Source organism: Choloepus didactylus, chromosome 9 (genome assembly GCF_015220235.1).
Source record: "Choloepus didactylus isolate mChoDid1 chromosome 9, mChoDid1.pri, whole genome shotgun sequence".
NCBI lineage: Eukaryota > Metazoa > Chordata > Mammalia > Pilosa > Megalonychidae > Choloepus > Choloepus didactylus.
Genome location: NC_051315.1, coordinates 79972686 through 80116864, shown reverse-complemented (window position 1 = coordinate 80116864; position 144179 = coordinate 79972686). Strand labels below are relative to the sequence as shown.

The 144179-nt window shown below is 37.0% G+C and overlaps 3 protein-coding genes, 2 long non-coding RNA genes and 1 pseudogene across 5 annotated transcripts in view; 5 read left to right on the top strand and 1 right to left on the bottom strand.

The window, feature by feature from the left end:
* LOC119544348 overlaps nucleotides 1–37326 on the top strand; it is a 49720-nt gene extending 12394 nt beyond the window's left edge. Inside the window, exons 2-4 of the long non-coding RNA XR_005218818.1 lie at nucleotides 13290–13443; nucleotides 14631–14878; nucleotides 37266–37326. This is a non-coding gene — a long non-coding RNA (uncharacterized LOC119544348). The remainder of the gene's footprint in view (nucleotides 1–13289; nucleotides 13444–14630; nucleotides 14879–37265) is intronic.
* Nucleotides 5912–6704, top strand: LOC119544347 (annotated as a pseudogene).
* Nucleotides 37327–43935: 6609 nt separating the features above from the next.
* On the top strand, nucleotides 43936–45101 carry LOC119544714 (protein IMPACT-like). Its single transcript, XM_037850219.1, has one exon. The coding sequence runs from the start codon at nucleotides 43936–43938 to the stop codon at nucleotides 44890–44892; it is 957 nt and encodes a 318-aa protein (XP_037706147.1). The 3' UTR covers nucleotides 44893–45101.
* An 11462-nt stretch (nucleotides 45102–56563) lies between these two features.
* LOC119544354 (THAP domain-containing protein 5-like) lies at nucleotides 56564–58495 on the top strand. The gene is made up of 2 exons (XM_037849782.1): nucleotides 56564–56851; nucleotides 57355–58495. Exons 1-2 carry the CDS (start codon nucleotides 56579–56581, stop codon nucleotides 58228–58230), a joined length of 1149 nt encoding a protein of 382 aa, XP_037705710.1. The 5' UTR covers nucleotides 56564–56578; the 3' UTR covers nucleotides 58231–58495.
* A 13084-nt stretch (nucleotides 58496–71579) lies between these two features.
* Nucleotides 71580–103840, bottom strand: WDR75 (WD repeat domain 75). Its single transcript, XM_037850471.1, has 21 exons — nucleotides 103695–103840; nucleotides 100375–100504; nucleotides 98224–98289; nucleotides 97234–97324; nucleotides 93768–93892; nucleotides 92131–92201; nucleotides 91074–91193; nucleotides 90497–90585; nucleotides 86040–86198; nucleotides 83766–83825; nucleotides 83559–83674; nucleotides 82290–82465; nucleotides 80858–81015; nucleotides 80213–80393; nucleotides 78785–78879; nucleotides 77786–77881; nucleotides 76994–77163; nucleotides 76363–76422; nucleotides 72794–72940; nucleotides 72316–72407; nucleotides 71580–71907 (listed from the first exon to the last, which is right to left on the bottom strand). The coding sequence occupies exons 1-21, from the start codon at nucleotides 103775–103777 to the stop codon at nucleotides 71703–71705; spliced, it is 2490 nt and encodes an 829-aa protein (XP_037706399.1). The 5' UTR covers nucleotides 103778–103840; the 3' UTR covers nucleotides 71580–71702.
* A 4-nt stretch (nucleotides 103841–103844) lies between these two features.
* LOC119544907 lies at nucleotides 103845–130331 on the top strand. The gene is made up of 4 exons (XR_005218958.1): nucleotides 103845–104227; nucleotides 113815–113850; nucleotides 119849–119897; nucleotides 130268–130331. It is a non-coding gene; the product is annotated as an uncharacterized LOC119544907 (long non-coding RNA).
* Nucleotides 130332–144179: the final 13848 nt, after the last annotated feature.

Below are 144179 nucleotides of genomic sequence, written 5' to 3'. Positions count from 1 at the left end.
TCTCCGAATTCTCAATTCGATTCCATTGATCTATATGTCTATCTTTGTGCCAGTACCATGCTGTTTTGGCAACTGTGGCTTTATAATAAGCTTCAAAGTCAGGGAGTGTAAGTCCTCCCACTTCGTTTTTCTTTTTTAGAGTGTCTTTAGCAATTCGAGGCATCTTCCCTTCCCAAATAAATTTGATAACTAGCTTTCCCAAGTCTGCAAAGTAGGTTGTTGGAATTTTGATTGGGATTGCATTGAATCTGTAGATGAATTTGGGTAGAATTGACATCTTAATGACATTTAGCCTTCCTATCCATGAACATGGAATATTTTTCCATCTTTTAAGGTCCCCTTCTATTTCTTTTAGTAGAGTTATGTAGTTTTCTTTGTATAGGTCTTTTACATCTTTGGTTAAGTTTCTTCCTAGGTACTTGATTTTTTTAGTTGCTATTGAAAATGGTATCTTTTTCTTGAGTGTCTCTTCAGTTTGTTCATTTCTAGCATATAGAAACATTACTGACTTATGTGCATTAACCTTGTATCCCGCTACTTTGCTAAATTTGTTTATTAGCTCTAGTAGCTGTATCGTCGATTTCTCAGGGTTTTCTAGATATAAGATCATATCGTCTGCAAACAATGACAGTTTTACTTCTTCTTTTCCAATTTGGATGCCTTTTATTTCTTTGTCTTGCCGGATTGCCCTGGCTAGCACTTCCAGCACAATGTTGAATAACAGTGGTGACAGCGGGCATCCTTGTCTTGTTCCTGATCTTAGAGGGAAGGCTTTCAGTCTCTCACCATTGAGTACTATGCTGGCTGTGGGTTTTTCATATATGCTCTTTATCATGTTGAGGAAGTTTCCTTCAATTCCTACCTTTTGAAGTGTTTTTATCAAAAACGGATGTTGGATTTTGTCAAATGCTTTTTCAGCATCTATTGAGATGATCAATTGATTTTTCCCTTTTGAGTTTTTAATGTGTTGTAATATATTGATTGTTTTTCTTATGTTGAACCATCCTTGCATGCCTGGAATGAACCCCACTTGGTCATGGTGTATGATTTTTTTAATGTGTCTTTGGATTCGAATTGCAAGTATTTTGTTGAGGATTTTTGCATCTATATTCATTAGGGAGATTGGCCGGTAGTTTTCCTTTTTTGTAGCATCTTTGCCTGGTTTTGGTATTAGATTGATGTTAGCTTCATAAAATGAGTTAGGTAGTGTTCCATTTTCTTCAATGTTTTGAAAGAGTTTGAGTAAGATTGGTGTCAGTTCTTTCTGGAAAGTTTGGTAGAATTCCCCTGTGAAGCCATCTGGCCCTGGGCATTTATTTGTGGGAAGATTTTTGATGACTGATTGGATCTCTTTGCTTGTGATGGGTTGGTTGAGGTCTTCTATTTCTTCTCTGGTCAGTCTAGGTTGTTCATATGTTTCCAGGAAATTGTCCATTTCTTCTACATTGTCCAGTTTGTTGCCATACAGTTGTTCATAATATCCTCTTATAATTTTTTTAATTTCTTCAGGATCTGCAGTTATGTCACCTTTTTCATTCATTATTTTGTTTATATGGGTCTTCTCTCTTTTTGATTTTGTCAGTCTAGCTAGGGGCTTGTCAATCTTGTTGATCTTCTCAAAGAACCAACTTTTGGTGATATTTATCCTCTCTATTGTTTTTTTTGTTCTCTATGTCATTTATTTCTGCTTTAATCCTTGTTATTTCTTTTCTTCTACTTGGTTTAGGATTGGTTTGCTGTTCATTTTCTAGCTTCTTCAGTTGATCCATTAGTTCTTTGATTTTGGCTCTTTCTTCCTTTTTAATATGTGCGTTTAGTGCTATAAATTTCCCCCTCAGCACTGCTTTTGCTGCATCCCATAGGTTTTGGTATGTTGTGTTCTCATTTTCATTCGTCTCTATATATTTAGCAATTTCTCTTGCTATTTCTTCTTTAACCCACTGATTGTTTAGGAGTGTGTTGTTTAACCTCCAGGTATTTGTGAATTTTCTAAGTCTCTGATGCTTATTGACTTCTAATTGTATTCCATTGTGGTCAGAGAATGTGCTTTGAATAATTTCAATCTTTTTAAATTTATTGAGGCTTGTTTTATGTCCCAGCATATGATCTATTCTGGAGAAAGTTCCATGAGCACTAGAAAAATATGTGTATCCTGGTGATTTGGGATGTAATGTCCTGTATATGTCTGTTAAATCTAATTCATTTATCAGATTGTTTAGGTTTTCAATTGAGGCACTGTGTTTTTAAATTTCTACCACCTCTCCCCTTCTCTGGTGTGGGGTTGAAATAATAGCTGCCACCACCTTTGTCTGGGGTGGGTTGAAACAGTAGCTCAGAGCCAGAACTCAACAATCCAATTTCACAAATCAAAATCCATGATCAGTGCTCAGCCATGGCCACATTCTTACAGAAGAGGATTTTCATGTCCCTTACTGTCAGCAACAGCTAGCTAGGGACAGGATCTCAAGGCAGCCCCCAATGGGAGTGGGGGATAGGGGCTGGCAACCACCACGTGGAGAGGGCTAGTCACAGTTCTTTACAGTAGTTTATCAGCCTCTTCCTCCCACTCTTCCCTGGATGCAGTACAGTGTTCTTCTGGTCTCCAGAGTCCTAGAACAGTTGTTTTAGATAGTTCCTTCCTGCTTACTAACTGTTTTGGAGGAAGGACTGAGTCCTGGAGCTCCCTACTCCACCGTCTTCTCCTGAAGTCTCTTCCTCTGTAATCTCCCGTTGCTCTTTTATGGTCACATTCACTTCTCTCCCTCTTTTCACCCTCTCACCCTCGTCCCGCACCCCTGGCAACCATTATCTGTCCTCCATTTCTAAAATGCTGTCCTTCCAAAAATATTATATAAATGGAATCATACAGTTCGTAACCTTCTGGAATTGGCTTTTCCACACAGCATAATTCTATGAAGATCCATCCAAGTTGTTGCATGTATCAATAGTTCATTCCTTTTTCTTGCTGAGTAGTATTCCATGGTATTATGAATAAAGTTGCTGTGAAACTCATGTGCAGGTTTTGGTGTGAACATAAGTTTTCATTTCTCTTGGATAAATGCCCAAGAGTGCAATTGCTGGGTCATATACTAATTGCATGTTTAGTTGTATAGAGAAATTGCCAAGCTTTTCCAGGGTGGCTGTACATTTTTATGTTTCCACCAGCAATGTATGAATGACCTAGTTTCTTCACACCCCTGCCAGCATTTAGTGTTGTCACTATTTTTATTTTAGCCATTCCAATAGTTATGTGGTGATATTTCATTGTGGTTTTAAATTGCATTTCCCAGATGGCTAATGATGTAGAATCTTTTCAAGTGCTTATTTGCCATCTGTATATCCTCTTCGTTGAATTTTCTGTCCATATCTTTTGTCATGCTTTGTATTTTGAAGTGTGCAACTTTCTAACTTTAGTAATGAATTTTTTTAATTGGAAAATGCATTGGTACCATATAGAAGTTATTTATCACTTTTTATTTCAAAGAGAGAAGTCAATACATTTTCCATACATATAAACATTACATTTGTACTCCATATTTATCTGAGAGCTCTGTAACCAAGGATCAGGGAAATAGCTTCCAGAACACTCTTTTAAAAAAAATAAATTTTATATATTTTTAGGATTCTCATGGATTCTGATTGTTTCAGTTAATTAGCCAATAACTTAGCTCAGTAATGGAAAATAAATATTCTTTATACATCTCAGTTATAAGATACACTACACTGCCCCATCAACAAGTAGGTTCAGCTAGAAGAGAACTTCTAGGCAGACGCAGCAGGATCTGTCAGAAAATGTTGAACCTATGTTGGGAAGATGGGCTCAGCAGTTTGTAAGACAACCACCAATTGCCAACTCCTGGTATGCAGTTTATTATCAATGAGTGGCAGTAGAGAACTAAAAGGGTAGGAAGAGGGGCTAAAATTCCATTTAAGTCAACCATAGCACATACCAGCCTAACACCAATGGCTGGATGCTTGGTGGAAGTTTCCCTACAGTGAGAAGAGGGGGGGCGGGTAACAGTGGCTGGGATAGAGGAAGTAGTGTTGCCCCCCAAGGGTTCACATCTGTCTAGGGCTCAAGAGGATGAAATTTCCAAGCTGGGGAAGTCACAAGCAATGTTAAGAGGTAACAGGACATTGAGGTCTTTGAGAAGGAAGCCCCAGACCTATGTGGAGAAAAAAATTTTTTTTTTCCCCTGTAGGACCACTCCATTGACAGCAGCTTTTAGAAACCATAAACCCTGTTGTGGAGTCTGTTGATAGTGGCTGTGTGTGAATAACCCATTCCTTTGTCATTTTTGAGTCTACAAATGTGATGGTTTGAAGCTGTTATGTACCCCAGAAAAGATCATGTTAAAGATAACCCATTTCTGTGGGTGTAGACCTACTGTGGTTGGAACTTTTGATTAGGTTATTTCTGTTGAGGCATGCCCTAGGTGGGTCTTAATCCTCTTACTGGAGCCTATATAAAAGATGAAATTCAGAGAAGCACACAGAGAAGCTGAGAAAGAAAGCCAGAAAGCTCAGAGAGAAAAGCCAGAGAAGCTGAGGGATAACACAGAAAACAGAGAGAAACCACAGAAACAGTGAAAGAAGCCACTGAAGCCAGAAGCCGGAAGCAACAAAATCTGGTAGAGAAGGGAGAGACCAGCAGATGTCACCAAATACCTGGCCATGTGCTAGAGGAAATGAGGATTACCAGTAGCTGGTCTTTGGGGAGAAAGCATTGCCTGATGATGCCTTGACATTTTCACGGCCTCAGAACTGTAAGTTGTGAGTTAATAAATCCACATTGTAAAAACCAACCCATTTATTGGATATTGTGTTTTGGCAACTTTAGCAAATTAAAACAAGTTTGTCGAATATCCATCCTCCTCCTCAAATACTCTCTACAGCTGTAGTCTGGATAGGAACATCTCAAATTAAAGGGAGAAAGAAATTCTAGACCAATGGAATAATCTGTACGATTTGAAGGGTGAATAAAATACCCCCCAAATATTTCCTGACCATCTTCCCTCTTGGCTACCACCATCTTTTACTTCTTTTCACAGCAAGTTTCTTAAACAATTGGCTCCATTTCCTCATTCTCTCCCACTCTTTGACCTGGATTTTGTCCCCCTCCCTCTTCCAATATAGCTTTTGCTAATGACCTCAATGTCACTAAATCCAATAGCATTGTTTCAGTCCTAATGTCACTCCACCACTGAGCAGCACTTTTTTTCTGTGTCTCCATACTCTCCTAATGTAAAATTCTCTCCATCGAATCAAATTTGCCATGCTAATCAAACTTACTTTTGTTTTACTCTTTCTCCCTTCAATTCATTCTCAATAGTGTTATTTTTTAAAAAGTAATCTTGCCATTTCTCAGCTTGAAAGCCTATAAGGAAGACCCACCACTCTTAAATAAAGGCAGGCCCCTGCTTGCATCTTCTACTGCCCCAGTCTCAGGCTCCATCAACATTGGCCATCTTTCTGTTCCTTCTATCTTAGTGCCTTTGCTAAGGCAATTCCCTTGATCTTGACTATTTCTCCCATCCCTGCCTCCCTCATCTAGTCATCACCTAATCATCCTTCATGTTTTAGTCCAAATGTTAGTTCCTTGGGAAGCTTTCCTAATAACACCAAAATAGATCAAATTTATCTCTCACGTGCTTCTGATCCCCTGGACTCTTCCTTTAAAGGCTGTTCACTGTATTTCTGTATGTGGGAGATTTATGTATTTGATTGATTATTTGATTAATGTGTGTCTCTCATACTAGACTCTAAGCTCCAGCAGAGAAGACACCGTAGCTATTTGCTCTTTCTGTATCCTCAGAACCCAGAACAAAGAATGAGTGAAGACACCAGCTAGCCATAATCACTCATGTACCTGAAAAATTTTCCCTCTCCTCACAGGTCTCCTTAGGGTGGGTCTTGCATAGCCAGAGGGCCTGAGGAAACTGGAGCAGGTACACTGGCCTTGAAAGCAAGCATGAATTGTGACCATGGCTCCAGGGCTGTGGAGTGGTGGCTGGACCAGCCATTGTGGAGGGGCTGGGTGTGGATCACTGCAAAAGGGTAGATGGCCTACATCAAGCCAGAGGACAGGACCTCAGGAGTGCCCAGACACCAGTGATCAGTTTCCTGGAACAGCTGTGGAGACTGTGATGGATTCCAGATGGTTCTTTGTTACATGCATCGAAGATAGAAGTGGGTGCAGGTGTTCATTGGAGTTGGCTTTGGAGACCAAGGTGATGCCTTTGACTTCGATGTTGCATTGCAGGACTATTTCAAGTGAGTGAAACAGCAGTGTGAATTTTCAAAACAAGCCCAGAACCCAGACCAAGGCCCCACATTGGCTCTGGGCTTTCAGGAGGACCAGACCCTCAAGGTTAACATTGCCAACATGAAGAAGGAGTAGTAGCTGGGACTCCCTGAGCCTGGCCCGTGAGCACCAGAAGACTGCTTCCTCCTTCTCTCATGGGGGCTGGAGGGTGGCATTGCCTCCACCCAGACCTCTCCCTGGGGAGCAGTTGTCTATGGGGGGCTTCCTGCTTTGTCAGCAGTTGTTCCCAGTTCAGGAGGTACCACCATGTCCTGGTGGTTGCTCAGTCCTGCCACTGCTGCCACCACTGACACTTGGGGAGACTTTACCACATCCACAGGGTCAACTTATAGCCAAACTCAGCCAGGAACAGGCTGGGTCCAATGCTGACCTGAGCGTTATGGTCTTTTCCCTAATAATACTTCTGGGAAGGAGCTGCCTCGTCTGGGCCAAAGGAAGGTGGATGGAGCATTCCCTGGCTGGCTTCTGTGTTTGGCAGATGAGTCTCTCCCTCCTCCTCACCTGACTCCCTTGACATACTGGGCATGTTGGGCCGTAAATTGGCACCTTGTCACACCAGCCCTTGGGATTCAATATGCAACCAGAACACAGGAGAAGAAAAGCTCCAGGAGCCCCATCCCCATTCTATCCTTGTGTCAGGAAAGAGACTTTGAGACTTTACTTCTTCCATCAAAATGTCCTGTATTAAACATTGGCCCCAAAAGAAAAAAAAGATGTGCCAAGTTCATTTTCTGGTGGTCTTACTTTCTGAGTACTTAAATAATTCATGAAAGCTCTGCTTAGATAGGAAGTTTTCCCAGATTTTGTTTTTTAAATGTTTTTAAGTAACATTTGTAGAGCCTTTCATAATTTACAAAGTGTATACATTTCCATTACGTCATCTGAATATTCAACCACTTGCTGAAGTAATATATTATTCTTAGTTTAGAGATGTGGAAAATAAGGTTTAGAAGGATTCAGTGATTTACCTAAGGTCTCTTAGCTAATAAGGGCTCAACAGGGACTTCATCCCTAATTTGAGGGATGCCTCCATCTGTATCAGCCTTTCTTAGACTAGAGGAGATAAATTTGATGTATAGAGTTGTTTTTGCATGATGACCATAGAGCTTTTTCCTTGTTTAAACTTTGGCGAGGGGGATTATTGACCAGGTTTAAAAAATAATAGGGCAAACCCTCAAATCTATGGAAAGATGGTTAATGTCTGCTATTTTATCATTACTTTTTCATTAGACTATCAAGTCATATTTATATTATTTTTAGATACTGGTCCAAAATATAAGGCAGTTGTTGGATTTAGAAGCTTGTATTATGGCTGGCTAGACATCCTAAGTGTGGTAAAACTATATTTTATGAAGTAAAGATGCACATAGTTCAAAAATATAGTACCAGAATAAACCAACAATTGGATTGAGATGCTTTTATAACAGGTGGTTAGGCATCCTGAAGTGAGACAAAATTTTATATTTTCCATCATAAAGAAAAGAAGAGCATTTATTAATAATTCGGGTTTACAGTTATAGCATGATCCTTTATCATTAGTCATTTAGTTGCACAGAATCACTTTGCTGTCTATTTCAGAATTCGAGGTTTGTCTGTCCTGATTAGCAGATTAGTTGCTGTTGAGAAATTGAGAAAATAATTAGAGAGCTGAAAATTAGACCCTTTGATTTAGACTCTAATATAGATTCTTATCAAGAGAGTACCTTCTCCTTAAGGCAAGGTTTATGGTGACAGTCAGATACAGTCCAATGCTTTGCTACATAACTATTTATTTGAAGGTCATATATAAACTTAGGTCATGGTCCTAATGCCAATAATGTTGATATGATCAGTACATTCTCTAAGGAGTCTCTGAATAGAAAGACAAAAGTTAAAAGATGCTTGCTCAAACTTGGAAAGTGCAGACACCGTTGATTGTAAGACTTACCACTGATTTGAGGACAGCTTCTTTCCTTTCAGCATACATGGAAAGTGGTAACATTGGTCCATGTTCAGGGGGAAACAGGTGGGGAAACTCCCAGATAGAGGTGACTGACAGGAGGTGTCAGGTACTATCAGGCCCCATCAGACCTCCTGGAAGGTAGAGGGATTAATAAAAGCAAACAAACAACTGAAAAATCACCTCATTAGAAAAGAAAATGACTCAATTTGAAATACAAGCACATTAGTATTAAGACATTCTGATTCCAGAAAAGTTAAACTGTGAAAAAGTGCATCTTAGAATAAGGGAAGCCTGGTAGCTAATTCTGTGGGGCCAATTATTTTCTAGTTTAGGTCAGTCAGACTGAACCACTGTAGGAAAGCACATTAAAGAGATTTTGTTTATTGAGCATCTCAGTTCAGGGAACTTCAGGCCTGCGAACTTCAAAACGGTTTGCCAAACATCTCATGATAGTGTGAAGCTAAACGGATTTTAAAAGAAGGAGCTTTACACTTATGATTGGTAATTACTGTCAACTAGATATTTCATGAAAAAAATTCCTCAAACATTTTAGATTCTTTCATAAATCTGAATGAATAGAGTAAGAATCGAGCAAAAACCTTCTTATTTTGTGGATAATTTTTTCTTAACCCTGAAACATTTACTTCAGTACATTAATATATACAATAATACATTTCCTAAACATCCATATTAAATAATGTGATTTTAGGCAGTTGGCTTGAAAATGCTCATAAAATGTAGATTTGTCTTGAAATAACATCTATAATATCCACAATCATAGGAAAATTTACTGTAACAAATTATATTGGTTTGATTGCTAGGCTGAAAAATCTTCATCTCCTATTTTATAACTTGATTACAGTGGATTGTGTTATTAAAAAGTAACCCATTAAACTCATGCTGGGGACTCTCTCAGATATTGGTAGAGCTGCTCAGATGTTGATATGATTGGCATTGCCTCATATAAAAGGTTAAATGCTTGAAACTATTGTGATAAAAGTTCTCTAGTTTAATGTAAGTTGAAGTGTTGTGTTACTTTTTAAAAAAATCAATAGTATAAAATTTAGAAAGACCTTACAAATAGTTGCAGTTGGAAAAAATTCATAAGAAAATAAGTATGTTAATTCAGAATCTTCCTTAGAAAAAGCATTAGTCTTTAGTAAGTTCTTTCTAAATCACCTCTTTTTTATAGACAGTGGTTTAAAGAAATTATGCATTTTAAAGGAACTTTGTTAAATATATTCTATTGTTTGCATAGAAGAGCCTGTAAGGAGAATTTACATTATAATGAGTCATTATTTTAAGGAGCTACAATATATAATCTCTGGTGTATGTGCTAAAAATGGTCAAAATAACAAGCTAGCTCTTTTTTGATTACTGAAGAATTACTAAAAAGTTAAACTAGTTCAAAAAAAATTTTTTTTTGTAATTTTCCCCCTTGTAGAATAATGGTCAGACATTATTAAATTTAAATATTTTAAACTAGGCCAAATATTGTTAAACTATTTTTTTTTTTTTACCAACTCTGTAATTGATATGGTTTGTCATTGTTGGATTCATTTTTAGAACCTGAAGTAGAATCTTACTATAGCTGAAAGCACATGGTTGATTTGGAAGTTTCCTTTACATCTCTAGGGAATATGGGGATGGCATGTGAGTTTACATATGATTCTGGGTAGGAAAAATATAGTAGATTTTGTAATAATGGTAATCTGAGGTCTTCCTTGGCAGAAAGATGTATAGAAGTGTTCTGGTTTGCTAATGCTGCCGTATGCAATATACCAGAAATGGATTGGCTTTTATAAAGGGGGTTTATTTGGTAACAGAGTTATAGTCTTAAGGCCATAAAGTTTCCAAGATAAGGCATCAACAATAGGGTACCATCACTGGAGAAGGGCCATTGGCATCCAGAAAACCTCTGTTAGTTGGGAAGGCACATGGCTTCTTGCTCCTAGGTTGTGTTTCAAAATGGTGTCCTCCAAAATGTCAATGTCAGCTTTCAACAGCAATCTTCAAAATGTCTCTTTAAGCTGCTCTCCAAAATGTCACTCACAGCTTCTCTAAGGTCCTTCTGTTTGTGAGTTCTTTTATAGGAATCCATTAATTAAATCAAGACCCACCCTGAATGGAAATTATCCAATCAAAGTTCTTGCCCACAGTTGATTGAGTCACATCTCCATGGAAACACTCAAAGGATTCCAACCTAATCAACACTAATACATCTGCCCCCACAAGATTGCATCAAAGAACATGGTGTTTTGGGAGACATAATACATCCAAACCAGCACATTCCATCCCCTGGCCCCCAAAATGACATGGTCTTTCCATATACAAAATACATTCATCCCATCACAATATCATAAAAACTTAAATCATTTCAGTAACAATAGTTAAGTACAAGATCCCATCAAAATCCTAAGACAAAATTCCCCTCTGGCTGTGGACTTGTGAAACTTAGAACAAGTTATCTGCTTCCAATATACAAAGGAGGGACAGTCATGGAATAAACGTTCCCAATGCCATAGGGAAAAACTGAGTGAAAAACAAGGTTCATGGGACTGAAACAGTTCCTAAAACCCACAGGGCAAATTCCATTAGATTTCAAAGTATGAGAGTCATTTATTGAATGACATTGTATCCTTGGCGTTTGAGAGAGCAGAAGTTCCACACTTTTCAAAGGCTTACACAGTAGCCCTTTCCTCTCCAAATACTAGGTGAGTGCTCCAACATATCCACACATTGGGGAGAACACTGTTCTAGTTTGCTAATGCTGCCATTATGCAAAACACCAGAAATGGAATGGCTTCTATAAAGGGTTTATTTTGTTACAAAGTTACAGTCTTAAGGCCATTAAGTGTCCAAGGTAAGGCATCAACAATATGGTACCTTCACTGGAGAAAGGCCATTGTCATCTGGAAAGCCTCTGCTAACTGGGAAGGCACATGGCTGGCATCTGCTTGCTCCCAGGTTGCGTTTCAAAATGGTGTTCTCCAAAATGTCAGTGTCAGCTTCCAACCACCATCTTCAAAATGTGTCTCCCAGCTGCAGCTGCTCCAAATGTCACTCTTTGTTGCTCTCCAAAATGTCACTCTTAGCTGCTCTGAGATCCTCCTCTCTGTGAATTCCTTTATATGACTCCAGTGATCCAATTAACACTGAATGGGCAGGGTAACACCTCCATGGAAATTATCCAATCAAACACTTCACTCTTGGTTGATTGAGTCACATCTCCATGGAAACACTCAATCAAATGATTCCAATCTAATCAACACTAATACATTTGCCCCCCCCCCCACAAGATGGCAAGGATCTACTTTCTTCTAGTTTTCAATGACACATTCAACATTTCTCTTCAATTCCTCATCGGAAATATCTTTAGAGTCCGTATTTCCACAAATGGTCTCTTCAAAGCAATTTAGACCTTTTCTATCAAGCTCCTCACAATTCTTCCAGAATCTTCCCCTTATCCATTTAAAAAGCTATTCCAACATGTTTTGTATTTGCAAGCTCAGCAGCGCCCCACTCTTGGTACCAAAATCTGTTCTGGTTTGCTAATGCTGCCGTATGCAAAATACCAGAAATGGATTTGGCTTTTATAAAGGGGGTTTATTTGGTTACACAGTTACAGTCTTAAGGCCATAAAATAAGTGTCCAAGGTAAGGCATGAACAATAGGGTACCTTCACTGGAGAAAGGCCATTGGCATCCAGAAAACCTCTGTTAGCTGGGAAGGCACATGGCTGGTGTCTGCTTGCTCCCAGGTTGTGTTTCAAAATGGCACTCTCCAAAATGTCTCTGTGTCAGCTTCTCAGGGCAAACTCTGGGCTAGTACCTCCAAAGCATCAGCAAAACTCTGTCAATGGCCATCTTCAGCAAAACTCTGCTTTCAATGGCTGTCTTCAAAATGTCTCTGCAAGTTGCAGCAGCAAGCTCCTTCTGTCTGAGCTCTTATATAGGGCTCTAGTAAACTAATCAAGGTCCATGCTGAATGGGCAGGGCCACAACTCCATGGAAATTATCTAATCAGCGTTATCACCTACAGTTGGCTGGGTCACATCTCCATGGAAACAACCTAATCCAAAGTTTCCAACTTAATCAACACTAATACATCTGCCCCCATAAGACTGCATCAAAGAACATGGCTTTTTCTAGGGGACATAACATATACAAACCATCACAATGTATAGTAATATTTAAGAAATATATAGTGCTTTTTATTTCAGAATAGGCCTGTGGAACCTAAGCTTGGGGCATTCTTAAATATTTCTCTGAGGGAAAAAAACTACCTTCAAAGAACTTAACCTCTTTTGTAACTTTAAATTTTTCCAGCAAAGAACTCAAACTTCGTACTTCTACAAGCGCATATTTGTTAGCTGTATTTCATGACACAATATGTCCTTGATTCATCCAAGAAAAATTTTCTGTACTCCTATCATCTTAATACTCCTTCTACTCCTATAGTATTCCCCTGCTCCCTGCTCCCAATACCAAACCTCAATTCTCAACGGGGTTAACTTATTTTCTAGGAACACTTTCTCCCTTAGATGACCACAGTTGATGATGGATTAAGCCATTCACATCATCTGTGCTAATGTTTTACGGGAATTGTGGATATTCTGGCAGATAAGTAATCAGAAAGACCCTTTGGCTTCCCTCAACTACCAGGTACAGGCCTTGCCTTTTGGACTGAGAATCTTTTTTAGTGAGTCAGAAGAATGGGTAATTGCATTTAATCTTGTGTAAACCAGCCACCAGGAAACATTTGCTACTTATGCCAAAATCAATCTTCCCTTTTCCCGCCATAACTTTCCATATTCTACCCATATAATGAAGCTCATCTAAGAGGCAAAAAAGCATGCATCTGTTTCACTGCCAGCATTACTTGCCTTCTGCTCACCTTGAGAACATTTGTCTTTGTGCATGGATGGACCCATGTATAAGCAGATACACTAATACTTGGTAAAAAATTTTTGATAATGAACCATTGCCCAAACAATAACTGTTGACTTTTCCGTACAAATAGGTTGTAAAAGACGCATTGACACTAGACCAGACACTTGGATTTTCACAGATCCAGCCATACTTGCTTGCTTTGACAGTGGTGAACCTTATAAGCAATTTGCAAGGCAGCTGGCAGGGAATTGTAAATCCAACCTGGAGTCTTTAATTTTGTCAAGGTATGTTCTTGTCGATGAGGTGATGTAAACTGGTAAAATTCAGACACATGACTATTGCCTTTAGAAATACCTTATATATGAACTAGAATGAACCACCCCTGACTGGGCTGCAGGACCTGACCATGCTCCTCACTGAGAACCACCCAGATAAACTTTGCTTAAATTTCTCCCAACTCTGATTTAATGCCACTTTGGGAATACTGTGGCAAGGCTTAGGGAAGTCTTCAAGGTTTCTTTTTGTTGCCTTAATGCTCTCTAAATATCTGTTGCTAACTTTATATAAAAGGAAACATTTTAAGCCAAATTGCTCCCCCTTTGATTTGGTGACATATTCATTCTTGAATTAGGCTGAGATCCACTACACATTATTTGTCAGAAAAATAAAAGTTTACAGAACACAAAACAAGAGAATGAAATTGTACAGTATTTGGTTGTTGTAACAGTGCCAAATGTTGGCTACATTCTATGACTTATTGGTATTAATCTGAATAGCTATAGTTTTATTTCAATCATAAAAGCATTTATACCCCTGCAAGGGAATAGCTTTTCAGTAGATTCTGCTAATCTACTTTCAAATTATTTAGAGCAAATAGTCTGGTCCAGGTCACAAGGAAAGAAAGCTTTTCTACTTTCTTGGGAAATTCCACTCTCTTCTATGTATTCTGATCCAAGAAAGATGGTATTGAAAGCATTTTATTATTGATTTTGCATAGTTTTTCTTTACATTTCACCATTCATTTCTGCATTTTGAGCATTAGTTTTTCAGGTGTCAATAAAATTTTTAATCTAAATTCTACTTTCCATAGTAGATGTCTCCTCTTTCTTTACAAAACAAGCTTTGATTCTTAATAAAAAGATGCAGTTAAGAAACAGACCCTAACAAAATTGTCTCGTAGAAGCCACTGTAATAGGTACTTTTGGATTGATTTTTTTTTTTTTTTCTGATGTTAAGGTCCTGCTTGCATTTCATTTGAAAGTTGCAAGAATAAAGGTATTCAATATTTCAGAATCACATGATGACAAAGCATGAGTAAGTAGCTAAGTGCACATGATGATAGTCTAGGCACAAAGCAGAGTGTATTGTAGTACATAAAGTGCTCAGGCTACAAAGAATTTACAGAGAACCCGAACATGCAAAAGAATGGCTAGGACTTAGAATCAAATTTCCCTCTTTATTCCCCCTTCAGAACACCTGAGGAAAAGGGGTGCCTTACTTACTCAAATGCTGTGAGTGATCATTGAGACTGATGCCCAGGAATCCTTTCTGACTTCATAGCCATTGGCGATATTGCCCACCGAAGTCAAGAGAAATTTGTTCCCAGCATCCCACATCACAACCCAGCATGCATTTTCCAATGGAAAGCAGCCCTTCAGTAGGGCCTACATAATGGTATGGATGTATAGTTGAAAAAGAGCCATCAGCATCATGGTTCAGGTAAGTTATAGGTTAAATAGGCTTTGGTGACCTGGCTGGGGAGCCCAATCACCATTTCTAATATAACACAGGAATGCATTTTCCCGCTGAAACAGTTTAATACCCAAACTTGAATACAAAAGTTAGAGACCACTTTTATAGGCTCTCTCCTTAAATTCTCATCTTTTAAGCCAGATACTAATAGGGGCTTATATGACTTACATCAGGGACTCACATCAGAGAGGCAACAGAAGGTCAAAATAAACCCAATATGTGAAAAGGCAGAGTTTATATTGTGTAAGGATAAATTTAGGGGTCAGGGGTGAAGTATGGAACTTTCACGATATAATGATTCCATGGAAGCTTTGGGCAGAGAATAATGAGTGCCTTTTGAGAGAAGGAAGCTGAGCAGTGACTTGGGAAGGCTGGAAGCCAAATATAGGAAGGGTCACTTTCCAGTACTGCAGTGTCCAAAAGCCTGGATTGGAACTCAGAAAAAAAAATCACTTTATTACCCTATCTGAAAGTATAAAATCTAAAAGGAAGCAGGGGAGAGGAGAATTGGGGAACTGGGAGATAAATAAGAGGCAGACTTATTTTTGTCTGTATGTTCTTTAAAACCTGAGTATCTTTTTCTATCTGAACATATTATCTATTCAGAAAGTAATATAAGACATTTTAAGAGGAGAAAAAAACAAAAAATACATGGTCATAAATTTCCCTGATCTGACTCATTTTCTCCTAGTCCCATATTTCTCCTCACACTCTTCTTCTCTTCTCAGCTGGAGTTGTTTATTAAATTAACTAATTATATATTATTTTTAAACTTTCTGGTAAATGATTTTTTTAGGAATTTATTCTAAGACAATAAATCACCCAAGTATGTAAATATATATGTACAAAGGTTTTTATGGTGCAATTGTTCTACCATTATTTTAAAATGGTGATAAATTTGGACAACACAGATGGAGGGATTATATAAATAAAAGAAGGTACATTCATCTATTGGAATACTGTGTGGGCAATTAAATTTATGATGTAGTCTATATTAACTGACATGGAAATATGTTTATGATATAAGGGAAAAAAGTTTATGATATAATAAAATATCATGAGTAAATACTCTTAAAACATGAAATCTCAGTTTCCATTGCTATTTCTCTTTTCTTTTTTGCTTTGGAAGGTGTTCTGGTTTGCTAAATCTGCCGTTATGCAAAATACCAGAAATGGATTATAAAGGGGATTTATTAGGTTACAAATTTACAGTTTTAACACCATAAAAGTGTCCAAACTAAGGCATCAACAAGAGGATACCTTCACTGAAGGAAGGCCGATGGCATCTGGAATACCTCTGTCAGCTGGGAAGGCATGTAGCTGGGGTCTGCTGGTCCTTTGCTCCCAGGTTCTGGTTTCAAAATGGCTTTCTCCAAAATGTCTCTGGGCTTCTGTCTCTTTTCACTTCTCTTAGCTCTCTGATTGGTTCTCCTGGGATGTTTCTCTCTAAGCATCTGGAAGTCCTCCCTTAGCTTCTCTGGGGCAAACTCTGGGCTTCATCTCTTAGCTGAACAACTCCAAAAATCCTTCTGTCTGCATCTCCAAGTGTCTCCAAGCATCTGGGTCTGTGTTGGCTCCCAGCTCTCTTAAGGACTCCAGTGATCTAATTAAGATATACCTTAAATGGGTGGATTCACACCTCCATGGAAACACTCAATCAAAAGGTCCCATCCCACAAGATTGGATTAAAAGATCATGGCTCTTCTGGGGTCCACAATAGCTTCAAACCAGCACACAGACTTAAGAAAAAAGAAACAACACTTAATGCTTTTTATTTTAATATTTTTCATTAGTTTACAATTTTGGAAGACATTAAAAAATACCAGACCCATGTTCTCAAGTTTTTCAAGTATAAGGAACCCTTTTAACATAAAATATTCTACAGTCATCTATGTGATAAATTTTGTAACAATTACCTTTTAATGAGAAAATACATCAGAAGAAGCTATATTGATTCACTAATATATTTAAATAAATCTGTATTTTATTGGACATGGGATGCATATGGTGATGCACTGAACACAAGCTCCAGATTGCCTGGCTCAAGCTTTTAATCCTGGCTCCATCACTTACTAGTGTGTAACACAGGTAACCTCTCAGTACCTCAGTTTTCTAATATTAAAAATGGTGAATAATAGTACTTATGTCATAGGACTTGTATAAAGGCTCATTAATATATGGCGTGATAAGCTCATAGAAGAGTACCTAGCATGTAGTATATTTGTTTGAAAAATAGTACACATACTTGCATTGAACTCATTTCTTTAGTCTTCATATAAAGCCTGATGGGCTGTATAGCTTAGAGACTAAGAACTACAGATTATGTCTGTATTGTTGGTGCTGCACCTTCAGCACTTAGCCCAGTGCCTGGCAAGTAGTGGATGCCTGAGTGAATGAAGTCAGATGGATCTGGGTTCCAATGATAACGTTGCCATGCTGCCCTGGGTAAGTTACATGACCTCTCAGATGTTAAGTAAGGATAACCTCATAGGCTTGTGGAGGCGGTAGAGTGAGCTGATGCATGTAAAGTACTTAGTGTAATACCTGGCATACTGCATTGGAGATGTTTGCTATCAGCAGGGATTCAAGTGCTGATAGACAATGAAACTGAGAATTTAAGAAGTTAAACAGTACACATCAGCCTATACAACCCATTCATCAATGCTATAGCTGGAAACCCCTGCCCAGGAAAGTAAATTGGAACTTTACCATTTCCTCACTTTCTCTTCCTTTCTCTTCTTCTTCCTGCCAATGATACCAGAAAAATAAGTTTTAAGGCTTCTTTCAACTACTCTAATGTGGATGACATTACTGAATGGTTACCTGAGAGCCTTTCCTTTCTTTTTGGCTGTTGGTCCACAGTTTTGTTTGGAATTAGGGGATGGATTGGGTTATTGTTTCCAATCTTTCATTTCCTTTTTGTAATAGAATTATTCTTCTACACCTTTGCCATGTGACTTTGCAGCACTTGCCACCATAGTAAGCAAAGTATATATTACTGCCCCATTTGTGTTGGACCTGGTTATGTGATTTGTTCAGCAATTGGAATTTTAGTGGAAATGATGTGAGCAGAGACTTTAATGTGTTTTTATGATTTGGTCTGAACTCTTGTGCATCTACCATTTGCCATGAGACAAATCTGCTATGGGTGGCTGCTAGTACCAGAATAAAGAGATATATGGGGCAGACCTGAAAATACATACTGCCTGTATCCAAGCCCAGTCAATCCTGGGCAAACCCAGCAGAGCCACAGATGACTTATATGCCCATGAGTGAAGAACAAATGCTTGTTCCTGTAAACCAATGAGATTTGGGTTTTTCTTGTTATGGAGCATTATCACAGTAATAGCGGACTAATACAGTTGGGAATCTGCCGAGCTTCAGATGATGAATTATAATTGGCCTAAGCTAATCCTGTTGTCCTTTTCTAGACACTTGATTTCCAGCTTCTCCTGGAGCTGGGTGTAACCATGTGACCGAGTCTTGGCCAATAAATATATGAAGATAACTACTGGGTTCTTCTGGAAAAGATATTGCTTCCCTGATAAGAAGGCATATTAGAGGCTGAAGGAGGGGCTTTCCCTCTTCTTCCTTGCCTGACAATTTAGTTGTTATCTTGATACCATGAGTTGAAAAGCACAAAGATGAAAAACCAATAGTTAAGGATGATGGAGCAAACAGATAAAGTGCCTAGGCTCCTGATGACATGGTTTAGTGGTTGACCAAGTTCAACAACCACCTGTCTCTAGATAGTATTTACAGGTTTTCTGTTTCTTGCTGCCAAAAGTATTCTTAACCAATATACCTAATGTAACATCAGTTTAGTCATCGTAATTATTATTTCTCTATAAGATAGAAAAGAAAAGAGTATGATCACCAGTTTCCTCACAAAGACCCAAGGAAACCTGTATTCTTATTTATTAGGTTATTATAGTCTCATGGTTTTTGTTGTGCTACCTCTTTATTAAAATATTTGTAAAACACCTTTGTTAAAAAACCTTGAAAACATTATGCTGATTGAAATAAGCAAGGTACATAGGGACAAATACTGTATGAATTCACTTATATGAAATATTTAGAAATAGCAAATTCATAGAGACAAATTACATTAGAGATTACATGGGGATCAAATTACATTAGAGATTATATGGGGATAGGCAGAGGAAAAGGGAGGTTGTTATTTGGTGGGTGTAGACTGTAAATGTTGGAAATTTTGAAGTACAATTAACAATAAAAAAGATTTCAAATCAATCACCTAATTGTACACCTTAAGGAACTAAAAAAAGAACAGCAAAAGTAGCAGAAGGAAGGAAATAAAAACTGGAGTAGAGATAAATGGAATAGACACTAGAAAAAAAAATAGAGGAAATCAGTGAAACTGAAGGTGGGTTCTTTAAGACTCAAATCACTAAAGTAAGGACACTACAATCAACTTTACAGAAATAGAAAGGATTATAAAAGAATACCATGAACAACACTATACCAACAAACTGCATAACCTAGAAGAAATGGGCAAATTCCTGTAAACACAGTCTTAGTTTGCCATGCCAACTATGACAAATACCACACACACTGATTGGCTTAAACAACAGAAATTTATTGTCTCATGGTTTTGGAGGCTGGATGTCTAACATCACAATACTGGCAGGGTTTCCTTTCTCCTGGAGTAAGTAGTATTCTGGCAATCCTCTTCCAAAGGCAGTATCTCTTTCCTTGGGTCTACTTTTTGCTTTCTGCTGACTTCTGGCTTCTTTTGACTTCCAGCTTCTCCTTCCATTTCCAGTTTCCTTTGCTTATAAGGACTTCAGCCATATTGGATTAAGGTTCATCCTGACTCAATTTGGCTTAATCTAAATAGGGTCTTTGAAGATCCTACTCACAGTGAGTCCATACCTTAACTGAGGAAATTTTCAAAGGTCCTATTTACAAATGGGTTCACATCCACAGGACAGGGTTAGATTTGAACATCTTTTGTGGGGGACATGGTTCAATCCCCAAACACATAAAGTACTGAAACTGACTCAAAATTCTCAAACTTTTCCAAAAACTTGAAGAGAGAATACTCCTTAACTCATTCTATGGGACCAGCATTACCCCAGTACTGAAGCCAACCAAAGGCACTACAAAAAAACTATAGACCAATATCCCTTATGACTATTTAGATGCAAAAATCCTCAACAAAATATTAGCAAACTATTCCAGCAGCATATTGAAAGGATTGTGCAACACAACCAAGAAGGATTTATCCCAGGAATGCAAGAGTGGCCCAATATATGCATATCAATAAATGTAATATACCAGATTAATAGACTGAAGGGAATAAACCACAGAATCATCTCTTCTGATGTAGAAAATAATTGGAAAAAATGCAACACCCTTTCATGATAAAAAAAATTCAAGAAATTAGGAATAGAAGAGAACTTCCACAAAAAATCAATAGCTAAAATCAGGCCTATGGCCCCAGGGGTCCCGAGTGAGCCGCACGTCCCCGGGCCTCCTGAGAGATTGAAGGGACCCGTGATGCCGTCTGAGCCGTAGGGCCCTAGAGGGAAAGTAGGTAGAAAGCCAGGAACTGCGTGGACTGGACACCACAGAGCAATCTGACTTTGGGCATACTTCATACAACACTCATGAAAACGTGGAACTGCTGAGATCAGCGAAATCTGTAAGTTTTTGCGGCCAGGGGACCCGCGCCCCTCCCTGCCAGGCTCAGTCCCGGGGGAGGAGGGGCTGTCAGCTCCGGGAAGGAGAAGGGAGAACTGCAGTGGCAGCCCTTATTGGAAACTCATTCTATTGATCCAAACTCCAACCATAGATAGACTGAGACCAGACACCAGAGAATCTGAGAGCAGCCAGCCCAGCAGAGAGGAGACAGGCATAGAAAAAAAACAACACGAAAAACTCCAAAATAAAAGCGGAGGATTTTTGGAGTTCTGGTGAACAAAGAAAGGGGAAGGGCAGAGCTCAGGCCCTGAGGTGCATATGCAAATCCCGAAGAAAAGCTGATCTCTCTGCCCTGTGGACCTTTCCTTAATGGCCCTGGTTGCTTTGTCTCTTAGCATTTCAATAACCCATTAGATCTCTGAGGAGGGCCCTTTTTTTTTTTTTTTTTTAATCCTTTTTTCTTTTTCTAAAACAATTACTCTAAGAAGCCCAATACAGAAAGCTTCAAAGACTTGCAATTTGGGCAGGTCAAGTCAAGAGCAGAACTAAGAGAGCTCTGAGACAAAAGGCAATAATCCAGTGGCTGAGAAAATTCACTAAACACCACAACTTCCCAAGAAAAGGGGGGAGTCCGCTCACAGCCATCATCCTGGTGGACAGGAAACACTCCTGCCCATCGCCAGCCCCATAGCCCACAGCTGCCCCAGACAACCCAGTGTGACGGAAGTACTTCAAATAACAGGCACACACCACAAAACTGGGCGTGGACATTAGCCTTCCCTGCAACCTCAGCTGATTGTCCCAGAGTTGGGAAGGTGGAGCAGTGTGAATTAACAAAGCCCCATTCAGCCATCATTTCAGCAGACTGGGAGCCTCCCTACACAGCCCAGCAGCCCAGAACTGCCCTGGGGAGATGGCACTCACCTGTGACATAGCACAGTCATCCCTCAACAGAGGACCCGGGGTGCACAGCCTGGAAGAGGGGCCTTGCAAGTCTCAGGAGCCATACACCAATACCAAGGACTTGTGGGTCAGTGGCAGAGACAAACTGTGGCAGGACTGAACTGAAGGATTAGACTATTGCAGCAGCTTTAAAACTGTAGGATCACCAGGGAGATTTGATTGTTAGGGCCACCCCCCCTCCCTGACTGCCCAGAAACACGCCCCATATACAGGGCAGGCAACACCAACTACACACGCAAGCTTGGTACACCAATTGGACCCCACAATACTCACTCCCCCACTCACCAAAAAGGCTAAGCAGGGGAGAACTGGCTTGTGGAGAACAGGTGGCTTGTGGATGCCACCTGCTGGTTAGTTAGAGAAAGTGTACTCCACGAAGCTGTAGATCTGATAAAGTAGAGATAAGGAATTCAATTGGTCTACAAATCCTAAAAGAACCCTATCAAGTTCAGCAAATGCCACGAGGCCAAAAACAACAGAAAATTTTCAAGCATATGAAAAAACCAGACGATATGGATAACCCAAGCCCAAGCACCCAAATCAAAAGATCAGAAGAGACACAGCACCTAGAGCAGCTACTCAAAGAACTAAAGATGAACAATGAGACCATAGTACGGGATACAAAGGAAATCAAGAAGACCCTAGAAGAGCATAAAGAAGACATTGCAAGACTAAATAAAAAAATGGATGATCTTATGGAAATTAAAGAAACTGTTGACCAAATTAAAAAGATTCTGGACACTCATAGTACAAGACTAGAGGAAGTTGAACAACGAGTCAGTGACCTGGAAGATGACAGAATGGAAAATGAAAGCATAAAAGAAAGAATGGGGAAAAAAATTGAAAAAATCGCAATGGACCTCAGGGATATGATAGATTATATGAAACGTCCGAATATAAGACTCATTGGTGTCCCAGAAGGGGAAGAAAAGGGTAAAGGTCTAGGAAGAGTATTCAAAGAAATTGTTGGGGAAAACTTCCCAAATCTTCTAAACAACATAAATACACAAATCATAAATGCTCAGCGAACTCCAAATAGAATAAATCCAAATAAACCCACTCCGAGACATATACTGATCACACTATCAAACACAGAAGAGAAGGAGCAAGTTCTGAAAGCAGCAAGAGAAAAGCAATTCACCACATACAAAGGAAACAGCATAAGACTAAGTAGTGACTACTCAGCAGCCACCATGGAGGTGAGAAGGCAGTGGCACGATATATTTAAAATTCTGAGTGAGAAAAATTTCCAGCCAAGAATACTTTATCCAGCAAAGCTCTCCTTCAAATTTGAGGGAGAGCTTAAATTTTTCACAGACAAACAAATGCTGAGAGAATTTGCTAACAAGAGACCTGCCCTACTGGAGATACTCAAGGGAGCCCTACAGACAGAGAAACAAAGAAAGGACAGAGAGACTTGGAGAAAGGTTCAGTACTAAAGAGATTTGGTATGGGTACAATAAAGGATATTAATAGACAGAGGGGAAAATATGACAAACATAAATCAAAGGATAAGATGGCTGATTCAAGAAATACCTTCACGGTTATAACGTTGAATGTAAATGGATTAAACTCCCCAATTAAAAGATATAGATTCGCAGAATGGATCAAAAAAAATGAACCATCAATATGTTGCATACAAGAGACTCATCTTAGACACAGGGACACAAAGAAACTGAAAGTGAAAGGATGGAAAAAAATATTTCATGCAAGCTACAGCCAAAAGAAAGCAGGTGTAGCAATATTAATCTCAGATAAAATAGACTTCAAATGCAGGGATGTTTTGAGAGACAAAGAAGGCCACTACATACTAATAAAAGGGGCAATTCAGCAAGAAGAAATAACAATCCTAAATGTCTATGCACCCAATCAAGGTGCCACAAAATACATGAGAGAAACACTGGCAAAACTAAAGGAAGCAATTGATGTTTCCACAATAATTGTGGGAGACTTCAACACATCACTCTCTCCTATAGATAGATCAACCAGACAGAAGACCAATAAGGAAACTGAAAACCTAAACAATCTGATAAATGAATTAGATTTAACAGACATATACAGGACATTACATCCCAAATCACCAGGATACACATACTTTTCTAGTGCTCATGGAACTTTCTCCAGAATAGATCATATGCTGGGACATAAAACAAGCCTCAATAAATTTAAAAAGATTGAAATTATTCAAAGCACATTCTCTGACCACAATGGAATACAATTAGAAGTCAATAAGCATCAGAGACTTAGAAAATTCACAAATACCTGGAGGTTAAACAACACACTCCTAAACAATCAGTGGGTTAAAGAAGAAATAGCAAGAGAAATTGCTAAATATATAGAGATGAATGAAAATGAGAACACAACATACCAAAACCTATGGGATGCAGCAAAAGCAGTGCTAAGGGGGAAATTTATAGCACTAAACGCATATATTAAAAAGGAAGAAAGAGCCAAAATCAAAGAACTAATGGATCAACTGAAGAAGCTAGAAAATGAACAGCAAACCAATCCTAAACCAAGTAGAAGAAAAGAAATAACAAGGATTAAAGCAGAAATAAATGACATAGAGAACAAAAAAACAATAGAGAGGATAAATATCACCAAAAGTTGGTTCTTTGAGAAGATCAACAAGATTGACAAGCCCCTAGCTAGACTGACAAAATCAAAAAGACAGAAGACCCATATAAACAAAATAATGAATGAAAAAGGTGACATAACTGCAGATCCTGAAGAAATTAAAAAAATTATAAGAGGATACTATGAACAACTGTATGGCAACAAACTGGATAATGTAGAGGAAATGGACAATTTCCTGGAAACATATGAACAACCTAGACTGACCAGAGAAGAAATAGAAGACCTCAACCAACCCATCACAAGCAAAGAGATCCAGTCAGTCATCAAAAGTCTTCCCACAAATAAATGCCCAGGGCCAGATGGCTTCACAGGGGAATTCTACCAAACTTTCCAGAAAGAACTGACACCAATCTTACTCAAACTCTTTCAAAACATTGAAGAAAATGGAACACTACCTAACTCATTTTATGAAACTAACATCAATCTAATACCAAAAGCAGGCAAAGATGTTACAAAAAAGGAAAACTACCGGCCAATCTCCCTAATGAATATAGATGCAAAAATCCTCAACAAAATACTTGCAAATCGAATCCAAAGACACATTAAAAAAATCATACACCATGACCAAGTGGGGTTTATTCCAGGCATGCAAGGATGGTTGAACATAAGAAAATCAATCAATGTATTACAACACATTAACAAGTCAAAAGGGAAAAATCAATTGATCATCTCAATAGATGCTGAAAAAGCATTTGACAAAATCCAACATCCGTTTTTGATAAAAACACTTCAAAAGGTAGGAATTGAAGGAAACTTCCTCAACATGATAAAGAGCATATATGAAAAACCCACAGCCAGCATAGTACTCAATGGAGAGAGACTGAAAGCCTTCCCTCTAAGATCAGGAACAAGACAAGGATGCCTGCTATCACCACTGTTATTCAACATTGTGCTGGAAGTGCTAGCCAGGGCAATCCGGCAAGACAAAGAAATAAAAGGCATCCAAATTGGAAAAGAAGAAGTAAAACTGTCATTGTTTGCAGATGATATGATCTTATATCTAGAAAACCCTGAGAAATCGACGATACAGCTACTAGAGCTAATAAACAAATTTAGCAAAGTAGCGGGATACAAGGTTAATGCACATAAGTCAGTAATGTTTCTATATGCTAGAAATGAACAAACTGAAGAGACACTCAAAAAAAAGATACCATTTTCAATAGCAACTAAGAAAATCAAGTACCTAGGAATAAACTTAACCAAAGATGTAAAAGACCTATACAAAGAAAACTACATAACTCTACTAAAAGAAATAGAAGGGGACCTTAAAAGATGGAAAAATATTCCCTGTTCATGGATAGGAAGACTAAATGTCATTAAGATGTCAATTCTACCCAAACTCATCTACAGATTCAATGCAATCCCAATCAAAATTCCAACAACCTACTTTGCAGACTTGGAAAAGCTAGTTATCAAATTTATTTGGAAAGGGAAGATGCCTCGAATTGCTAAAGACACTCTAAAAAAGAAAAACGAAGTGGGAGGACTTACACTCCCTGACTTTGAAGCTTATTATAAAGCCACAGTTGCCAAAACAGCATGGTACTGGCACAAAGATAGACATATAGATCAATGGAATCGAATTGAGAATTCAGAGATAGACCCTCAGATCTATGGCCGACTGATCTTTGATAAGGCCCCCAAAGTCACTGAACTGAGTCATAATGGTCTTTTCAACAAATGGGGCTGGGAGAGTTGGATATCCATATCCAAAAGAATGAAAGAGGACCCCTACCTCACCCCCTACACAAAAATTAACTCAAAATGGACTAAAGATCTCAATATAAAAGGAAGTACTATAAAACTCCTAGAAGATAATGTAGGAAAACATCTTCAAGACCTTGTATTAGGCGGCCACTTCCTAGACTTTACACCCAAAGCACAAGCAACAAAAGAGAAAATAGATAAATGGGAACTCCTGAAGCTTAGAAGTTTCTGCACCTCAAAGGAATTTCTCAAAAAGGTAGAGAGGCAGCCAACTCAATGGGAAAAAATTTTTGGAAACCATGTATCTGACAAAAGACTGATATCTTGCATATATAAAGAAATCCTACAACTCAATGACAATAGTACAGTCGGCCCAATTATAAAATGGGCAAAAGATTTGAAAAGACAGTTCTCTGAAGAGGAAATACAAATGGCCAAGAAACACATGATAAAATGTTCAGCTTCACTAGCTATTAGAGAGATGCAAATTAAGACCACAATGAGATACCATCTAACACCGGTTAGAATGGCTGCCATTAAACAAACAGGAAACTACAAATGCTGGAGGGGATGTGGAGAAATTGGAACTCTTATTCACTGTTGGTGGGACTGTATAATGTTTCAGCCACTCTGGAAGTCAGTCTGGCAGTTCCTTAGAAAACTAGATATAGAGTTGCCATTCGACCCAGCGATTGCACTTCTCGGTATATACCCGGAAGATCAGAAAGCAGTGACACGAACAGATATCTGCACGCCAATGTTCATAGCAGCATTACTCACAATTGCCCAGAGATGGAAGCAACCCAAATGTCCTTCAACAGATGAGTGGATAAATAAAATGTGGTATATACACACGATGGAATACTACGCGGCAGTAAGAAGGAACGATCTCGTGAAACATATGACAACATGGATGAACTTTGAAGACATAATGCTAAGCGAAATAAGCCAGGCACAAAAAGAGAAATATTATATGCTACCACTAATGTGAACTTTGAAAAATATAAAACAAATGGCTTATAATGTAGAACGTAGGGGAACTAGCAATAGAGAGCAATTAAGCAAGGGGGAACAATAATCCAAGAAGAACAGATAAGCTATTTAATGTTCTGGGGATGCCCAGGAATGACTATGGTCTGTTAATTTCTGATGGATATAGTAGGAGCAAGTTCACAGAAATGTTGCTATATTAGGTAACTTTCTGGGGGTAAAGTAGGAATATGTTGGAAGTTAAGCAGTTATCTTAGGTTAGTTGTCTTTTTCTTACTCCCTTGTTATGGTCTCTTTAAAATGTTCTTTTATTGTATGTTTGTTTTCTTTTTAACTTTTTTTTCATACAGTTGATTTAAAAAAGAAGGGAAAGTTAAAAAAAAAAAAAACAAGGGAAAAAAAAAAGATGCAGTGCCCCCTTGAGGAGCCTGTGGAGAATGCAGGGGTATTCGCCTACCCCACCTCCATGGTTGCTAACATGACCACAGACATAGGGAACTCGTGGTTTGATGGGTTGAGCCCTCTACCACAGGTTTTACCCTTGGGAAGATGGTTGCTGCAAAGGAGAGGCTAGGCCTCCCTATGGTTGTGCCTAAGAGCCTCCTCCCGAATGCCTCTTTGTTGCTCAGATGTGGCCCTGTCTCTCTAGCTAAGCCAACTTGAAAGGTGAAATCACTGCCCTCCCCCCTACGTGGGATCAGACACCCAGGGGAGTGAATCTCCCTGGCAACGTGGAATATGACTCCCGGGGAGGAATGTAGACCCGGCATCGTGGGACGGAGAACATCTTCTTGACCAAAAGGGGGATGTGAAAGGAAATGAAATAAGCTTCAGTGGCAGAGAGAATCCAAAAGGAGCCGAGAGGTCACTCTGGTGGGCACTCTTACTCACACTTTAGACAACCCTTTTTAGGTTCTAAAGAATTGGGGTAGCTGGTGGTGGATACCTGAAACTATCAAACTACAACCCAGAACCCATGAATCTCGAAGACAGTTGTATAAAAATGTAGCTCATGAGGGGTGACAAGGGGATTGGGAAAGCCATAAGGACCACACTCCACTTTGTCTAGTTTATGGATGGATGAGTAGAAAAATAGGGGAAGGAAACAAACAGACAAAGGTACCCAGTGTTCTTTTTTACTTCAATTGCTCTTTTTCACTCTAATTATTATTCTTGTTATTCTTGTGTGTGTGCTAATGAAGGTGTCAGGGATTGATTTGGGTGATGAATGTACAACTATGTAATGGTACTGTGAACAATCGAAAGTACGATTTGTTTTGTATGACTGCGTGGTATATGAATATATCTCAATAAAATGAAGATTAAAAAAAAAAAAAAAAAGACATAATGCTGAGCAAATAAGCCAGGCACAAAAAGAGAGATATTGTATGTTACCACTAATGTGAATTCTGTGAAAAATGTACAATGTTTTATACTGTAGAATGTAGGGGACCTAGAGATACCAATTAGTGGAGGGGGAATGATAATCTAATAAGAACAGATAAACTATGGAGGGTAATCTCAATGTTATGGGAATGCTCAGGAATGATTAGGGTTTGTAAACTTTCTTGGATATAGTAAGATCATGTTGGAAGCAATAGAGTTATTTTAGGTTTTTTTTTTTTCTCTTATTCCTTTGTTTTCTTAGGGGTTGTTAATTTTCTTGGGGTATGGTAGGAACATGTTAGAAGCAATGTAGTTATTTTAGATTATTTGTTTTTCTTACTCCTCTGTTTGGACATGGTTTATTAATTTTCTTGGGGTATGGTAGGAACATATTGGAAACAAAGTAGTTATTTTAGGTTATTTGTTTTCCTTAATCCATTGCTTTGTTTGAAATGTTGTGGGGTTTTTTTGGTTGTTGTTTGCCTGTTTGTTTTTAATTTTTTGATAAACAAAGTTAAAAAATTGAAAAAAAATCAGTAGAAAAATGGGAGTAAAAACTAAATGACAAATAGGGTGGGATGGGGGGATGGTTTGGGTATTCTCTTTTCACTTTTATTTTTTATTCTTATTCTGATTCTTTCTGATGTAAGGAAAATGTTCAGAAATAGATTGTGGTGATGAACGCATAACTATATGATCATACTGTGAACAGTTGATTGTATACCATGGATGACTGTATGGTTTGTGAATATATTTCAATAAAACTGAATGAAAAAAAAATAAAAAAAAATAAAATTCTGAGTGAGAAAAATTTCCAGCCAAGAATATTTTATCCAGCAAAGCTCTCCTTCAAATTTGAGGGAGAGCTTAAATTTTTCACAGACAAACAAATGCTGAGAGAATTTGCTAACAAGAGACCTGCCCTACTGGAGATACTCAAGGGAGCCCTACAGACAGAGAAACAAAGAAAGGACAGAGAGACTTGGAGAAAGGTTCAGTACTAAAGAGATTTGGTATGGGTACAATAAAGGATATTAATAGACAGAGGGGAAAAATATGACAAACATAAATCAAAGGATAAGATGGCTGATTCAAGAAATGCCTTCACGGTTATAACGTTGAATGTAAATGGATTAAACTCCCCAATTAAAAGATATAGATTCGCAGAATGGATCAAAAAAAATGAACCATCAATATGTTGCATACAAGAGACTCATCTTAGACACCGGGACACAAAGAAACTGAAAGTGAAAGGATGGAAAAAAATATTTCATGCAAGCTACAGCCAAAAGAAAGCAGGTGTAGCAATATTAATCTCAGATAAAATAGACTTCAAATGCAGGGATGTTTTGAGAGACAAAGAAGGCCACTACATACTAATAAAAGGGGCAATTCAACAAGAAGAAATAACAATCCTAAATGTCTATGCACCCAATCAAGGTGCCACAAAATACATGAGAGAAACACTGGCAAAACTAAAGGAAGCAATTGATGTTTCCACAATAATTGTGGGAGACTTCAACACATCACTCTCTCCTATAGATAGATCAACCAGACAGAAGACCAATAAGGAAATTGAAAACCTAAACAATCTGATAAATGAATTAGATTTAACAGACATATACAGGACATTACATCCCAAATCACCAGGATACACATACTTTTCTAGTGCTCATGGAACTTTCTCCAGAATAGATCATATGCTGGGACATAAAACAAGCCTCAATAAATTTAAAAAGATTGAAATTATTCAAAGCACATTCTCTGACCACAATGGAATACAATTAGAAGTCAATAAGCATCAGAGACTTAGAAAATTCACAAATACCTGGAGGTTAAACAACACACTCCTAAACAATCAGTGGGTTAAAGAAGAAATAGCAAGAGAAATTGCTAAATATATAGAGACGAATGAAAATGAGAACACAACATACCAAAACCTATGGGATGCAGCAAAAGCAGTGCTGAGGGGGAAATTTATAGCACTAAACGCATATATTAAAAAGGAAGAAAGAGCCAAAATCAAAGAACTAATGGATCAACTGAAGAAGTTAGAAAATGAACAGCAAACCAATCCTAAACCAAGTAGAAGAAAAGAAATAACAAGGATTAAAGCAGAAATAAATGACATAGAGAACAAAACAACAATAGAGAGGATAAATATCACCAAAAGTTGGTTCTTTGAGAAGGTCAACAAGATTGACAAGCCCCTAGCTAGACTGACAAAATCAAAAAGAGAGAAGACCCATATAAACAAAATAATGAATGAAAAAGGTGACATAACTGCAGATCCTGAAGAAATTAAAAAAAGTATAAGAGGATATTATGAACAACTGTATGGCAACAAACTGGATAATGTAGAAGAAATGGACAATTTCCTGGAAACATATGAACAACCTAGAATGACCAGAGAAGAAATAGAAGACCTCAACCAACCCATCACAAGCAAAGAGATCCAATCAGTCATCAAAAATCTTCCCACAAATAAATGCCCAGGGCCAGATGGCTTCACAGGGGAATTCTACCAAACTTTCCAGAAAGAACTGACACCAATCTTACTCAAACTCTTTCAAAACATTGAAGAAAATGGAACACAACCTAACTCATTTTATGAAGCTAACATCAATCTAATACCAAAACCAGGCAAAGATGCTACAAAGAATGAAAACTACCGGCCAATCTCCCTAATGAATATAGATGCAAAAATCCTCAACAAAATACTTGCAAATTGAATCCAAAGACACATTAAAAAAATCATACACCATGACCAAGTGGGGTTCATTCCAGGCATGCAAGGATGGTTCAACATAAGAAAATCAATCAATGTATTACAACACATTAACAAGTCAAAAGGGAAAAATCAATTGATCATCTCAATAGATGCTGAAAAAGCATTTGACAAAATCCAACATCCGTTTTTGATAAAAACACTTCAAAAGGTAGGAATTGAAGGAAACTTCCTCAACATGATAAAGAGCATATATGAAAAACCCACAGCCAGCATAGTACTCAATGGTGAGAGACTGAAAGCCTTCCCTTTAAGATCAGGAAGAAGACAAGGATGCCTGCTGTCACCACTGTTATTCAACATTGTGCTGGAAGTGCTAGCCAGGGCAATCCGGCAAGACAAAGAAATAAAAGGCATCCAAATTGGAAAAGAAGAAGTAAAACTGTCATTGTTTGCAGATGATATGATCTTATATCTAGAAAACCCTGAGAAATCGACGATACAGCTACTAGAGCTAATAAACAAATTTAGCAAAGTAGCGGGATACAAGGTTAATGCACATTAAGTCAGTAATGTTTCTATATGCTAGAAATGAACAAACTGAAGAGACACTCAAGAAAAAGATACCATTTTCAATAGCAACTAAAAAAATCAAGTACCTAGGAAGAAACTTAACCAAAGATGTAAAAGACCTATACAAAGAAAACTACATAACTCTACTAAAAGAAATAGAAGGGGACCTTAAAAGATGGAAAAATATTCCATGTTCATGGATAGGAAGGCTAAATGTCATTAAGATGTCAATTCTACCCAAACTCATCTACAGATTCAATGCAATCCCAATCAAAATTCCAACAACCTACTTTGCAGACTTGGAAAAGCTAGTTATCAAATTTATTTGGAAAGGGAAGATGCCTCGAATTGCTAAAGACACTCTAAAAAAGAAAAACGAAGTGGGAGGACTTACACTCCCTGACTTTGAAGCTTATTATAAAGCCACAGTTGCCAAAACAGCATGGTACTGGCACAAAGATAGACATATAGATCAATGGAATCAAATTGAGAATTAAGAGATAGACCCTCAGATCTATGGCCGACTGATCTTTGAGAAGGCTCCCAAAGTCACTGAACTGAGTCATAATGGTCTTTTCAACAAATGGGGCTGGGAGAGTTGGATATCCATATCGAAAAGAATGAAAGAGGACCCCTACCTCACCCCCTACATGAAAATTAAAAAAAAAAAAAAAAAAATCATACTCAATGTTCCTGAATGCAAGCAACAAGGCAAGGATGCTTGCTTTTGCCACTTTCACTCTGCATAGTACTGTAAGTCCTGGCCAGAGCAATTAGGCAAGAGAAGAAAGAAAAAAGGCATCTAAATTGGAAAGGAAGAAGGAAAATGATTTCTATTTGCAGATGACATGATCTTGTATGTAGAAAACCCTAAAGAATACACACTGAAAAAAACTGTTGGGGCTAATAAACTCAGAAATGTTACAGAATACAAAATCAACACTGAACATTCAGTTGTATTTCTGTATATCAGCAATGAACATTCCAAAAAGGAAAAAAGAAACTAATGTCATTTTAGATTGCCACATACCGAGTTAGCTCACTTACTGCTGTCATTTCTCAGTATTCAGGTTATGCCATATGGCAACAAGTGGGATTCTCAGTGCATCATTATGTAACTTCTTAAAATGGCATGGTTTAAGAAGTTTGAACATCTTCATGTCATAATAAGTAGAAGGAGAGTAACAATAACTATTACAATAATTAACATTTATTGAAGGCTTACATAATGACAGACCCTGCATCAATATAGAATCTTTTGTATTATCACATTAAATCCTCACAACCCTACAGGGTTGGTACCATTATTATACCAATTTTCACAGTTGAGGAATTGAGGCTTAGCTACTTTAAGTGATTACCCCAGGTCATCCAGATCAAGTCTGGTGGAGCAGAGTTTTGAACCCAGAAGGCAGGTTAATGCAAGAGCCCACAATCTCTATCAATGTGCATAGAACACAGGCAGTGGAAAGGATTCTGATTCTGTAGTCAAAAGATAATGATTAGAATTTGAATTCTATCACTTATTCACTATAGTCATTGGGCAGGTCACTGAACTTTTTCAACACTGTGGCAGCCATGGCCTGAGCAAAACAGGCCTGCAGATCTTGGTGCACAGCAGCCTGCATGACCTAGGAAGCTAATGTTTAAACTATTGTCTTGGAAGCCAGTAAAGAGAAAAAGGGTAAATTGACCTTAAAATGTAACTTTATGGGAAGCAGGCAGGAGGTAAGAGGCCCTTAGTTTCACAAAAAAGGGAAAATGTAGTTGTTCAAGTGTTATTCTAGTCCTTCCTGCACCACCCCTCAGGTCAGAGTGACCTGTTCCTTAAACCCTTATAAATGGCTTGCTGTCCTCTTTGCATTGTGTGGTTGACTTTCCTGTGAATGTGATGCCTGCCCGGCCTGAGAGAGCTGCCATGATCTCTCCACGACTTCTCACCCTGTAAGTAAGCTCTGAATAAAACTTCATGTATCAGGAAATGCTTGTTGTCTTCTTTGGCCTCTGGACTGGTGTGGCCCTCATGGGCTGCGACAAATGCTATATTAATAGCTTGTGTGTCTACTCCATAGTTACTGTGATCAATGAGATATTCTTTGGGCATTGCATTTTGTAAACCACAGAGGGGTCAGGAGAGATATGTTTCTATTAATAGTACAAGTCTCCAGTACAGCTCCATGAAGTGACAGAGAGGCAGTGATTTTCATGTAATTATTCTGAGGCAGGACATCTGCTTAGAATCATCGCTCATTATTTAACATTAAGTCCATCCATATATGATGATGATGGGCCTTCTCTGAAACTGTCTAAGCCACAGTTTCTGGTCTCCCTGACCTATAGCATCCTTGCAACTTAAAGCTGGGGACTATCTTACTCACCTTTACACAAAACATAAACTCAATTAAAACTTGAATAAAATAGAAGATTTTGACATCAGAAATTTCCAGGCATTCCTTGGTATGATTAGATTAGTCTTTGTGGGGAAATAAAGCTATCCTGGATTTCTTAGTGCTCCTGAAAAAGCCCTAGCCCCCAGCGACTCTACATAGCATGAGAATTAGATATGTAGCCATTTGTCCAGTTAATTCCTCTGATGCAAAATGATAAAACTTCTCATATATTGCTGAGAGGCCCAAATGGTTGCAACACAGACAATTTCCTAAGGTTAAACTCCAAATTTCCAGGAAGACTAGAGTGCTATCTTCGTAAGTATGAAGCCCAGACCTTAAAGACATCTCCAGGTCATAAATACCAAGACATGTGGGATTATCTCACCCCTGGAAATATTTTATTTACAAAAGGAGTAAGGACTCAGACTCATTATGTTTCCAAGGAGATGATTTCATGAGGGGAGGGGGACAGCTGCTTCCCTCCCCTTTATCAGCCAAGAAAACCACTTTTGACCTTACCTGCCTATGGAGTTTCCAGCTACTTTCCTAAGACATTTGGCCTGGCTCTCATTGTGTCACCCTAGAGGGGGCAGTTGTCCTTATTTAGTGTAACGTAATTAATAAGAAATCTTTCCCTGATCCAGAACACCTCAGGTGCACATTCAGGATAAAATTAATAAAGATGAATATTTTTGAGGTAATTTTTGAGATGTTATAAAATTACCTGTTGAGTTTCTAGCCAAAGGGATTAATGCCCAATATGTGGTTTGAACTGTGGATACCTCTCTCACCATGCCACCTTTTTAAAAACCTAATTAACACACTTTGATTATAAAAAACTTATGAGTGTGGGCAGGCATAACATGCAGTGGCTGATTGGGGTCAGGGGACTATAGCACAGCTGGGATGGGGAAGGGCCTCATTCCCAGAGGGAACATGGTAGCAGGTTAAACAGGACATAGACAGAGGACTCAGAGATGGGGACTCTTGGTAACTTATTTATGGCTGTTTTAGGAGCTATCCAAGGCTTAAGAGCAAGCCTTGAGTGGGAGTGGGAAGACATTCCAGAGGCTTGACCAGGAAGGAGGGGTGCTGCGTAGGGACGTGCTGTAGCTGCTCTCAGAAACAGACTGTCTTATCAGTAAGAACAAGGACAGAAACAGACATTCAAGCTGGGCCCACAGCTCCAGTTTTGCCTCCAAGATGGGGATGTGTCCATTTTCCGGGGTTTGGAGGAGGGTGTAGAGACGATCCAGAAGCTTTAAAGCATCACCTTTTCCATTGTGTCATCCAAAGTTGAGAAATGGCCAGCAGCAGAGTTCAGGGCGGGAGTCTCAGTCATGTTCTTGGCTCAGTCACTAAATGGATTTTGAAAACATGGAAAAAAATAAAAACAGCTAAAAAAGCAAAAACAAAAGATAAAAGCAACCCTAAAGCTGTCAGGTATTACCATCTTTTTGATGGCTCCAGCTCAGTAGGTGAAAGCTCCATCGTCAAGGGAGACCCCAGCTGTCCATCCTCCTTGGATGCAATTATTGGTGGGACACTCAGAGGTCCCTGTTGAGGTGTCAAGCAGGACAGAGGCTGAGTAAAGATCCATGGAATGGCTGGATCCTGGGACCTCACAGAGGAGCACGTACAGCACAGCAACCCCTAGCCCCATTCATGCCCCAACACAGCAAAAGGCCAAAGGCAGCCCAGCCTAGGTAAAGAGACACAGAAGACTCCACCTCTGGGTGTTATAGAAGCCTGGATGATGGTTTGGGCTGTCCAGCAGACAAGGATCAGGGTAGGACCCAGGCAATTCCAGAGGTGAGCACAGGGAAGGGTTGTTGGAGGCCTTGTCCTCCACATAGTGTTGAACTTGTTTCCTGTGAAGTAGACTAGAGGCCCAAGAGGGCCATAAGAGGTTAACGACACAAAGGGAGCAGGGGCCTTGCAGCTCCTGGAGCAGCATCAGCAGCAAAGCCTACATCTTGTATATCTTGTTTATGCTCTGTACCACGTAGGACATCCCAAAGCCTCTTCCACATGAGCTGGGCCCCATGGTACTCATTCACTCAGCCAAGCAGTGTCAGGATGATGCCCCAGATATGCAGACCAGTGGAGCCTATGGAAAGTTTGAGAGGAGCTACAAAGCAGACAAGACTCTGCAGGGTGGGGATGGGGGCAAGGGTGGGGATCACTCAAGCACCACCAGGGAGGAGGGGCAGAGACTGGGGTCCAGTCTCAGGATGATGTGTGTGCTAGTTTGAATGTATTATGTCCCCCAGAAAAAGCCCTATTCTTTGATGGAATCTTGTGGGGCAGACATATTAGTGGGGATTAAGTTGGAACATTTGGATTAGGTTGTTTGCATGGAAATGTGCCCCACCCAACTGCAGGTGATAACTCTGATGAGATATTTCCATGGAGGTGTGGCCCCAAGCATTCACGGTGGGCCTTGATCAGTGGAGCCATATAAATGAGCTGACAAACGGAAGGAACTCAGTGCAGCTGAGAGTGACATTTTGAAGATGAGCTACAGCCAAGAGGGACAATTGGAAGAAAGCACAGGAGCTGCAGATGAGAGACATTTTGAAGATGGCCGTTGAAAGCAGACTCTTGCTCCAGAGAAGCTAAGAGAGGACAGATACCCCAAGGGCAACTAAGAGTGACATTTTTGAGGAACTGCAGCCTAGAGAGGAACGTCTTGGGAGAAAGCCATTTTGAAACCAGAACTTTGGAGAAGACGACAGTCAAGTGCCTTCCCAGCTAACAGAGGTTTTCCGGACACCATTGGCCATTCTCCAGTGAAGGTACCTGATTGCTGATGTGTTACCTTGCACACTTTATGGCCTTAAGACTGTAACTGTGTAACCAAATAAACCCCCTTTTATAAAAGCCAATCCATTTCTGGTGTTTTGCATTCCGGCAGCATTAGCAAACTGGAACAATGTCCATCCCAGCTTTCAGAGTAGGGGCTCCATTTTGGGGCCACTTACTAGTGTGACTTTGGGCAATTCATCTAACATTTCTGGGTCTCCGTTTCCTACTCTGCAAAATGGAGGTAACAAGACTGCTTTTTAACAAGTAACTATAGCCTAAGGTGTGGGTTAAATGGTACATGGTGTACTCTGTTTCCTAGTTGCTAAAATAAATACCATACAAAGAATTGGCTTAACAACAGCTATTTATTGGTTCATGGCTTCAGAGGTTAGAAGGCTTGCTTCCTCCTGCAATGGGTAATCCTCTAGCTGGCTGGCAATCTGTGGGGTTCCTTGGCTTTCCATCACATGGCAATGCTTATCATGACATCTTCTCCTTTCTCTTCCAGGTTCTGTTGAATTCCAGCTTCTGGAAGTTCCCTGTGCCTTCTTTTTTTCTGTGTCCAATTTCCTTTGCTAATAAAAGAACGGCAGCTGCATTGGATTGAGGCCCACCCTCACTCAGTTTGGGCACACCTTAATAACATCTTCAAAGGTCCTATTTACAAACGGATCCACACCCACAGGACCAAGGGTAGGGACCTGAACATGACTTTTGTGGGATACATGATTCAAATCCCATGCATGGAGAGTCCTAAATAAATGTTGGGTATTAATATTGTAAGCATGATGTTACTATTGTACTTCCAGAGCCCTTAAGAAAGTCACAATTATCTCTGCGATGAGTTTTTTTTTTGTCTATTCCCTTCTCCCACCTCCTTCTACAAACATACCTGGACTTGAGCCTTGAGAAGGCAGGGTTAGGGTCTGCATTACTGTGGGGTGCTGTACAGGTCTCAGAAAGAGTTGTCTCTTGAGCCCTGCCTCCTATTTTTTAAACGTGTAAGGAATTCTGCACACCACAGTAGGTCTCTCTATTCCATTAACATATTCAGCAATGAATTGTTGCTATCAAAGCATTAATTATTATTATTAATTTAAATTATATAATAATTAAAATAATTAATAATTAATAAATAATAATTAATCTTAGTTGCAAAAGGTAATATATAGTACACTTGCAATCAAGGACTATTAGAGCTGGGAGGATCCTCAGAGAGGAATCAGCCTCCTCTAACTTTTCTGGTGAGGCAGTGAAGGTATATGGAGGTTTAAGTGATTTTTCCAATAACTCAGCATAGCCATACTGGCAGATTTGGGAGTTGAATATGTTCTTTGCTCTCTAAGACCTCCCTGGGGATAAATTCCATAACACCCTGACCAGGAAAAGTGGACCCACAAATGACACAGGTAGGAAGATTGCTACCACTAAAGAGATTTTCAAAAAAGATGCAGAGATATTCAGGTGGCCTAATTTTCCACTCACTAAAAGAGGAAGTTGGAAATGTCAGGAAGAAGACAAAGGCAATATATAAATTAGTAATTTCTTGTTCTTGGTTCAAGATATTCCTAATTTTTGGACATACCAATTAAGGTGTACTCTCTGCGTTGATTTTCAATAATCAACACCTCTCCTTGCCCCTTTAATTTAAGGGACCTAGACATACTGGTAGACCTTGTAGTGTTCGGTGTTTTAACTGGGTTGTTTTATATAGTCAATAGGATATTATCCATCAGGGTTATGAACTTGAAGGATGAGAGATGAGTGTTACAAATTTGGATAAACTGGAAAGATAGTGTGCCAGTTTGAATGTATTGTGTCCCCCAAATGCCATTATCTTTGTAGTCTTGTGTGGGGCAGACGTTTTTGGTGCTGATTAGATTTGCTTGGAATGTGCTCCACTCAGCTGTGGGTAATGATCATTCTGATGAGATGTTCCCATGGAGGCATGGCCCCACCCATTCGGGGTGGGCCTTGATCAGTGGAGCTATATAAATGAGCTGACTCAGAGAGAGGAAACTCAGGGAGTGCAGCTGGGAGTGATGTTTTGAAGAGGAGCAAGCTTGCTAGAGAGGAACGTCCTAGGAGAAAGCCGTTTTGAGGCCGGAGCTTTGGAGCAGACGCCAGCTGCCTTCCTAGCTAGCAGAGGTTTTTCGGACGCCATTGGCCATCCTCCGGTGAAGGTACCCGATTGCTGATGTGTTACCTTGGACGTTTTGTGGCCTTAAGACTGTAACTGTGTAGTGAAATAAACCCCCGTTTTATAAAAGCCTATCCATCTCTGGTGTTTTGCATTCTGCAGCATTAGCAAACTAAGACAGATGGAATTAGACACATTCAGCTAGTTGGATTTCCAACAATTTCCCAAGTTATGGGATTGGAGATAGGGCAGAAATGCAGAACAGATGATGTCACATAATGATAACCATTGAGCACAAATGACTAATGCCCTGAATGCAGGAAAGCTGGTGTGTTGGTTTCATGGGGCTGCCGTAACAACTCATCACAAACAATGTGGCTTAAAACTAAAAAAAATTTATTCTCTCACAGTTCTGGAGGCTAGAAGACCAAAATCAAGGGTGTCACAAAGGCCATGGTCCCTCTGAAGTCTCTAGGGAAGAATCTGCACTGTGTCTTTCTCCCAGCTTTTGGTGGTTGTAGGCAGTCCTCGACGTTCCTGGCTTGTAGACATATCACTCCAACCTCTGCCTCCGTCTACACATGGCATTCTCCTTCTGTGACTATGTGTGTATGAATTTCCCTCTTCTTACAAGGACACCAGTTACACTGGATTAGGTCCCTAATGACCTCATGTTAACTAATTACTGCAAAGACCCTAATTCCAATTATGGTCACATTCACAGGTATCAGGGATTAGGATTTGAAAATAGTTTTTAGGGGACACAGTTCATCCCACAACACATGGGATCAGAATTAAGCTTGGAGGATGACAACTGATTCATATGGAATAGAATGGGAGAGCAAGATAGTTCCAAAGCCCAAAGGAGCAGAGAGGGAGGGAGATCAAGAAAGAGCGGTATTATCACAGCCGACCTAGATAGATTGCTTAAGAGGAAATGGTTGCTGGGAGGTTTGCAAGAAGTAAAGCTCTAAGAGAACAGAATGAATTCTTCAGGACCCTTATTGGTTAATGAATCCGAGCAGTTCTGATGAGGTGTTAAAGACAGCTGGACAGGTTACAAAGAGTTGGTCCTGCAGTAAAGGAGAGAGCAGAAGTTGAGGAATTTAACGTTTGTATTTTTTCCCATCCATCTTTTTATTTTTTGAAAACGTTCAATGTATAGAAAATTTGCAAGAAAAGTATATTGAGTATCCATATACTCTTTACCTAGATTAACCAATGTTTAACATTTTGCTATTTTTTGCTTCTCTTTCTCTTTCTCTTTCTATCTAAATCTGTATCATATACACCTTTTTTTTTTTCCTGAACCATATAAATTACTTGTGAACACAACACTTCACATCCAAATATTTCATCACGTGTTTCTCAAAACAAGGCTATTTTACTACATGAGTATAATTCACTTATCACCCTCAGGATATTTAACACTGATGCAACCCTATATCTAAAATTTCTAATTTGTTCAAGTATCCCCCAAATGTCCTTTATCACTCCCCCACCTCCTGCCGCCCCATCCAGGGTCCAATCATGGCGTCTTTTAATTTATAACAGTTCCCTAGCTTTATTTTTTTCTTTCAAGATTGACATTTTTTAGTTCAGATCAGTTGTTTTGCAGAATATCCTTCAATTTGGGTTTGCCTGTTCCTCATGATTGGATTCAAGTTAGGCATGTTTTGCAGGGGTTCCACACTGGCGGTACTATAGCCAGTAAGTTTAACAGTATGTCATCATATACCAAAGACCTGCCAGCCTGCAGTGATTCAGCTTTCCATCTTGAAGATGTGTTTTATACTGAACAAATGGGATGATTACTCAGTGAATTGAGGGTGTGCTGAAAGCTAATCTAGATCTCCATGACATGAATTGGATTAATCCCACAGTCCTACTTTTCTCTGGTTACATATAGCTCAGCAATCAGAAGCCTGTTTTATGCTGATTATCAGATGTTTTCATCCTAGAGCTTATACTTTGCACTTTCTTTTTTGGTAAAAGAAATGATTCAAAACAACAGATGAAATATTTTTAGTAATATAAATGTCAAGTAATAACCTAATGATAGATTTGAATCTTGCTGTAATTCATCTTCCAAGTGAAATTGAAATCTTTTGCCATTCTAGGGGGTACATTTTAAATAGGGCAGCTAAATTTATCAATAAGTGCTTAATATATATAACAGCTTATACCTTTATGAAGAGCTTTTTCATACATGATTGCATTTAATGTTCAACCCTGTGAGATTGCAAGATGACTGAAATTTCAGAGAGGTGTTTATAAAATGGTTGTAATTCCAAGTGAGACTCACAATCTTATCCTTGTTGATACTGGTTTGCAACCACATATATACCACTTTCCCCCTCTCAAGCTACTACTGCTAGAGAAAAGTTGTTCCAGAATGGTTACCAGAGAGATCAGGTAAATTGATTATCATTGAATTCAAATCAAGTTTTTGTAGAAAGAGAGCCAGACCTAGCACAACTCTCATTTTGATTTGTTGTTTTAATTTCATGTTAACTAATAAGGCATTCATTTACTCATTTATTCCTCAAACTTTCATTTGGAACTGACTTTGCTAGGTAAGGATGACAAATTGGATATGATACATGTTAGGATATGTACTGGTTTGTATATATTATGTCCCCCAGAAAAAGCCATGTTCTTTGATGCAATCTTGTGGGGGCAGACATATTAGTGGGGATTAAGTTAGAATGGTTGGATTAGGTTGTTTCCATGGAAATGCGCCCCACCCAACTGTGGGTGATAACTCTGGATAGTTTCCATGGAGGTGTGGCCCCACCCATTCAGCAAGGGCCTTGATTAGTTTACTAGAGCACTATATAGCTCAGACAGAAGGAGCAAGCTTGCTACAGTTAAGAGGGACACTGAAGAATGCACAGGAGCTGAGAGAGGAACTGCAGTTTATAGAGACATTTTGGAGATGGCCTTTGAAAGCAGACTTTGCCTCCAGAGAAGCTAAGAGAGGACAAATGACCCAAAAGCAACTGAGAGTGACAGTTTGAAGAGGAACTGCAGCCTAGAGAGGAACATCCTGGGAGAAAGCCATTTTGAAACCAGAACTTGGAGCAGATGCCAACCACGTGCCTTCCCAGCTAACAGAGGTTTACTGGATGCCATTGGCCATCCTCCAGTGAAGGTACTCGATTGCTGATGCGTTACCTTGGACACTTCATGGCCTAAAGACTGTAACTGTGTAACCAAATAAACCCCCTTTTATAAAAGCTAATCCAAAAGTGGGTGGGGCAAGATGACAGAGTGGTGAGGAGCAGAATTTCATCTCTCCTCTAGAGCAGCTGGCAATTGCCCAAGAACTACATGAAACAATGTTTTCAGGGTCTCCAGTAACCAGTCACACACCGGACACAAGTTTGGAATTGGAGGAAAAGCTGAGATCACAGCGAACATTGTTAAGTTCCCCGGACCAGGGGTCTGGTACCCCTTCCCACCCAGACCTCACAGACTGTCTTGCTGCCGGCTCCCTGAAAGGGGGGGAGGGGAAACAAACCAAAAAACAGCAATCTGCTGAGGGCAAGAAGGGAGGCTCAACCCAGCCTCAACTGCAGAATTAATTAACAAATTAATTAACTAATTTTGGGAGCTGGGGTGCTAAAGAAGGTCTGGGCTCTGAGAAGTGGGGGCACGTAAAAGCGGGCACCCATTCCCAGACTCCAAAAAAGCCATTTTTTTTCCCCTACATTTTGTCCCTTCTGGCTTCTCACTGATCCCTTATCTTTTTGCATTTCAATAGCCCCCGGCAGGGGTGGAACTGAAGCTGTTGGAGAATAATTATCAGACAATAGCCCAAAGCATATCTTTAAATGCTCTATTCTGACACTGACAAAACTTCCAGGCTGGGGAAAGACTTTTAAAAGGGACTCTTTTTTTTTTTTCTTTTTTCTTTTTCTTGTTCTTCTTTTCTATTTTTTTTTTTTTTTTTTTTAATCTAAAAGTAATATATGTGGTTATTTCCTATCGGAAAGCCCAGGCTGAGGGACTAGGCTGGGCTTGGGGGGAGACAGAGTAGCCACAGTGTTCTGTATTCACTACTGAAGGTCTCCACCCCCATCTTTAATTGGCAACTCAGGCTGACCAAGGAATCTACCTGGAGAGGCCCCAAAGAGGAGAGGGGAGAAGGGAATAGTGCCCCTGAGAGATAACTGGAGTTCTGAGGATTGGGAGAGTGGAGGGAAGTCCAGCTCAACTGGCAGTCCTCCTTCTGGGAACTCAGACCCCAGGGGCTGGAATTCAGATTCCGGCTTCAGTCAGCCACGCTCCCAACAGGATCAGAGTCACCAGGAGAACTGAAGTCCCCATACCTCCTTACACTGGTGGGGGAGCTGCGGGCTCGCAAGCGCCACCTGCTGGACAGGAGAGGAAAAGCACCAATTCTGAAGGCCTCATAGGAGGGTCTCATTCTCAGGAAAACTCCATACCCTCCCAATGAGACCTGGGCCTCACTAGACTGGGAAAATCTGACTAGGGTCGACCATATCTGAGGAGACCCACTCACAAAAAGGTTACATAGAGGCAGAGCAAGAAACAGAAAAAACAAGAGGGGAAAAATTCTGATCAACTAAATAGAACCTAAATTAGAGGTCTAGAATAAGTTGAACTGAATAACAGAGGCCAGAGAACAAAGCCAACCAACAAGAAAACCACTAGGTAAAAGATAGAAAACAAGCTCCAAAATAAACTAATCAAGAAAATCAGATGCCTAGACAACTTAAGATAATAAGCCATACCAGGAAACACGAAAACATGGACCAGCCAAAGGAACAAACTAATAGCTCAGCTGAGACACAGGAGTGGAGGCAACTAATGCTAAAAAAATTCGATGAAATGAAGGAAGATATAGCAAAAGAGCTGAAGGATATAAAGAAGACACTGGCTGACCATAAAGAAGAATTCGCCGGGTCGAGTCGGGTCACTCTGCAGCCTGCGACCACTCGCCGCCTCGGCGGCCCACCCTCGTCCTCTGGACTTGGGCCGGCGGCTGTCGGTCTGCCACTTTCGGGGCCGCATGGCTGAGAGAGACCCAGGCAGCAACCAGAGGCAGAATGAGGAAATTGAAGCAATGGCAGCTATATATGGCGAGGAATGGTGTGTCATGGATAACTGTGCCAAAATATTCTATATTAAAATTAATGACAATAAAGATGACCCCAAATGGACACTTGGCTTGCAGGTGATACTATCTAATGAATATCCAGAGACAGCCCCACCTATTTATGAACTGAAAGCTCCTTGGCTTAATGGGCAAGAATGTGTGGATTTATCGAATAGCCTTGAGGCAATATATATACAGAATATTGGTGAAAGTATTCTCTACCTATGGGTGGAGAAAATAAGAGATGTTTTAATACAAAAATCTCATAAGGCAGAAACAGGCCCTGAGGTAAAGAAGAAAACTGAAGAGGAAGATGTTGAGTGTGAAGATGATTTCATTTTAGCTTGCCAGCCAGAATATTCAGTTAAAGCACTGGATTTTGAGATCAGTGAAAATCAAACAGAAATAGAAGAATTACCTCCAATTGATCATGGCATTCCTATTACAGACCAAAGAAGTACTTTTCAGGCACACTTAGCTCCTGTAGTTTGTCCTAAACAGGTGAAAATGGTTCTTGCCAAATTGTATGAGAATAAGAAAATAGCTAGTGCTACCCACAACATCTACGCCTACAGAATATATTGTGAGGATAAACAGACCTTCTTACAGGACTGTGAAGATGATGGGGAAACAGCAGCTGGCGGGCGTCTTCTCCATCTCATGGAGATTTTGAATGTGAGGAATGTCATGGTGGTAGTATCACGCTGGTATGGAGGTATTCTGCTAGGACCAGATCGCTTTAAACATATCAACAACTGTGCCAGAAACATACTAGTAGAGAAGAATTATGCAAATTCACCGGAGAAATCATCTAAGGCTTTGGGAAAGAACGAAAAAGTAAGAAAAGACAAGAAGAGGAGTGAACCTTAGTGCCTGAAACTCTATGAAAGGTTAATTTGCCTATAATTAAATACAAATTACACAGTCATCAAGGAATATATTGTGCAGAGAGAAGATGCTTGACTGCTCAAGTCTGCCAATTCATTGTGGACACCAACATTATCTTTTCTTCTTTGGTTATATCATCTGCCAAAAATAGAGAACTTAATGATATATTCATTGTGTTTCAGGCTTATTGAGAAGGAGTAATTGGACTTAATCACCTCTTCATCTGATTTTAGCAAGGTAACAGTTGCCCAGGGCAGTACCTGAGTTAACTGTCCATTTCAGTTACATGTCAAGTGCCTTTGTTAGGCGGGAAAGGAGCGTCTCTAGAGGAATATAAATACCTGATATCTTGTCATTTGGATTCTTGGTGTGTTAAATGAATATTGCCTTTTACTGCTCTTTATAGCTTATTGGAATAGGAGCACATTGAAGACTGATCTTGGAGAGCTGCTTCTTGTGATTTTAGTTCATACGTACGTATGTTATAAATCTCTTCATTGAGTGAAAATCCAGGAATATCCATCAGCAGATATGTGCTGAGGTGGTAATTCACATAATGTATTTGTTAGCATAAATGTTTTGCCTCATTTTCTGTAGCAAATTGGTGATTGTGAAATTTTAAAAAAGTGATTTTCTAGTCTCTGCCTTTTTTTATTTAATTCTTGTAACATAAAGCCATAAATATGTGGTATTGGTAGTCTCCTCCCACCCCTGAAATATATTGGTTTAACATTCTGGTTTCTTTCAACAACCAGGAGGTACTGTTTTTGTGATCTTCATTGCGGAATTAAAACTATGCTAGAATCTCTGCTGGTTAATAGAACATTTATAGCTTGAATAGAGGATGGCAGAATGACACTGATACAGGGTAGGAGTATGTTGCACAGTTATATGAATTTGATGCACGTTTCCCACTGCACTCCAGCCATCTTTCTCAATTCCTTGATTTTGTGGAGGGTAAGAACAAACCATTTGATTGGAGAAACAAAAGAAAACCCCTCTTTTTCCTAATCTTATCAATGTTTTCATCAGTGTTTTATGTTTGTTCTTTCATTTGTAAGTTGTTCACTTACAAATGTTTACAGGCATTTAGACAATAAGTTTATCTTTGGATTTAATAATAAGTAATTAGCTGTTCACTTTGAGATATGATTACAAACAACTATTAAATATTATAACTTGATTACAGATTTACATGAGATTACCTTCCCAATAGAAGGAAAAGAAATTAAGAGTCAACTATGGGGTGGTGCTAGAGCATAGAAAGCATCAGAACAAATGGAGAGGCAGATATTTTCTCTGTGCTCTGATATTTTACCTTTGAGAAACCCAATATCCTTAACTTGATATTTTTAATAAGAATTTAATGAATAGTCTTATATTAGGGTGGATTTTGAGAAACAAAGCTAAATTATATTTGCTGCGAGTGTATTTAATGTTGTCCATTATCAAGAGCCATCAGAGGATGGCCTGTATATATAGAGAGATCACTCACTTGAGGTTCCATGAAAAGTTAAGTATGTCCTATGTATTAACTGTTAAGATAATTAAAGAGGTGAGAGACCATTTTTAAACAAAAACATAATTTCACAATTTTGGCATGTGAAACCAGTGGACGGAGATATAAAACAATAAGACTTTGGCGCTACAGAAAAAGAAATGAGTTAATTTTTCTGCAGCACCAAATTTAAATTTATTTCTTGCTGCTTTAACATTTATTTAGGGTTTTACAGAAAACAAAGTGCCCTTCACATCTTTGATCTCATTTTCCCTTCTTTTTAAGAAACGTTATTTTTGCTTCTTTCTACAAAAAATATTACCCACTTTTTATTGACTAAAAAAACCTCATCTCCTTGGCCCAAAGTCAGTGAGCTAGTAGTACAGAGAGATCCAAAGTTCTTTAATTCTGAATCCTGAGTTATTTCACACTTTACCATTATGGAGATTCTAACTAATGATAGTATGTTTCTCTCTATTTAAAACTTTTCTTGGTGAGAGGATTTTCAAATTCTCTAAATAATAATTTTCTAATAGCCAGATTTATGCTATGGCGTATTTTATAGTATATTCACAGTATATATTTATTACTTAAAAATATACTCCACAGGCCTGTGTAAGAGCAAGTAGCATCTACTTTTTAAAATGAGAATAGCAGTAGCTGCATCAAAAATATGCTTTGGAGGTGTATGTGATGAAACAAAGCCTATTTGAAGGAAATTACATCAAACTTACCACAACCAAGAAAGAGTAGCATGAAGCAGGTACTATTTGAAGAGCAAGTGTTAAGGATTGAATTGTGTCCTCCAAAAAGATATTTTGAAGTTCTAACCCCCATTACCTCAGCATGTGACCTTAATGGGAAATAGGGTTGTTATAGATAAAATTTGTTAAATTAAGATGTGGTCATACTGGAGTAGGGCAGGCTCCTAATCCAATATGACCAGTGTCCTTAAAAGAAGGGGAGAAGGCACTCAGACATAAAGTAGGAGGCCATGTGATGATGGAGGCAGAGAGTAAAGTGCTGCAGCTACAAACCAAGAACACCAAGGATTGCCAGAAAACCACTAGAACCCAGGAAGGGGCAAGGGAGGATTCTCCCCTTCATGTTTCAGAGGGAGTGTGGTCCTGCTCACACCTTGATTTCAGACTTCCAGCCTCCACAACTAGAGACAATAAATTTCTGTTGTTTTAAGCCACCCAGTTTGTAGTACTTTGTTACAGCAGCCCTAGGAAACTAAGACAAGAAGTGAAATTTATTGGAAAAATTATGTAATCACCACCAATCCCACTATCCAGAGATAGCAATTAACATTTGATATGTGCTTCCTTATATTTTTTTCCTATGCATGACTTTGTAAATATGGATATTTTTCTTTCCACAAAAATGGTATTAAACTGTACATACTATTTTATAACGTGCATATTTCATACAGAATTATATTAACATTTTTCCCGTGTCAATAAATATTCTTCTATGGTAAAAAAAAAAAAAAAAAAAAAAAAAAGAAGAATTCATAAACTTAAAAAAACTCATGGGAATGAAGGCCACAATGGAGGAGATGAAAAACACAATGGAGGGATACAACAGCAGATTTGAACAGGCAGAAGAAAGGATCAGTGAACTGGAAGACAGGTCATTCGAATTCATACACACAAAAGAACAGATGGTGAAAAAAATGGAAAAATAAAAGTTAATCTGTTTCTGGTATTTTGCTTCCCGGCAGCATTAGCAAACTAGAACAGGATATATGAGTATTTGTACATCCTTACATTCAGGTCTGTTTCCAAAAGAATTCAAGATAGTTTACAGAAATACATGTGATTTTCACTGCCCTCCCCCCTACGTGGGATCTGTCACCCAGGGGTGTAAATACCCCCAGCAATGTGGAATATGACTCCCAGGGAGGAATCTGGACCCAACATCGTGGGATGGAGAACATTTTCTTGACCAAAAGGGGGATGTGAAATGAAATGAATTAAATTTCAGTGGATGAGAGATTCCAAAAGGAGCTAAGAGGTCACTCTGGTGGGCACTCTTATGCACAATATAGATAACCCTTTTTAGGTTCTAATGAATTGGAACAGCTAGCAGTAAATACCTGAAACTATCAAACTACAACCCAGAACCCTTGAATCTTGAAGGCAATTGTATAAAAATGTAGCTTATGAGGGGTGACAATGTGATTGGGAAAGCCATGTGGATCACACTCCCCTTTGTCCAGTGTATGGATGGATGAGTAGAAAAATGGGGGCAGAAAAAAAAAAAAAAGCACCCAGTGTTCTTTTTCACTTTAATTTTTATTCTTATTACTTTTGTGTTGTGGTAATGAAAATGTTCAAAAATTAATTTTGGTGATGGATGCACAACTATATGGTGATACTGTGAACTGACTGCACACTTTGTATGCATGGTATGTGAATATATCTCAATAAAATTGAATTATTAAAAAAAAGAAATACATGTGATTTAACAAAAAACAAAATCAGTAAGAAATGCAATCAGGATGAAAGAAAAATAATGTTAATGATGACATTCATATACAACAGAATGCAAGCTGTGAGATTTTGCTTTAAGGTGTGAGATACTTGAGTATAAGAATGTCACCAGGCCAAAGGAAAAGTGAACATTTACAGGTAGAAGAGTTGGAGGTGATGATTGGTGGAGCAAGGTTCCAAGCAGATTAGGGAGGATGGGATCAAAACCATGAGGGTGCAGTTGACAATTAATCTCGCATGAGACTCAAAGTATACATCATTTATACACAAGGAAGAAGCAGCACTGGTTTGTAAGAATCAATGTGGAACAAGAAGCAAGCCCATCTCCTCTCTGGTCCTGAGGGAAGTGGGGAGTGGACAATAGCTTCAAATATCAAATATCCAATGAGATGTATGAGATGTATTCAAAGGCTGGAAAATCTGTTATACTTTTTTTTTTTTTTTTGGATTCTCTTCACTGCCAGACTAAAGTTCATGGATTCTGCTACCCATGTTGCAGAATATAATTCCTCAGGGTTTACGGGAGCACTTGGTGCCCAGGAAAATATTTGATTATACAGGGCAAGTTTTGGCCCTTCATTCACCTTGACAGTTGAGTATAAATTAAAGCTGTAGTCCTACTTTCTCCTATCTGTTTCCTTCCTATCTGTGGCCTCTTTCAACAAATATGAGCATTTCCTGTAAATCATACCACCACCACCCCATTCCATTTTCACTTTTGCCCATAGTTCCTGTGGATGTTGCTAGTGAAGAGTTCTGACTCCAGTCCTGTTCTCTGGGGTAAAGTTTTCAGAGATCCAAGATAAGGACACCTCAAGCCTAAGTAGGTACAGGATCTTCTCTCCTATTCAGAAATACAGTTTTTAAAGCTCCATTCTATCCTCTTCTATCCAGCACCAAAGAAGGCTGTAATTATGCAGTAAGGCCACACATAATTTTTTGGCCACACAACAGAGTTTCGAGCACTTAGGGGCCAAGAAAGAGCCTCAGATCGTCTAATGAGAACCAGCTCTTATTTTAGGGATAAAAAAATTTAAAATCTCAAATAACTTAATGCAAGCACAAACCTAGCAAGAGACAGACCTGGAACTAGGACCCTGGTCTCCTGACTCCTAGGCCAGTACTCTTCCTGGTGTGACACTGCTCACCAAATAAAGCTGGGCTAGTGGACTTGAATTTTACAACTGCAGAGAGGCATTTCTGAGGAAAGAAGGAGTTTAAATTTACCTTCCTTTGTGAGCTATAGTATAATATCAATATTTGCATTCAAAGTGCTTGTTTTCAGAGCACTTATATTCATCCTTCCGTTAAAGCAGGCAACCACTGAAAAACAAGGATTATAAAAACTTAAGAAAACAATGGAAGGAACTAGTGCACTTTCATGTCTGATTATTTCATCTGTGAACTAAGTGCTCTGATCTCCCAAGGAGTTTCCAGGACAGAGGTATGTCATGCCTGAAGGTGAGAAACTAAGAGCTAAATCTTTACACATTTATATATATGTATCACAGATTTAGTATTTGCAAGACTAATTTCTCAGCATTTTGAGGTAGGGGGCAAGAGGGCTAAACCACATCACTCTGGCATCTAACTTAGTTTTGTGGTCACAGAGTTTCAGAGCTGGAAGGGTCATTTTGTCTAATCAACCAATTTAGATGAAGGAACCATGACCCTGATGTTAAGTGGTTTGCTCAAGTTTCAGAAAAACAAAAGCAATTTGAGCACTATAATTTCTGATTTCTTCTCTCAAATTGATTCAGTTCCACCCCCTATGGTATACTATGATCAAATCCCAGTTACTTCAATTTCTATTGCTCTTTAATCTCAGAGGTATGCATCAATAATAAATAATCTATGTGATATTCTAAATCCTTTATGGTCTTATCTCTTACTACTTCAACTAGGATTGTAAGGTGTTCCAGTTTGCTAAAGCAGCCAGAATGCAAACTACCAGAAATGGATTGGCTTTTACAATAGGGGTTTATTAGGTCACTAATTTACAGTTATAAAGCCATGCATTGTCCAAATCAAGGGATCAAGAGGTAGATACCTTCTCTGAGGAAAGGCCGATGGCATCTGGGGTTCCTCTGTCACATGGGAAAACACATGGCCAGAATCTGCTGGGCCTCTCCTGGGGTTAGCTTCTGGTTTCCTCTGCTTTCTCCAAACATGTCTCTGGGCTTCTGTCTTAGCTTCTCTCTCTCAGCTCTTGTGCATCCTTGCTTGTTTCTCCCAGGACGTATCTCTCTAAGTGGCTGGGGTTCCTCTCTTAGCTTCTTTGGGGCAAACTCCGGATTTCATCTTTTAGCTTCTGTGCTGGTTTGACTGTATTATGTCCCCCCAAATACCATTATCTTTGATGCAGTCTTGTAAAATGGTAAGGAAACATACTGGTGTTGATTGGGTTGGAGACTTTTGATTGGATGTTTCTGTGGAGATGTGATCACTCAACTGAGGGCGAGATCTTTCACTGGATAATTTCCATGGAGGTGTGTCCCCACCCATTCAGCATGGGCCTTGATTAGTTTACTAGAGCACAATATAAGCTTAGACAGAATGAGCGAGCTTGCTACAGCCAACAGGGACACTTTGAAGAATGCACAGGAGCTGAGAGGTGCTGCAGATTAGAGACAGTTTGAAGATGGCTGTTGAAAGCAGACTCTTGCTCCAGAGAAGCTAAGAGAGGACAAATGCCCTAAGAGCAACTGAGAGTGACATTTTGAAAAGGAACTGCAGCCTAGAGAGGAACATCCTGGGAGAAAGCCATTTTGAAACCAGAACTTGGAGCAGACGCCAGCCACGTGCCTTCCTAGCTAACAGAGGTTTCCCAGACGCCATTGGCCATCCTCCAGTGAAGGTACCTGATTGTTGATGCATTACCTTGGACACTTTATGGCCTTAAGACTGTAACTGTGTAACCAAATAAACCCCCTTTTATAAAAGCCAATCCATTTCTGGTGTTTTGCATTCCAGTAGCATTAGCAAACTAGAAAAGCTTCTCTCCTGGTTCTGGTTTCAACAGCTGTCTCCAAAATGTCTCTGGGTGTTTTCTCTCTAAGTGTCTCTGAGCTCTCTCCAAAATGTTTTTGTCTTTTATCCTCTCATACAGGGAACTAGTAAAAATTACTAAGACCCACCTTGAATGGGCGGGGGTCACATCTCCATGGAAATAACCTAATCAAGAAGTTCCACCCACAACTGGGTGGGTCAAAGCTCCATGGAAACAACTTAATCAAAAGAACCCACCCAACAGTAAGTCTGCAACCACAAGACTGGATTAAAAGAAAATGGCAGTTCTGGAGTACATAATAGATTCAAACCAGCACATATGGCAATAGAGAATCTTGACTTTGGTGTCACAAGAAAATTTTGCCTCTTTCAGAATTATCAAGAAACATAGCTAATAGAGGAAAGCACATTTTCTAGAAGTAGTTCTAGAAAAAGCAACCTCACAGAAAAATCAGTGCCATTTACAAGTCAGTTAACTTTAACAGATGGCTACGTTTAACTTATTAAGTTTCTGTTCAGTTAAAGTCATAGTACAAATGTCCAATTGTAGTCATAGTACAAATACCTGAAATTATTTAAAAAAATATTATCCACAACATTACAATATATTCTATAATTTTTATATTGGGTACTGGTCTACAAAAATATTGAAAGACAAAGACTAAAAGAAAATCTCAAAAGCGGAAGAGACAAAATGACTCATGACATGTAAGGAAACCCCAATAAGATTAACAGCTAACTTATCAGAAATCAAGGACAGAAGGCAGTAGGATGACATAGTCAAAGTGCAGAAAGAAAATAAACTGACAACCAGTGTGGCGGTTTGAAGCTGTTCTGTACCCCAGAAAAGGCTATGTTCTTTTAATCCATCCCTGTGGGTGTAGACCTGGTGGGACCTTTTGGTTAGATTATTTCAATTGAGATGTGGCCTGTCCCATTAAAAGTGTGTCTTAATACTTTTATAAGAGGATAAAAGACAGAAAAACCCAGAGAACTCAGAGAAGTCCCAGAGAAGCTAAGGGATAAGAACACACCACAGGAGCTGAGAGAGGAAGCCACTGAAGCCAGTAGCTGAAAGCAATGAAAGCCAGGAGAGAAGGACCAGCAGATGCCAGCCATGCACCTTCCCATGTGACAGAGAAGTCCCAGATATCAGCAGTCTTTCTTCAGAGAAGGGATCATCCTGTTGATGCCTTAATTTGGATATTTTCATGGCCTTAGAACCATAAATTTGTAAGCTAATAAATCCCCATTGTAAAAATCAACCCAATTTTGGTATACTGCATTCTGGCAGCGTTAGCAAACTAAAATAGTCAAGTATTTTGCATCTGGAAAAACTATTTTTCAAAAATGAAGGTGAAGAAGGATGCATCCACATGGCAACATAAACAGTTACTGAAAACTTCTCTCCAGAGATTCAATGGAAAAAAAAGGACAATTCTGAATTGTTCAGAACTCTGGAGGAAGACATAGACTGAGAAAAACACTACAAATGCCAAATTGAAGAAAGAGAAAAATATCAAGTAAGAATCTTATATTCTGGACCAGCTGGTCTTCCCCCTCTCCATCACTCAATATCACATAGTGCAGGAAAGGCAAAGGGAACCCCCACCTACCGAGGACACAGACTATAAAATCTCTCACAGCAGTGAGACAGACCCCACTATTTGAAGACCCAGGGGAAAGTGGAGGACATTTCAAGGCCCAGGTCAGTGAGGGACAAAGAGTCTGCAAAAACTGTTTCCAGCCCTGGATCCAAAAGTCTTTCCCACACCCCTGAGGGAAACAGCAGCAGGTGGTTGTTTCCTTGCCTGGGATGATGGCTGAAAAACTGGGACAGCTGGGGCTGTCCTCTGCCACAGTAAAGTAGGGGACATAACCCCACATTGAGTCAGACTTTGGCCAGCAAAGTGATGACACAGGAAACCCACAGTTTCAACCCCACCTGTTCAGACACAGCCTGTGCTTGGAGGCAAAAGAGCTTCTGAGAATGATTAAGTCACTAAACAGTACCATCTGCTGGAGAGACCAGAAAGTGCAAGATAACTGAAGGCTTTTAAAAGACTCTCAGACCCTATCTTAGGACCGCTGGAGCTGGTCTATGCCTTCTTCAAGGAGACCCAGCCCTGTTTTGGCTAAGAAATATGGATGTCCCAACTGTTAATGCAGGGCCCTAAAACAAACTCAGGACTTGCTGGCTGGCAAAAACAAACAAACAAACAAACAAAACAAACAACAACAAAAAAACACCACTGGGAGCAAGCAGACTTGTTTCACCACACACAGAGATCTTCTTGGAGTGCCCAGTGCTTACCCCTCATCCCTGATGCAGGCTACTGTGAGTGCCTGAATTTTGGGGGGACACTGAGGGGGACAGAGCCAATCTGACAATTAGCTGGTGAGAGGGACAAAGAACAGATAGAGATCAAATCCAAACAAGAAAACCTAGGCAAAAGAGAGAAAATCAGATGCCTAGACAGCAAAAAAATCATGAGGCAGACAAGGAAGCATGAAGATATGGCCCAAAGGAACAAAATAACCCCTCAACTGAGATACAGAAGTTGAAAAACTAATTAAAGATGCTCAAACAAATCTAAATCAATTCGAGTTGAAAGAAAATGTGGCAAGAGAGATGAAGGATATAAAGAAGATACAGGGTGTCAATCTGGAAGAACTCAAAAGCTTGAAGAAACAAATGACAGAACTTATGGGAATGAAAGGCACAATAGAAGAGATGGAAAAGAGAGGGGAGACATACAACAGCAGATTGGAAAAGGCAGAAGAAAAGATTAGTGAACTAGAAGACGGGACATCTGAATTCCTACACACAAAAGAATGGATAGCAAAAGTAATGGAAAAATACAAGCAGGATTTCAGAGAACTGATTGACAACATAAAACAAATGAAGATACATGTTATGGGTATCCCAGGAGAAGAGAAGGGAAAAGGGGAGAAACAACAATGGAGGAAATAATTACTGATAATTTCCCAACTCTTATGAAAGACATAAAATCACAGGTCCAAGAAATGCAGCATACCCCGAACAGAATAGATGCAAATAGACCTACTCCAAGACACTTACTCATCAGATTGTCAAATGTCAAAGACAGAGAATTCTAACAGCTGCAAGAGAAAAGCGATCCATCACATATAAGGGAAGCTCGATAAGACAAAGTACGGATCTCTGAGCAGAAACCAGAAAGTGGTTTGATATATTTAAGATACTGAAAGAGAAAAACTGCAAACCAAGAATTCTATACCCAGCAAAACTGTCCTTCAAAAATGAGGGAGAGTTTAAAATATTTATAGATAAACAGACACAGAGAGTTCATGAACAGGATACCTGCTCTACAAGAAATACTAAAGGGGGCACTATAAGAAGACAGGAAAAGACAGGAGAGAGAGGTTTGGAGAACAGTTTAGAAATGAAGATTAGCAGTAATGGTAACTAAAAGGGTAAAAAAAAAGAGTGAAAAATTAGATATGACATATAAAATCTAAGAGAAAAAAATGGTTGAAGAAAGTCCTGCCTTTACAGTAATCACATTAAATGTTAATGAATTAAACTCCCCAATCAAAAGACATAGACTGGCAGAATGGATAAAAAAAACAAGATCCATCTACATGCTGTCTAAAAGAGACTCATTTAAGACCCAAGGACAAAAACAGGTTGAAAGTGAAAGGCTGGAAAAAGATATTTCATGCAAACAATTAACAGAAAAGAGTGGGAGTACCTATACTAATATCAGACAAATTAGACTTCAAATGTGAAACAATTAAAAAAGACAAAGAAGGACAACATGTATTAATAAAAGGAACAATCCATCAAGAAGATATAATAATCAGAAATATCTGTGCAATGAGCCAGAGTGTCACAAAAATACATGAGGCAAACACTGAAAGCACTGAAGGGAGTAGACATTTCTACAATAATAGTTGGAGACTTCAATACACACTCTCATTAATGGATAGAACATCTGTACAGAGGATCAATAAGCACACAGAGATTTTGAATAGCACAATAAATGAACTAGACTTGACAAACATTTACAGTCATTGTAGTCCACAACAGCAGCATACACATTTTTCTCAAGTGCTCATGAATCATTCTCAGGGATAGACCACATGTCGGGTCACAAAGTAGATCTCAATAAATTTTAAAAGATAAAAATTATGCAACACACTTTCTCAGAGCATATTGGAATGAAGTTAGAAATCAATAACAGGTGGAAGGCTAGAAAATTCACAAATATATGGAGGGTAAACAACACACTTTTAAACAACCAGTGGGTCAAGGAAGAAATTACAAGAGAAATTAGTAAATATCTCAATGCACATGAAAATGAGAACACAACACATCAAAACTTATGGAATGCAGCAAAGGCAGTGCTGAAAGGGAAATTTATCATCCTAAAAGCCCATATTTAAAAAGAAGAAAGCAAAAATCAAAGACTTAACTGCTCACCTGAAGGAACTAGAGAAAGAACAGCAAAATAATCCCAAAGCAAACAGAAGGAAAAAAATCATAAAAATTAGAGCAGAGCCGCCGGTCTTGGGCGCAGGCGCTGTGGCTCGGCTGCTTGGACCCACCGCCGCGCCTCAGCGAGAAAGTCTGGTCTGCTCTCCTTGCCGAGCCCGTCTCTCCCGGGGTGTCACCTGAGCTATGCCCCGCTACTGCGCGGCGATTTGCTGTAAGAACCGCCGGGGACGAAACGATAAAGACCGGAAGCTGAGTTTTTATCCATTTCCTCTGCATGACAAAGAAAGGCTTGAAAAATGGTTAAAGAATATGAAACGTGACTCATGGGTTCCCAGTAAATACCAGTTCCTGTGTAGCGACCATTTTACTCCTGACTCTCTTGACATCAGATGGGGTATTCGATATTTGAAACAAACTGCAATTCCAACAATATTTGCTTTGCCAGAAGACAATCAGGTATTGCAGACAGGGAGAAGGGGTTTAGGTTGAGCATAGTGGCATATTGCCAGACAGGTTATCAGGCAGAGGGGGTGAGAGGGAAAGATAATTGTTGTAAAAACAAATTCTTGAGTTAAAAAAGAAAAATTTGTGCTTTTACCAAAAGTGACAATCTTTGTAAATCATTTTAATTAAGCTGTTATGAAGCAAAGCTTAGAACAAGTAAACAGAAGATAATACATACACAAGTTCTTCATGTAACTTAATGAGCAAGGATTTTTTAGTGGTCTTTTGAATGGTCTGAAATCTTCCCTTGTATATTGAATATGCTTAATGCTTTTTAAAGAGCACTTTAAGGTATATTTGTGTTGTTACATATTTAGAACATATTTTTTTTAACTGCATTAACCTACTTGGCCAGTGTACTGCTCAGAGTTATAATTAAATAATCAGCACTACTTAATAAGAGAATAAGCCTAGAAAGGGCATCCTTTTTAGAATTTGAAAATATTATTTTCTAGGGAAAAGACTCTTCCAAAAAAAAGTCTCAGAAGAAAAAATTGGAGGGTAAGAAAGAAGAATCATTTACATCAAATGAGCCTATGAAAAATACCATTAACAAGGACTTGCTCCCTGAATGTGCAAAATTATTTGACTCAACTGCCTTGGTACGGCCACCAGCTCCAAAATCAGAAAATACGCAAAATAACATATTAACTCTTAACCTGGTTAAACAAGATATTGAAAAACCACAGTCTACTTTGGAAACATCAGATGTAGGTATTTTGCACACATCTTTTGACAGTCTAAATTCTACAACTATTACTTGGACAACTGCAGATTCAGAAGATACTCAGCAGTCTTTGAAAACTCAAGAAGTGCTTGAAATAGCTACCAGTCATTTTGCTAATCCAAATTTTACAGATAACTCTGTGGAAATTAAGTCAGCACAGGAAAATCCAGTTTTATTCAGTACAATTACTCAAACAGTTGGAGAATTAAACACAAATAAGGAATCTGTTATTGCCATTTTTGTACCCACTGAAAATCCTAGACCTGTAGTTAATTCTTTTATACCTGTCCAACAAGAAACTGTGGAAACGGAAGACATGGATATTGAAGACTCCTTATATAAGGATATGGACTATGGAACAGAAGTTTTACAAATTGAACATTCTTATTGCAGACAAGACATAAATAAGGAACATCTATGGCAAAAAGTTTCTAAGCTACATTCAAAAATAACACTTCTTGAGTTACAAGAGCAGCAAACTCTAGGAAGATTGAAGTCTTTGGAAGCCCTTATAAGGCAGCCAAAACAGGAAAATTTGCTATCTGAAGAAAATGTCAAGATTATAGAAAACCATTTCACAACATACGAAGTTACTATGATATAAAGTTTTAAAGCTACAACTAAGCTTTTGCAGCCAAACTAAAACTATATGTAACGTGAACTTTTTCCTGTCTAAGTTTCTCCTTTTAATGAAGCTAGAAAATGCTCTAATGTTCTGAACTAGATTCTGTTCTTGCAGTGCTCATTTTTAAGAATCATTGAGCTGTAGAGAACAGTTTCATTCCTTGATAACTTTCCAAAATAAAGTTAAAATATAGTACGTAGTATGATTAAGTCAAAATAAGAGAACACTGTGACGTGGTTAAAAAGAGCCCATAATAAGAGCCAGGCTCAGGAATCAGACCTGGTTCCACCATTGGCATATGACTTAGACAAGTTACCTATCAAGCTTGAGCTTTGGTCCCTAATTAAGGGCATTTAGTAGATCTCTGATGTAGTCCATTTCTTTATAGTTCTTTCCCTTTCTATGAGGATACCTTTAACAGAACAGGTTTTCTATAAGATAATCTATACTTACATATTACTAGAAGTTGGCTAGAATTCAATATTAGTAACTATTAGAATATCCTCTATATTTACTGAATTCTGGGTTTGACTTTTTGGCTACTTATACATCTCTACTATAAAGGAAAACACTCCTTTCCTAATTTTACTCAGTTGAACTAAAATAAGGAACTACTTAGCCTTGTTCTTAGGAGAGGTACTTCAAACTTTAAAGGATATGTATTTCAATACCTTAAATGTGATTTTCCATCTTAATACAGACATTTAAGCTTTTTAACATTCTGTTCTCATAAGGTTATATTTGTAAACCAAAAGATGAAAATGAGGTTAAAATATATATATATTTTAGAAATCATAGTTTATCTTTTTCTTAATAGGTATAGCTTTTTAAAAGTTTGTGCTTGTGTCATTTTTAAATTCCAGAATGATACAGTAATACCTAGTACTATACATTTCCATCTCTACTTATCTTAATGAAATTTATAAGCAAGAAATTATAGATATGTGATGAAGACCTTAGGGAGATAAGTAGGAAAGAGAAATGACATTGATCTAAATAAAGATACTGCTTATGTCCACAAGAATTTAAGAAAAGTGAATGTAAACGCAAAGATTTAGTGATAGTAACACAAATGTGAAAAATAGGTGATATGTTCTCTTAAAACTGGCAGACAGTATAATTAAACAGGATAGCCTGTGGTTGTCCTATTGCTTATAAGTTCCTATTAGGCTGAGTCTTAGTTTTCTCATTCATAAAATATACTGTTACCTATCTTGTAGGATGGATTTGAGAATTATATAAGGTAATATGTTTTTGGTCCCAGAAAATAGGAGGTGCTCAATAAATATTAGTCATCTCCAAACAGCAAGTAGAATACTAATTGTTTTGTAAATGCATGGTGATTATTTTTGGCCAGATTTCACTTATTTTCTTCAGGCTAATAAAATTGCTATTATATGTAAAAAAAAAAAAAAAAAAAAAAAATTAGAGCAGAAATAAATGAAATTGAGAAGCAATAAAGTTGATGGACCCTTAGCTAGGCTGACAAAGGAAAAAAGAGAGAGGATGCAAATAAATAAAATCAGAAATGAGAGGGGGTACATAACCACTGACCTTGCAAAAACAGATAATGAGAAAAGACTATGAACAACTGTGTGCTAACAAACTAGACAACTTAGATGAAATGGAGAACTTCCTAGAAAAGCATAAACAACCAACATTGACTTGAGAAGACATGGAAGACCTCAACAAACCAATCACAAGTAAAGAGATTAAATCAGTCCTCAAAAAACTCTAAAAAAAGAAAAGTTCAGGACCAGGTGGGTTCACATGTGAATTCTGACAAGCATTCAAGAAAGAATTAGTAACAAGCTTGCTGAAACTCTTCAAAAAAATTTAAGTGCAGAGAAAGCTATGTAACTCATTCAATGAAGCCAACACATCCTAATACCAAAGCCAGAGAAAGGCACTACTAGAAAAGAAAATTACAGACCAATCTCTTTAATGAATATAGATACAAAAATCCTAAACAAAATACTTGCAAATCGAATCTAGCAGCACATTAAAAGAACTGTATACCATGACCAAGTGGCTTTTATTTCAGGTAGGCAAGGGTGGGTCAACAAAAGAAAATAAATTAACAAAATACACATCAATAAATCAAAGGGGAAAAGCCACATGATCATCTCAATTTTGCAGCAAAGGCATCTGACAAAATTCAGCATCCTTTCTTGATGAAAACACTTCAAAGGATAGGAACAGAAGGAAACTTCCCCAACATGATAAAGAGAATATAAGAAAAACCCATAGCTAATATCATACTCAATTGGGAAAGACTAAAAGCTTTCCCTCTAAGATCAGGAACAACATAAGGATGCCCACAGTCACCATTCTTATTCAATATTGGGCTGGAAATTCTAGCTAGAGCAATTAGGTAAGAAAAAGAAATCGAAGACACCCAAATTGGAATGTAAGAAGTAAAACTTCCACTGTTCGCAGATGACATGGATTCTACATGTAGAAAATTCCAAAAAATCTACAGTAAAGCTATTAGAGTTAATAAACAAGTACAGCAAAGTGGCAGGATGCAAGGTCAATGCACAAAAATCAGTAGTGTTTCTATACACTAGTAAGGAGCAATCTGAGGAGAAAATCCAGAAAAAAAATTCCTATTGCAATAGCAACCAAAAAAATCAAATGTTTAGCAATAAACTTAACCAAGGGCATAAAAGACCTATACGCAGAAAACTATAAAAAATTGCTAAAAGAAATCAAGGAAGACCTAAATCCATACTGTGTTCATGGACTGGAATACTAAATACAGTTAAGATGTCAGTTCTACCCAAATTGATTTATAGATTCAATGCAATACCGATCAAAATCCCAACAACTTACTTTGCAGAAATAGAAAAACCAATAATTAAATTTACTGGGAAGGGTATGGTGCCCTGAATAGCTAAAAATATCTTGAGAAAGAAAAATGAAGTGGGAAATCTCACACTACCTGACTTAAAAGCATATTACAAAGCTATTGTGGTCCAAACAGCATAAATATCCTGGCATAAAGATAAATATACTGATCAATGGAATCGAATTGAGTATTCAGAAATAGACCCTCTCATCTCTGGACAATTTTTCTTTGATGAGGCAATCAAGTTGACTTGACTGGGACAGACGAGTCTCTTCAACAAATGGTACTTGGAGAACTGGATGTCCATATCCAAAAGAATGAAAGAGGACCCATATTACACACCTTATACAAAAATTAGCTGAAAATGGATCAAAGATCCAAACATTAGAGCTAAAACCATAAAACTTTTAGAAGAAAATGTGGGAAATATCTTAAAGATCTTGTGATAGGAGGTGGTTTCCTAGACCTTAGAACCAAAGTGCAAGCAATGAAAGAAGAAATAGATCAACGGGATCTCCTCAAAATTGAAAACTTTTGCACATCAAAGGACTTAGAAAAATAAAAAGGCAGTCTATGCACTGGGAGACAATATTTGGACATCACATTTCAGATTAGGGTTTAATATCTGGAATATATAAAGATATCCAACAACTCAACAACAAAAAGAGAAAGGACCCAATTTAAAAATGGGTAAAAGACATGGACAGACACTTTTCTGAAGAGGAAATACAAATGGCTCAAAAAACATATGAAAAGATGCTCAACTTCACTAGCTTTTAGGGAAATGCATATCAAAACCACAATGTGGTATCATCTCACACCTACTAAAATGGCCATTATCAAAAAACAAAACAAAACAAACAAAAAAACAGAAAACTACAAGTGTTGGAGAGGATGTGGGAAAGAAGTTGACTTATTCACTGTAGGTGGGCAATCACTCAAGAGTGCAACCACTCTGGAAGGCAGTTTGGCAGTTCCTCAGGATGCTAAGTATAGAATTGCCATATGATCCAGCAATGTCCTTACTAGGTATATACTCAGAGGAAGCCAAGGCTAGGACATGAACAGACATCTGTAAACCAATGTTTGTATCATCCTTATTCACGATTGCCAAGAGATGGAAACAGCCCAAATATCCATCAACGAACGAGCGGATGAACAAACTGTGGTATATTCATGATGGAATTTTAGGTAGCTGTAAGATAGAATAAAGTCATGACACATGCAACAATGTGGATGAACCTTGAGGATATTATGTTGAGTAAAATTAGCTTGAAAGTAAAGGACAAATACTGTATGGTCTCACTAAAATGAACTAAACATAATGAGCAAACTCTGAGAGTTCAAGTTAGGAATGCAGGTTATCAGGAGGTAGAAAGAGGATCGAGATTGGGCATTTGAAGCTGAAGGAGTTCAGAATGTTCAATAGGAGTGTTTGTAAAGATCCAGAAATGGATGGCACAATACTATCTGATGGCAGCACAATACTGTAGGTATAATGAACAAAGCTCAGTGTGAGTATGGCTGAAAGAAAGCATCTAGGGGCAAGTATGACACCAGAAGGAAAGATAGAGGATAAAAACTGGGACTGTATAACTTAGAAAAACCCAGAGTGGCCAATGATGTTGATAAAATATAGAAATATAAGAAGGTTTTTACATGAAGAGAACAAATGAGTATCAACACTGCAAGGTATTGAAAATGGGATGATATATGGGAAAAAATACAATCAATGCAAACTATTGCATTGTATATTGTAACAAAGGCAATATACCAAAGCTATGTCAACAAAGGGGGATATAAGGGAGGGGTATGGCATTCTTGTTGTTGGTGTTTCTCCTCTTTTATTCTTTTTTTATTCTTTTTTCTTCCTCTTCTTTTTTTTGCAGAAGAAATGGAAATGTTCTCATATAGATTGCGGTTGTGAAAGCATAACTATATGATAGTGGGAGCTATTGATTGTTGACTTAGGATGAATTGTATGGTGCACAAATAAAACTGTTTAAAAAATAAGCAGAAAGATACAAATGCTGGAGAAGACGTGGAGAGATATACCTACTCACTGTTGGTAGGGAGGTAGAATGGTGCAGCTCCTCTGGAGAGGAGTGCGATGGTTCCACAGGAGGCTAAGTATATGATCCTGCAACCCCATTATTTGGTATATACTTGGAAGAACTGAAAGCAGGGATACACTTAGGCATTTTCAGACTGGTTTTCATGGTGGCAGTATTCATGATTTGCAATGAATGTTGGTGGCCTAAGTACATCGACAGGTGAACAGAAGGGCAAACTATGGTGTATACATACACTGGAGTACTGAATGGCTGCAAAAAGAAATGAAGTTGTGAGGTATGCAAGTGGGTGAATAAACCTTGAGGACATTATGTTGAGTGAAATAAGCCAGAAACAAAAGGAAAATATTGTAAGGTCTCCCTAATATAAACTAACTATAATGAGACAATTCTGAGAATTGAATTCAAGAGCATAGGTTATCAGGGGATAGAAATTGGACAGAGATTGGGCAATTGACAATGCAGGAGTGCAGAATGTTCAATAAGGCTCACTGCAAAGGTTCACAGATTGTAAGCTCTTACAGCAGTCCTATCTATTCCTGAACTTTTACATTTAACAGCTGTCTATTTAGTAAAAAATTTATATTCTCTGTAGCACATTTTCTAATTTATACTTTTATGGTCAGTTTTCTTAAACAATATAATGATATGGAACATAGAATAGGGAAAGAGATCTTGGTTTTCTGTATACGTCAATGTAATACCTTGATATATCCCAGAGTATTTGGGGCAGGAAAAAAAAGGATTTGCAAAGTCTTGTCGAGGGACTGGGGAAAAATGTGGATATATTAACTTTCCTCACCTGGGGAATTTCTAATATTCTTGCAAGCATTTGGAACTACCAATTTAATAAGTCATGCCCTCGATTATGGGGCTTGCCCTTAAGAAACTTATTCCTGAGAAGAAGCTAAGCCTACTTATAGTTATTCATGAGTCATCCCCAAAGAACCTCTTTTGTTGCTCAGATGTGGCCTCTCTCTCACAGCCACCTCTGCAAATAAACTCACTACCCTTCCACCTATGTGTGACGTGACTCCCAGGGGTATAAATCTCCCTGACAATGAGGGATATGACTCCCAGGGATGAGCCTGGCCCTGGCATTCTGGGACCGATTATGCCTTCTTGACCAAAATGGGGAAAGAAATGAAACAAAATAAAAGTTTCAGTGGCTACAAGATTTCAAATAGAGTTGTGAGGTCATTCTGGAGGTTATTCTTATGCATTATGTACATTCCTTTTTAACTTCTAGTGTATTAGGATAGAAGGAAATACCCGAATCTGTTGAACTGTAATCCAGTAGACTTGATTCTTTATAATTGTATAATTATACAGCTTTTATTATGTGACTGTGTGACTGTGAAAACATTGTGGCTGACACTCCCTTTACCCAGTGCACGGGCAGACGAGTTATAAAATAAAGACTATAAATATAAATAATAATATACAATAAGAGGTATGGGATGTTTTAGGGTTCTTCTCTATTTTTATTTTTTCCTTTATTTTGGAGTAATGAAAATGTTCTAAAATTGATTGTGATGATGAATGTACAATTATATGATGATACTGTGAGCCACTGATTCTATACTTTGGATGGACTATATGGTGTGTGAATATCTCTCAATAAAATTGCATTTAAAAAAATGAAGGTGTAAACGTAAGGACACTTTAAGTTATAACTTAGAGAATTAGTTGCTAGCAGACCTGCCTTACAAGAAATACTAAAGGAGGTTCTTCACTAAATTTAATTGTTGGACGCAAGTGACCCCAAACAGTAATTCAAATCCATATAAAAAACCAAAGAGCAGCTAATTACTTATGATTATGTAATTATAAATTAAATTATTATATTTCTTTTCATTTCTTCTATTGACTGATTTAAAAAGCAATTGCATAAAACAATATGTATCCAATTGTATGGCTGGAGCAAAGCTGTATTGGAGTAAGGAAATGACAACAGATGGTAACTTGACTCTATAGGAACAGATGTTTATATATAACAAACTATAAATATGTACTTGTTCTCCTTTCTTCTCTTGGCTTCTTTAAAAGATACTGAAAGGAATTATCGAAAATAATCACCATTAATGTAAAAGAAAGCAGTAAAAAGGAATACAGAAGACATTATATAATATACTACACACACACACACACACACACACACACACACACACACACACACACTATATAAACCAACCAAAGGACAGATATCATTAGAATGGATGAAAAAACAAGATCCAGCTACCTGCTGTCTATAGGAGTTACACTTTGGATACAAAGAAAAAATTGGTTCTAAGTAAAAGGATGGTGTTTTCATTTCCTTCTCTGCTCAAGCAGAGAATACCATGCAGTGGGTTGGCTTAAACAGTAAAATTTACTGGCTCACGGTTTTGAGGCTGGAGAAGTTCAAATCAACAAGTCATTGCGCTGATGCTTTCTTCCTGTGTATTGACATTCTGGGGCTGGCTGCCAGGTGAACCTACGCATAGTCTGTTCTGTCATCTGGCATTACACATGGCAGCCTCTCCTGGCCTCTCTCTTCTCTTCTTCCAGGTTCTGTTGACCTTCAGCTTCTTACTTCCCATGGCTTTCTCTCCCTTTGTCTGAATTTCACTCTGCTCATAAAGCACTCTATTAATAGGATTAAGACCCATCCTGATTGTTGGGGCATATCTTAACTGAAATAACCTCATCAAAAAGTCCTACTTACAATGGGTTCATATTCACAGGAAAGGATTAAGTTTAAGAACACGTTTTTCTGAGGTACAAAGCTCCAAAGCACTATAGATGGAGAAAGATATGTCATGCAAACATCAATGAAAAGAAAGCCGATAAAGCTTTATAGAAATCTACATTAATGTCAGACAAAATAGACTTTAAAACAAAAAGCGTTAGCAGAAATAAAAAGGAACATTTTATAATGATAAAGGGGCACTTAAAAGCTTTAACAATTATAAACACATATGCACCTATCAACAGTCTCGAAATATTTGAAACAAAACCTGACAGAATTGAAGGGAGAAACAGACAATTCAACCATAATAGTTGGAGAATTTGATACCCCATTTTCAATAATTATGTGCTGGTTTGTATATTTATGTCCCCCAGAAAAAGCCATATTCTTTAATGCATTCTTGGGGCAGATGTATTACTTTAGATTGGGTTGGAACCTACTGGTTCAGTGTCCATGGAGATGTGACCCACCCAACTGTAGGTGAAAACTCTGATTGGATAATTTCCATGCAGGCATGGCCCCACTGATTCAGCATGGGCCTTGTTTACTGGAGCACTTATAAGCTTAGACAGAAGGAGCTCATAGTGAGCTGGAGATGAGACAGACATTTTGAAGATGGCTGTTGGAAGCTGTTGCAGACATTTTGGAGAATACCATTTTGAAACGCAACTTAGGAGCAAGCAGACACTAGCCACATGTCTTCCCAGCTGACAGAGGTTTTCTGGTTGCCAATGACCTTTCTCCAGTGAAGGTACCCTTTGTTGATGGACACTTTATGACCTTAAGACTGTAACTGTGTAACCAAATAAACGCCCTCTTATAAAAGCCAATCCATTTCTGGTGTTTTGCATTCTGGCAGCATTAGCAAACTAGCAAAAATGGATAGAAGGCAGAAGATAGACAAGGAAATAGAAGACTTGAACAACACTATACACATATTAGACCTAATAGACATCTATAGAATAGTCTTTCCAACAACAGCAAAACATGTTTCCTCTAAAGAATACTGGGAACATTCTATAAGATAGACCATATGCTAGGCCATAAAACAAATCCTAATACATTTAAAAGAAATGAAATCATACAAAGCACATTTTTTTCTGATCACAATGGAGTAAAATTAGAAATAACAGAAAGAAATTTGGGAAATTCACAAATATATGGAAATTAAACAACACACTAAGATGGCTCAAAGAAGAAATCACAAGGGAAATTAGACAATACTTTGAGATAAATAAAAATGAAAACATAACACACTAAAACATATGGGATGCAGCTAAAGCAGTGATTAGAGGGAAATTTATGGTTGTAAATGCCTACATTTAAAAAGATCATCTCAAACCAACAATCTAATTTTCCACTAGAAAGAAGAGTATACTAAATTCAAAGCAAGCAGAAGGAAGGATATGATAAAGATTAGAGCAGAAGGTAATGAAATAGAAATTAGAAAGTGTGATGGTTAGGTTCATGTGTCAACTTGGCCAGGTGATGGTGCCCATGTGTCTGGTCAAGCAAGCACTGGCCTGTTACTGCAAGGACATTTGTGGCTGGTTAATAAACCAGAAAGCTGGTTTATTAAATCATCAATTGATTGCATCTGTGACTGATCACATCAACTAAGCGTGTGCCTTCCACAAGATAATTCAATCAGCTGGATTTAATCCCATCAGCTGCAGGAGAGAACGTTCACTTCTTCTTCAGCCAGCCAGCCTCTCCTGGGGAATTCATCGAGAAACTTCATCGGAGTTGCCAGCTTGCTGACTGCCCTATGGAATTTGGACTTGGGCATCCTGCTTTTCAGAGTTTGGATTCATGCATTCTGCCCTACGGAATTGAACTTGTGCATCCCCACAGCGTGAGATACTTTTATAAAATCTCATATTTACCAATATCTCCTGTTGTTTCTGTTTCCCTAGAGAACCCTAACTAATATAGAAAGGCAACAGAGGAAATAAACAAACCCAAAGTTGGTTCTTCAAAAAGATCAACAAAATTGACAAAACTTTAGCTCGACTGACCAAGATAAAGAGAGACCACTCAAATTACTAAAGGGAAATTACTAACAATCTAACAACAACAACAAAAAAAATTGTAAGGGAGTATTATGAACAATATGCCAACAAGTTAAATAACTTAGATGAAATGTGAACTGCTAGGAAGACACAAACTATCAAAATGGACTTAAGACATAAAACATCTGAAAAGACCAACAATAAGTAAAGAGATTGAATTAGTAACAAAACTTCCCATAAAAAAAGTCCAGGACCCGATAGTTTCACTGATGGTAAATATTAAACATTTAAAGAATTAACACCAATTATTACAAAAAAGAGAAGAGGAATGAATAGTTCCCAATTCATTCTATGAAGGCAATATTACCCTGATACTAAAACCCAACAAATATAACAACAAAAAAAGAAAATTAAAGACCCATCTCTTATGCTTACAGTTGCAAAATATCCTCAAAATACTAGCTAACTGAATTCATTAATTCAATTAGCACATATAAAAAGATTATACACAATGATCAAGTGGGGTTTATTACAGGTATGTAAAGGTTGGTTTAACATTTGAAAATCAATGCAATACATCATATCACTAGAATAAAGGCCATGTTTTAATCTTATGGCTTGCTAAAATAAATACAATAGGTTGGTTTAACAACAGGAAACTTACTTGCTCACAGTTTCAGAGGCTAGAAGACGTGCTTCCTCCTAGGGTCGGTATCTTCTGGTTGGCCATCAATTTTTGGGTTTTCCATCACATGGCAATGCATATGGTGTGTCTTCTTCTTTCTCTTCTGGGTTGCTTTGACTTCCAGCTTCTGGCTTCTCTCTATGGTTTGTTTTTCCATCTTACTTTCACTCTATTATAAAGGACTACAGTAATCTGGATCAAAGCCCAACCTGATTCAGCTGGGCTACACCTTAACTCAAGTAACATCTTAAGGAGATCTTGTTTACAATGGATCCATTCCCACCAGAATGTGGACCAAGATGAAGAACATGTCCAAAATGAAGAATGCAATTTAATCCATCATAGGACAAAAACTACCATCTCAAAAGACACAGAAAAACCATTTGACAACATTCAACACCCTTTCATGATTAAAAAAAAAAAAAAAAAACTCAAACTAGGATTAGAAGGAACCTCCTCAACCTGATAAACAGCATCCATGAAAAATCCAGAATTGACATCATCCTTAATAGCGAAAGCTTGATTACCTTCCTCCTACTATTAGGAACAAGATGAGGATGTCCACTCTTGCCAATTACACATTAACATAATAGGAGGATCTAGCCAGGGTAATTAGGCAAAAAAAAAATGAAATAAAAGGCATCCATATTGCAAAGGAATAATTAGAACCTATCTCTATTTACAGATGAAATGATATTGTATATAGAGAATGTTAAAGGAACCATGAACAAATGAATTCAGCAAGATTACAGGACACATCAGTATATAAAAATCAATTGTATTTCTATACAATGGCAATGAACAATCAAAATATGGAGTTCAGAAAATAAAAGGGTAGGAATAAATTTAACAGAAGTATAAAACTTGCACTCTGACAACTACAAAACACTGCTGAAAGAAACTAATGACCTAAATACATGGAAAGACATCCCCATGTTGATCCATCAGATGACTTACTATTGTTATAGTGGCAATATTCCCCAAATTGGTCCACAGGTTTAACAGAATCCCTATCACAATCTCAGCTGGCTTCTTTGCAGAAATTGACAAATTGATCCTTTAAATTCATGGAAATTCAAGGGACTCAGAATAGCCAAATAACCTCGAAAAACAGCGAAGTTGGAGGACTCATACTGCCCTATTTTTTCAAAACATTACAGAAAGATAGTGTGGTGCCAGCATAGGGTATATATATACTAATGAAATAGAATTAAGGGCTCAGAAATAAACCCTTGTATTTACAGTCAATTAAGGGTGCCATAACAATTCCATGGGGGAAAATAGTCTGCAAAACATGGTGTTGAGACAACTGGATAGCCACAGGAAAAAGAATGAAACTGGGCCCCCACCTCACACCACACACAAAAATTAACAACAACAAAAAACTGATCAAAGAGAGCTAAAAGTATAGAACTCTAAGAAGAAAATCATTGAGAGTGAAAAGAAAACCTAGAGAAGAGGAGAAAATATTTGTAAATTCTAAGTATAAGGGTCTAGGGTCCAGAATATATACTCTTACAACTCAGCAATAAAAAGACAAGTAACAATGGACAAATGACTTGAACAGACATTTCTTCAAAGATATATGAATTGCCAACAAGGACATGAAAAGACATTCATCACTAACCATTAGGAAAATGCAAATCAAAAGAATAAGATACTACTTCACACCCACTAGGGCAGCTATAATTCTCAAGACACAACACAGCAAGTGTTGGCCAGGATGCAAGGAAGTTAAAAAAGTCATATGCTACTGGTTTGAATGCAAAATGGTGTACTGACTAGGAAAACAGCCTGGCAGTTCTTTAAAAGGCTGTAGTTCCCAATGACCCAGCAATTGGGTATGTGTATACCCAAGAGAAATGAAAACAACAAAAAAGGAATGAAGTATTGATACATACATACTTTACACAGATGAACCCTGAAAACATGTTAAGTGAAAGCAGTCAGTCACAAATGACATACATATATATATAATTTGATTCCATTTATATGTATGTAACAGCCAAACTTATAAGACACAGAAAGACACAGAAAGCAGCTTAGTGACCACTTAGGGCTGGGGGTATTGGTGGGAAATGGGGAATGTCTGCTGATGGGTATGGTGTTTCTTTTTGTGATGACGAAAATGTTTTAAAATTGACTGCAGTGGTGGTTACCTAACTTTGTGAACATTTAAAACCACTGACTTGTATACTTTGGGTCAACTGTACAGTTTGACTTATAGTCAATAAAGCTGTTATTTTTTGTTTAAAGAGAGGCAGAAACATCGAACAATCCCAAAGTATAGGCCTTACTTGGGTATGGACTCAAATATACTAAAAAGTCATTTGCAGCAATTTTGTGAACATTCATCATGCTATGTTCTTATGATAACACTTTACTGTTTGTGTGTTAATTTTTATAAGTTTCATAGAAGTATATCAAGCAACTATAGAACTCAAAATTCTAAATGGTTAAGATACAGCAATATCACTACTTTAAAATAATACAGAGGCAACTTGGATTCTTTTCTAATGGCAAGGGACTATATTATTATAAACCCTTATTATTTAAGGATTGTGTAAGAAATTCAAAATTACACTTATTATTATAAACCCTTAGTGGGGTCAACGGAATACCACAAAATCAAATACATTTCTCTAAGAGAAATAAATGAAGAGGGAAAAAACAGGAATATAAACAACCTCATGACAGTTCAGATCATATTTGGCCACCAAATAAATTTTGGTATCAAACTTATAACAACAACATCAACAAAGACTTTTGATTATTGAAACTTGTCACATCTCAGAATTACAGATAAGGGGACATATGCAGTATAAGTTCAAGTCTCAGCTCTGATGCATCACCTTTGAAGAAAATGACTACCTATTTTATAACAATCACATGTGAGTGAAAATAAAAATGGGATGATGTACATGTAATTGTACTGAGCAAGCTATAAATATGGTTTCATACCATGTTTTCTAAAAAGTCTGTTACTATTTAACATTTTATTTTAAGAAAAGAAATAACATTAAAATAGATGTTTCTGGAGTATCAACATACAATGAAAAACAAAGTACAACCCCCACTCACCACCCCCCATTTCCAATGCTTAAAGAGCATTTATCCAGCTGTAGTCCACTTTCCTTAATTTTCTCAGTTCTTTTTCTTCAGATTTTGACAACTGACTTATAATATCTTCTCCCAAATCTGTGTTGTTTATATCCTGGACTTTTTCAGTAAAATCATTTTCTTCATCTGAATTATCACTTTCTTTTTCTTCTTCCATATCAACATCATCAGAAATTTCTTCAGTACTTTAACAACAGAAAAAAAATGCAAGAACTTACTGTTAAATACATATTTTCTCAACAAAATCTTTCTAATTTAAGACACCTTCATGGAAACATAATCATATGGACAAAGTAAATGAAAAATCTTTTTAATTGCTCTTTATAAATTGAATTATAAAGCAGCAGATAAATTTATAGAAAGTGTAATTTGAATTTCATACACAATCCTTAAAACATACTCAAAAGATGTCTTACCCTTATTTTCAGTACATTTTATTTGATCTAATAATTCTATATCCTTTAACTACATTTAAAAACTGAAATAACAAGAGATATAGTGGAACAATATCCTAATAAAGGATAGGTAAACACTCACAAACCATCCTGTTTCCCTAAACAGAATTTCTAAACATATTTTAAGAACTGTTTTACCTCTTAGTCTCCTTAGACAGCAGCAATGAATTTACAAACATGGAGCATAGAAAAGAAGCCGATGGCAGTACATGGGCTGGAGTGTGAAGAAGCTAGAATAAAAACAGCAAAATAGTTTAATTTAAAAAGATTATCCCTTGGCACACTGTTCCTTCCAGTGTACTTACTAAGTACCTTTTATTGTAAATGCCAAAGTTGAACACAAAACACATTCCTTATAGAAAAACCAAACCAAAGAAAAACAAACTCCCATCTTCCTAAATTTATGCAACCAACCAACCCCTCTTCCCTCACCCAAGGTCCAGGACAATATAATTCCAATTCATAAGGTTATGCTACTTGGCTTGGGTATTAAAGTTACATAATATACAAATGACTATTCAAAAGCTGTTTTTTACAGAACAATTGTACAAAACTCCAATCGACGGTGCCTCAGTGCATTGAGTCTGTTTCACACTTTGTGTTAATAATTATTTACCTCATTAATTTCAGGTATGTTTTCTGTTAAGGGTAGTTGTACCAGTTCATTCCCCAAAGCTTCATTTAATTTTTCATCCTGCTGTTGCCTGTGCTTTCCCAGAATGAAATAAAAAGGGGTTGTCGGAAGACTTTCTTCTGCCAGTAGCTATAAGGATTTAAGACAAAGGAAAATTATTTCAGTAGAAAAGTAGAACTAGTAGAACTACTTTAAACTCAACAGTAAGTACTACCGAGTCATCAAGTGTCAAGGATGGAAAGATCCTAATACGATCCTCTCATTTTACAGGCAAAGCAATTGAGGTCACTTATATGGAAAAAAGCAATACAACGGGCACTTAGATCACTGAACAAAATATGTATTTACCACTGCTTCCTCCCCAAACTCTACACAAGTGACAGGAAAGGAGTTTACAAAAGATCATAAACCCACAATGATAAAGAGAGTGGTTGAGACGGTTATAGCAATATGCTAGAAGCTGAAAAGCAGTTTGAAGGGTGGTAACTAACTTTGTAGACCAGGGAAAGCAGACTCCCAAGACAGCTGTGGGGAAAGCCAAGACATATCTGTATTTATACCGCAGAATTCCACAAATGCTCAGAAATGGTAGTAATAATATACCTGTAAGTGGGGGTGAAAGTGGGTCTGAAAGAACATGTAGACAGGTTGCAAGTATATTCAAAAAGCACTCAGATTCCCAGGTATTCCCCTCAGCCCCAGAAGAGAAGTGGAAGTATATTCCTGGGAGATGGGAGCAGAAGAGTGTCTCTGGACTGGGGGTGGTGTCTGTCACAGCTGAAGGCAATCGTAAATATTATGTGGGGCTTCTTAGAACACTAGCTGCCAAGGCTAAACACTTCAGGTAAAAGCTTAGAAGTATTTTATCTGAGCAATTTGGCCATTTTAAGAGGAAAAAACCAAAATGACACTGGAGATTTTCTCAATAAAATTGCTCAGCTTGATAGTGGAGGCCAAAAGAGACAGTTCTACCTAGGCAGAGAACTTCCAAATGGCTGTTTTGCCCACTTTTAGATAATAGCAGATGGCTAAGAATCATCAGACTCTGATAAAAACCTCTAAAAGGAAAGAAACCAAAATAGGATGAAAAGCAGCAAATAAAAAACCGATGGAAACAGACCATGAAAAGTAATAGATCAGATGACAAAGATTAGGAAATCTCTCACAAAACAGATGAGAGAGAGAGAAAACAGAAAAAATTAGAATTTGAGCAGCATTCCAGGAGGTTTAAGACTAAAGAACAGGAGTTCCAGAAAAAGAACGGAAAAAAATGAAAATAAAGTATTCACTAATTCCTCCCTAGTCAGTTCTCCATTCAAAACTCTCCAAAGAAGTAAAATGGTGCAGCCTCTATGGAAGTTTGGTGGTTCCTCAGAAACTTAAGTACAGCATTACCATATGACACCACAATCCCACTTCTAGGTACACATGCAAAATAATTGAAAACAGGGACTCAAACAGATTTTATACATCAATGCTCATGGTAGCATTACTTGTATTGCCAAAAGGTGGAAGCAACCTAAAAGTCCATCAATGTAAGAATGGATAAACAAAATGGAATATTATTCAGCCATAAAAAGGAATGAAATACTGATACATGTGACATCATGGATGAAACCTGAAGATACCATGCTTTGTGAAATAAGCCACACACAAAAGGGCGGATATTGTAGGATCTCACTCATATGAAATAATCAGCTATGCGATTGCTTGGAAATGAGAATATAGGTTACCTGGGGCAGAGGTGGGGAATGGGGAATGCTTAGCTGGTACAGCTTCTGTTTGGGATGATGGAAAAGTTTTGGTAATAAATGGTGGTGATGGCAGCACAACACTGTGAATGCATTTAACATCACTAAATTGTTGTACTTGGAAGTGGCTAAAATGATTAATTTTAGGTTGCATATATGTTACCAGAATAGAACTGTACAACACAAAGAAAGAGCCCTAATATAAACCATGGACTATAGAAAATAATACAATAATGTTTCATCAGTTGTAACACAGGTAACATACTAATGCAAAATATTAATAGGGAAAACTGTGTGTGTGTGTGGGTGATCTAGGGGAACTCTTACTTTCTGCATGATTTTTCTGTTAACGTACAAATGCTCTTAAAAAAACAGTAACAACTCTTGAAGGGGGTCCACATTTCATTCAGAGGAAAACTCAAAGATCTATCTACCTAGACTACCTATTTACAATTGCAAGCTGCACCCCATATTTTCTTTTCCTCCATCCACCCACCCTCCCCAATCCATCATTCTTACTGTCTTCTAAAATACTACATATTTTATCATTTAATGCTTATTGTTTATTGTCTGCATCTTGTGGCTAGATTTGCCTATTTTATTCATTGTGCCCCAAATACTTAGACCCGTCCCTGGAGCATAGCAGATTATCAAAAAAACCTGTTGAATGAATTCAATGAGTTTTCAGAGAAAAATAAACAAGCCAAGTTATAGATAAAGGATCAAGAATAAGAACAGTACTGGTCTTCTGGCAACACTGGAAGCTGTAAAATAATTGGACGATACCTTCAAAATTCAAACAGAAAATGATTTTCAACCTAGAACTCTATAATCAAACAACCAATCAAGGGAAGAATAAAACAAAAACATTTCCAAATATGCAAAGTCTTAAATTTGCCTTCCGTGCACTAAGAGAATGTGCTTTAACAAACCAAGACAGTGAACAAAGAAAGAGGAAAGCTATGGGATCTAATATAATAGAGGTGAAATGAATCCACAGAATGATGGTGAAGGTAGAAACTAGGATGTCTACTTTGCAGTGGGATTTATATAGGAGCAGTAAGTCCAGACTGAAGTAGGTCAGAAGGCTCCTGGAAATATTTCCTTAAGACCAGAAAGAATAGCCAATATGACAGAAAATAATGAGAGGAGATTTACACAAATTGGATTGCTTGGTGTTGAATTAGGTGAGAAGGACACAGAAAATTAAGCAACTAAAAATAGAAAATCTTCAACTCCAAAGGAAAAAAGTTCTTTATAAAAGCAAAAATAATCTGCGCATTATTACTACATGGCCCTGCTATGAATATACATGGTTATAACAATGAAAACATGAGAAATTTAAGATACATCTACATCAGGAAAAGTGGGGAGCAGGAAGGGTATGAATGTGGGTGTGTAAAAACCTCAACTTCAAAAAATGAGAGTTAACAGATAACACCTAAACCTGAAAAAATCCATAATTGGCAATATACATATGTTTCTTAGAGATATGGAGGTAAATAAAAACTCCAGCAAAGAGTCAAGAATGATTGTGTTTGTGGGCTACTGCAGTGGTGCTGAAAATCAGTTTTTCCTTAAAAGCCTTACAGAACTATTTGACTCTTTAAATCACAAGCATATACAACTGATTATAAAATTAAAACTAAATTTTAAAATAATGATACAATTTTAAGAAAAGCAAATCAGTTTGCGTGTGCCCTTTAATTTCATTTAGGGCCAGTTGACTTTTAAAATATAATCTTATCTCTGTGGGGAGGCAGTGCGGTCTGCATCATGCATGGTCAAAACATAACATACCTGTTTGCTTGTTGGTGTGAGTTTCTCTTCTGGAGACTTTGTACTGAATGTCAACAAACTCTGAAAAGAGATTGATTAACGATGCAAAAGATAAACTGTAGAACGCAAATCCAAATAAGGTGTTTACAAGTTAGAAGAATGAGAAGGTCAATTTTTCATTTTGATATGTATCTGCTTACAGAGAAGTAATAAAAGATTTATATAATGGCTGTGAGAGTGAAAAGATTTTTCTGAGAGATCATATTTAAGAACTGGTAATGAAATAAAATTCAACTAATAGGTCAAACTTAAGCCACAATTTTATTTTTGGCAAATCAAATACTAAAATTTAAAGAAAATGAACCATGCTAATAAAAACAATTTAAAGTAATTTTACTTGTCTTCTGCATTTTTGCTGTCACTGAGTTAATGCAAGCAAAATTTAAAAAGCTTCAAATGTGTGATAACTGAAGTGCTAATACATTCACTAATAATCCTGCTGTACTAAGCATAATAGATGACAACTTCTTTTAGAAAGTAATCTTTAATGGAACTATTCTGCCTGTCATGGGATGACTATTACTCTCTAATATTAAAGCAACTGAAAATTATACCTATAAAGTGACTGCCTATTCTGAGGAAGGGGAATTACCTGTGATTTTGTTAGGAAGTAAAACTGAGATCTGTTCAGCCACTGGTAAGCTTCTGAGGTGAATGATTCAGGGACATCTCTTGGAACAAACACTCCCCAGTGGACTTCCTCTCTGGAGATATTTTTTTGAATACACAATGGCCTTGGCTCACTAGGTTTAAATACAAACACTAGAGGAACAAAACAAATAGACATTAATGATTTGCTTGAAAAGGTTAGTTTTAGCCTCAGACTGGCAGATCACACTGATCCTGGATTCACCCATTGGTTAAATGGTCCAGGTCATGAATATTTTAGGTTTTTGATTCAACAAATATCTACTGTGTGCCTACTGTGTGCTAACAGGTTGACTGTGAAGGCTGTGAAGATGTACAAAAGGCAGAAGAATCTCTCTCCAGAGAGCAGGGCTTACTGCAAAAGACAGACACCAAAATATTACAATATTTTGTGGCGAGTACTAGAACAGAAAGTAGGTAAAAACTGCCTCAAGATCATAGTGAAGGAACAATTAATGCTTCTTGGGGGAACTGAAATACTTAAAAAAAGTGATATGTCTCTTGGAATTTGAGGGCAGAGTAGAAACTGACCTGTGGATAAATGAATGATATACTGGAGCTCGCCCAGAACTAAATGTCTGAGCCAGAAAACAAGGAAGGGCAGTGCCTCAGGCAAAATGACTTCAGTAAACATATGATTAAAAGGCAAGATTTACTCAAATTATAATTAAAAATATTGAAATGAAAATTTAGGAAATAGATTGCTTCTTACTGACAAACTAAGGTCTGTACTTACAATCTGAACCCATTGTAGACTGAGAGATTGCAGCAATATTCTCTGAATTAGGATCAGGTTCCATAACTCTAACATTTAAGTTTGTACTCCATTCCACTGTAGGGGAAAAAAAATGTGATACAGTTCTAAGAGAACTACTAAAAACTTTATAAAGTGAGAAAATGTCACTACTCAATTTTTGCTATACATTATTCCTGATGCACTGTTCAACTTTTTGACAACTTAGAATGTCTACTCAATCTTTACCGGGACAACCAACTCTATCATTTCTGAGATTTTATGCCTTCAACTAATACATGCAGATATATTTAAATTATCTGTGGAAGACTACTAAAGTTAGGAAAAAGAAACAGAAAAATAAAGCGCACTTCAGTTACTTCCTCCACTATGAAATGATTCTTACTTCAGAGAAACTGCTATCTGGAGTTTTTCCACTGCCTCTAAACATGAGAACAATGTTAACCAGACTCACTATACAGAATGAAAAACTGTTTTATATTCATTACCAAGCAATCACCATACCTTCTAAACATCTACTCGAATGAGTAAAATGCCACTTAAGCCCACATGTGTTAGGAGGGTTGTGGCAGGCTGCATTCAAAGGTTAAGCTTTCAGGGACATTATTTTGTAAAATGCATTACAAATTAGCAGAGACATTCCTCAAATTGTTATTTTTTTAAAAGAGCCACCCATATTCAGCCCTGTGTCCTAAAAGAGGATGGAGAATAAGGCAACAAAAAAGTCAGACACTGAAGACAGTGGAAAAAGATGAGGATAATGGAAACTGATTTACCAACAATTAGGCAGTTTACTTAAGTAATCTAAGTCTATTACAGGCAGAGTACTTCAAATTTTGGTGGTGTAACATGTCATGTGAAAAATTATATATCCTCTGGGCAGAGACACTAAGATATGATCCAGAGGTCCTAAAATGCCAAAGTTTAATGATAATTCCCTATGTGTTTTGCCAAGTCACTTTATAGTAAATAGTATCTTACATGCACAACTGAGCAGATTCCAACAGCAAAGGATATCATTTTCAGTAGCACCAAGAAGATACTTTGAACACGTCAATCTCCCAAAGCAAAGATGCCTAGATGAAAACCATAAAGAAGTTAGCAACAGCCAGTTTTAGCACATTTAGTTACAAAACAGACTTATGTGTACTGCATTAGTTCTGTGTACCAGATTTTTGGATAGACATGTTTTGTTCATAATTAGCCTGCAGAAAAACAAGGGTTAAGGAGTATAGAAGGAAATATTTAGCTTTTTGGTGTTTAGAAAAATAGATTTGATGATCTTTTCTTTAATATGCTGTGTAGTATATTAATTAATACTTACAGACAGAATGTACATGAAATGTTCAGTTGTTTGGGAAAAAAACATGAAATTTACAGTTATTTGACATAAACTATTGTATACTTGTTTACCTATAAGAGGAAACTTTGCAATATGAATTCTGAAGAAATTTTTACAAAGTAAATTCAGAATCACGTATATTGGGAATTAGAAACAATTTCATTAGCCATCTGCATTCTGACCTTCAATGCCCAATTACTTGAAGCAAAATGGAATAAACTGCTGGCATTTTATTCTGCCCTTCTCCAGAAACAATGAGGTTTAAGCATAACAGTTTTTATGGCACTGCACATAAGACAAATACTGTTTGGATCCACTGAGGCTTAAGCACAACTTCTATTATTTTTTGCTACAAAGCAGTCACAACTATGAAAGTATTTACTATAGAGAAAGAATGTGTAGGCAATGTACTATGTTGAATGGTGTCTTTCCAAAACACATGCCCCCCTGGAATCTGTGAATGTGACCTATTTGAAAATAGTCTTTGGAAATGTTAATCAAGTTAAGATGAGGTCACAACTGGACTAGGATGGGCTGTGATCCAATGACTAGTGTCCTTACAAGAGGAGGGAAATTTGGACACCGATACAAAGAGAGAGAAGATGGCCAAGAAAAGACAGAGGCAGACATTTTAAGAGTTATGCTGCCACAAGTCAAAGAATGTTATGATTGCCAACCACTACCAGAAACTAGAAGCGGCAAGGAAGGACTCTTCCTAAGAAACTTTGGAGGGAGCATGATCCTGCTGACAGTTTGATTTTGGACTTCTACCCTGCAGAACTATGAGAAAATAAATTTCTGTGTTTTAAACCACCCAGTTCTTGGTACTTTGTTATGTAAGAAATTAAAAACAGCAAATTATCAAATATTAATCCCAATTTCAGAAGTGGGTAAATCATAGCACATGGTTCATGTACCCAGAATTCTTAACCTTCCAGCATTTTGGTTAACTGCTTGACTCAAACATCTACAGGCTACCTTTGGAGAAAGCATATATTATTATTAGCATTTATGTAGGACTTAAAAACAAAAAAAAAGACTGCACAATCCCCAAATTATTTACCTACCTTATTTTCCCAGCTCGTTGGCAAAATGTACATTTAAGCTCCCACATCTCTGAATCCCATATTGTGACAATTTCCTCAAAACTAACTGCAAGTAAAGAGCCATCTTCAGAGAAACAACAGTTAGTTGCTTGGTATTTGTGGTAACTACCTACAAAGTCACAGGTCCAGCCAACAGCTTTTTCTGTGAAAATATAAAACAAAAAGTTCAGAAATGGTATACAGGCCACGTAACATTATTGGGAAGTTATAAGCAGTAAGGATTAAGAAACAAGGAAAACAGCTGCTCTTCCAAACTTCTTTAAGTTAGTCAGAAGTGCTATGAAGCTATATTGACTTATTTCATGTCCTTTTCTGGAGACCTTGACCTCCCTTTAGTGGAACAGTGAAAGGACAAAATGGCAAAGATCCTTTTTAACGTATCCTTGAAAATGGGAGTAATCTGCACATGAATAATGGGGAGTTCCACTAAAAAAGTAGAAACGAGGGAAAAAGGCCTATAAAAATGTAAACTCTTAAATCTACTAAAATTAGTCAATATCCTATAGAATTAAACAAGGCAGAAGATGTCCTCCCAGAATGGATACAATTCTTGAAAGAGATAAACATGAATATATCAATTCTTTAGGCATAGTATAATTAACTTACTGTATATATCAGAATCATCTGTTAATATCCACACTTTAAAATGACCATCTTTACTAGCAGTAACCAAGGTGGGAGTTTCAGATGTTTCTGCATTACAAAAACAGAGAGCTGTGATATGGTCTTCATGTGGCATGTTAACCTTTGTGTTAAGAATAAACCTAGTAGGAAGGAAACGACAAATTTATTCTTACATAAGGACATACGATAATCCTGTCGTACAAGTAAAAGTATCTCTTATACTTTACACCCTTCTATACATAGAATCCTTAAGAATGTGGGTAAATCATAGCACATGCCATTAATGTAACTGCTATATTACCACCCGGAATGACAATTCAGTGCAGAATGCAAAGCGTTCTAACACATTATCTCTGTCGTCTTAGAACTTATACAAAGATAATTACTGATAGTGGTCAACTTACAGGTACAAAATGAGTATAAAATAGGAGTCATCACCAAATGATACTTGAATGCCTATTATATTGAACTCTGTAGGAAAACTGTCTAGAACCCAGATGCCTCATTTTTTGTGTGTGAAAATAAGCAAGAAATGGAATGGTTTTGAAAATCTTTACTTGTGGCAAGAAAACGTGGAAAGAAAATAGTACCTATCAAAACTGCCCTGGATAATACTTAATATTTACAATCACCCAAACTATCTCTCAAAGATTATTTCCCACTTAAGAGGGCACCACTGTGAATGAGAGATGACCTATGCTAACTAGCACTGTGTTCTTAAAGGAACACCAGGAATGGACAGTGTAGTGATTTTGGAAAAGCCTGTCACAGGTTCTGGAGTCAGACTGACCTGGTTCAAATCCCTACCTACTCTACACTAGCAAGAGTGGCGACCTTGGACAATCACTTAATCCCTCTGGGTCTATTTCCTCACCCGTAAAATGTGGATAATGGTGCTTATTTTCAGTGTTCTTGTGAAGGTTAATAAGACAATGAGTACAAAAGCACACACCCTAGCTACTGGCACACAGGAAGGACTTGATAAATGGTTCTGCATGAGAATCTAGTGGGGCTCTTGTCTAATCAAAACACACGTTATATCACATTGCACCTACATTTACCACTCCTGCTTTTCCAAAAGATGGTAGTATAATGTTACTGGAAGAGCAAGAGAATGAGGATATTTGGATTCTAATACAGAATTTGTCTGGAATTAGGCATTATGACCTTGGGGGTGTCACTTTTCCATCTTTCCTTATTTATGGAATGAGATAACGTTATGATTTAGAGGGCAACAGTACTTTCACTGAGCAGAATGCTTAAAGGATATTAGAAGAATAACATCTCCCCCATTTCTCTAAATCTGAAACTTATAAAAATGAAACATCTTAAAGACTGACAGTTGCAACCATAATATAGGATGTCAAATATTTTACACTCTGAAATTAAGAAATGCCTATAAAGGTAGTATTACCCCTGTGTTTTCTTATTATATATCCACAGTTTCATTTGCAATTCAAGCTCAGTTTCCTTTTCTTGACGTTGTTCCACTGTTGCAAGCCAGTTACCTTGGCACCCAAATGCAGCCTTTGTTAGTTCAATTTGGATCAGACCATAATCATTGATATATTCTTGTTGTATAATGTCTAACTGATGGTTTAAGAAAAAAAAAAAAAGCTTGTTAATGTAAATACATAAATGTTAAAGCATTCAAAGATAATTAATTACATCCAAGATAACTTCTATAATCTATCATAATAGATTTTTAGAGAAAGAGAAAAATGAACTAATTGTTAGCATGTATCAAAACTGCCATTCAAAAAGGGAGCATATTATATAGTACCAATCTAGTGATGATTATTCTTCAATGAGCTTGAATATTAGCAATGACGACGATCCATTTATCGAGTTTGATAATATAGAACCCTGAGCTTATAGTAATATTTTTCTCTTGCTTCTAAGAACAAATAGCTTTTTGTAAAATCTCAAAGAAGGTCAGAATCCACACCATTTTAAAGGAGTAGAAATAAAACCTAAAATTTTTATGTGAAAAAAGATGAGCAATTGTGTAAGCTAGAATTTCACTTATGGTTGTTTCTTTTATCTTGTTTTCTGACCTATTTACTAAATATGTATTAAGTACTTACTATTTGCAAGCATTATACTAGATATGAGTGTACAAAGACCAATCAGAAAAGCTTCCTTTCTTTGAGGGGCTTAAAGGACATGGAAAGACATAAAAAAGGGTTACAGTTGCTATGACAGAAAGCTGTAAAGGGTATTATGGGGCACAAAGGAAAAGGTGGGAAGCCGGCACTGTATTTATCAGCATTATAAGCAGCATTGCTCTTTAATCTACATTGAAACTTCTATCTTCAGTATGTGAAGATGACACTGTTTCACCACAAAGTAGAAATGGATTTGTATTGTCAATCTATACACTCTCATTTCCCTATCATTGTTACTCAAAGGCACAGGTGTGTGTGACAGCAAATCAGAGCAGCCTGAAACAAAATGAGAGAGAGAGAACAAAGAGGAGAGGGGAGGGAGGGAGCGCACGCGCACATGTGACAACAAGTGAGTGAAAAGTGGCTTACATGTAGACTTAATCTGCCAACTTGGCCTTAGTAGAATGCTCTTAACAAATGAACTAACCACAGATAATTCTGACTATGTTCAAGCAAACAAAGGCACAAGATCTAAGGCACTTTCTTTGAAGTGTAATTAATTGATCAAATCTTACATTGTATAACTGCTTATCGCTCTGGAGAGAATAAAACTGCAGGTGGCCAGGTTTTCCATTCAAAACCAAAGCTTTAGTTCTTGGATCAATCATCATACCAGTAGAGATCCTGCTGTCTGCAAAAGAAATGACAAACAATGTCCGAAGTCAGAGCAGTATTCATTTTGAAAATGTACAGGATTCCAAATCCACTGCATTCTGCAATACCTTTTACCAGGCCTTGAATTACTGCAGATGCCTCAAGATTTCGGTGAATGACTATTATCTCTGTGGGTAAAAAAGAAAAAAACATTTAAACAGAAACAGGTCAGAGCTTCAAGGTGAAAAAATCAGTTGAATTTACATCATTTAAAAAAAAAATTTTTTTTTTATTAGAGAAGCTGTGGGTTTACAGAACAATCATTCATAAAACACAGGATTCTCATACACCACCCCACCACCAACACCTGCATTGGTGTGGAAAATTTGTTACAATTGATGACAGCACTTTTTTGTAATTCTGTTTTTTTTAAAAGTAGTTACATTTGTTACAATTGATGAAATATTATTAAAGTAGTACAATTAACTATTGTCCATAGTTTATGTAGGGGTATTTTTTCCCCATATTCCCAACTTATTATTTACTTATTTTTCATGCATGTCTTTATTACTCACCTACCCATATAGTAGATAAAGAGGTATCAGTCCCAAGGTTTTTACAATCACAGTCACAAGATAAAAGCTATATAGTTATCCAAACATTATCAAAGATCAAGGCTACTAGATTACAGTGCAACATTATCAGGTATTTCTGGCTACTCCAATACACTAGCAACTAAAAAGAAATATCTGTATAAATGAGTCAGTTGCCATAATCATTTGTTAAATCCTAACTTCTGTGTTACAACTCCTCCCTCTCATTTGATCATTCTCTCAATCTTCAGGGATATCTGGGCAATGACCATTCTACGTTCTTCATGCTGAAAAGGTGTGTCAACATTATGAGGTAGAGGAATGAAACTGGTTGATGTTCTTGGAGAGACTGGGACCTCTGGGTTTCAGGGTTTATCTGGCAAAGGAACAATTGGGGGCTTTAAGTTTCTGAAAAAATTAACTTAAAGAGGTAAAACTTTTATAGAGTCTTGGATAGAGCCCAGGGTATTCTTTAGTATTTTCAGGAATATTGTTGGTTGGGGCTTGGCATACTGTGGCAAACTGCAATATCTGGCTGAAACTTGCATACGAATAACCTCCAGAATGACCTCTCAACTCTATTTGAAATCTCTTAGCCACTGAAACTTTATTTTGTTTCATTTCTTTCCCCCTTTTGGTCAAGAAGGCATTGTCAATCTCACAACGCCAGGGCCAGTTTCATCCCTGGGAGTCAAGTCCCCCATTGCCAGGTAGACTTACAGCCCTGGGAGTCATGTTCCATGTAGTGGGGGCAGGTAATAGTAAGTTTATATGCCGAGTTTGGCTTAGAGAGAGAGGCACCTATGAGCAACAAAAGATGTTCTCCAGGGGTGACTCTTAGGCATAGTTTCAAGTAGGCTTAGCTTTGCCATTATAGAAATAAGTCTCATAAGGGCAAGCCTCAAGATCTGAGGGCTTCACTTATTAAACTGGAAGTCCCTAATGATTGCAAGAATATCAGGAGTTCCCCAGATGGGGAAGTATATCATCACGAAATATACCAGAATACAAAACAACTCAGAAAGTTCAATTAATTTGGAGTGCTATTGGAACATCAGGAATACGTTTTGTGATTTAGCTGGAAAAAACAAAAAAAACAAAAAAAAAAACAGGTATGGGGGGGCAGGCACTTTTCTGTTGAGATCTTTGTAAGTTGTGTCTATGAATAGATTTTAGTGTTAATACAAACACTCTGTACCCTAAAAGAGAACCTAGATAGTTTACTTTGAAATGACCACATCACTAATGGATTGCTCACAGTTATTTTCCTTTTTGGTGGGAAAGGAGGGAGTGGGCAATGGGATCCACAAAGAGGCCCTGCTCTAGAATGAACAGGAAAGAACTCTGTGGGAACACAAGACTGGCTCCCCTTCTGTCAGAACCAACAAGATGCCCACACTAACAACTGAAATATTAGCTGTATCAAAGAAGAATCTCACAAAAGTCTTTTGAAAATGCCATATATTTATAAAGGCACAAATGCCCACTTCAAAACCCTCTCTCTACTTCCCTGTATCACCCCATACTAGGTTTTCAAAATATAAGTGGCACAAGAATAACCAAATACAATTATCCACAAATTTTCATAAAAACGTTTTGTAAACATTTTCATAAAAAACAATCCTGAAAATACTGGGTTCTGATGGTATTTGAGGGTAGAGAAAAGTGGACAAAAGAGAAGGAATGGAAGAAAAACAGCTCAATAAATCTTATACACACTTAATTTTAAGTCTATTATTTTCCATTCCCTACAGATGATTTACAGCTTTATACACATTATATTTCACACAGTAAGAAACTGAGACTTACTATTATCGGAATGGGAAGTACAGAACAAATCCCCTGCAGGTGATACTGAGATATGTTCAATAGTAGCTCCTAAACGGGGTAGAAACTCTTTATTCTTCTCTGTTGCATCACGCCACTCTACAAGTACAGACTCACGACCACCACTCAGCAGACTGGTGCCTTCTCATTCATATGAAGAAATTACAAGATAGTGTTTGGGGAGAAAATAGAGAATAAAAAACAAAATTAAAGCTTATTCTTCTTACCATGTTAATTAAAGAAATTAATTAGGTAAAACTATATACAAAACAATTGTCTTCAGATCTTTTAATATGCTAAAATGAAATCCAAAAGAAGGTAAAAAAAGAGAGAAGAGGGAACAGATAAGAGTTGGGATTTATACAAAAAAAGTACAGGATGAATAGAGTTAAACCCAAAAAGATTGATTCCATTAAGGGTAAAGGGGCTAAATATTCAAAGAAAATAAAGACTGCCATACTGGAGAAAGAAAATAAACAAAACCCCACCTTATGCTGCTTATGTGAGAAAGATTTAATATATAAGTATATAAAAGGTTAGAAGAAGAAGCATGGAAAGAAATGTTATCACATCAACATCAAAGAAAAGAGAGATGGTATGACAAAGTATCAAACAGACTTTAAGGCAAGAGCATTATTTGAGATAAAAGAGGCTAATATCATCATCATCAGGTCAATCCACTGGAAAGAAACATGTTTAAACATGTACTTAATTACATACCGTGAAATATATAAAACAGAAATGTGTGAAACTAAAAGCAGAAATAGATAAATTTACCACAGTTCAAATTTTGATATAGCTCTCTCAGTATATCTGATTGCAGATTTGAATAACAAAATTAACAAAGGTAACAATTCACTTTTTGAAAAAATTTCTTTCACCCTAATTTACTTTTAAACTAGACACTGAACCCAAAACAATTACATATTCTTATGTGCACACAGAACATTTACCAACATTGACCATACGCTGGACAAGTCTCAAAATATTTCCAAGGACTTGACTCATACTAAGTAAGATTTCTTACCATAGCAGAATTTAAGCTAGAAATCAATAATAAAAAGATTAATACGGAAATACCCCCAAGTTTGGATATCATGCAATACACTTCTAAGCATCCCCTGAACCAAAATAGGAAATTACAATAAAAATCACAAAATACTTTGAATGAAATAAAATGAATTTATGCCAAAATTTGTGAATTGCATGTAAAGTTTTCCTTAGAGGGAATTTTAAAGCCTTAAAAGCACAAAATAGAAAAGGAAAAAAGGCTGAAAATCAATGACATAAACATCCTTCCTAAATTAGAACAACAAAAGCAATCCAAAAAAGTAGAAGGTAGTAATAAATGAAATAGAAAACAAAAAAAGCAGTAGTCAACAAAGCCAAACAGGTGACTTTTTGAAAAAGCTAATAAAAACCTCTGGAAAGCCCAAGAGAAAATGGCAGCTAAACAACATATTTTATACATATATATAACACTACACATCCTACAGATGTTATAGATGGAAGCTAATAAACGTAGACAGAACTACAGAAACAGAAAATAACCATTCTGCAACAAAGTAGCAATTGGGTCAGAAAAGAATCATCAATTGCTGCTAAAATCATTATGTAAAAGTCCATTGGTTACTGGGATATTAAGGATAATCTCAAAGTACCAGATTATCAGTGAAGTAATAAGATACTTGTTAATTAAAGGAAAAAAGGGAAGCTATTTAGTGGAGAAATCAAGCCAACATCACCTTAACTGAGGAGCCAACTTAACAAACATATTATGTGCTCCATCTCGGATGCACTGAAAAAGTCACAATATCTACTGATGTAGTTATTACCACAAAAAATGAATCAAATTAGGAGGAAACAATGAGACAAAGCATTATGTAAATCAAATTGGCCTGGATTTTTCAACAACTCAATGCTGCGGAAAACAAAAAGGTGGAGGAATTGGTTAGATTAAAGCAAACTAAAGAGGAATAAAAATCAATTGCAATGTATGATTCTTTAGTGAATCTTGGATTAAAAAATATTAGCTACAAAGGACAGTGGGATAAGGACGAGAGGGGAGGGTTTCAATTATATATATTAGAAAATAGTATTTTATTGATGTTAAATTTCTTGAGTGTTATATAATGGCTATATAAGAGAATGTCTTTGTTTTTGGGAGATAACATGCTCAAGTTTTTAAGAGATGAAGTATTGTCCTGTCTTCAACTAACTCTCAAATAGTTCAGCCAAGGGAAAGAAGGGGAAATGGGAGAAAGGAGAGAGACAGAGAGAGACAGAGACACACAGAGAGAGAGAGAGAGAGAGAGAGAGAGAGAGAGAGAGAGGAGAGAACAAATGTGTCAAAATGTTAATTTGTGATTTAGATGAAAGATAAAATTTACATGGAAGAAAAATCCAATTTAGATGGGTTTTTAATTGTACTATTCTTGTAACTTTCTGCATGTTTCAACATTTTCAAAATACTTTCATTGGAAAAAAGATATTATGAACAACTTTATGTCAGTAAATCTGAAAATTTAGATGGAATTTCATGAAAAACATAATCTACCAAAATGGACACCCCCCGGGGGGGTGGAGTGAATATATATTTTAATATATATATAAAGACCTATATCTATTAAAGATCTTGAATTCTATGTTTAAAAACTTTCCACAAAACTAACAAACCAACCTACAAACATTCTTTAAGCCCAGATTACTTCACTGGTGAAATCTTCCAAACATTTAAGAAAAAATTAATCAATTTAATGCTCTCCTAGGTTCAAAAAAGGGAAAAAATATTTTCTAATTTGTTTCATAAGCCCAGCAATAACCCTACATCAAAAGTAGTACATGAAAAGAAAAGAAAATTACAAGCCTATCATACAACAGGTGAAAAAATCCCAAATGAAATATTAGCAAACTGAAGCCAATAAAAAACTAATTCAACATGATAAATTGTGTTTATTCTTCCATTTCTTTTCTTTGAGAACCCAGTAATCTAACTGTTGCACTTTTCCCAAATCCCACCTGAGAACACCAATCCTGAATGTCCCAGTGCTAAAGGATAAGGCCACCACAAAAACCTGTGACTGCTAACTAGTGAGAGAGGAGGTGGGCAAGATGGATAAGAGGAGCAAAACAGAGAAAAGTCAGTCACCACAGGTATCAAATTGGTGTTTGATAAAATTTGGGCAGAGATCACAGCAGAGAAAGAGATGGAGAGGAATGGCAGAAGAAACAACCAGGGGTAGGAGAGAATGAAGACACCACCTGGAACATTTACAAATATATATACATACACATATTCATTTGAATTTTTTAGGTGTAGGGTGGGGAGAAAGGTGGAGAAGACAGAAGGGCAACCTACATCTTTTATTGGTAGTTAACATCCTCTTCATTCCATTTCTATTCTCAATTCCCGTGTCACAATTGTATTCCTACTGTACTATTCCAGGTACGTTAGGTTGAATCCCATCCCCATACAACAGTCATTATTTCCCAAGCCCAAAACACACTTAAGGTGAAGCTGTGTCTTACTTCTTGGGGCTCCAGTGAAATAAATTCAAGTAACATTGTAAGGATCAGTAGCACATGGTACCATCTAAGATTTGTCCTGGGAGTCTCCAGGAAGACATGCAGAAAGGAAAATCACTTTTCCTGCCTTCTCATTTAGCCCAGTCACATAATCTTCCCTGGCATCTAACTTTACGCTTCTAGGACTAGTCATAATATGGTGACATTTTTACTACATGGGGGTGAAGATGCTAAAAGAGGACGCAGGTAACCAAAGACAAACTGTACTTGATCATCTTTTTGTTGAAGACTTCTCTATTTTCAAGGAGGTATTTTTGCTCTCTAAACCTACACACACTAATGTAGTTTAAATGGAACAAAGATCTGAATTCTTTTAGAACAGTGAATGTTGAATGAGGCAATCTAGCAGTTAAGAACACACGCTCTGGAATCGGACTGAGGTTCAAATCTCACTTACTAGCCATGTGATCTTAGGTAAGTTGTTCTCAATTCCTTTTTCTGTAAAATAAGAATGATGCCTATTTCACAGCAACAAAGATTAAATGAGATAATGGATATAAAGCACTAGTACCTGATAAAGTGTAGCTAGTTGTTAGCAACAAGTACTTAGGTATGTAGACACACATCAAAAAACAAAACAAAACAAAACAAAACAAAAACAAAAAAACAACATAATTAAATTAGGTTCTTTATGGTAGAGACTTTACCACAGGTGCATACTTTTAAATTTTGACGGGCATTGAAACCTAAAGGATATAGTATTGTGCAGAGTAAAGCCCAAAACACAGGGGAGATGCCTAATTCATTTGACCCATGCAATTCTAAATCTGAATTTCAAACTATGAATACAATAAACTAAAACACTTGATTCATATACTTCAAAAGTTCATTTTAATTATTAAACCTGCCATTACCTGTCACTGAAAAAGCCAAATCCATGACCATATCATGGTGCCAATGCAAGCAGGTGTATGTGTATTTCTTATCATTGTCAAAATTCCTCCTATTGGAGAAAAACAAAATTTTTAATTTGTCCAAAGGGATAATAAGTTAGGAAAATAAGGGCACATCAAATACCATAATATCAAGGTTACTGGTTTTAATGAGCATAAGAAGTACATTTTCTATTTCTAACCAGTTACTTCTACAAACAATAAATTATATGGTGTATTCTACCAGTCAGATATTTACCAGTGTCACTTTTTCCTTTTTAGGCTAACAAAAAAGTTCTCTTCAAGAAAATGATTATAGGCAACATGGAATTTTTCATTCCCCCTATAAGCCGAAGGTTAGAAAATTCTAAAATAGTAACTCTATGAAATGAAGAGCACAATAATAAAAGACAGGGGATACCAGCAAAGCCTAATCTGTATCACCAGCAGTTGCTTTTCAATACTGTACTTGTTCCTGGACCCAGAGATAGCCCTGTTCTGCAGGACTAGTACAAAATAGTATATAAATAATCACTATGCTCTTAATGAGTTAACTGACCAAAGACGAATTTTGCCATCCTTGTGACCAGAGGCTATGCAGTCTTCCTTTGGGTGGCATGCTACACATGTAAAATTGTTCCTAGAATGTTTCTTGTTTCGTGATGATGACAAAGTAAACCTGTAAGAAAAAAATTTCCCTTAATTATTAATGTATCTTGGTAAACGGTGATGTAGTTAAGTAAAAAGGAGCTCCCACCCTTATCAACCAAAATTAAGAGCTCTCAGAATTCACTGTATATGAAGAACATTTTTAAAAGAAACATTCTGATTCATCAAGAATCAAGTATTTGTTTTGTAAACATATATTACTATACAAATATAAACTTCATGTGGCTAACATTCTATCATAATAACTTGTCTATGGAGGCCACTGACATTTAAAAAAGAAAAGACAGTCCCTGTAGCAGTTTGGGGGTTGGACAACCCATGTTCAAATTTCTCACTGAAGCTAAGTTTTAGTATAAGGTATGGACAAGCCTATGAAATTGTATCAGACAACTGGGTGCTAAGTCTTAAGGTAAAAATCCATAGAGATAAATTCACTTATTATAATGTCTAGGCTATTTTCTATTCTTAGGCTGCTTATCTGTCAACTTCCTGGCTATGAAGAAGTCAGGATCCTTATAGAGCATAGAAAAAACATGTTGATCTTGGCAGGTTAAAAGAAATTGAAAAGTGACTACCCGATGCTTAGCACCTATCTCTTTAAATATGTTATCTTAGTCATCCTCACAAGTGTTCAATCCTATACTCTCAAAATGGCAATTAAATCATTTAGGGAGGCCATTTCAAACTGCATGCAATTTTGACACTAAGTATGCACATCAGAAAATAGGAGCATATGGAATTTGTGCTGGAAAAAACTCCTCAGCTTTTGGTGACTAATAACTCGCCACCCTTACCCACTGTAGATTAAAAACTAGCTCTCCTTATCTTGTGACGTAAATCACTTGTAACAGAAAACTAGAAATCTTGGCTTTGGATTCCAGGAATGAGGATGAAATAAACTAATGAAAAACCCTTGAGTAAATGAGCATAATAAAAGGATTTCTTACCTTGATGTTGTTTTCATCTTGAAAAAATAAACAGACAAGTAAAAGTCCCGTACTGCTGCAACATACTCTCCCTAGTATTTCAAAGAGAAGATACTATTACATTCACAAAATCAGTTAATACTCTTTAATAAATATTCCCATCACAAAAGTTAACATAGCAATAACTTGACTTAGTAGATTAAGAGCATATTAATATGAGACATTACATTTTAGCTATTAAAATAATTGTTTTAAAAATGATAGAAGAATGAAAAGATGCACATAGGTTCTAAATTCTAAAATTAAACTCGAGCAATATGATTTAGTCCCTCGCCCCCCATTAAGGCATAATTTATGTACAAGGAAGCAAACTTTTCGATATGTGTATATCCACAAAACCACCGCCAATATTTAGCATTTCCTTCACCTCAGTAAGTTCCCATTTTTCCAGTTGTCCCTCTCACACCCCTACTAGCAACTATGATTTCTATCACCATAGCATACTTTTCTCCCTGTACTGCATATATATGGAATGATACAATATATACTCTTCTGTATTTGGATTCTTTAGCTCAACATTGCAGTTTTGAGATTCATCCATGCTCTTGCATATAAAGTAGTTCCTTTTTACTGCTGAGCAGTATTCCACGGCACGAATATGTAATACTACAATTTGTTTACCTATCCTCTTGTTCCTGAACATTTGCTTTATTTCCATTTTGGAGCTATTATGAATAATAACCATTCTTGTACAGGTCATTTTGTGGACATGTTTTCATTTTTCTATTTCGGGTGGAATTGCTAAGTTATGGTCAAGTTGTGTGTTTAACTTTGTTCCACATGTCAATTTTTTTTTTTTTTTAGGTGCTTAATGACTATGAAGTGGTAGCTCATGGTGGTTTTAGTTTAGTTTCCTGATGACTAATGATGCACAACAGAACAGAGGTGCATAGGGACTTTTAATTTATAGTTAAATGATGTTAAAGAACAATGATAATGTTTAAATGTTAATAATGTTAAAAGATCTTTCTCTATTCTGAGAAATTGAATCTTTTCAGAACAAATCCAAAATAAAGCTATAAAACTTAGTGCTAAATACCTGCCACCACAAGGATGTTCAAGCACTTCTGATCATACTTTTAAACTAATAAATAAAGTGATTATTAACAGGGGATAGCCAAATAAATGGAGGTATATTTATATAATGGAACATGGCTTAGTTATTATCTCTGAAGAATATGTAGGTATACACTCATGCTGCAATATAGGTGGAAAAAAATAGGACAAAAAACTTTCTGATTCTAAGTTGGTTTGAGAAAAGTTGTGTATGTGTAGGAAAAAAAACTAGGAGTTTCCTAAAATATTACAGATTTTATTTCCTCACTAAATTTTTCTGTAATTCCAAATTTTCTGATATATTTTGGCAAAATTAGAGGGCAATACAAGGGCAAAAGGACAAGGTATACAGAATTAGGATGGTCCTAAAAAATCTATACTGTAAATACATGCTAAAGCAGTGAAACAGACTCCTTAATTACTAACAAAAGTATTTTTACTCAAAGCAGTAGTAAATCATTTTAACACAAAATGATCAAAGGATAGACTGCAGGAAAAAGATTTTATGCACAAGAAAAGAAAACCAACAAAACAAAATTTACCTTATTACCAAAGGCAATGCACTTGGGTGACTCGTTTATGTAATCCAAAACAATGGATACCTCTTTAGCTTCTAATTCCTGGCTTGATGATTTTGGCAGTTTCACTGAAACCAGCTGAAATACATCTAGCCAAATGAAGCTGTATTAACATAAAGCTTCTCACGAGAAAGTGAAGATGTACATTTATTCCTATGAAATGACCAGTATTCTACAATTCATTTGATGCCAAGATAATAATTTTCGACTATCTTAAACAAAATATACATTCAAGTTGGACTTTTCATTTGAATATACTAGTTTTAAATGGAGGCATAATTCCACAACTCATATAAATATCTACCCAACATATTTTGAAAACAATTTATATCTTATTGGTGCATCCTACTTTCCAAAATATTAAGCTGAGCATTAAAATGGAGGTGGAAAATGAATACTGGTGAACTAAGCAGCCAAAAGCAACAAAGCAGTGAGAGCTTTCAGAAATGTGATGGGTGTATCACAACATTCATTGGATAAATATCTGTTTCTGTAACACGGACATGCTCTTCCCTTTACAGCTTTTTAGCTATATTTTACATGCAACCTTATCTTTCTTGAATTTTTGAAGAGTATAACATTCTGTAACACACTAATCTACTATTTTTCCATTTTCCAGTCTGCTTATTATGTCCTTTGAACTCTTGCTCTGTCCAGTCTTCTGAGTCATTTCAAACTTTAAATGCCCAAATCCTGATCTCTTGATTTTCTCTCTAATCTCAGTCTCTGACAATACTGACCACTGCAATAAATGGCATCATCATATACCCAGTTGCTCAATCACCATCCATATCACTTATCAAACCATCAGCAAATCCTGTGGACTGTACCTTCAAAAACATACCCAAAATTCAACCATTTCTAACCACTTCTGTATTATTACCTAGTCTAAAGCCATGATCATGTCTCATCTTCTAAGTGTTAGGAGCAATCACCTTGTAATTGTCCTCCCTTCTTCCACCTTTGTCCCCCTTCAGTCTATTCACAAAACAGAAGCCAGTGATTCTATTAAAGTAAGTCAGGTCTTATCACTCTTATGTTCAAAACCCTTCGGTGGCTTTTTTTTCTTTTTTTTACTTTAAACTTTTTATTTCATCCCAGATACCCAGATCCACCAATTTTAGTATTTTGTTACATTTGCCATATCATTCTACCCATCCATTTATCCATCCATTTTCTGAACACTTTAGTGTAGGTTATATATATCACGCTCCTTGAACACTTCATATTGCCATGTACATTTCCTAAGAACAAGGATACTCAAGTATCTACCTTAAGTGTACTTATCAAGTTCAAGAAATTGATATAAAGCTTACAGTCTATAAACCATTCTCATGTCAGTAATGCTGCAGAATCTCCAATAAAGCTGCACAGCTTACTTTTCTTCCTCAGAGGAACCTCCCCCAACCACTTACTTTTACTCTTCTTTCTCAGGAATACCTTCCCTGACCACTTATTTAATATGTACTCCTCAAGGGCCCTTGCTTTATTTTCTTCTAGAACACCAGTCATCTTAATTAAAAAATTAATCTAACTGGCTTACTTTTGGGATTCATTGTCTATTTTGCTCTCTGCAACCAGAACACTATCTGGCATGTGTAGGTGTTCAATTAGTTCTTTAATGAATTACTACATAAAGTCAAGAAATGATAACATAAAAGATAACATGTAAATAAAAGATTTTTTCTTAAACGGAGAAACAATATGACTACAATTTTCTATCACAGACTCTGGTTTTGCACTATGGAATAAAGATGAAACAAATGGAAGATACTTGAGTATGTATATTTGAATATGAGAGGCCAGTGGTACAGTAATTAAGCCAGCCATCACAGGGGATCTTTTCAACCTTGATTCCAATTTTTATATAATAGATATGTCCATTATATACCAAGTACTGGAGAATAACACCAAATCCCACTATGACTGCAATTCATATTAGATAACAGTATTTGAAGTTTCAAAAGGCTAATGATCAAGACGTTTACTTTAGATCATTAGTTTTCAACCCTGGCTTGCACATTAGACCCAAGTGAGGAATTTTTAAATAAACTTCTAGGCTCTGCCCCAGAGAATCTTATTCAATTGGTCTAGGGTGGGATCTTGTTATTAATTTAAGTTCCTTGGAGTGCTTCTAATGTGCAGACAGTGCTGAGAATCACTGGTATCATTGTTATTGATAAAAATTTATAGTACAACTACTGGTACCTGCCCTTCTAAATGAGAAATCATGAGGTGAGTAGAGCAGGTGGTTACCAAATTGGGTGATAAGCAAAAGCATTTGAGGAGCTAATAAAAATGCAGATTTCTAGACTACATATCCCATTTCTTGTGAATCAACTGCCAGTCAGGAGTATTAGGAATCTAGATTTTTAGTAAGTACACGGATGGTATTAAGAATCCACATATTTACATACAAAACAGAACTTAAATGGTGAGAAGAGTGTTATCTTCAAAGTAGTCACCTGGGAAGGCTACTTATTTATTTTAAGAATGTTGCCATCTCCAGAACATTTTTTTGGAATATCCTTTAGGTGGTTAGGGCAATAAAAGAAAACTAAACTTACTGCTTTTTATACCTTCATGCCCCATTTCTGATAGACAGAATTACTCATTTCCAGACTTAGCTCCAAATGATTTTGTTACAAAACCAATTTAGCTTTCACAGTTTTGACTATTCACAGGGCACTTAAAAGTCCATAGTATACAATAAGCTGAAAATTTATTTTGGCCAAAAAAAAACCCCCGAAACCAAAAAAAAAAAAAAAACAAAAAACAAAAAAACAACTAACAAAAGTGCACCATGGAAAGGATTCACTTGGTGAGCTAGCCTAGCTGACTGTCCAGTAACCATCTTAAAGCTTTCTACTTTTAATCCTGAGTACAGCTATATTTTTATGGAGGAAACCACACTGTGAAGTAGTGGTATTCTTGAATTCTGGGATTAGAAAAGTTCTTTGGATACATCCTTCATGTCAAAGCTTCGTTGTAGCAAATTCTGCACTGCAGTAAAATTATTTGTAACCACTGAATATATTCCAGGAATTTTCAAAATGCTCTGAAACAAAGTAGTTCCAATGAAATAATGTTCAATGATAGGGAAACCATAATTAATAAAGAGGTGGGCTTGGACTTGTCTTCCAATTGAACTTAAATCTATTATTCTTAAATATCACTATCATTTTACCCATTACTGAACTCCCATTTGTTGATCTTGATATCAGCATAGAAACAGGTTGATAATAAAAACCAATACTGTATTTAGAACAGAAAAAAATATATCTTCAATACCTATGAAGGTAATGTAAATGCGAACTTCTAAAAACTGTTAACTTTAGATAAAAACCAAAATGGTAATTTTTGAGAAGTTGTAAAATTTAAAGAACCACTTAATGCCACATGGAAACAAAATAAGTTAATTATACTATACCTGGTTTTCCTTTATTTATTATAACAAAGACAGAATCCTCAGTACCGGCAAGAGTAAAGAGGGCATGAAGTTTATGTCCAACTATGAAAGTCTGAAAAACAAAATTCACTATCTTGTTTATTGTCTGTCTCTCTCCACAAGAACTTAAGTACCATAAGGGCAGGGATTTCTACAACATTTGCTCAAGTATATAGCCCCAAATCAGAAGAGTATCTGGCCTAGAAAAAGAGACCCAGTACATATAAGCTGAACAACCTTTCATGGTTAATACACACAGATGTACCTTACTGTTTCTAAGGTGGAATAGTATTCTATGAATGTATTTATTATAGTTTTAACCAGTCCCCTACCAACCAACATCAAGGTTATAATCAATTCCCCACCCCAATAATGTTGCAGGTACTACATACACATGCCATTATTTCAATGAGAGATCTTTATAAGGGAGATTGCTGGAGCAAATAGAATGTATTCATTTTCAGTTTTACTCACATTGATTGGGTACAAAAGTGCCTATTTTTCTAAACTTAAACTAATACTAGCTTTTTTTCAGTCTATAACTTGGCAAATCTGATGGGGAAAAATGTTATGGCATATGTTTTAATTTCTTTAATTATTAGTGAGGTTAAGCATCTCTTCATGTTTACTGGTCATCTGTATTTCTTCTGTAAATTATATATTCCCACCCTATGCCAATTTTTTTCTTTAAACTGGGCTACTAGTTTTTTCTTAATGATTTTTTTTTTTTTTTGGTAGATTAGGGCTAACGTCACCTTATAAGTATTTTCTCTTGGTTTTGTCTTTTTTTTTTGTTACAAGTTAACATTTTTTATACAGACAAATTTGTCTTTTCTTTTATGGTATTAAATTTCATAACTTGTTTAGGAAGGATATCTAAAAATTAGACCTTATAGAAGGAAATAATACATGTCATTAAATTGTGTTGCCATTCCTTTTCACATAAGGAAAACCAAGTACCAATCCACCTACCTTTATCAAGATGCCATCTAGATAGTCCCACAGTTTAATTGTGCCATCAAAGGAACAAGAATATAGCTAAAAGAGTAAAAAGAGTTCACAATTGATTAAAAAAATAGATATCCAATAAGATACCAAATAATTACATGCTTATACAGAAGGCATATTCTGTTCATTAATTCATTGCTAACATTAAAGAGGTGGAGCCATTTACTTATACTGTTTCTGCAAAATAGACAATCTTATCACTATTCTCTGGAGGGAGCATGTTCATCAATTTCAAGTTTTAATTAAAACTGAGGAGAAAAAAAAAAAGCAATCAATCCTCTATCTATCAGAGGGAGGTAGTAGTGAGTTATAAAAAGCACCCAAGAAGTTGTTGCTATTTCTCCCACAGCCTAGTTCCTTTTTATTAGCAGAAACACTTACATCTTACATGATTACTAAAGGAGTGTTTCTCAAATTACTTGAGAAGGACCTTTAAAAAGAAAAATTAATTTCCAATCCTCTGAGGACCAATACTTGCATAAATGCAATAGGAATGATTTGCGCTTGGATGCTGTGGGAATGCCAAAGTCCTCTACAGTTTTAACACTTTTCTTATTGCAGACTAGGAAGCAACAGTTTGTGGCTCTTGTCTGTAAACCATACTTTGGTAGCACCACAAAATCTTAGCAACAGAATTTTTATTTTTGACCTAGTGTACTAAGTTTTACTAAGGCCACACTGGAACTTTTTTTATTATTTGAAAATACTTCACATAAAATGTTTATTAAGAATTTTATTTTCTTTGAAAGAAAGTGGCTGTTTTAGGACATCCTCAAATGAGAACATAGGCTTAGAGAATACCAATTAAAAATTTTGGATTAAGAAAATGTTATTTATCCAAGTAAAACAAACAGAAAATAAACATCAGAGTTACTACACATATAAGAATCATAACATAGGTTAGTAACATACAACGAATCAAACACACTCAAATACTGTGCCTCCCAAATCCATAGAATCTGCTCCCCTCGTCATCTCAACCAAACCTGGCACTAAAACTGCATTCCTCTAATTTTAACTTTCAGCCAAATTAAATAGATCTTTTATGCAATGTGTATATAGGTTTTTTGTTCTGCTTTAAAATTTGGTAAGACAGAATTCACAAATTTCAATTTTAATGACAGGGTATTTTTGCTATGAAAAACAGTCAAAGTCTACACATCACAATAAAGTTTTACCAAACTCCCAGAGGATAGAAAGGATAAAAGGTGTGCCTAGACCCTGTAGAAAAATTATTTAAACTTTGATTTTCAAGAGTAATTCATTTAATTTCAGAAGACAAGATCAGTGTTACTTTATGCCCTACTTCTTTTGTGATAATGCAGTGAATGGCAATGCAAATCCATTCTTAAACAAAGCAATAAGTCCTGAGTTGGCTGTAACTAATCCAGAAAAACAGAACTTGTTCAAAATTGAGAGCAAGAGCAAAAAGTTGTTAAGTCTTTGGTAGCTCTGTGGAAACTTAAGAACAGAATTAAAAACGACCATTTCATTATTCTTGAATTCTGAGAAGCAAAAGCTGCTTCATCAGGGAACAGGGGAGGTCTGAAATAAATTTGATTCCCAAGTTTGTCCTGAGATTAACTGATCAATCCACTCACTAAAGAAGCCCTTCTGTCTACACACTAGCCTTACGATTAGGTTAACATTTGCACTAATTGTAGAGAGTCTCACCTCTATAGGGTCAGATCTACCAAATTAATAACTAGGCCAACATTTTCCAGAATGTGTTCCAGTACTGATATCTCAAGGTACTCTGAGGGTTCAGAGTTCAAATAAGTTTGAGAAACATCAAAGACTATATATCCCTTCCGGATATTCATAATGCATATAAAGGGACCCTAGAAGTCCTACAACCAAGAAACAGGTTTAACTGTGCTTAGCCCTGAACTCATACAGCCAAGGACCCCTTCTTTTTCAAGTAATATCTATTAGCATACCGTGGAAGAAATGGTTCACAGAATACAACACTGGCAACATAATGCTAGCATGTGAACCTATTTTAATTACTAAAAATAAATGAAAAATAGTCTAAATTAGAAAATCAACATATATTTCCTGATCACAGTCTCACAAAGCTGATGTTAAAATTTGTAATTATAAACAGTCTGACACCTGTAGATGGTTGTTGGGGTTGAGCTGGATTCCAGTTACCAGATTTCTGTGTCCATGCAATATGTGTACACATTCTTCTGTAGCTGTGCTATAAACTTTAACAAAGTCCCCAGAGACACAGAAGATATACCTGGATACAAGAGAGAAAAATAAATTTCACATACTCTATAAGTACTATAATCTTTTTTATTGTCCAGTATACAATTAAAAACATGCAACAAAGGTTTCTTTCAGAACAATGAAGGTTTAAGAACTGAATATTCAAATTTGTGTGCTGTTTAAGTCTACTGAAGCATCTAAGACAGTTTAGCTCTTTAACTCAGAAGAGTAGATTACTGAGGCCAAAGTCATATATCTGACCTGTAAACACGGGCAGAGATTGTACAGAATCATCCTGCAAAAATTACCAACTTAACCAAGTTTTCTGCTCACTAAAAGGACAGTATTATGTATTCACTTATTATCAACTTTTACCACTCAACGGTTCTGTCCTAACAGCAGTGTCTTTCCATGCGCCCAAATTCTTCATTGTTCACTGGGGACAACAGCAAACAAATGCTAAGTCAAATACTCTACTCTGGTCTGTGAGATCCAGACTACTCTTATATGGCAAAGTACAGAGTTAATGACAGTTCTTTTTCTTGTTGCTGAAATGCTGGTTTTGCTTTTGTCCTTCTGGATTTGCGGCTTTCTTTCATACAGCAGAGGCTACTAAATTACTAAAAGTGGGAAAGTTATGATAACATTTGTTTGGCTACTTTCATAATAGATATAAATGTACGACAAAGCCCAGAAATGTAATTCTTATAGTAGTATTCAAATAAAAACTGTTTGCTCAGTGCCTACTAGGTCTAATACTTTTCCATACACTATAGAAGGCACAAACCACAGAATCCTCAGGCTGGACCTCTTTGTGCTCCCGAAGCACCCTAATTCTATCCTAGCACTTTTCATTACACCGAAATTACTTGTTTACATACATATTCATCTCCCTTACCGGGCCGTAAGTTCCTATAGGCAAAGGCCATATTTACCTTTGATTCTCAACACCTGATCCAGTTTGTTGAGTGTAAACTTGTCCTACCCTCAAGGAGTTTATGAGCTAACTGGCTAAAATGAACTAATGAAAAACTGTTACAAAATAAGATTAAATCTTCTGATGTTGAATGGGGTTGCTATTACGCTATTTTAACAATTCTAACAGACTCGATTATTCACATGTTCATTTTTCTGAAATCAGGATGCATCTTACAATCATGAATCTTCTGTTATAGACAAGGAGGCAGTCATGACACGGTTGTGTGAAAACCATCCATTAAGATCAAGAAAGTAGGAGCAACAGATCACCTGAGATATCCAGTCTTCTATTTTGCTGGATTCCTCCTCTCCATTCCTATTCCCAGTATCTTAGTTCATAGTCTCAACATCTCCAGCCTGGACTACTCTTAACAGCTTCCAACAGTCTCCATGCAAGGCTCTTCAATTCTTCTTTCACACTCACCCCAGACTAATTTTGTGTATGCTACTTTCCTACCTCTGGATGGTTTTACCAAACTAACTTTAAAACTCCTCAAAAGTGCTCTGCTCGAATTGGCTAAAGATAAACAAGTGCTAATATATAAATTAATCTCCTAAATTCCCAGAAATTAAGGAAACAATTTGACCATGTCACTTCCTTACATTAAGACAAAATTCAATTAAAATCCTTCAGTGGTTTCCTCCTGCCTTCAGGATATGATCCAAATTGCTAATCTTGTATCTTTGGCGATTTAACACTGCGCTCTAGTCAAGTAATTCACAACTAACTCTACCCCCCACAAACACTTTCCATCAGTATCAAAAGATCCTTTAAGGCAGCGCTTCTTTTGAGTTCTGAGGGATGTGGAGGCAGCAAAAGGAATCTGATGGTCAAAAGCCTGCCCATAGTTGATTCTTATGCTTATGCTTCCCCCAAGGATCTGAATTTCCTGTCTCCTACCTCCTCAGCAGATAATCTAGACTTTACTTTTAACTATTTGAACACAAGGCTCCAAAGAAAACACTCTCTTCTATCTTGCGCATATTCTGTTAACTACAGAGAACGCTTTCTTTCTGACTACTTTCTCTTCCTCCTTTAAGGTTTAGCTCAGGGGCTTTTTTGCAGGAAGCCAACCCCTAACTAGATCAGTACCCCTCAATAGGTGCTTCTACAGCCCAATGCTCTGTGGGATTCAACAGAGCATTTACCACTTGGCATTATGATCATCTATTTATTTTTCTGCCCTACTAGACCGCAAGCTACTTGAGGGGAGGAATTGTGTCTTTACTTACTACAATAAAAGGAATATTGTGTGGTAGAAAAAGGACACATTTTTAAAAAGTCAAATATTTCTGGGTTCAAATTCCAATTTTATCACTTACTAGCCGAATGTTAGAGAATGTACTTAATTTTCCAAGTCTCACTGTTTCCTACTGTAAAATGTAGATAAGACTTTCTCATAAAGTTATGAGACTAAATGAGACAATGCATGCAACTGCAAGCTTAGCACACATAGCAAACACTCCACAAACGGATCAGTAAAAAGAGGATAACACATTTATAAACATGCACCACTATGCCTGTCACACATTACTCGATAATATTTGTGGATAATGTATAGACGAAAAAAATTAGGATGGCTGCAAGCAGGAACCAGGATTTACGTTAAAACTATGAGAGATGTGTGATTCAGGGCCAGGAAGACAAGGGAATAGCAACTAACCAAAAGCAAAGAAACAATAAGTAGCACGGTATGTTTGAGAAACAAAGTACATATTTGACAAGCAAACTGTACACCATGGGTAGCTGCAGTAAACAGATTTTTTTTTTTTTTTTTCCGGGGTGAGGCATGCAAAAAGCGGAGTCTTTAAAGATTCTGTAATTCCAGGACACGATTCTGTTGAAAGAGTAGAGATACTTCTCGTGATATTAAAGGGCAGTAGCATACACATCCCTGCCTGGACCATTTTCAAACCGCCTAAGCGTCAGGCCGATTTTTGACACGTGGGCCCGCCCCCAGTCCTCTCAATCTATCAGCAGGTAAACTGTTCAGGGAGGGGGAGGCACGCCTCAGTCTGCTGTGCTACAGGACTCAGGGGTTTCCTCATTCCTCTTACAGCGACCTGGCGCCCGCTCTTTTCCGAGCGCCCGGGGGTCTCCCGCATACGCGCCCCACCTGAGCGCTCTGATCCGCCGGCTGGAGAGACCCAAAGGGCCTCTGAAAGTTCGCACCACCCCCACCTCCATCCCTGCCAGCATTCAAGCCCCTCCGCCCTGCGGACCATACCCGCTGCCCCCTTACTTAGAATCTGCAGAAAACACTGCTCTCCTAAAGTTCAACTCGCTGCCGCCACAACGAACCACGCGGAGAGGTTCCTCCACCATCTTCACGCAGACGCAGGAACTCCCGAGGACAAGCCCCGCCCACAACTTCCTTTACGGAAACCGGACAGTGGGGCGTGCTTTCCAGGGCTGGACGTCTACGTGGGCCCATCTAGGCCGAACTTGTATGGTACCAGCCAACGCCTGTGTTGCAATCTTTTCTTCGGAAAACATCAATAAAGGGCACATGTAAAAAAGTTTAAAACCTAGAGACATAAAAACAACAGATTTATACTATGTGCCTCTAAACTACTTTGGAGTCTAGGTAAAATTCTCTCCAGACTTATCAGTGCGCCAGAAAGAAAGGTGGCTTATAATGGACCACGTGACCTTCAATTTTCCCACCGAACGTTTTGCCTCTCCTGTAATCCGGGATTCAGGCGCTGTGAGATGACGCCATCGTCTCCGTGCCAACTGATTCTTGGCTGAGAGGCTGAGCTCCTGAGCAGAAAGGTAGTTTTCTACTTCTTGCCGAGTTTTTTGCTCCTCTCTTTGGCCAGCGCTGTGTCTTCCTCCTCTGAGCATCACATACGTTCCTTCAGGATCTTCACAGTTCCGAGGGCTTTTCTTTTTTCTTTCGAAACTTCGCTCCAGCTCCGGAATTCTGGTGCATTCGTCTCCTTCCCCTTCAGCGTAGCTGCCCGGGTAGCTCTGACATTCCGCTCCGTCATCTCCAAGCTGCACGGCTGTTGCTCCCTGATTTACGTGTTTCCTTGGTTTTAGTATCCCCATTAGTCGGTCGTGCCTGTGAAGAAACCCTGAACTCCGAGGATATGTGTTTTTTGCTTGTCTCCCAACTCCTCTTCATACCATTTTCGTGGCCTTTGCACTATTAAGGGATGCGCATCTTTATTCAGACATTCGTTCAATAAATGTTACCACCCCCTGTGTGCCGACTCTGTACCTTTCCTAAGACTGAAGAGTCACTGCGAGCTTAACTTTAACAGAACAGGAAATCTGCCTTGTACTTTTCACTCCCTGACGTGTTGAAATTCAAATATACCTCTTCAGTATGTCTGGAGGCAGATAATTATTGGGGGTCTTCTGTATGTGAGGCACTATGCAAGATAGGCATTATCCCTGCCCTGCGTTGCCGTCTACGGGAGAGAGATGGTAAACTGTTTAATGAACAAACTAATTTACAAATTGTGTGCTGAAGAATTTAAAACAGGATAGTAGGAGAGAAGTTTTCTCTGAGGAGGTTGAATCACTTTAGGGTTAAGCTGATGAATCTGTTTGTTAAAGTTGTGGAGGTTATATGATATTTTAAAATTCAGTGTTAATAAAGATTTGCTATAAAATAATTCATTACAGGAATATCTAATTTGAACGGCACCAGCTCATCCTACATCAAAAGTATCTCCCTTCTGTTAAAAGTTAGGTGTGTATGTTCCAGATTTTTTCTAGGTATACAATACCTTAAAATTATTTTTCAGTGGAATGTGGTACACGTTATTATTCATTTGTTTTTGGTTCATATATATGCTTTGATTTCAGTACATACAGATTGATCCCCTTTTTAATGATCTAGTATTCCATAGGGTGAATGTGCTATAATTTATTAATGCATACTCTGAAGGTGGCTATTTAGTCATTTCCATTTTTTTAGAAGTTGGAAATAGTACTACGGACACATTTGTGGCAGTTTTGTGGTAAGAGAGATTCCTGGAATAGGTATTACTGGGCTTAAGGGTATAGACATTTTTTATTTTGGGGAGATATTTTGTATAATTGAGATGTGTTATTGGAGAAACCAGGAAGAATAACTAATGGCAACCCCCCAAAAGGAAACAAACTTAGTTTTTTTGTCTAAAATTTTTGGAAAATCCATAGAAAGACTAAGTATTCTAATTAAGAAGAAATGGGTGGGAGAGGGAGGAGGATTTTTAGTGTTTGATGTAATTGTGTAAGGCAAGAGAAATTGCTTAAAACACTGCATCAATGAGCAAGAATTGAAAGGTAGCAATGACTAAATACATCTTGGCGGTTTTTCTCTTTCAGTATCTTAAATATATCACCGACTTCCTTCTTGCCTCCATGGCTTCTGCTGAGAAATCTGCACATAGTCTTATCAAGCTTCCTTTGCTGCTTTCAGGGTTCTCTCTTTATCTTTGACATTTGATAATCTGATTATTAAGTGTATAGGCGTAGGCCTATTCAGATCTTTTCTGTTTGGGGTATGCTGTGCTTCTTGGATCTTGTAGTTTTATGTCTTTCATAAGAGATGGGAAATTTTCATTGATTATTTCCTCTATTATTGCTTGTCCCCCCTTTCCCTTCTCTTCTCCTTCTGGGACACCCATGACATGTACATTCATGTGCTTCTTGTTGTTATTCAGTTCCCTGAGACATTGTTCATATTTTTCCATTCTTTTCCCTATCTGTTCTTTTGTGTGTAGGTTTTTAGGTGTCTTGTTCTCCAGTTCCTGAATGTTTTCTTCTGCCTCTTGAAATGTGCTGTTCTATGTCTCCATTGTGCTTTTCATCTCTTGTGTTGTGCCTTTCATTTCTATAAATTCTGCCAGTTGTTTTTTCAAACTTTTGATTTCTACCTCATGTTCGCCCAGTGTTTTCTTTATATACGTCATCTCTTTTGCCATATCTTCTGTGAACTCGGTTTGGTGTTTGAATTGATTTAGCATATTTCCTTGAGAATCTTTAATTGATAGTTTTATTAAAGTGAAACAATATCTCAACTGTATCTTAATTGAGATGTAAATTTGTTCCTTTGACTGGGCCTTATCTTCATTTTTCCTAGTGTATTTTGTAGTTTTCTGTTGTCTAGGTATCTGATTTCCTTGGTTACTCCAGTCAGATTTTCCAAAACCAGAATGGGTTCAGGTCTCAGAATAGGGTTATATTCAGTTTCAAGTTTCCCTGAGGGTGTATCTTAGAAGACTCACAGACTTTCCTTTGAGGCCTGAAGCCGCTGTGCTTTTCCTAACCTACCCAGCAGGTGGTGCCTTTTGGCCTGTCACTCTCCACTGGTGTAAAGGGGTGTGGCCCCTTTACTTCTCAGTTTAAGTTGTTTCTGTTTTGACTGCCCCCTACCGCCCACCCCAGGCACTGGGGTCTGAGTTCTGAAGGGAAGGCTGGCACTAGAGCTGGGCCCCACCTCCTTCCTCTTAGGGAAGATACACCCCCTAGGGAGTTATCATCTGCATTTGAGTAGATCCTTTGTCTCTGACTCTGTTAACTCCACCTCTGTCTGGATCAGAGAGCTGGGAACTGAAAATGGCTGAGGCTCTCTCCACTGATCCACTCAGGATGAGAGAGAAAAAAGGAAAGAAAGCCCCTTTTCAGAGCCAGTCCATGGCCCCCCAGTTTTGCCCCTGGGTCAGAGAGAGCACTTGGTCTTCTGGGCTCCCTTTCCTGGGGCACAGGTGTTTTCTCGCTCTTTAAGGTCAGTTGTCTCTAAAAGCTTCTATATTTTTCTTCTTTTTTTAATTATTTTTTTTTCTGTCAACCCCACCTCCTTTCCACTGGGAGTGTCCTCAGGGTACTTTGCTGCTTGTTAGGGGTTTGTCTGTGTTTGTAGCTTGTATTCAGCAGTCCACATTTATTAATTAAAACCCCAGTTGAAGCTGGGCTGAGCTATATTCACTTGCTCCAGGACTGGTGCTTTCTCCTACAGGGAGGACTTGCAACTCAGTCTGCCATGGGGGCTCTTACAGTTCCACAGTTTTTACTTACAGATTTTATGCTATGATCTCAGACATTCCACCCAATCCAGATTGGTGTACAGTGTGTGAACAGTCATGGTTGTCCCCCAGCAGTTGTTACAGATTATTTACTAGTTGTTTCTGGTTGTTTATTAATTGCTCCAGGGGACTAACTAAATTCTACACTTCTCTATGCCGCCATCTTGCTCTGCCTAGCAGAGGATTATTTTTATCACAAACAAGAAGGTAAGCACTCCAGCACTGATGGAGTGATTCATTGATGCCATCAGAGACCTATCATTTTTCTATTTTGTTATTTGCATTTGGTCATTGTGCCAGTTCAATGTATTATGTCCCCCAAATCACCGTTATCTTTGATACAATCTTGTGTGGACAGACATATTAGTGTTGATTAGATTTTGGAATCCTTTGGGTGTTTCCATGGAGATGTGATTCAATCAACTGTGTACAAGACCTTTGGTTGGATAATTTCCATGGAAGTTTTGCCCCACTCATTCAGGGTGGGTCTGAATTAAATTACTGGAGCACTATATAAGCTCATACAGATGGAGCAAGCTTGCTGTAGCCAAGAGGGACACTTTGAAGAATGCACAGAAGCTGAGAGAGAGTAGCTGCAGATGAGAAACAGTTTGAAGATGGCCATTGAAAGCAGACTCTTGCTCCAGAGAAGCCAAGAGAGGACAAACACCCCAAGAGCAAGTAAGAGTGATATTTTTGAGGAACTGCAGCTTAGAGAGCAACATCCTGGGAGAAAGCCATTTTGAAACGAGAACTTTGGAGCAGACATCAGCCACGTGCCTTCCCAGCTAACAGAGGTTTTATGGACACCATTGGCCATCCTCTGGTGAAGTTCCCGATTGTTGATGTGTTACCTTGGACACTTTATGGCCTTAAGACTGTAACTTTGTAACCAAATAACCCCTTTTATAAAAGCTGATCCGTTTCTGGTGTTTTGCATTCTGGCAGCATTAGCAAACTAGAACAGTCATCTTTACTATGTTAGTTTTGCCCACTTGGCTCGCATATGCTTTTGTCCTCATGACCATAGTTTGCATTCCTTTCAGTAAAAAAGGAGGAAAGGTGTAGCAAGAAGGAGCAAAGATTGTCTATATCAGAAAAGTAAAGGATTTTCCCTGAACACCTGTTCCGGTTCGCTAAAGCTGCCAGAATGCAAAATACCAGAAATGGATTGACTTTTACAATGGGGGTTTATTAGTTCACAAATTTACAGTTTTAAGGCCATGAAAATGTCCATTTAAGGCATCAACAGGATGATACCTTCTCTGAAGAAAGGTCATTGGCATCTGGGGTTCCTCTGTCATGTAGGAAGTCACATGGTGATGTCTGCTGGTCCTTCTCCTGGGTTCTGGTTTCAAAATGGCTTTCTCCAAAATGTGTATGGGTGTTTTCTCTCCAAACTTCTCTGTGTCAGCCCTCTTAGGGACTCCAGTGAACTAAGTAAGACCCACCTTCAATGAGGAGGGTCACATCTCCATGGAAATAATCTAATCAACAGCCCCTACCCATAAAAGATCTGCCCCCACAAGAGTAGATTAAAAGAACATAGACTTGTATGGGGTACATAATAGAGGCAAACCAGCATAGCACTTGTTTTGCATCTTTCTTAAGTTCCTGTTATACACCTGACATTCCCAGGCTGTGGAAATACTGAAGTGAACAAAATAATAAAACATCTTGTTTTAGTGGAGCTTACCTTACTGTAACAGATAAAGAAGCAAACTATACCATATTTTAGGTGGTCCTAAATGCTAAGGGGAAACTCAAAGCAGGAAAAAGGAAGAGTTAAAGGAAAGGGTTGCAAATTAAAGTGTCAGGGAACTCTCACTAAAAATGTAGCCTCTGACCTGGAAAATTTGAAAGTGCAAATAATCGTGGAGATATTTGGGGAAAGAGCCAGCCAGAGGGAAGAGCAGGAACTTTCCTTTCCATGTTCAGGATAAGACAAGAGGCGAATGGTGTTTGTATCCGTGATGCAAAAATACTTATACCAGAAGAAGGTGGCATAGAGAGGAGTGGAAGTTTAGTCCACCTGGAGCAACTAATAAACAACCAGGAACATCTAGTAAATGACCTGGAATAACTGCTGGGGGACGACCGTGACTGTCCACACATTGTGCGTCAGCCTGGACTGGGAGGAATGCCTGAGATTGCAGAGTGGAATCTGTGAGTAGAAACCGCAGATCCAAGCTGGGAGCCCCCTTGCCCCATGGCAGCTCAAATGACAAACCCTCGCTGTGATAGAGAGCAGCACTCTGAACAAGCAAATATACCTCAGTCCAGCGCCAACTGGGATTTCAATTGGCAAATGTAGACTGCTCAATGCAAGCTGCAAATCCCCAACAAGCAGACAGAGGCTGTTAGTGAGGACTCACCTTAAAGAGCCAGGGGACTTCTCTGTCTCAAGAGGGAGAGCCCAGAGGACTGGGTGCTATCTCTGGCTGACTGGTGAAACTGGGGGCCATGGACTAAACCCTGAAAGGGGGCTTTCGGTCCCTTTTTCTGTCAACCTGAGTGGCTCAGTGGAGAAAGCCTCAGTCAGTTTCACTTGCAGTGCTCTGACCCAGACAAGGGTGGAGATAGCAGAGTCAGAGAAACAAAGAAACTATTTAAATGCAAATGAAGTCTCCCTGTGGGGGGGGGTATATTCCCTAAGAGGAAAGAGGTGGTGCCCAGCTCTACTACCCACCTTCCATTCAGAACCAGACCCCAGAGCCTGGGGGAAAACAGCCACAGGCCACACCTCCTTAGACCAGTCAGGAGCTACAGGCTGACAGGCACCACCTACTGGGCAGGTTAGGAAAAGCACAGTGGCTTGAGGCCTCATAGGGTGCATCAATATTGTAAGACACACCCTTAGGGAAACCAGGCACTGAATATTTCTTCCTTCTGGGACCTGAGCCTCTTCTGGTCTGGGAAAACCTGATTGGGGTAACCAGGGAAACCAGATGCCTAGACAACAGAAAACTACAACCTGTACTAAGGAAAACAAAGTTATGGCCCAGTCAAGGGAACAAACTTACACTTCAACTGAGATACAGGAATTGAAACAACTAATGCTAAATCAAATCAGAAATTTTAGGGGAAATATAGCAAAAGAGATGAAGGCTATAAAGGGCATAATAAGGTAGAAATCTAAAATTCAGAAGAACAACTGGCAGAATCTATGGAAATGAAAGCCACAACACAAGAGATGAAAGACACAATAGAGACATACAACAGCAGATCTCAAGAGGGAGAAGAAAACACTCAGGAACTGGAGAACAGGACATCTGAAAACCTAACACAAAAGAACAGATAGGGAAAAGAATGGAAAAATATGAGCAACGTCTTAGGGAATTGAATGACAACATGAAACATTTGAAAGTATGTGTCATGGGTGTCCCAGAAGGAGAAGAGAAGGGAAAAGGGGCAGAAGCAATAATAGAAGAAATAATCAATGAAAATTTCCCATCTCTTATGAAAGACATAAAATTACAGATCCAAGAAATATGATGTACCCCAAACAGAATAGATCTGAATAGGCCTACACCATGACACTTAATATAATCAGATTATCAAACATCAAAGACACAGAGAGAATCCTGAAAGCAGCAAGAGAAAAGTGATCCATCACATACAAAGGAAGCTTGACAAGACTATGTGCAGATTTCTCAGCAGAAGCCATGGAGGCAAGAAGGAAGTGGTGTGATTTATTTAAGAGAAAAACCGCCAACCAAGAATCCTATATCCGGCAAAACTGTCCTTCAAATATGACGGAGAGTTTAAAATATTTTCTGACAAACAGACAATGAGAGAGTTTGTGAACAAGAAACCTGCACTACAGGAAATACTATAGGGAGCACTACAGACAGATTGGAAAAGACAGGAGTGAGAAGTTTGGAACATAATTTTGGGTGATGGTAGCACAGCAATGTAAGTACACTGAACAGAGATGACTATGAATGTGATTGAAAGAGGAAGGCTTGGAGCATGTGGTGGGACACCAGAAGGAAAGAGGAAAAATAAAGACTGGGACTTTATAACTCAGTGAAAGCTTGAGTGCTGAACAATTGTGATAAAAGGCACAAATATGTTTTTTTCATGAGGGAGAACAAATGAATGTCAACCTTGCAAGGTGAATAGAGAGGTGTTGGGGAAAAATATAATCAATGCAAGCTAGAGACTATAATTAACAGAAATATTGTATTATGTGTCCTTTAATGTAACAAAAGCAATATACCAAAGCTAAATGCATATAAGAGGGCGGCATAAGAGAGGGGTATGGGACTCTTGGCATTGGTAATGTTTTCTGACTCTTTATTCTACTTTAGTTTAATGCTGTCTTTCCTTTTGGTGCTTCCTAGTGGTCATGTTTTTTTGCTTGTTTTTTTCTCTTTCTTTTTCTTTTGTCTCTCTACCTTCTTTGACTCTTCCTACTGCTTTGTGGAAGAAATGGAGATGTCCTTATATAGATAGTGGTGAGGGTGGTGAATACATAAATATGTGACTATACAGGGAACTATCGAGTGTTTACTTAGGACAAATGTATGGTGTGTGAACAAAACCATCTTAAAAAGACAGGCTGATGAAGAAACCTTGAGGGCACTATATTGAGTGAAATAAGTCAGACACATAAGGACAAATATTGCAGGATCTCACTGATATGAACTAATTATAATATCTAAACTCATAGGCATGAAATATAAGTTAACAGGATATAGAATGAGGCTAAAGAATGGGGAGCAGTTTCTTATTGTGAGCAGAATGTTCAACTAGGTTGAACTTAAATGTTTGGAAATGAACAGAGGTGATGGTAGCACATTGTGAGAATAACGAACAGTGCTGAATGGTGTGTGAATATGGTGGAAAGGGGAAGCTCAGAGTCACGTATGTCACCAGAAGGGAAGTTGGAGGTTAAAAGATGGGAATGTATAAAACAGCGAACCTTGTGGTGGGCAATGTCCGTGATTAACTGTACAAATATTAGAAAACCCTCACATAAACTAGAACAAATGGATGACACTATAAATAGAAGTTAATAATACAGGGGCATATAGGGAAAAATATACCTATTGCAAACGATATACTACATGCATTAGTTAGGGTTCTCCTTGGAAACAGAATCAATGAGAGATGTCTCTTATTATCAAATTGTAAAAGTGACTCACGTAACTGTGGGAGCGCACGAGTCCAAATTCTGCAGAGCCGTCAACAAGCTGTCAACTCCAAGGAAGACGTCCGACGAACTCCTCGGGAAACGAACCGACAACTTTGACGAACTCCTCAGGAAACGAACCGGCAACTTTGACGAACTCCTCAGGAAACGAGCTGGCAACTTCGATGAGCTCCCCAGGAAAAGCTTCACTGAGCAGCTGAAGAAGAAGTGAAGGTTCTCTAACTGTCCGGCTTATAAGCCTCCAACTGATCACCCGGACCAAATCCAGCCAATTGCATTCTCTTACTGTGGAAGCACGCCCCGTGATGAGTCATCAGTCAGCTGCAGTCAATTGACTGATGATCCGACAAACCAGCCCGTTGGTTTATTAACCAGCCTCAAATAGCCTCACAGCAATCGTCAGGCCAGTGCCCGCTTGACCAGACAGCTAGGCCACCTAGCCAAGTTGACACATGAACCCAACCATCACACTACAGTTAGTAGTATTTTAACGTTCTATCATGCACTGTAACAAATGTTCTATACCAATACTATGAGTCAGCAATGGAGGGGGGGAGTGGTTAGGGGTATGGGAGGATTTCATTTTCCTTTTTTTGTCTATTTCTTTTCTGGAGTAATGAAAATGTTCTAAAAATTGAAAAAAAGATATTAATTGTGGTGATGGATGCACAGCTATATGATGGTACCAAGGGCAATTGATTGTACACTTTGGATCTTTGCATCATTTTATGGTGTGTGAACAATCTCAATAAAAAGAAAATACTTATACCTATCATCACAAACAGGATACATAACAATTGCAGCACCTCAAAAGAATCCCCAGTGCTCCCTGATCTCCCTTTGCAGTCAGTCTTTCTCCAGTCCTTATCTCCTGACAATTACTGATCTGTTCTTTGTCCCTATGGTTTTGCCTTTTCCAGAAAGTCACATAAATGGTATATTGTATACGATCTTTTGAGTCTAGCTTCTTTCATGTAGCATAATACATTTAAGAATCGTGTTGTCTTGTGGGTTAATATTTCTTTTTTTTTTTTAATTGCTGTGTGATATTCCATTGTATTGATATTAGTTAGTTTATTCATTCATCTGTTGAAAGATCCCTCCCAGTTTTTAGTAATTATGAGTGATACTGCTGTAAACATTCATATGTAAGCTCTTTCGTGTATGTTTTATTTTTCTAGGATAAACACCAAGAATTAGTATTGCTGGGCCAAATAGTAAGTATATGTTTACATTTTTATGAAACTGCCTAATTTGTGTACTATTTTGCATTCCACTAGCCATATACGAGGGTTTTAGTTGCTCTACGTCTTTGTGAACATTTGGTACTGTCAGTGGTTTTTAGTTTAGCCGTTATTATAAGGTTCATAGTAGTATTTCATAGTGATAATAATTTGCATTTTCCTAATGACTAATGCTTTTTAGCATCTTTTCCTGTGTTTATTTTCTATCTGTATATCTTTGGTGAAGTGTCCAAATCTACTCATTCTTTCATTGGGGTGCTTGTTTTCTTATTGTTGAGTCTTGAGAATTCTTTATATATTCTGGATGGAATTCCTTTGTTGCATATGTCAATTGCAAATATTTTCCCCCATACTGTGGCTTGTCTTTTCATTCTCTTAATAGTGTCTTTCACAGAACTGAAGTTTTTGATTTTGAATTTATCAATTTTTTCTTTTCTTTTTTCTTTTTTTTTTTGGATCATGCTTTTCGTGTTGTATCTAAGAACTCTGCCTTACCCAAGATCATGAAGATTTTATCCTATGTTTTATTTGAAGAGTTGTATCTGTTAATTTCCTATTTTCAATTTCATTGATTTCTGCTATAATTTTTATTATTTCTTTTCTTTTGGTTTTTTACATTTAATTTCTTCTCTTTTGAGTTTCCTGAGGTGGAGATACCATTTTACACCCATTAGAATGGTGGCTATTAAAAAATAAATAAATAAAAATAACAAATGTTAGAGAAGATGCAGAGAAATAGGAATACTCATTCATTGCTGGTGGCAATGTAAAATGATGTAGCCAGTGTGGAAGACAGTTTGGCAGTTCCTCAGAAAGCTAAGTGTAGAAGTGCTATATGACCTGGCAATCCCATTGTTAAGTATGTATCTAAAACAATTGAAAGCAAGGGCTCAAACAGATTGTTTGCACACTGATGTTCATAATAATATTATTCACAATTGCCAAAAGATGGAAGCAACCCAAGTGTCCATCAACCAATGAACGGATAAATAAAATATGGTATATACATACAATGGAATATTTTTCAGCCATAAAAGGTAATGAAGTCTTGATACATTGCAACACCGTGGATGAACCTGGAAGACATCATGTTGAGTGAAGTAAGCCAGACACAAAAGGAAAAATATTGTATGATCTTGCTGATTTAAAACAATTAAAACAAGCAAACTATAGAGTCAGAATCTAGACTTTTAAGTTACCAGGGGACAGGATGGGATTACAGAATGGGAAGTGTTCTGGTTTGCTAATGCTGCTGTTATGCAAAATACCAGAAATGGATTGGCTTTTATAAAGGTGGTCTATTTTGTTACAGAGTTACAGTCTTAAGGCCATAAAAGTGTCTAAGCTAAGGCGTCAACAATAGGATACTTTCACAGAAGAACACTGATGGCATGTGGGACACCTCAGTTAGCTGGGAAGGCACATGTCTGGCCATCTTCTCCCAGGTTGTGTTCCAAAATGGCTTTCTCCCAGGATGTTTCTCTCTAGGCATCTGGGGGATTCTCTTAGTTTCTCCCAGGCAAACTCTGGAGTAGAAAAGCCTACTTTCATTGGCCATCTTCAAAGTGTCTCTCTTGGCTGCAGCAGCTCTGAGGTCCTTCTGTTTGTGAGTTCTTTTATAGGACACCAGTGATTAAATCAAGACCTGCCCTGAATGGGTGGGGACACACCTCCATAGAAATTATCCAATCAAAGGTCTCACCCAAAATTGATTTAGTGACATATCCATGGAAATACTCAATCAAAGGATTCCAACCTAATCAATACTAATACCTAATACATCTGCCCCCACAAGATTGCATTAAAGAACATGGCATTTTGGGGGACATGATACATCCAAACCAGCACAGGAAGTAAAGGCTTAAAATGGTTCCTATTTGGAATGATAGAAATGTTTTGGTAATGGACGGTGGTGATGGTAGCACAACAGCATTTGGAGAGAAAAGGGCTGCCACAAAGGCTCTTAGAAAGGGTTGGACTCCCACTCTCTCAAGCCTCAAGGATAAAACTTCGTTTTATAAATGACTCTCAGACTTTGAAATCTACTGGAGTTTGCCCTGTGGGTTTTAAGAACTGTTTTGGTCCCTTAAACCCTGTTTTCTTATGGCAATGGGAACAGCTATCCTATGACTGTCCCTCCTTTGTATTTTGGCAGCAGATAACTTGTTCTAAGTTTCATATGTCCAAGGCTAAAGGGGAATTTTGCAGTAGGACAGACCACACTGTAACTGATTTTGATAGGATCTTGTACTTACCTATTGTTGCTGAAATTATTTAAGTTTTTGTGATATTGTGATGGGATGAATGTACTTTGTATATGAAAAGATCATGTCATTTTGGGACCCAGGAGTTGGGATGTGCTGGTTTGGATGTATTATGTCCCCCCAAACACCATGTTCTTTGATGCACTCTTGTGGGGGCAGACATATTAGTGTTCATTAGGTTGGAATCCTTTGAGTGTTTCCATGGAGATGTGACTCAATCACTTTGAGTGAAATGTGTGATTGGGTAATTTCCATGGAGATATGGACCCTGCCCATTCAGGGTGGGTCTTTATTTAGTCACTGGAGTCCTGTAAAAGAGCTCACAAACAGAAGGACCTCAGAGCAGATGAGAGTGACATTTTGGAGAGTAGCTTAGAGAGACATTTTGGAGACAGCCTTTGAATGCAGACTTTTCCTAACGCTTTGGAGATGCTAGCCCAGAGTTTGCTCGAAAGAAGCTAAGAGAAGACAAAAGGCCCCAAGAGCAACGTTTTGAAGAATGCACGGGAGCTGAGAGAGGAGCTGGAACACAACCCGGGATCAGCAGATGACAACCATGTGCCTTCCCAGCTAACAGAAGTTTTTTGGATGCCATTGGATCTGTTCCGGTTTGTTAATGCTGCCATTAAGCAAAATACCAGAAATGGATTGGCTTTTATAAAGGGGGTTTATTTGGTTACAAATTTACAGTCTGAGACCATGAAAATGTCCAAATTAAGGCATCAACACAAGTATACCTTCAGTGTAGGAAGGCCAATGAACTTATACACAGAAAACTACAAAACATTGCTAACAGAAATTAAAGAAGACCCAAATAAATGGAAGAGCATTCCATGTTCACAGACTGAAAGATGGAAATATCGTTGAGATCACAACCCTACCTAAAGCAATTTATAGATTCAGTGCAATCCCAATCAACGTTCCAACAACTTTCTTTGTAGAAATGGAAAAGGCAATTATCAAATATATATGGAAGGGTAGGGGGACCAGAATTGCTAAAGCCATCTTGAAAAAGAAGAATGAAGTTGGAGAACTCACACTTCCTGATCTTAGAACTTATTACAAAGCCACAGTAACTGGCACAAGGACAGACATATAGACCAAGAGATTAGAATGGAGAGCTCAGAAATCAACCCTCACATTTATGGCCAACTGATTTTTGACAAGGTGGCAAAGACCACTCAGTTGGGGAAGAAACCATTTGTCTGTTTAACAAATGGTGCTGGGAGAAATGGATCTACATTTGAAAAAAAAAAAAAAAGTAAGGAAGACCCCTATCTCACACCATATACAAAAATCAACTCAAAATGGATCAAAGACCTTAAAATATAAGAGCTGGAACTATCAAACTCATAGAAGAAAACATAGGAAAGCATCTTTAGGATCTTGTGTTAGGCAGTGTTTCTGAGACTTTACGTTCAAAGTACAAGTAGGAAAAGAAAAAAAATAGATAAATGGGACTTCATCAAAATTAAAAACTTTTGTTCCTCGGGGAATTTATTTTGAAGGTAGAATGACAGCCAACATAATGGGAGAAAATATTTTGTAATCACATATCTTATAAGGGTTTAATATCTAGAATATATAAAGAAATCCTTCAATTTAAAGACAAAAAGACAAACAACCCAATGCAGACATCTCTCCAAAGAAGATATACAAATGGCCAGAAAGTACATGAAAAGATGCTCATCATTATTAGCCATCAGGGCAATGTAAATCAAAACCACAATGAGATAACATTTCACACTCTTAGAATGGCTGCTCTTTCAAAAACAGAAAATAACAAGTGTTTGAGAGGATGAGAAGAAATAGGAATACTCATTCATTGCTGATGGCAATGTAAAATGGTACAGCTGCTGTGGAAGACAGTTGGGTGATTCCTCAGAAAGCTAAGTGTAGAAGTGCACATATAGCCTGGCAATCCCCCACTAGGTATATACCTAAAACAATTGAAAGGAGGGACGCAAACAGATACTTGTACATTGATGTTCATAGTGGCATTATTCACAATTGCTAAAAAATGGAAGCAACCCAAGTGTCCATCTACTGATGAATGGATAAATAAAATGTGGTATATACATACAGTGGAACATTATTCAGCTGTAAAAAGGAATGAAGTCCTGATGCATGCAATGCAATGGATGAATCTGGAAGATACCATGTTGAGTGAAGTAAGCCAGATACAAAAGGACAAATACTGTATGATGTGCTACTTTGAATCTGTTACATATCCCATATGAAGCCATGTTCTTTAATGCAATCCTGTGGGGGCAGACCTATTGTAGGTGCGATCTTTTGATTAAATTGTTTCCATGGAGATGTGACCAACCCAACTGAGCACAGGACCTTTTTGATTAGATTATTTCCATGGAGGTGTGACCCCACCCATCCAAGGTGAGTTTTAATTAGTTTACTTGCATCCTCTATGAGAGGATAAAAGGCAGAGACATTTTGAAGAGAGCTGAGACATTTTGAAGAGATTTGAGACACTCAGAGAGAAAACACCTCAGAGTCAACACAGACCCAGGTGCCTGGAGATTCAGATAGAAAGACGTCTGGAGGTGCTAAGCTAAAAGATGAAATCCAGAGTTTGCCCTGGAGAAGCTAAATGAGAATGCACATATACTTAAGGAGAAAGCCACTGGAATTAGAAGCTGAAACAATGCATCTCGGCAGCAAAGGATCAGCAGATGCCAGCCACGTGCCTTCTCTGCTGACAGATGTTCCAGACACTATAGGCTTTTCTTCAGTGAAGGTATCCTCTTGTTGATGCCTTAGTTTGGACACTTCTATGGCCTTAGAACTGTAAATTTGTAACCTAATAAATTCCCTTTATAAAAGTCAATCCATTTATGGTATTTTGTATAATGGCAGCTTTAGCAAACTGAAACATATGAGCTCACTGATTTGAAACAATTAGAATAAGCTGCTCATAGGGTCAGAATTTAGACTGTAGGTTACCAGGGAATGGGGTGGGGATAGAGAATGGGAAGTAAAGGCTTAAAATATACAGGGTTCCTATTTGGCATGATGGGAATGTTTTGGTAATGGGTGGTGGTGATGATAGCACAATGTTGGGAATGCAAGTTAACAGCACTGAAATGCATACCTAAATGTAATTAAAGGGTGAAATGTTGGATTGGTTGTATTGGAACAGAATAAATTTTTTTTAAAAAGTCCATGGAACTACACTACACAAACAATAAACCCTAAGTTAAACCATGGAGTTTAATAATAATACAATTATAAAAATGTGCTATAATCAACTGTAGCAAATGTTCCACACCAATGCTAGGTATTGATGGGGGGAGGGTAGTTTATGGGACTCCTGTATTTTATGCATAATTGTTCGGTAAACCCACAACTTCTCTAATAAAGAAAAAAAAGAATTATAAGTTTTTCCTAATTTATACCAGAACAATGTGTTAGAATGGTTGAACAGAATGTTGTAACAGGCAAAGAGGAATATAATTTTAGAAAAGGTCCCATTTATCAATATGGGTGACCTTGCTGTAGATTCTGGACTGAATGTGGTAACTAGAGCACCTGGGAGTTGTTTTATTTAGCTTCTCAGTTGATTGATTGAAACCTGGACTCAGTGGCAGCCCAGGCTGAACTGTAGGGCAATAGTTTTGTGCACAGTGCCCTGACAACAATGCGTGTGTCCACATAGGCAAGCTTGACAGCAGTTTAACCTGTCTTTGCAGAATACCTTGTGATTCCTGTTGGAGGAATAATTGGGATATAAGCAGCTTGGTGAGTAGCCACTACACGGCAGTTTTTAATCAGTCTCCTTGTCTTGTGGTTGACTATCACAGGCCATTTCTCATCTCATAGTTTAGCACAGATTTTCTACCTCTCTCTCCCTTGGTACAGCCATAGTAAAAAAAAATGCTTGGTTGTAGTTGAAAGTTAACTTCTTAGTGATCTGTGCCACCTGCCATCTGGTACTTCCAGTTCACTGTCATCCTGAGGGACTAGTGACATGGAGTATGGATACCATGCTGATCTATTTTTGCTGTGTCAGTAACAAACTCTGAATCCATTTGGGTTTCTTGTCTCTTTCCTGGCTGAATTTATGGAAGTGTGGCAAGCCAACCTAGCAGCTGCAGTAGTGACCTTTGTGTCACTATAGCCACTGAGCTGAAGCTTAGAGGTTGCTTGACTGCTTGTTATCAATGATGAGTTTCCAGAATTACTTTGATATATAATGTGGAAAGAATTTAAAGACAGATAAGAAGTTTTCAGTGGATTTATCATGTGCAAACCCTTCAGCCACTTGACTAAGTTCTCTGGGCATGCCCATATGACACTGTGCACCAAGGGCTTGGCAAGGGGATCATTGTTAGCATTGAAAACTTCTGTAGTGGATGTCTTCTGTAGACTTGGCTCGAAGGTCTCTGAAATGAACTCCTACTTCAATGGGGATAATGGTTTCCCAATGTGGCAGAAGATAAATGGCAGCATTTAACATAGATTACCATGGTTACTTTCATAGGCAGCAGAGCTGAAGTGGTAATCAGACTACCTTGGCCCACTATGTTCTCTATGGTGACTAATTAACTATTGTCTTCTTATAACTATTTCATTTAGGTCACCCACTAAGTCTGAGTTCATCTGTATAACCAAGAAATCTCTAGGTCTTTTGAACAGAGGCTTAATTTAAATTACCTAGTTCTCAAACTTGGGTTTGAGATAAAAGCCTGTATCTCTCATGCTCAAACGTGTTCACTCTCTGGGTCTTCTTGAAGAAGTACCTAACCATGACATCACAGTACCTGCTAGCCTTCCTCTTTGCCTTTCCCACACTTTTCCAGGAAAATTGTGCACTGAGAAAAAGAAATACACAGAGTTTTCTGGGAATATTGGTACTGGCTCTGAGCTATTTTTAATCTCTAGTGATCCATAAAGCCACTGTTTTCATAGACTTGACTTGAGGGCCAGTGACCTGAATTTCAGTTGGGGGTGGAGAGGGGCAAGGGAAAATGGATTTCTGGGTCAAGTCCATCTTACAGGGGCCGGCGTGTCCACAAACGTATTCTGTGGTTATTTTCCCAGTTCCTGAATTTATTGTTGGAATATATACTCAACAAATGGCAGAACCCATATTTTGGCTCCTTGTTCCATGGAGGGTTGAGTATTGAGGAAGAAAAGGCTGAGTGGAAATTTCTGGATATCTCTCTCCCTTCTAAAATAAACCAAAGCAAAATTGCATCCCCCACAGGGAGTCCCAGATATTGGTGCCGCCATTAAAGACTTTCTAATCATATGCCCATTATCTTATGCAACTGCTAAAAGAGTTTTAGAGAATAACAGTGGATATGATGAATTATATGAAAAAACATAAATTCTTATTAAAAGACATAAAATTGGAACAAATGGAAAGGCATTTTGTGTTCTTGGATTGGAAATTATATATTATAAAATACTAATTCCCCATCAAATTAATATGTAATTTAATTGGGATTGGACAAAATGATCTGGAAGTTTACTTAGGGACATAAATACCATGGAACAATCAACAGAAGTAAGAAAAAAGAATAAGAAGACTTTCCTTACCAGAAATCAAAGCATATCACAAAGTCAGTGCTATCATAGAAAAAGACAGGTTTATTATTGAATTATAATAATGCAGAGGATCTCAGATAATATATGACAAAGCTGGTAGATCAATTCAATGAAAAAATGACCTATTTAATAAATCTTGCTGCCCCAATTGGCTAACAATTGGAAGAAAATAGAAATAGACTTACATTTTAGGCCATAAATTCTTGATGGAATGATTAAGTAAGTGTAAAATTAAAATCTTTCAAGAATGTCTAGACTGCCATTTAAAATTTAGGGGGAGAGTAACTTCATTAACTAAGGCTGGTAATCCTTAAGCCATAAAGAAGATACAGACACATTTAGCTTTATAAAAATAAAAGAAAGAAGCTTTATATAGCCCAAACCCATAAAATTGATAAATAGACCTATGAAAGATCTGGAAAAAATGTGTAAGCCAATAACAAAGGGTTAATATAACAAATATATAGAAGATCTTTTTAATTGATTAAAAAAATCCCAAACAACACAAGGAAAAAAAGACAAAGAATATTAGCAAGAGAGAAAATCCAATGGTCCCCGCACACATACATGTATATATTTACTCAAATTGATTAATAGCCAAGGAACTACAAATTCAGGCAAGAGTGAAATACTACATTATGACTCAACTGTCTGGTAACAAAGATCTATACTTTTGCTGATGGGGACATGGGAAATGTATTTCTTTTCACTTATTTCTAGTGGGATGTGAACTATTACAGACTTACTGAAAGCAATTTGACTACATCTATTAAATTTAAACCTCATGCATATACTGACCCAGCAATCTGACTTTGGGAATCTTTTACATAGGAAAAAAAACATAAGATTCATACATAAAGGCCATACGGACATATAAAAATGGATATTGATTAAAGCATTGTTCTTATTGGCAAAAAGAAAATGGAAATAAATGAATGCCCAACAATAAATAAGTTGATGAATATTCCACTTAATGAGGTATTATAAGTCATTATGGACAATGAATTAGAGCTATTTCAGATGGCTTGAAGAAAGTTCATGGTGTATAACTGAGTGACAAAGCAAGATTCAGAAAAATGTATGACTGTTTTTGTAAAACAGGCAAAATGAGAATTCTTTTCCTTCATATTTGCATGTATCTAGATCTATGAAGAATTATTATATGAGTATTAAAAAGATATGGTTGTTCAGAATTTTCTTCTCCCTGAAACTAATTTTGTCCCAATTATTCTCTCCAAAAATTAAATCTGATCAAGCCCCTAGTTAGAAAATAAAAATATCCCAGTTTCCACTTGCTCACAGCCATCAAGACTGGTGTTAAGAAGTATGATTTAGTACTAGCAAATGCTCATTAATTATTTGTTGAATATTGAATGAATAAATTAATGAATGCGTGAAAAGAAGATATGGTTGGTTAAAGACTAGGCTGTTAATGGGTGTTATGGGGTGGGGGTTGGGTGCAGTCAGAAAAAGAAAAAATTAAATACTTTACACATTTTAAAAAGGCATGTGTATGATCATATTTATACATTTAAATAAAATTATGCATATGTGTTTGGATACACATATAAGGAATTTAAAGAGAAATTCCTTTAAATTAGTGTTTAAATTTAAATTCCTTTAAATTAGTGTTGGAAACAAAATGAGATTTTAAACAGTGAATGATTTAAAGTAATCTATTAAAATACAAATTGGCTTGGATTCAGATAAAAGAAATTAGCTCAGCTACATATATTTACAAAAGACGTAGCTAAGACAAAGATACAGAAAATCTGAAAATAAAGGCAAGAGAAAATATAGAAACAGAAAAATGCATAAACGAACTCGAAGTTTAGTAATATTTAAATTAGTATAATTCAGGGAAAAATCTTTTAAAGGAACAAAGAAGTACTTTTATGCTGTTAAAAGATACATTCTATTAAGAAGATATGAATCATGAGCATTTAATGATTCAACATCATCACAGTTTCAAACTACATAATCAAAGACTGGATGGCAATTAAAGGTGAAATTGACAATCACAAATTAGCTGATCCAGTAGTCAAAAAGTAAACATGTAGAGTGTTTCAGTAACACAATCGGATTGGTTTAATTGGTCCAATGGGCAACACGCTTTTTAGTCCAAGCGCACATGGAATATTCATGAAAGCAGTCCATAACTTTGACCATGAAGGTTATTTAAGCAGATTCTTAAAAGCATATGCCATGCACGCCATGTAAGAAATTTAAAACGGAATGCTAAAAGAACAATGAAAAAAACCAAATTATCCATTTGGAAAATTAAAAAAAAAATTCCTCAAAATAACTGAAGTTAAATTATAAACCAAAATAGAAATAAATGGGAAGAGCACTAACTTACCAAAATTACAGAGAAAGCAGTATTCAGAGGAAAATTTATCTTTAAATGACATTTGCCAGAACACAAAAAAGACTGAAAATAAGTTAAGCTTTCGACTTGAGAAGCTAGAAAGAGAATAACAAGATAAATCCAGTCTATGGTTCTTTCCATATATTCTACTAGTACTTCTTATTAATGAAATAGTGATTCCTTTGGGTTTTTTTTTTTTTTTTACTCTCTATATTTATCAGGAAGAAGTTCTCTTAATTGAATAGATCATCGTGTCGCATCTGTATCATACAGAGAAAGCCCTGCTTATGAGTTTTACTTATATCTAAAATTTAAGAATTAAAGCAAAGACTTTAATATCTAATGTTGCTGGATCTTGTAGCTAAGAAGTGGCCATTAAGTGGCAGAAGGGTCTGTAATGAACTGTTCTTAGGCATCTTTAGGCTTCAGGAAGCAGTTTGAAAGTGGGGAAGCCATTGCTACTTTGCATAAAGACCTGTTCCTGTGGGGGGCGGGAACATCTGTGTACATTGTTACAATTAGGAAAATATTTTTATTTACAGTATGAATTTTTACAGTACTTCTTTAGAATTACTATTTTTCCTCAAGAGGGCTGTGTGTGTGTCAGTTCCCCCATGATTTTGTTCATGTGGATTGAGGAGCTGTTATTTTGAACCTCATTCTGGAGATCTTTTATTTTTCATAGCGCTCTGTAACTTCATTTTTAAAAACAAATCAATATAGCATTCAATGAAATCGGAGCCACAGTCTGCTTTCTAATTTTATTTTTTTGAATGTTTGCGTGAACAATTTTGAGCAAATAGACCCAGTGCTGGTGTTTTTACTTTTGATTGGACATCTGCTTGATCTCACTTTGCATCCATCCTGGTCCTTCACGCTTCCTTTAGTTAACCCTACTCCTCCCCAACACACACTACATTCTACTCTGCTATGGAAGGGCCCTATGATCCTACACTTTTCCTCCTTTCTTTGTCCACTTCTTCCCTACATTGCATAGCCCCATCTCAGAACAACAGATCTCAGTAAAATATTAGGAAGAAGGCCTGAAGTTTAATGAGTTTCTCTGCCTGGTTCCTATAGTTTCTCTCCTACTTCCTTGGGCCTAGTCATCATCTTTTCATTTTTTAGTTTTCCTGGAGATTTGGCAGTGATTTACTGGTTAATTTTGACTTCAGAACTCTGTAATCTCAAATTCCCCAGTGTCAGGTAGTAGAAGATCTAAGCTACTAGATTATTCTCAGTTTGACAAATAAATTATTTTCTCATAAACTCATAGATATTCAAGAGGCAAAGGGATTATATTTACAATGGGGAAAATGCACGATGAATCAGTGGCTCCCTATGGCCAGTAAATTAAAATCCAGGCTTCTTGGCCTGGCAGTAAAGGTCTGCCACCAATTGTCCTTATTTACCTTTCTTTTTTTCACCTCCATGAACTTTGATATAGGAGTGGTCACTCCCCTCACCACCACCAAGCATTCCATGACTATTCTAGATCTGTTTCTTTCTTGAGTGTTACTTCTACTTGAAATGTTTTCTTGCTTTCGTGCTGCGTTTAAAAATCCTTTCAAGTAGCCGTAAAATTTCTCAGTTCTCTTCCATGAGCATTCTCATGCATCTTCCTACTTTCTGCTCAGAACATGTAAAGAAATTGCCATCCAATTATATAGTAGCTCTTGAGTTGTTGACTGACCTTAACATTTGATTTTGATTTTGCCCTTGTCTTGATGTTCACAGATCTGTTTTTTGAGAGCAAGAAAATATATTATTCTTCTGGATACAATGCAATGCTTCCTGCATTAATGGTTCCTACTTACTATTTATTTATTGATGGTTCGTTAGTGTGAGAACAGACACTACATTTTAGAAGTCCTTAATAGGATTTGCCTGATGTGATGATGACTTCAGAATTTACTATTTAAAAACTTAAACTACAATTGCAATTTACAGACATGCCACATGGCGGCAGCAAAGGTGCATCATTGTTTTTGCATTATACTTTGTTTAGCCAAAATTATAATTATCTTATTAGCAAATTGAAAAATACTTTTAATTTCTATCTAATTAATAAGTATAGTTAGTGGAATGTTGTAGAATCAGCATATTGTAATATAAAGAGCTGCAAAAAGGTTGACGGATATTTGTTGATATATAAAAGTACCTCTTGAGTCTCAAATTACTAGAACTCCTTACTGTTTTTGACTGTCAGATTCCTCCTCCTTCACTGTCTTATTCTTCTCTTACATAAAAAGTTTCACGAGCACTAAGATGCTCTTTTGTGACATTAGGGTTTTGAACTTGGGGTCATTAGAGACTCACAGAATGTTATTGTGCTGTGTAGAATGTGGACCTATACAAATTCCAGCTGTTGATGGTACACGTAGTCCTTTTGCAGACAGGCTTCTTTTTAGGCATGATGCCTAAATTTAATTTCCATGTGTAAAGTCATACTTAAAGTATGTAAACTGAAACAGATGTTAGTACTCTGAGAATGCATTTGGTGCAGGAAGGAGCTGTTCCCTAGCCTCTTCTTCCACCCCCACTTTATTTTGAAAACCCTTTTGAATAGAAAAAGGCCTCTAGAGAACCATCTAATGCCTTTGACCCCATTAGCTTGTAGTAATTCATTCCTGGGAAACAGTTGCCCCAAATAAATGTTAGTTTCTGCTCTAAGCTTCTTTCTTAATAAAAATATAATTTTCTTTCCTTCCCTATAAGCTTCAAATTTTGCTTAACTTTTTGAAATTTATTTTGCTAAAGATTAGCAGCAATCAAGCCAGATGCATGTGCCACACCTATGTACCTTTTTGCTACTGTGGTTCCAGATATTAAAGTACTATGTTGTGAAATATGTATGTGAGATATTTTGAAAGTCTTGCAATATCTGAATTATGTTGGTGATGGTTCATAGAGTTCTAACCATGTGATAATTTGTGCTTCCAAAAATTTTCCAAATGAAGTTCTTTTCTTTTCTTTTTTCCTTTTTTCCTTCCTCTCTCTCTCTTTTTCTTTTCAAAGCAATTTTTTGAGGGCCTGCCTCAGGTACTATGCTGGGCTCAAAAAGATGATTAAAACATACATTCGTCTCAAGAAACATTCAGTATAGCTTAGGAATGAAACACATAGACAACAAACCATAATATAAGAGCTATCAAAGGGCAGAGAAAAATTATCTGACAGTTCAGAATAGCTAACCCATAATACTGAGGAGCTGAGGAAGACTTTTCAGAAAAGGTGATATTTCAGCTGCGTTTAATGATGGAGGAGAATTTCTCTAGGCAGTGAAGGGGAAATAGAATTTTCTGGGCAGCAGAATGGAATGAGCACGAATATGATTGGTTTATGGAATATGCAGGACTTTGGTATGGTTTTCTTATAGATACATGGGGGAGGAATTGGGTGATAAAAGTAGAAAGAAAGGGTGAAGTCATATTTAGTCATACTTAAAGGTTTGGCAATATAAATGCAAAATAGTTCTTAAATTAAAAATTAGTAACTATAGTCTTAAAGTTCTTCAAGGTGATAGATATGTGACAATCATCTGTGCAGTAAGAATTTAGATAGATATCATAATATCTGATGTTCTTAAAGTTAATGAGTTAATGTATCAATGAAATACATCAATCTACTTAAAATTAAGGCAATTCCCTTATAGTTTCATAATTTTTGATTTATTATATAAAACTGAAAAAAGCATCCTTTAATTGTTCTTTGTATTTAATCATTCAAGTCCAAAGACTTATAACTTTTAGATTAAGAAACAAAGCTTTAGTAAAAAATGGTGTTGATTTGTGATAATAATGTTATGTTGGTAATTAATTGGTAATTTGGGCAACTCAGATGACTAAATGATAGCTTCAGTATGTATTAAATATATCTAGACAGTATTTTCTTAGCAATATAAAACTAAGTTCAAAGTGTATATGGAGAAACTTGTGTTCAAAAGATAAAATTTGTGTTTAATTTTGTCTAACTTTTACAATCACTGATGGAAATGTTTCAGTAGCTTTTTTGCTTTTTAGATACATGGTACTATATTTGTATTTTTTTAAAAATAAGTTAAATTTCCCTGGGTTTGGTTTTTATTTTATTCTCAAGTCATACAACCTTTGGTATTGACAGTAAAGTCTTGGTTATATGAAAAAAAATGATGTTATTTGTTGGGACATATGTGGCTGTCTTTAAAAATATTGTTGGAGAAGGTTTAGCCTGAAGATGTTTTATATGTCTTATTTTCTATTGGATCAGAATACAGCCTACTTCTAAAACGAGAGGGAACCATTCATGTTACATGCTTCCATTTAATGCCTTACTTTGAATTCCCTCTATATTTTTCAATCTGAGTTATAATTATAAAATAAACAGATTCTAAGTGCTCTACTTTCCATTTTAAAGTTTCCATCAAACTGTGGTTTGGGAGTGGAAGAAAACTATTGTGACATTCTTTAGGTTTCCCAGTCTGCCTGAATAGTGTTATAAACAGTACAGCTTCAGTGATTTCATCTTATCACAAATAAATCCAGGTGTTTGGAGGGGTGTTATAAAGATTGCATTTAAAATTTTTTTACATCAAAATAATTATATTTTTAGAATTAAGTGAATATTTTAAAGGAATTAAGTGGTTGTTTTAATCTGAATTTCCTTATTATCATTGGCTTCCCACTTTGCTTCCCCAGATAGAAATGGAAATCTTACTAACATTTATTTTTAAGACTTCTCAAAGAAAATATAAGGAGAAACTAGCAATAATTTCCTTGTTCCATTAACTCCTTACAGAATACTGTAGAACAACGCTAATTGAGCAGTAAGATTTGCATTTCTGATTGGCTAGGGCATATGTCCTAGCATTAAGAGTGACTTTATATGTGTATAATTCTATTAGCTGAAACTACCGTGGGTCATTTTGAGTGTAATGTTTTGTTGGAACAAAAGTATACCAGAGGCTTTCAGGGAAAAAAAGAGAAGAAAGTATTAGCTATACTCAAGAATAAATGCCATGAAGTGAAAATTTTATAAATAAAACCTCAAATAAGGGAATGGTACTCTGGGCTGATTTTCAGGTAAATTACTACAGTCATAATTAAATTCTAAAGGACAGGTGAGCACTCAAACCAAGGACACCCCCAGTATTCTACTTTCCTTTGATTGTTTCCAGGCTTTGTTTCTGCAGCCAAAGTCAAGGGGACCAGTTGAATAAATAATCCAGTTCATTACATCAAAATAACTGAGAGACTCACAAATATACCTGGATAACATGATTAATTGATTGTGCTGTGAGTTACAAGTAATGCTGTTCATCACTGCATGCCACTGTGGTTCTATTGTACATGAGGTGAAGGGAATAATAAATAAAGATGGTGATTGTATCTTGTGTGGTTTCTATCCAGTGTCTAGAAAGATGATGTAAAGTAAGGCTGATGGTAAAAAAGATAAATTAGTAAAAAAAGTAAATTAGTATAAATATCATTATGTTTTTATTTGTATTATATATTCTAATTTGAAGTATGACTATTAAAGGTTACTATGGTCACTGAGTTTCATTCCTTGGGTTACTTTCCTTTTTATCGTTTATATCCTGTGGTCTTTGGACCAGTATTAAGAACTAATAGTCTGATGTTTTTAATAGTCTGATTTGATAATGTAGTATGACAACTCTATTTACATATTATTGCTATCTATGCACTTTAAACTCAGTCTGTCTGAGAGGCAAACAGCAAAACCACACATATGGCTAGGAACTGTAGCTTATATACCATGGTCTGTTAATGTCTGTGAGATAGAGTCAATTAACTTTATCTTCAACTTTGGCTGTATCTTCTGATCCCAGCTAATTAGTATTACTTTTACTCAGACTCATATTCATTTACTATTGTTCCTCACTAAAAAGGAATAATGGCTTTCTGGCTTTGAAATGGGTCCTTTGTGCTAAATAATTGGCTAATACACCACAATTTCTTTTAAACTCCAGATATTTGGGTGGATTTCATCTTGATCTGTAAATCAAGCACATGAATCTGGGTGAAGGGTGCTAGGTAAGCAGAGCCAGTCAACTCAGTCTTGATACTTGATACTTTCATCATTAAAAATATATATTGCATCCACAGTAAAAGATCCTTTGTCTGCCGTAACAAGATCTGGAGTTTAGATTGCTATTACAGGAAAGGCAACCTTAATATTTTTCTTTCCCCAGAAAATGAAAAACAGAGAAGCCCTCATTTCCTGACTACATGTCAACTGTTCCAAATGTCTTAAAGCAAAGAAAATGGAGCCTGTGTTTGTTCAGTACAAGTGCCAGTAAACATGTGTTGTCTTGCTGCAGTATTCCTGTGAGTTAATTTATTTTGTTGCTTTAGAAAGAAATTCTGTTTCCCTTAAACTTATGTCTTAGGTTAGGTGATTCATAAACAGGGGAGTTAGAAATGGAATCAGTCTCTTGAGCCTGTTTACATTCTTAATCATACACAGCTGAGTTGATGGAGCATTTTGGATTTTTCAAAGGCAGAATGAGTATTATCTTTTGCAATTAAAATATTAGATCACTGTCACCATAAGGCAATACCAAATAACATAATCACTTAGAAAACTAAGTTTTGAAGAAGGTGGATGTCCCTTTCAGTGTGTGGAGAACCCTTTTTTAGGTATTCTGAACTCTTTTAGCACATTTTTAAAACCTTTCCTCTGATACAAACCAGCTGTGGCCATGTTTTGAGTGATATAAACATTTTCCTGCATCTCCCCCTTATTCTTAAACTTCCCAGGCTCAAAGTAAAGGATTTAAACTTTGTAAATTTCTTCTTATCCTGCACTCCCTACAACCATTTACCTTTTTACCTAAATGGTCCTTTATAAAAAACTTACAGAGTTTGGACATTTATTTGAAGCAAAGAACCTAAAAATGGTTGAAAACTAACCATTTTATGAAAAATTTAGTATCAGCTTAAAAAAACCCTCTTATAGGATAGCTATTAAAAAATCACAAATGCATTTCTTGCTTGGGAAAAACTTGGCCAGCACAGACAGTACAAATTAATATATGTTCAAAAGATATTTCGGTTGAAACAGGCAAGCTTATTATGATTTTTCCCTTTTAGGAAAGTAATCCTTTCAGTTTCTTCACCTCTTATAATTTGAATCTCTATCTTTTTTAATGCTTTTGTGACAATTTGTCTGTGGGGCTCTTTGTCTTAACAGTGTTAAGACCAGATCATCTTGCATCATCACTGGTGAATTTCCCACACCTTAGAAACTGTTTTAACAAACTAATAGCTTTTTCTTCACATGTTTGTATTTGAATAACATCATGCTCAAGTGGCTTTTAATATAGAAGTAATCCAGTAATCCAGTTTTAATATAGAAATAATCCAATTTCCAAGTGATTATCCTAGTTATATGACTGGAGGTCAGAGCAGGGTGGATCATGTCTAGTTAAAGACATTTTTCTGTTCAGAAGTTTTCTTGTAAAAGCTCAAGGAGGGTGTTTTCTGGTGGAGTTTAGCAGGGGGAAGAACTTGATTTTGGCTGAGAGGTGCAAGGATAAGATGGTAATTTGTGACAGGAAAAATATACTAGTACTCTTTATTTTATCAGTGTATCCTTTTTGATGGTCTTGGATATTTCTCAACATAAGTCAACTTTTAGTAGTGTCTGAAATAGTTTCATCCTAGAGATGGAGTCCATCAACCTCTTCCTTTTATTGGTGAAATATTTTGTCACTCAAAAAGAGAATACATCAAAGGAAATTTATCTTAAAAAGCATCAATTCCATGTTTTCAGAATTACAGCATAGAAATTAAAATTGGCAAAATCCAACACATTTTTGCAATGGATTTTCTTTCTGTTATTTTGAACTTATTTTTTTGTCATTAAATTTCGTTATTCACTTATTTGAAATTTTATTATTGGTATTTAGAAATGAAAAAAAAATTGGTTTGTGAATGTTCTTTGACCCTTCCTGAAATATGCTATCTATGTATTTTTCTTTAATTATTTGGTGAAGTGGTTGTAAAATACTCTAGAAAGAACTAAGCTACGCACATTCAATGCTTTGAATGGAAATAAAGGATTTCAAGTGGTGCAACATAAAGAATTTCAACAGATGCAACAGATTAATTCATTAGCCCAAAAATTAGTTCCTAAAAGATCACAAATGTTGACTAAGTTTTGACATTGCTTGCAAAATTTGTCAAAAGGACCCTGGAACAACATTGCTCTTTGGCTGAAATATACTATGATTCTACCACTTTGGGTTCATGCTTATAGATAACTCATCTGGTCTTATGTGCATTTGTCACTGTGAGCATGAAATGAATTGTGTGCAAATTTGTCTTTTTTGATTTAGCACAGTATTATATTACATGCCTCTGCTTTGTATTTTTAACCTAGTTTTCTTGGTTCTATAATTCCTGCATGCTTCCCTAGTGGCCAATATGTAGAATGGTCTGTAGAATACAGTTTAACCTTAAGCAAGGAAAATTTAATTGCAAATGTGTATCTTATGTTCATTGGTTATTTGAGTGTTTCTTTCTACTTTATTTCAGTCAATTAATCCCAATATTTTCCATTTGGTAATAATAATTATAATTATTATATTGTGATTAAAGCTAGTCTCTATAGCGTATTCTTTTTGTGTCAGGAAGTACTTTTCCTGAATCATCTAATTTATTTCTCACAGCTATCCTATAAGGTAGGTACAAGTATTATCATTTTATAGATGAGAAAACCATGGCACACAGATATTAAGTAATCCATCCAAAATGACACAGCTAGCAAATAGCAGAAACAGTATTGTACCCTGTCTCCAGAGCTGTTGCTGTTCACTAAAGCCTCCCTTAATAGGAAAAAATTTGAAAGAATATCAGTATTTGATAATGGAATTAGTGTGAACCTCCTAAGTCTTCTTATGCCCAAAGCTCAGTTAAACAAGAGAAACAAGTACAATTGACTTAAAATGAAATAAAGTATTTTTTAAAAGTAGAGCCTCCTAAGTTCCCTATCCATTTTTAAAATTTCTTCTGAATAGAAAAGATGGTACATGCTCATAAATGAAAAATCTGACATTTAACAAAAGAAAAATCTGAAGAATGCCTAGTCTATCCAGAAACATACTATTAACACAAATACTATATCCTAGGAACCACATATATATTATATACTATTGATTTTTTTTACATAAATAGAATCTTATGTATATTTTTAAATTTGTAATAATTTCTCAAACAATGTATAAATTATTAGATTTTATTTCTATAATACCTCTATTGACTAGTTAGGTTGTTCTAACTGCCTATTATTATAGCCAAAAACAGGGTTAATGTACTGAAAATGACATATTTAAAAAAAAGTAAAAAGCAAAAAACAAAACCCTAAAATGCCTGAAAATGTGCAAAATAAAAGGTAACTAAAGTGTTATAAAAAGTTATCACAAAATTATAAATATTCCAGAAAACAGTGGTGGTATTTATTTTAGACCAAAGAGTTGTTTTGCCCAACTGAGTCCATCTACCAACTTTCTTTCAATCTTGCTTTTTTAATTGTATGCTTCTATTATGGAGCTTGCATCAATTAAAACATATTCATGGAGAAGGAGAAAAAATGGGTCATACTGCCCATTTAGGTCAGCAATTCTCAGCCTTGGCTGCATGTTAGTAGCACTGTAGAGCTTTAAAAATACTAATGTGGCGATTCTGATTTAATTGGTATGAGGTGTGGCCTGTGTATCCTGGTTTAAAAGTTTCTCTGGTACTGACATGACCAAATATTGGTGAGGCTATGGAGTGACTGGTGGGCAGGTAAAATGGTATAAGTGCTTTGGAAAACAGCTTAATGGTTTCTCATAATGTTAAACATATACTTCCCACATGACTCAGAATTTCTCCTCCTGGGTGTTTACTTAGGGTAAATGAAAATATAAGACCATACAAAGACTTGTGCACAAATGTTCTTAGCAGCTTTATTCTTGATAGCCAAAGCCTGTTACCAGACCAAATGATCTCTTGATAGGAGATTGGATAAACACATTATGATAGATTCATACAATGCCATAGTATCTAGAGATAAAAAAGAACTATTCATACATGCAACAACATGGGTTGTACTAAGCAGAATCGTAAGACAACCCTCAAGATTTTTCCTCCCTTGTTGTACCCTAGGGAAAGGTATGTGTGGGTGGAAAGTGTGAATATAATGAGGTATCACTTCTGCAATTATGTTACAATATTTGGCAAATGGGAGATTATTCTGGCTGAGTCTGACCTAATCAGGTGAGTTCTTTAAAAGTGGAGAATTTTCTCCGCTGGTCATAAAAGAAGTCAGAGAGAGAGAGAGACATTCTGGATGACCTGGAGAAAACAAACACCCATGACTGTGAACTGCCTTTGTGGGCCTTGTAGCAAGGAGTTACTTGTGGTCTCTAGCAGCTGAGAGTGGTCCTCAGCCAGCAGCTAGCAGGAAAATAGGGACCTCAGTCCTACAGCCACGGGGAAATGAAATCTTCCAACAACTAGTGAGTTTAGAAGACCTTGATTTCAGCTGTTTTTTGAGACCCTGAGCAGAGAATCCAGTCATGTTGTACCTGGACTTCTAACCTACAGAAAATGTGAAATAATAAATTTGTGTTGTTTTAAGCTCCTAAATTTGTAGTAATTTGTTACACAACAGTAGAAAACTAATACATGGATGTATCTCACAGATGATGTTATGCTGAACAAAAGAAACCAGACATGAAATAATACAAACTATGATTCAATTTATGTGACATTCTAAAACAGTTCCAAATGAGAGAATTTTCTGGATAGGTAGAAATATTCTATCTTGAGATAGGGATGTAAATTATATGGTTGTATCCATTTGACAAAATTGTTCTTCTAAGATTTGTGCATTTCAATATATATAAGCTTTTATACTGTAGAAACTAAAAAGTAGTAATAATTGAGAGTGGAGGTTAGGGAGTGGCTGAAGATATCAATAAAACAACAATGGAAAAATACTGATAATTGTTGAGGTCAGGTGATGAGTATATGGGACTCATTGTTCCATTCTAGTTACTTATATATGTTTGAAATTTTCTGTAATAAAAAAAAAGTTTTAGATGATTCTAAAGTGCAGTCAAGGCTGAGAATCACTGATGTAAACAGATGAGACCAAGAGCAAATGGTGTTATGCATAGTGGATACACTGTGCAGAATTAGAAAACATAGTATCAGGGCTGAAATTAAATTTATTAAGTTTCAACTCTTTTATCATTTCCAAGTGTGATGTGGAGATTGAGACTGAACTAATGGTTGAACTAGGACTAAAACCCTTGAGAAAAGATAAAGCTTTGTTTCTTGGTTTACCCTAGTGATTACCCTGGTGACTCTCTCCCTTCTCCCTTTGGTGGCTTTGAAAACACCTGGCTCAGCAGGAACATCAAGCCTGCTCTTTGTAAGAAGAGCAAGGTATCTCACTGACACCTGCTATGTTGCTGTAAGTGATCCCTTAGCCAGGCTCTAGAGGCTCCCCTTTTTACAAAGTCACTTCTTCAGTCAGGAAGCTCCCATTGATACATAGCCACTAGGAGTTTATCCTGTCCTTATACTACTTGACAGTGATAGAGTGGCAGGGTTTCTCTTCTGGAATAATTTCTTTGGTGAATCTAACTGCCCAGCCCAGGCATTCCTCTCTGGGATTATGAGCAATCAGGGTATCTTGTGTGTTTTGGTAGTTTTTCTTATTTCAAGTTTTCTTCTTAATTCTTTTTGTTACATGGTGTGTTTCTAATGCTGTTTTTCTGTTTTCCTTGAACAATAGTTGTTGACCATGAAGTAAAATACTAATTACATTATTATGATTTTTAAAATGGTATTATGATTTTAAAAGATTTTTCATTGGGGCCACCCCAGGGGGTAGAAATATCTGACTTTGGGGTTATGTCAAGTCACTACCAGGAACCAGTAACTAGTAGCTCTGGCTTCCAAGAACCACTAAGACCCCACAGCATTTAAGCCCAGAAACAGGTGGGCCATTCAGAATTGCAACAGCAATAGAAAGAAAGAAAAACTAGGGAGATGTAAGTTTGGGGAGATGCCATCCAGTTTTGAACATCCTAGATGCTGGACCATTTTTGTGGACCCTGCCCCCCTTCCTATTTTGTTTTGTTTTCTTCTGTCTTCTTCTTCTTCTTCTTCTTCTTCTTCTTCTTCTTCTTCTTCTTCTTCTTCTTCTTCTTTTTTGTCATACTTCACATTTGATATGGAGTTTCTGAGTTATTTTAGCCTGGTATGGATGAACCAATGGTCTGACTGGATATGCTTTTTAAGTTGGAAAATTGAAGTGACATAATAGAGAATGAAGACAGTAACCAAAACATAGCCAACTAAAAATGAAATTAAAAAGATCATGGGTCAGAGAGGTTCTATTTTTGTCAATAGTTGACTAGGTTATTTCAGGTTGATCCTTCAGTTGAGAATGATTACAAAATCTGGATAAAATATTAGGAAGAAAAGAACATCTATATGAAGGCATCAAGAGCTATCATGCCTTTTAAGCCAAGATTTGGAAGAAGAGGGAAACTAATAAAGATTAGTCCAGCATTTGGGAATACTTTCTCTGCAAGAAAATTGCAGATTTCAAAAGTGAAAGCAGTGGTTGAAATGCTGAGAAGCCAAGCAGAGTTTTTGTGAGTATTATGAGGAAGAAGGAATGCAAATTGGAGTTCAGGATCTCTTAAGGAGGTAGACCGCTAGTAAATACCCTATCTTTTAAGTTGATACCTTTAAGGGCTATCCTAGAGCAAAGGTGCACTAGATATAGACCAGCCTTTACAGCTACTAAAGGCCAGTTTCAAATGATCTCAATCTCTGGATTAAAGTGAACTGTTCTTAGCCTTGCTGCTTAATGGAAGCAAAAGTAAATTCTCCACAGGAAGATAATATCATGCAGATCCTCAAATTATTTTTACAATCCTTTTTTAATCTGTGAAGTCTGTCATTCAGTAAAAACATAACTCATTCATATACAAAGAAAAGAATTGACCAAAGCCAAAGATGACAGAAGCACTCTCAGGAAATAAAGATTTGGGAGTTATCCAAAATATATTTTAAAATAAAAACTGTGATTAATAGTCAAGGATGAAGAATTTCTCTTCTGCAGAGATCTAGAAAAGTAAATAATCAAAAGGAATTTCTAGAACTCAAATAACTGAAATTAAGAACGTAATGGATAGCTTAATACAGCTAGAGAAAGAATTAGTAATCTTGTAAATAGAAAATCAGAAAATGTTCAGACAGACATACGGAGACAAAAGGTGGAAAATGCAGAAAAGAGCATGAGATACATGAGACCAAGAACAAAGGTTCAACTTATGTGTAGTTGGAGTTCCAGAAGAAGAAAGAATAGGACAAAAAAAATTGAGGAGATGATGACTGAGAATTTTCTAAAACTGATTGAAGAAATCAAGCCACATATTCAGGAAGTACTATGGACTATGAGAAGGGTATATGTGAGGAAACCATACATAGGCAAGCCAAATGTAGGTAAGACACACAAATAATGAAATCAGACCAAGAAAAGAGATGTATTACTTATTTAAATGAGTTTGTTGGTTGACTTTTCAATAGACTTTTTTCAACTGACTTTTCAATAGAAACAATGGAAGGAAAAAGATAAATTTTAACTTAAAGTACTAAAAAAATATTATATTTGTCAGCCATAAAAATTGTCTTATAATATATATCCTTCAAAAAAAGGTCAAATAAGACATTTTTAGATAAGGGCTGAGAAAATTTATTCTCAGACGTAGTGAAAGAAATGCTATTGAAACACTTCATGCATAAGGTAAATGATCTTAAATGGAAAAATGGAAATGAAAAAAGGAATGAAAAGCTTTGGAATAAAGTAATATATGGATACATCCAAATAAATCCAGATTGCATTAACCAATGCTAATAATATGCTGTTGGTTTTAAAACATGTAACAAACACAGCACAAAATATGAGAGAGGATAAATGGAGTTTGAGTATTCTCAGACTTATGTTGTCTAAGAAATGGTAAAAAATATTATTAGACTTAAAGAATCAAGGATGCCTACTGTAATTGTAGAGTGGCCTCTAATATAAAAAAGGATAAGTAACTAGGTAATTAGTGAAGAAGAAAATGAAAGACTACATAATTCAAAATTATGCAAGAAAGTAGAGGAAACTAATATGAAAGATTTAACCCAAATAGATCACTTATTAACTTAAATGTAATATACCAATTCAAAGACAAAGATTGTCACACTGGACACAAAAACAAATCCCAGCTATATTGTTCTTCGATATGGTAGGTTAAATATAAGCACACAGAAAGGTTGACTAAAAAGGGATGGAAGAAGTTATATCATGCCAACAGCAACCAAAAGAAAGCTGGTTTAACAAAACTAATGTCAGGAAAAGTGAACTACAAGGCAAGAAGTACTGCAAGTGATAAGGAGAGATAAATCATAATGATAGAACTGTCAATCTTTTGAAAAGGGAGATATAGTAATTCTTAAATATATTTTGACATATCTTCAAAGTGTATAAAGCAAAATTTGACATAACTAAAGGGAAACATGGACAGTCATAATTAAAATGGGAAACATTAACACACCACTTTAACTGATAGAATGAGAAGATAGAAGAATATAGAAAATTTGAATAATAAAATTAAGAAGTACTGTCTACTTTATAAACATGTATACAAACATATAAAACTGCACCAAGTAACTGCAGAATAGTTATATAAAATATTTGTCATATGCTTGGCTACAAAGCAAGTCTCAACACATTTAATTAGGTTGACCAGCTGATGAACATCAGCAGAAAATCAGGTTGAATATCACAATATATTCCTTGAGCACAGTTGAATAAAGCTAGAAATCAATAACAAAATCTCAACTAGAAATTTCCAAGTGCTTAGAAATTAAGCAATACTTTTAGGAATAACCCATGGGTTCTAAGAATTACCAGAGAAATTAGAAAACATTTAAAACTGAATGCTAATGAAAATATGACATTAAAATTTGTGGAAAGCAGTTAAGCCCCTGCCTAGTGGTGAATTCATAGACTTGAATAAATTTAATATAGAAGAAGGAGGGCTAAAAATCAAAGATCATCTTAAGAAGTTAGGGAAAGATCAGTAAATTAATCCCAAAGAATGTATGGTAAAGGAAATAATGAGGATAAGAGAAGAAATTAATCAAATAGGAAACAAATATGCAAAAGAGAATGCCAACAAAGCTAAAGTTGATTATTGTGAAAGACTAATAAAATTGATAAATCCTTGGTGTGATTAATCAAGAAAAGAGAAAGAAGGTGCAGATGTCTGATATTGAAATGGGAAAGGGGACATCACCACAGATGGTACAGACAATAATATGATGATAAGGGAATGTTATAAATCGCTTCATGCTAATAAATTCTAAAATTTAGATGAACAAATTCCTTAAAAACTCAACCTAACTAAACTGACTTAAATAAAAGAGCAAATATGAATATTCTAAACTTATAAAGAAATAAAATCTGTAACTGAAAATATTCCCACCCGAGTTAAGTCTTACTCATATTTAAATCTTCAGTACCAAGAACAATGCCTGATTTATAAAAGTGCTCAAGTAATATTAGTTGGATAAGTAAATAAATCCCTAGTATTGAAATATTCTTACTAAATGGCCTTGTTTATACATCTGTCTTCCTTATTAAACCATGAGCTCCTTGAGTGCAGCTTTATATGCTAGTTATATATATACATCAAGCCACCAGTATTTATAACATGTAGGAAATGGTCAGTAAAGGTTTGTTGAATAATAGAATTAAAAAGGAAGAGAACTATTAACATTTACTGAGAGCCTTATACATACCAGGCTCTATGCTGGGAACATGTGCATAATTATCTCATTTATCTTTATGTTACTTTTATGAGAGAGGAAGTTTTAGTCCCTGAAGGGACTACATCTTAAATCAGCTAATTAACTTCCTCATGTTCAGAAGCGTCAGGGCCAGGATTTGAATTTGAATTGAACTGTCTTTAAAGCCCATTTTCTTTCCACTTTACTGCTGGTTTCCAAAGTTGATTATGTGGAACCTAGGGGGTTCTCAAGAGGAGAGAATTTTAGAAAGAAGCAAACTGAGACTATGAACACTTGAATAACTTAGATCATACACTTTAGCTTCTCCATCTATTTCATTTTCCATTAAAAAGACATATATATCAAACTTTATAGGTTTTAATAAAGCAAATACCTGTGAGAAAATGTGACCAAATATGAATAAAGTTTCCTATAATCTAAACAAAAGGTCTTAGTTTCTATCCCTACTCAAATATCCTGATTACCATCTAGTCCTATCCCATCCCATTTATGTGCTTTTTATATATCTTTGTAAATAGTATTTTCTAAATATGGACAAAAGAAAATAACATATTTATCATTTTTCTTGCAAAATCATGAAAGTAACCAATAGTTTCTTAAGAATGGCTTTCCATACTATCTCTTCTCCAAATTTTATCTAGAAATGTGAAATATCAGATATATTTTCGTAAGACTTAATTAAAACAAATCATTTAGTAGTGACTAAAAAAAATCTCTAAATTTCATCTAGCATTGCCAAGATAAAAACCAAAAAGAGAGATTATGGAACTTGCAATTTGTATTTTTGGTTATGGATTCTAAGGCTATGTCTAGAAGTGGTTCTTAAAAGAAGAGTGACTAAAATTTGGCCTATATATTCTGGTGTGAAATTGATAAACTATTAACTGGTGAGAATTCTGATGTTGCTTTTCACCTCTTATCTATACCATGCTTTTCTTTATAAAATTATTTCATTCTAATTTTTAATGCAATTTTATTGAGATATAGTCATATGCCATACAGTCATCCAAAGTATACAATCAGTTGCTTATAGTAGTATCATAGTTGTACATTCATCACCACAATTTTTGAACATTTTCATTACTCCAAAAATAAGTACAAAAATAAAAATAAAAGTAAAAAAGAACACCCAAAACATCCCATGCCACTCCTCCCCCCACTATTATTCATTTACATTTTGTCCCCATTTTTCTACTTATCTGTCCATACACTGGATAAAGGAAGTTTGAGCCACAATATTTTCACAAACACATGGTCATACCATATAAGCTATAGAGTTATACAATTGTCTTCAAGAATCAAGGACACTGGATTGCAGTTCAATAGTTTCAGGTATTTCCTTCTAGCTATTCTAATATACTAAAAACTAAAAAAGGGATATCTATATAATGCGTAAGAATATCCTCCAGAATGACCTCTCAACTGCATTTAAAATCTTTCAGCCACTTAAACTTTTCTAAAATTCAAATTTATTGAGATGTGTTCACATACCATAAAATCATCCACAGTGTACAATCAGTTGTTCACAGTATCATCATGTAATTATGCATTCATCACCACAATCAATTTTTGAACATTTTCCTTACTCCAAAAAAATAAAAAAATAAAATAAAAGTAAAAATAAAAAAGAACACCTAAAGCATTCCATCACCCCCATCTCATCCTATTTTTCATTTAATTTTTGTCCCCATTTTTATACTCATCTGTCCGTACAATAGATAAAGGGAATGTGAGCCACAAGGTTTTCACAGTCACATGGTCACTCCGTGTAAGCTACATAGTTAAACTACTGTCTTCATGAATCAAAGCTACTGGGTTGCAGCTCAACAGTTTCAGGTATTACTTTCTAGCTATTCCAATGCACTAAAAACTAAAAAGGGATATCTGTATAGCACATAAGAATGCCCTCCAGAGTGATCTCTCAACGCCATTTGAAATCTCTCAGCCACTGAAACTTTGTTTCATTTTGCTTCCACCTTGTGGTCAAGAAGATTTTCTCAATCCCACAATGCTGGGTCCAGGCTCAACCCCGGGAGTCATGTTCCATGTAGCAGGGAGGGCAGTGAGCTTATCTGCTGAGTGGTCAGCCACTGAAACTATTTTGTTTCATTTCTCTTCCCATTTTCCCATCTTCCCATTTCAAGAAGTCTTTCTCAGTCCTATGATGATGGGTCCAGGCTAAGCCCTGGGAGTCATGTCCCACATTGCCAGGGAGATTTATACCCCTTGGAGTCATGTCCCATGTGGGGTGGTGGGGGAGAAGCAAGACCACCTGCCAAGTTGGCTTGGAGTGAGAGGCCACATCTGAGCAACAAGAGAGGTTCTCTGGGGGTGACTGTTAGGCCCAGTTATAAGTAGGTTTAGCTCTCTTTTGCATTAACAAGCTTCATAAAGGCAAGCCCCAAGATTGAGGGCTCAGCCTAATAAACTGGTAGTCCCCAGTGCTTGCGAGAGTATCAGTAATTCCCCAGGTGGGGAAGTTTAATATTTCCACCTTTTTTCCCTAGTCTCTCAAGAAGGCTTTGCAGATACTTTTTATTCTCTGCCCAAATTACTCTGGGATGTATCAGGGCTTCACACTAATCTGTACAAACCAACCAGATCTCTCTCTCTATTCAAGGTTCTATGTAATTATGGTGTTTGGTTAAACTGACTGTACAAGTTAAGTTATATATTGAGCTATAGAAAATATGGATTTTGCACCAAATAAACATGTCTTCCTTTGGTCTCACACAGAAATTGAAGTTTTAAACACAGTCAATATCATCCTTTACCCTTTAGTCTAATTTACCTTAGTCCTAACCAAGTCCACTTTGTTCATATCTAATTGAAGTCTGATCTCTTTTTTTCAGACTCTTTAGCAGTTGCTGTGTGGGGTAGTGCTGACATTCATAGCTGCTGAACTGTGGCTCTGAGTCTCAGATGTCATACAGATACCCAAATTTCCAGGGACCAGCCAGATATTACACAAATAGCTCTGCATCTCAGAATTTAGAAATAACCATTACAACTCATGAATAGATGTAACTGCTGTAAGAGCTTACTATCTAGGACCCTCATAATAAGCCTTCCCTTGATAACCTGTGCTCCCAGATTCAATTCTCAGAGTTTGCACATTATAGTTAGTCCATATTAGTAAGGCGTTATAATGTCTTTTCATTTCTGGCTTATTTCACTGAACATACTATCTCCAAGGTCCATTTACCTGGTTGTGTACCTCACAACTTCATTCCTTCATGCCACCACTCAATATTCCATTGTGTGTATACACCACAGTTCACCATTCCATTTATCAATTAATGTACCCTTAGGCCACCTCCATCTGTTGAAAATCATGAATACTGCCACCATAAACACCAGTGTGGAAATGTCCATCTATGTCCCTGCTCTCAGTTCTTCCAAGTATATACCCAATAACAGGGTTGCAGGACCATATGGCAACCCTATACTTATTTTCCTGTGGAACCACCACACTGCCCTCCAACTGGGCTGCACCATTCTACTTCCCCACCAACAGCGAATAGGTACATTCCTCTCTCCACATTTTCTCCAGCACTTGTATCCTTCTGTTTATTTTTTACACAGTTTTATTCACACACAATACCATCCATCCTAAGTAAACAATCAATGATTTCTGGTATAATCACATAGTTGTGCATTCACCACCACAATCTATATCAGGACATTTCCATTTCTTCTGCAAAGAAAGAGGAAGAGGAGAAAAAACAAAGAAGAATAAAAAAATAAAATACAGAAGAAAAATAAAAATAAAATTGAATAGAATACAATGAAAAGGTCAGACAACAACAGCAACACCAATAATCCCATGCCACTCCCTTATATTTGCCTCTTATAGACATTAGGTTTATTATATTGCCTTAGTAACAAGTAATAGAAATATATTACAAGTGTTATTGTTAACTATAAACTCTAGTTGCATTGATTGTGTTTTTTTCCCTATGCCATCCAATTTTCAACAGCTTGCAATGTTGATATTCATTTATTTTCCCTCACGTAAAAGAATTCTTATATTTTACATTTAATCACCATCATTGACTACTCTATGTTTTGCTAAGTTATACATTCCCATTCTTTATTATCTATCTTTCCTTTTGGTGTCATACATGCCCCTAGCCTTCCTCTTTCAACTGTATCCTCACTCTTCTTTTTTCAGAGTACTTACAGTATTGTGCTACCATCACACAGTATTGTGCTATCCATTTCTGGATCTATTCA

What these genes read in the sequence shown, in the direction of transcription:
- LOC119544354 (XM_037849782.1), top strand. Translation starts at nt 56,579, where the DNA reads ATGCCCCGCTACTGCGCGGCGATTTGCTGTAAGAACCGCCGGGGACGA. An exon ending in CTTTGCCAGAAGACAATCAG is followed by an intron (nt 56,852 to 57,354) that starts GTATTGCAGACA and finishes ATTATTTTCTAG; the next exon opens with GGAAAAGACTCTTCCAAAAA.
- LOC119544714 (XM_037850219.1), top strand. Translation starts at nt 43,936, where the DNA reads ATGGCTGAGAGAGACCCAGGCAGCAACCAGAGGCAGAATGAGGAAATT.
- WDR75 (XM_037850471.1), bottom strand. Translation starts at nt 103,777, where the DNA reads ATGGTGGAGGAACCTCTCCGCGTGGTTCGTTGTGGCGGCAGCGAGTTG. An exon ending in AATAAATAAAGGAAAACCAG is followed by an intron (nt 93,893 to 97,233) that starts GTATAGTATAAT and finishes TCATTTGGCTAG; the next exon opens with ATGTATTTCAGCTGGTTTCA. An exon ending in GCGATAAGCAGTTATACAAT is followed by an intron (nt 82,466 to 83,558) that starts GTAAGATTTGAT and finishes TTAAACCATCAG; the next exon opens with TTAGACATTATACAACAAGA.